This window comes from Gymnogyps californianus, chromosome 7 (assembly GCF_018139145.2).
Source record: "Gymnogyps californianus isolate 813 chromosome 7, ASM1813914v2, whole genome shotgun sequence".
Lineage (NCBI taxonomy): Eukaryota > Metazoa > Chordata > Aves > Accipitriformes > Cathartidae > Gymnogyps > Gymnogyps californianus.
Window position 1 is genome coordinate 16,926,149 of NC_059477.1, and position 144,179 is coordinate 17,070,327.

A 144,179-nucleotide genomic window follows, 5' to 3' on the forward strand; every position below is an offset into this window, starting at 1 on the left:
TATATTCCTTTGGAGCCTCTTACTCCTTTTGGCAAGTACTGGACTAGTTGACATTATTTGTTGTGGTACGTATCATACTGGTACATTATGCTGACTTGCTTGAGGAAAAGGTGTGAAGTATAGACAAATCTGTCAGAGGGAAACAGGTTAGAAAGGTATTATCGAGGATGACTTTTGAAAGATGCGGGAAAGTTTTTTCAGATGGAGATCTAAGCTACTGGACACATCAGCCTGCATGTGCTCTGGAGAGATTTTTATAGTGGTTTCACAACACAAGCAAGCGGGGATGGTTTCGGCACTATGCAGATACCATTACGGATACTGTGGAGTCTTGTTGCTGCTGAGGCCTCTGTACCTGACTAAGATATGAACTCCAGTTAACAAGTGTCACGTTTGTAAGAATTCAGTCTCTGCAGCTCAAGGAAAGAGAAAGAAATGTAAACAAAGATGGGTTTATGCATGATAATTTGGGCGTGCAGTGAATGGTGCTGTAAAAGGAGATCACGTGGCTGGGCATAGGAAAGAAAAAAAAAATCTGGTGTATCTTACATAGGTTTCATCCCCTTAAAACTGAGCATTATTCATTTGAAAGGGTTAAAAATAACATCAGATTTCTCTCCTTTGATTCTGTGATTCATGCTTCCCGTTTTAAAGTCTACACCCTGTGAAGAGGAGTGCATTATCAAGGAAAGGAAAGAGGCTTGCCAGGGACAGAAGGTAATTTCCCGTGGCAGGTGCGTACAGCAGGTGGTACACAGTGTACCTGCAACGAAAAGGTAGATTTAGGCTAAGATTTTATTTAATATGGAAAACTTATTGCATCCTGAGCCACTACTGGGGACGTGCCAAAAATCGTGTCTGCAGCATGATTTATTACGTGAAAATACCACCGAACTAATCAGCGGAGTTACTAATTAATACAAATCTGCATTTTTGCATAAGCAATTAGTGCAAAGAGAGTGCAATGAAAGAGGAAGTTTGACTCATTTAATCTCAGTGTCTATTCAAGCGGAAAGATCCACTAGGGCAAGGCACTAGGATCTACATTTGGATTTTTTTTTTCCTTTTGATTAGTTAAAGGAACTAAAAGGTCAAATTATCAATATTTAATTCAAATGGAAATGCATTTGTTCAAGAGGAAAGAAAACACTTTATTTAAACAAGGTGGGACTCTGGGGGTAAATGCCTGGATCAAAAATAATTAGATTTTGCAGTTATAACAGCATCTAAATCCCGTCTGATAAGAATCCTTTTTCCTAATAACAGAGGTGGTTTGACACCGATAGCAAAGACTGCTGACGTTATTTAAACTCTAGCTCAGGCGGTAGCTGGCCTACCCATACAATTTAGACATTTGCTTTAATGGTACGTACTTCTCTGATCTGTTTTTTTTAATCAATTTGAATTGTATTTTAAATCTATTGTGATTTCATAATTGTGTGCACTTGACTAAAAGAATCATTTAAAAAGCTGATAATTAAACCTTGGTGGTGATGTATTTTCCATTAACTAAATAGAAGTTTACATTTATAGAATTAAAACAACAGCAGCATTTACCTAACGGGGAAAGGCTCAATAAAATTAATACACCGAGTCTTAAGGGAAAAAAAAGAGCAGAAAAGGCACCTTAATCACTCGTACCAATTTCGAGCCCAGCTGTACATGTATCCTAGAGAGACGCCAGAAAGTGCGATGCAGACGCGCCCCAGCACCAAAGCGGTACCAGAGCGGTGTGTTAAAGCGCTGTTCTCCCCCGGGGATGCCCGAGCCAAGGCGGCTGGAGCAAGCTGACCGCTGCTCGCCGTGTTCCGGGCAGCGTGCGATGCGGCTGCCCTCTCCTCCCGTCCCCTCCTCTCGCCGCAGCGTTGGGAGAGGGGCGAGCGGGGGAGCCCCGCGATGGGGCCGGGCGGGCAAACCCAAGCTGGCCCTTCCCGAGCCCTGCTCCCCGCGCCGGCGGCGGCCCGGTCCCGGCCCCGGCCCCGCCGTGCGGTGGGATGGGATGGGATAGGGGCCGGAGGGACCGGAGCAGCGGGTAGCGATACTTCCCTTCTTTTTTTTTTTTTTTTTTTTTTAGGATAACCCTCGGGGTTTGTGTGGGTGCCCCGCTGGAGAGGGAAGAAGCGGGAAACGTGACAGCGAAAGGAGAGAGCCCGAACAGCCCGGGCTGCCCAGGCAGTAAATCACTCGCTAAATTATAAGCGCGGCTTCCTCTCTCCAATAGCTTTAAGCTATTTGGGGAGCCATCCTTTTCCTGCACTCTCGCAGGTGCAATATGAATCAATTATCTTAATTAAGATAATGCCGCAAACCCAAGAGATTTCCTCGGGAGCGGATTTCGCGCTCCGGACAACTGTAAGGCGTTTCCACAGCACTGCTCCCCCCGCAACAAACCCCCCCTCCCGCCCGGCCGGGCTAGGGCTCAGCCCCGGCGGCGCCCCGCGGAGGGGCTGCGCTCCCCGCCCCAGCCCGTCGCACCGGGCCCCAGCCGGCCCCGGGGTTTCCCCTCCTGCCAGGGCCGGGAGGCAGCAGATGAGGCGGGAGCCGGCGGGGCGGGGGGCGGCCGGGCCGGGCCCCAGCTTTGTTGGGACGCGTGCGGTTCGCGTGCCGCGCCGCGGGGGGGGGGAGGGAGGGGGGCAGGAAGGGAGAGGAGAAAGAAAGAGAAAAAGAAAAAGAGAAAGAGAAAAAGAAGGGATTCGGGAAGGAAAATAAGCAGAAGCCGAATTAGAAGCCAGATGGAGAAGGAGGAGTCTGTAGGTCGGGGGGGGGGAAAGAGACGCTCGGAGCGATAAAATCAAAGGGCTGGGAGGAGAGGCAGGGAAGGTGGGAAACCGGAGCCACGGAGGCAGGGGACGGCCCGAGCGGGGAAGGCAGAGCCGGCTGCCCGGGAGATCGGGAGGAGAAGCGGTGCCGGAGCCGCGAGCGGAGCGGGAAGGACGAAGCCGGCACGGCAGAGAGCCCCGGCGCACCCCGAGCGCCGAGCCCGTCCTCGGCCCCGAGGGGCTGCGCCGAGGAGTGCCCCGTACCTGCCGGCCCGGCTCCTCCACGGCCACGCGTGTCCCCTCGCCCAGCGCCGCCTGGGGCGGAACCAGCCCCCCGCGCCGGGCTTGGCGGGCTTTAAGCCCCTCTGTCCGACTGCCTGCCCCTTTATTTGTCTATCTACTTATCTGTCTATCGACAATTTGTTGATTTTAGTTTGCTCTCGGGGAAGCTGACTGTATGGAACCCGCTCAGAGGCAGGCGAGCATCCCGAAGCTCTCACCGCTCCCCGGGATTCAGCTTTCTGCCAGTGTCCTCCCCCTGGTGTTTTTGCCTGGTGTCTCCCCAGTGCCCCACGCGCCCGGGTGCCTTCCCAGTCAGTCCCATCCAAACGCGGGTGACCTTTTCCAGCAGCCGAGACAGGGCTGGCCCAGCCCCAGCCCTCTCCCGCGCCCTCAAAACCTGTTCAAACCTCACCGCGTCCAAAGCGCGTCCGCTTCAGCAGCGCGGCAGCCCCAGCAGCGCCCCGTTAACGGGGTCGCGCTCCCGAGGGGGCGGCCGGCCCGGCGGGACGCCCTGCCCAGCCGTCCGGGGCACGGGCATCCTCCCGGCCCCTGCCTCGGGGGCAGCTCTGCGGGCAGAGAGGGGGTCGCCACGGGCAGGGGCTGCCGTTAGGCGGGCAAGCACCGGCGCTTCCCTCCCGGCCGTGCCCCAGGGAAGGGCCGCAGCCGCCGGTGACCCGGGCGTGCCCCGCTCCAGCCCCACTCGTCTGACCCGGCGGCACACGCCGCGCTGCCGCCCCTCGCTTCACACGGAGAACCGGCCAGCTTGGAAATAACAAAACGCAGCCGGTTGCCCTTCGTATTCGATTACCGAGAAGGCAAACATCCCCCGAGTCCGCTCCTGCCGCCCCGCCAGCCCCAGGGCTATGTAGGTCACGAACGGGAGAGAAACATTTTAAAAATAACTCGACCTGGAAAAATATCTTTCGAATCTGTCTGCGCAGGGCGGAATTACTGGTTTCGCATTTAAAGCCGCATGAGGAGAAAAGAAATTATTTCTCTTTTTTCCCTTTTATTGATGAAATCTCCGGATAACGCGTGCCGGTAGCAAAGTTCCCCGTGTTACCGTGCAAGGGGGAGATCTCCCTCGTTAGTGCGCATCTCTAAAATTTGGCGGTGTTTGCAAACTCCGCCGAGGCGTTCAAAGACTTTAAAGCCGTCGCTCAAGCGCCTTTCTTTCAAACTCCCCGTTAACCGGCGGTATTTCCACCCAAAACCCGGGGAAAGCGAAACAGCGTTTGCTCTAGACGGCGGGACACACCGAGGGGCACAGCAGCCCCGGGACGCCGTTTCCCCCAGCACCGGAGAAAGCCACGGGGAGGGGGTGTCTGTGGCGGCGGGGGAGCGGCAAGGACGGGGACGGGGAGGCTCCGGGGGTCAGAGGCGCCCGTTAAGGGGGCGGCGGGGACCCGCGGAGGCCGTACCCCGGAACAATGGGAACAATGCGGCTCCGCGGGTCGGGGCAGGCGGCCCCCCGGCGGCGTGCGGGGCGGGCGCGGTGCGGAGCGGAGCGGTAGCTCCGCTCCGCACCGCGCCCGCCCCGCACGCCGCCGGGGGGCCGCCCGGTGACAGATGGCGGCGCCCGGCGGGCCACAAAGGGCGTGGCGGCTCAACGGGCGGGCGCGCGGCCGCATACAAATAAGAGGTGTCACGTGTGTGGTGTGGGGCGGGGGGGCGGGGGGGGGGGGGGCCGCCGCCGCCGCCGCGCTTGACGTGGGCGGCCATATGGCGCGTGCCACCGGGCGGGGCGGGGCGCGGGGCGGGGCGCAGGCGCGTTGGGCGGTGGCGATCAGCCGCGGTACCCAGGTCCCGGTGCCGGCCCCCCGCCGCGCATCCTCGGTCCCCGCTATATAACAGGGGGAGCCCGGCGCTGCGCAACCTCGGGGAAAAAAAAAAAAAACAACAAACAAACAAACAAAAAAACCCTAAACCCCCCCCCAAAACACGCGGCGCCCTCGCACGGAGAGCTGCGCCGGGGTTATGAGACCGTCACCGCGCAGGAGAGGCTGAGCAACGGAGGTAACGGGAAATCGGGGTTTCCCCCCCGCGCGGGAAAGGGGTCGGCGGCGGCTGCTGCCGGGTTGGGAGAGGAGCCTTGCGGGGTCGGGGCGGGCGGGACCTGCCTCCGCCGGAGCGGCTTCGGTTTATATTGTCGCTTGCGGTCGCGGGAACCGGCGGTCGTTCCTGCCGCTGTGTGCAGGCAGCTGTGTGCCTGCACACCTGTATCCATCCATACACGCACACATACATATATATGTGTGTGTATGCATATATATGTAAATGTATATGTGCGTCCATCTGCACACACACGTATTATATATGTATATGTGCTTCCACCTACGCACCTCCTAACTTCCAGCGCCCTCTCGTCCGCGGAGGGCGGCCGCCACGGTCCCACCGCAGGCTGCGCCCCGGCGGGGGGGGCGGCATTGTTCCTCCCCGGTGTGCCCGGTGCGACCGGGGGACGGTCGCAACCCCTCACGAAAGGCCCCCGCGGGAAGCGGGGGGACGATGCCCGTCTGCGGCGGAGGGGATGGCGGGGACGGGAAGCCGGGGCCGGTCCCGCACCTGTTACCGCGGGCGGGGGCCGAGCAGCACCGCCGCTCGCCACCCCGCCGTCGGCACCGAGCGGCAATCCTGGGGGGCGGAGAGGGACCGGGGGATGCTCGCCGGGAGAGGTTGAGCAGCGTCGGTCGGGGGACCAGGTGCCCGGCGCCCGTCGGGGCGGTGCGGGAGCCCCGCGCAAGGAGGCGGCGAGGGGGAGCCGCGGAGAGCGGCGGGGACCGGAGTCACGGGCGGCCATCCGTCCCCGTGGGTGTCCTCTGTGTGTGTGTGTGTCCCCGCCTTTCTCCCTCCCCGATTCGGCAAATGCGGTTTTTGTTTGTTTGTTTGTTTGTTTTTTCCAAAACCGCTTGGTCTGCCCGCGCCGTGCCGCTCGGGCTGCCTCCCGCACACGTAATCTGCTTATATTCCCCGCTAATATCAGCGAGTTACATAACGGCATTTGAACATATGTCAACTTAATTATAAGGCAGGACCGCGGAGACAAGTAAAAGTTTGCGCTGGCCCCGTGGGGAAGGCGGTGCTTCCCTCGGGAGGGGCCGCGGGGAGCGGGGGGGTGCGGGCGGCTTCTCCCCGCGGGTCGCTGCGCGGGGCCGCGGCCGCCGGTGCGGGTGCTGATACGGCTGTTCTCTGTCTCCTCCGCGACGCAGAGGCTCACCATGACCAAGTCGTACAGCGAGAGCGGGCTGATGGGCGAGCCCCAGCCCCAGGGTCCCCCGAGCTGGACGGACGAGTGCCTCAGCTCGCAGGACGAGGAGCACGAGGTGGACAAGAAGGAGGAGGACCTGGAGGGTCTGCACGCCGAGGAGGACTCGCTGCGGAACGGCGAGGAGGAGGACGAGGAGGACGACTTGGACGAAGAGGAGGAAGAAGAGGAGGAGGAGGAGGAGGACGACCAGAAGCCCAAGAGGCGGGGCCCCAAGAAGAAGAAGATGACCAAGGCGCGCATGGAGCGGTTCAAGCTGCGGCGCATGAAGGCCAACGCCCGGGAGCGCAACCGCATGCACGGCCTGAACGCGGCCCTGGACAACCTGCGGAAGGTGGTGCCCTGCTACTCCAAGACGCAGAAGCTCTCCAAGATCGAGACCCTGCGCCTGGCCAAGAACTACATCTGGGCGCTCTCCGAGATCCTGCGCTCGGGCAAGAGCCCCGACCTGGTCTCCTTCGTGCAGACCCTCTGCAAGGGCCTGTCGCAGCCCACCACCAACCTGGTGGCCGGCTGCCTGCAGCTCAACCCGCGGACTTTCCTCCCCGAGCAGAGCCAGGAGGTGCCGCCCCACGTGGCGGCGGCGGCGGGCGCGCCCTTCCCGGCCCACCCGTACCCCTACCAGTCGCCGGGTCTGCCCAGCCCGCCCTACGGCACCATGGACAGCTCCCACCTCTTCCACCTCAAGCCGCCGCACGCCTACGGCGCCGCGCTCGAGCCCTTCTTCGAGAGCGGCCTGGCGGAGGGCGCCAGCCCCGCCTTCGACGGGCCGCTCAGCCCGCCCCTCAGCGTCAACGGCAACTTCTCCTTCAAGCACGAGCCGGCCGCCGACTTCGACAAGAGCTACGCCTTCACCATGCACTACCCCGCCGCCGCCGCCGCCGCCGCCGCCGCCGCCGCGCTGGCCGCCGCGCCCGCCCACGCCGCCATCTTCCCGGCCGCCGCCGCCGCCGCCTCCCGCTGCGAGATCCCGGTCGACGGCCTGGCGCCCTACGAGGGCCACCCCCACCACGAGCGGGTCCTCAGCGCCCAGCTCAACGCCATCTTCCACGACTGAGCCTCCCCCCCCCCGCCCCGCCGGAGGGAGAGGGGAAGAGCCGAGCCCAGCCGCCCGCCGGCGGCCGCCGCCGCCGCCGCGTTTACAGCGGGGCGGCCCGGCGGGTCCCGCCGCTGCCTTCGGGGGCCGCCGCGTCCCCGCTCACCTGCTGTCTTGCTTCCGCTCCTCGGAGCGACGCTGTCGATTTGGGGTAGGGGCATTGGGGTCGCGTCAATCGCCTGATCGGGATCACAAAATCACAAGCAATAATTAGGATCTATGCAATTTTTAAACTAGCGATGGGCCAATTACAAAATATATATGAAATCTATATTTTTCAACCAACGTTTTACTACTTGTTACCTTTCCCATGCTGAATTATTTTGTTGTGATTTTGTACAGAATTTTTAATGACTTTTTATAACGTGAATTTCCTATTTTAAACCATGCAGCTTCATCAATTTTTATACATATTGGAAAGGTAGAATTATATCTAATTTATACAAAATAATTTAACTAATTTAAACCAGCAGAAAAGTGCTTAGAGAAGTTATGTTGCCTTAGCACTTCTTTCCTTTCAAATAGTTGAAGAAGAAAAAAAAATGCACAATCCGGGCAATTTCTTTCCCATGAAAGTCTCTTTTTTTCTTTCTTTTTTTTTCTCTCTTTTTTTTTTTTCCTTTTTCCTTTCCCCTCTACAACAAGAACCAGATCCCCTAGGTCTTGAGAAGATATAAGAACGAGAGACTTATTTTCTATTAAAACATATCAATTCAACACATTACTTGCACAAACTTGTATATAAAGATTATAAGCAAATGCCAACACCCTTTTTAAATCGAAAGCTGCTTGACTATCACATACAATTTGCACTGTTTCTTTTTAGTCTTTGAACCCCTTGGCATTCCGTGGTTTTTTTGAAGAGAACTTGAAGATGTTAATGTTTCCAGGCGATATAAATGCATGATTTTATACATGTTCACACAATCCGTGGTTGTCATACGCTCATCTTATAAATCGGAACCTAAAACTAATCAGGTTGTTAAAGTCGGGCTATATACCTATTGTAGTCGATTAGTATGGTAGCTTGAAACAAATTCAAACCATTTAATCCGTAATTAGAACAATAGCTATTGCATGTACAATGCAGTCCAGAATAAGTGCTGTTTGAAATGTAACGCTGGTTCAACTGGAATCAATCTGTACTGTAATTTTGTTTGTAATCCTGTATATTATGGTGTAATGCACACTGGGATTTTAGAAAAACATCCATCCTTTGGCAACAACATAGTATTGAACATTTGGTCGAATGTTGCATTTCTCCTTAAATGTGATTATTATTATTTTTTTTTCTTAGTGTAAGTAATTCCTATGGGATTATTGTTTTATTCGGATAGCTCATGAAAGGTGCAACACTTATTATTTGTAGAATAAAATTCGACTAAGAAAAAGGACACGGACTCTTTACGTACCTTGAGGGGTTCGGGGGGAAGGGGGGGGGGGGATTTTGTTCGTTTGTTTACAGCGAAACTGGTCATTTGCAATGCTGATTTGTTGAATTAGGGAAGGGGGGGGGGGGCAGAAACGCAGTTCGCCTGGGAGCAGCGGCTGCCGGTGTGGGCTGCGCCGAGCGCCCCGCACCCGCTCCGGCAGCCCACGGGCAGCCCGGCTCAGCCCGGCCCACCGGCTGCCGCCCACCCGCGGGTCTCCCCTCTCGGGCCACGCAGGGAGCGCTGGGGGCGTCCCCCCGCCCGCCTCGTCCCGCGGTACCGGCGGGGCTCGCCGCGCCCGGCACACCGGGAAGGGCCGGCTCGGCCCCGGCTCGGCCTCGGCGGCAGCAGGTGCTCCTTCCCCCGCAAGCCGGCCCTGGGTCCAGCGCTATCGATTCGCCGTCTCCCCCTCTCCCCAGACGCGAAACATGTGTTTCTTTAATCTTCGCTGATTATTCCGGGGCTTAAGAAACCCGGAGACACAACCTGCGGGAGAACAATTCCCCTAATGACCGGGAACAATTATCAACAGGTCTTTGCCTCCCACCGTCAGAAACAGATTTAAGAGGCTCCCTGAAATACCTTGTATGAAGCCTGTCACAAAGCGGAGGTATTTCATAAATATTTCACTTAAGTCCAGCGGAAAGCGAACAGGCTGTCCTGTGGATGAGGGCATTTTTTTTTTTTTCACGAGAAATGAAGCTACTGAGGTCTATTTTAAAAGGTGTTTATAGCTACAGAAATCCAACGACGCGTAGGCGTTGCAAATCTGTATTGGTACTGCAGCACCCTTACGGCCAGTCTTTCGTGCTAAAAACGCGCTGAAAAAGAATTGCGGCGCCGGCTGATGCATTTTGCGGCGTCTCCCTGCGTTTTGCCCGAGCCCGCAGCTCCGCACTCCAAAACTGTTGCCGCATCTGGAAAGAAAGCAAGCAAAAAGCAACTTTTCAAGCACCCGGTTAACCTGTCCCAGTCAGTGGCAAAGCAGCTAAATATAGCCTAGATAACCCGAGGGAGGGGGAAATGAATGACAATTTTTCAGATAAAATTGAAAAAGCTGACCCAGGCTTGCTCGCCTTTTGGTTATGCGCCTTCTTCTTAAACATAAGGATTCTTCTAGTCAGTCAAGGGGCAACTCACATGCCACCATCTTTTATTCAAAGGCAGGCACAGATGTTCCTTCTGCAGGGGAGGTTTTAATTTATGAAAATGATATTGTTTATGCATGAATGCACTCTGCATAACACACAGTACTTCCATCTGATGAGAGAAATACCACAGAACCAGTGCCAATGTCAGGAACATATTCTGCAAATTTAGTCGCTTAAATGTTTAATGAATATTTGGAAGGCATTTCCAAACCACAAGAAACCTTTTCAATTACCTTTTCTTTTTCCACGGGTAAAAACAAAATTCAACTCCTCTAGCCAATGCAATTTACTTAAAAGATCTACCTAGGCTATCTGAATGTTTGCTACTGTGATACTTCAGAGAAAATAATATTTTAACGTTATGAGCAACCTAATAAGGAAAATTAATTAGGCATTTTGGTAACTAGAGGCTCCATTTTACAAATCACTTGTGAGTTTTGTTATGTCAATTAGTTTAGGGGTTCTTTTTTCCCCCACCCTTACAAAATATTGGAGCTCTCTTCCCCCCCCCCCCCTTTGCTGCTGCTTCTGATGCCTCCATGACATTTATTTTTTCTTACTGTTAATATCAAGCCAAATCTTGAAATCTCTGCTCATGACTCCCACAGGAAGGTCTATCAAGGTCTCTTTCAAAGGAAAGAATTACTCACACTGTTCCTCTCCTATGAACATATCGCTAATTAACTAAGGCTACAGTGGGATTATCTAACTTCCGCACATGGAGGAAGCTCTGGGGTTGAGTCATACCCACGCACACACTGGGTCATCCAGCACAGGCCTAGGACTCTATTTTTATGGCTTGTTGGGACTAGTGGCCTTTCCCTTCTTCTTTATGCCATACTTCTGACAGCAGAAATTGCCCTGCCGGTGCATGCTTGAGAAGACCCTGGTGAAATCTCTGCAGGTACCGTGCGCGAGTAACGGTCATGACTTGCAGCTTTTCCCTTTTGGTTTTCTGAAGCAACAGAAGAGGGTCTGGAGGCTGTGGACCCATCGTTGCCTGTGATACATCTGAGGCCCCAACTATGGCAGAGGGATCTGAAACGGCGGAATTCCAGGTTACACCCACAAGACGTCTGAGAGACTGAAGCCTCAGGTTTTACCTAGCCCGAATGAAAAATGTGTCTGAACATCATCAGACTTTGGCCCAGTGCCTTCAGGAGGACTCCCCAAGTGAAGGGAAGTAGATTCAAGGAGAACCAAGATTCCTGAATTCACCAGAAGACAACAGAGCATTACTTTCTCCAGAAGATACTGTTCCAGAATTTTAATAAACTAATATTAAAAAGCAACATACAATTCCAGAGGTAATAGGAATTAGTAGAAATAATTCTAAACTAAGTCTTGAGAGCAAGTGAAAAAAATCTTTTCTATCATCTGTAATGCTAAAAATTCTTGCAATTATTTCAGTATTGTAACGGATCAAAACTGGATCCACCATGAACTTAACAATTGCTTTTGACATATTAAAAATATAATGATTCTCCTTTTTTTTTTTTTTTAAGAAAAGGAACACAGTGCTTCTGTACAACGAACCATCTTGTCAAATAGTTTTAGAAATTAGAGTTGAATTCCATTCTCTTGTTTATATATAAAGTATCTAAAGATAAAAAACCAAACAAAACCCACTCAGTTCTCACTCATTCCTATTGGGGAAGAACTCCGAGAAATGAAACTTGGAGTTCTGCCTGGTGCTGTATCAGGGAAAATATGCAGAAATTGGTCTTTGCTTTTATTGACCAAGATGGGTTTTATGGTAATTATTTCAGAAATTATAAATGGTCTACACTTTCCTTAGCTGAAAATCCCATATTACAAAAAACCTTGAAAAACATAGTACATGAATACCTGTCAAAACAGTGAGCTGAAGATCTACAAATAGACTGTTATTTAAATATGTACATAAGTGTTTTTTAAATAATTCATATATGTATTTAACAAACTGTCAGAAGCTATGCAATACAAAATTAAAACTGACAATGCTCTCAAAGCATTCTCTTAAGTATTTAGGTTGCCTACAGGGTATGTAAAACATAGAATATCAGCCCTGGCTTTCAGTTTCCTACCTTAGAGCAGTTTGCAGCATGGAGTTAACTGCATTTTGTATGAAATAAAATAGAAGCAACTAAGATTTACACTATTTGCCAACATTTTAGTGACAGAACAATAGAAAAAAGATTCAGAGTAAAACTTTATTGCCTTAAAAAGATAGCATATCAACCTTAATGCAGAGAAAAAATAGTGTCCTCTGATCAACACATTCTCGTTTTATATTCCTTCCCATTACTACATTTTCCTTTATTATTCTGATTAAGATCGGTTTCAGCTCGTGGTGCTCTCATGAATGACGTCAACTTCAGACTTCATTCTTGTGGCTTCTTATTCCTGCATAATAATTTCAGTCATTCTTGTTCTCCTCTTCGCAGAGACTTTTCCGTCTCCACAACTTCAGACTTTCTTTTCCTTACCTGCTCTTCTTTCCCTCTCTTTTTAAGGCTGTCCTTCTCCTTTTCAGACATATAGAAAGATGTATAATAATAGTAATGCTCTCTTCTACAGACTACTGGTGACATTTTTCTTCAGAATAATTTATGACTGCTTATTGTGTAAAAAGTTTGGTGTTCTGCTTAATGTCTCTTCTTCAAAGTCAAAGTAAATCAACACAACAGAGCTGAATTAATATTGAAAGCTATAAAAGATTATTTTCTAGAGTAGCAATGTAAGAAGGGAACATACTTAGGAGAGCTAATATTTGGGAATGAACAGCTGAAGTATAACTGACTACACACTAAACCTTCATTGTATAAACAGACACTGTGGCCAGAAAAACACAGAAGCCAAGGGTATGCTGCCAATTTCAAAATTCAGGCTTCTCCAGAATCAAATCTCTATTAGCCACTGAAACAAGCCAGCTACCAGAAATGTCCAGTTGAATCCTCCAGATTGGGCATAAGGTATTTTCCTCACAGCATCCCCTCCTCCCTTCTTGTCTTAATTCCCGTTCCTTAACTTCAGCATCACATTATCCGTGAATCAAAAACTGGCCTTCCCATTTCTTGCTTGTTCACCTCGTTGCATTTTTCTACTCATTTTTCTTGAGGTGAGAGGATTTATTTTCAAATAGCCTGCTTCACCTACTTGCTTTCCTTCAGTAAACACTAGCTGTACTTCCCTCACTTGCTATTTCTGCCAGAGGCTGTCCTACCTCTTCTCTTTTTTCACTTCACAAGGTTCTTCTTGAAAAGACTTCTGAGACTCCCTCTACTTCTTAGCATCTAGACAGCAAGAGATGATTTCCTTCATCCAGAAAGAAACTCTGATGGTTAAGGAGAGGTTAGCTCATCTCCTTGTTTCCTACTACCTCTTGTCAAGGCCCAGAGGATGCTCCCCTCTCCTAGTTCATTTGTCTGTGCTCAAGGCCAGCATCTTGGCATGGAGCAACATTTCCTCTGGGTCCAGACTGCTGAGAACAAGCTCTAAGAAACCATAAGGGGGATCTCCCCTCCCTCACGCAAGAACTATGTTTAAGAAGAGGCTCTCACCCCTGGTATCTACCTTCATGATATTGCAGCCATGCTTATACCTGGGCATATCCAGACCCTGACCCACAGACTTGATATCCTTGCTTGGCCTTGGACCTGCCTTGACGGTATTGACTTCCCTGGTGGCTGCTGCGCTAGCACTAACACTGCTTACTGTCACCAGAGCTGACCCTAACCTGCTGACTCTGCTTTTCAGCTTGATGTTGGACCTACCTCACTGCAATGGGTTTGTCTAGCTATCTAGACTCTTGGCTGAACTTGGCTACACACAGCTCTGCCCACCTTGGTCAGGTATGTGGGGCCCTACCTGACTTGTGGTCACTCTCAGCTCCACTCCCTTTATAAGGCAGCCTGCCCTTACTGCTCCTTGATATTCCTCCTTTTGTGATTCTGTCTGCTAGGGCCCTGAAAGGCACTACTGAGCCTTAAAAACCCTGACCAGCCCCACCTGCAACCCACCCACCAACCCTGCCCAAGGGCCTGGAGCTCTATTTAAGCTCAGCCTGGGGCTACTAGTCCTTCCTTTAGAGATAGTGTGGGATGCTGGTCTCTAGTTCAGCCACAGCCCTGATCTGGCTATGAGCCCTGCTGATCCAGATCTGCAAACTGATGTCCTGTCTTGGCCTCAGCCCTGCCTCATCACTGTGAACTTGCCTGATGATTTGGATTCTTGGGGGATCCTAGCACCCTCCCCTGGGCTTCCTTGCTCAGGTACCACCACGTGGGTCCTGGCCAGAAAGGCCCCTACCTTGCTAGCCCTGGGGTCTCCCTTGGCTCCCTGGCTCTTAGGGAGCAGCTGGCCCTTGCTGTGCCCTGACAATAGGTTTGCTTCCCTTCCTGGTGTGCCCCCTGCCCTCTTTTTGACCCTTCTACTTTACTTGAGCTATTTGTTTAAAAAAAAAAAAAAAAAACCAAACAAATAATGTTAAGACAATTTCTAAGGCAGCTCCACAGGCTCTCTAAGTAAGTAAAAATGGAGTAACAGAGTAACCTGGGATTCAGACCATAAAACACAGCACAAAACTGTTCTGTGGACAAAGTTCTGTGATTTTTTTTTATTCCTGGTATACTGTAAGAATGCATACTTTCCATACTTATCACTAGAAAAAGAGGATAGCTATGTCTGGTAGAGAACTGCTGGTGAACTAGATGTCCTTGTGCACTGCATATTTAGTTGCCCTTAAATTGAAGGAAGTACATTAAATTAAAAGACAAAGAGTTACTTTATGCATGGAAAACACCAAATATTTATAAATATTTGAAGAATACTTCTGGAGGCTATCTGAAGAGCTGCAAAATTTAATTTGAAGGTTTTTATAAAAAATGTCCTCCAACTTACTCATTAAGAGGTGAATAGGGCTCCTCTATGTTCATGTATCTATTGTCATTGAATCAAAATGCACATGAGAGAACAGGAAAGTAAAACACATTTTAGCTGCTTTCAGTGACTTGCAATGCCTTCTATATCTTCCCTATTCCTTGTGCAGTCTACTGTATTTCTAGATGTCCCTTGGTCATTCTGCCATCACAAGTACCTATATGCTCCGCTTCCACATTCTGGCTATGATCAAAGATGTAGAAGAAATCAAGGCCGTTACATGTCGGTTCAGTGCTGTACACTGTTTGGCTGCCTACTATACAATTCCTGCTACATATTTACTGTTTGTCTTGTGTGTCTCTTTTTTTCTCTAATACGGGGACATCACATAGGATACTACATGAGATCATCAATACACACAACCCTTCTTACAAGAAAAGACAAGGAAGTTCTATGTGTGAGTTCCAGACATAGTCTGGAAAATGGATAAAATTATATTGCTGGACTATTCCATGTTTTTCCAAATTAAATGTGCAAATCTGAAAGTTGTGATATTTAAAAAAAGTCTATTAGAGTAGACTTGCTTAGAATATTATTTTTTTTTCCCCAGCAAAAATTGTCTGTCTCAGACTTACAAAGGGTTATGGGGATTGAGGATTTGTGAACAATAGCAAACCAAGAGTGAACAGACTTGTATGTTCCTCCTATGGTTTTTGTTACTATATACAGTTCTCTTACTATTTTATGTTTTTATCTACTACATTTTAGTATCTTAACAGTTACTGATTTAATACACCTTTCAAGTAATGTCAATAAAAGGGTATTAGAAGTTTTAATGACATCAGTTGAAGGGTATTACAAGTCTCTTAGGAACTGTAATAGTCTTCCACTGATGGTACTGAAAACAGTTTATTTTGGTTCTAAGACAGTTATCAGCTTATCCTTTCCTGTACCTTAAGAGAAATTATCTGGTGACAATATATAATATACGTAGATGGGATAGGCTAATAAATGGTCCCAGAAACAAATACAAATGACTGCAGGGGATTATAAAGGGCATACAGCCTCAAAATTGATTCAACTATATCCAGTTTCATGTTGTGCTTTATCTTCTAGTTAATGATTTAGCTTTCCTTTTGAATGACATCAGTGCAAACACAGTAAAGATCACCCATGCCAAATAACAGACACAAGTTTAATTGGTTCATCTACTGTTGTACCAGAATGATAAATTGGTAAGGCAAGCTTGTTTGTTTGGCTCGCAGTTTTTCCTGCCTTGTCACTCAGTCATCTTTAGGCAAAAAAAAAAAAAAAAAAAAAAAAAAAAAAAATTTTTTGCACAGAACTTCCACAGTTTACACATAATTTCAATTATTTACACTTTATTTTATCTGATTACTCTGCAGTCAAGATATTTATATCCCAACAAAGAAGATCTAAGGGACAAAAAATATTGACACAATTAAAGTCAGAATAAGACTATTGACACTAACAGCTTTAAGCAAGCAGAAACTTTATGTGGTCATGTTATGATTCAGAAAGGCAAATTGGTGAAGGCTACATTTCAGTGAAACCTGTATCAATGGCTCGATGCAAATAGAAAAGCACTTATATGTTGCATATTTAACAAATATTAGAGTATACTTTAAATGTGGCGAAGTAATAGATGGAAATAAGTATCAAAAAGCTGTACCATAGTGACTTTTAAAATGTGTCTTAAAACTGTCTTCTCAGCTACATAAGTAGCAGCTTGGTACAGGTTTTTATGGAACTATTAAGGAAGGCAGCTTAATAGTCGTGAAAACATGTATCCTCTCAAGGACTCTTGGCTGGTTTGACTGCGGACAATCAGATTTCCTTACCTGTAACAGCATTTCTCTTCTAGAGAGACAAACATCACAGGAAGAGCATTGGATATTTTGACATGCGGTTTGAACTGTAATTTGTATCAATCTGCAAAAGGCAATATTTTTAATTTATTGCTTTATTTCTCAGAGGGACGTTGTATATTTGTCTTATTACAAATACTAAAGATAAAATTACTAAACCACTCGTTTAAAAATCTCCTTTTCATGCACTAATAAGCCACCATGACATTATACAACTCAGAACTAAAAAAACCCTTGCTATTTCCCTTCAAGTTAAGCCCTTACAGGCTCAGGAGCACCTTACAAATTGGAGTTGATACCGGAGCTCTAATGTGATTGTCATCGGTGAATCTTACAGCACCTGTGAGCAGAGCTGTCACGCCTCCAAACAGTAAAATCTATCATTTACAGAGTGGGAAGTAAAGAAGCAGTCTCCCTCCTCCGCATTTAAGCTCTGAGGGTGAGGGATGACTATGCAACCTTCTGGGTACACTTTCTGCGCTGGCCCACTTGATACAGAATCTAACGTTCTGTGAGTTTGTATCAGATTCTGAGTCATTGTGTTCCTCAGTTGTTATGAAGGGTTTGTGTAACTGTGATACCTCCACCTCCGTTTATGATAACACTCCGTTTTGCAGCATGAATGTCAGTTATCTTAAGGCTAAGCCATAGACACAACCTGTGAAAGACTTGATCTCCTTAGTATGAAAGGGCTATTATAACTTCGTCTCGTAGTTTTCTAAAGCTAAATAACAGTAATGTTATTAATGATAATAGAAAAGCAGAAGACATATGCGACTCTGACAAAGAAAAGGAATTTCTGTAGCTAGAGCATTCCTTCATTGCTGTCCTTGGGGAAGTAAGAGTAACTCAGGAGAACAAAACCGTAAGAAGCCGGAGTGCCTTTCGAGCGTTCTCACTGCTACCCTATGAAGCACCGTACCTAACTCAGGGTCCCGGGTTTGTGCCGGTACCCAGCGCAGGCTGGGCAGCAGGGGAAGCCTCAGCGGGCGGCAGCAGCAGTGCCGCGGTGCCAGCCTGCGCTCGGCCCAGTTTCAGCCGACCCGGCGGCGTCCTGCCCCGCTGACGGCAGCGAAGCGCTCCCCCCAGGAGGGGCTCAGCGCGGCCCCCGACAGCCTGACCGCTCCTATGCACCCCTGCCCGTGAGGGGACGGGCGGTGCCGGGCGAGGACACGGCTCCCGGCCCGGGACGGGCGCCCTCCCGCCGGCCCCTGGGCGGCCGCGGCCCCGCCCGCGGGGCGGGGCGGGCGCTGCCTTGGCAGCAGCCGGGACGCCGCGGGCGGGCGGGCGGCCGGTCGCGCGGGGCGGCGGTGCCGCCGCCATGCTGGGCGCCGCGGCTCCCTTCCTCCGCCCGCAGAGACGGGCCTGGCCCGAGGGCCCGGCCGGCGGCCGCCCCCCGCGGGAGCCGCGCGCGCAGGCGGTGGCCGTTGGCGCCGCTCGCGCTCGCTCCTCAGCGGCGGCGCCCGAGGAGAGGCGGCGGCGGGTGGCCCCGCTGGCGGCGGCGGCGGCCCCGCCGGCCGAGGCGGGAGAGGAGCCGCTCCTCAGGGGCATCTTCGAGATCAGCAAGAGGAGCTGCGACGTGGTGCTGAGCGCCCGGCGGCTCCGCTGGAGCCCCATCCTGCCCGAGAGCCCCACAGGTGGGACCGGGCGGGGCCGGGCAGGGGGTGGCCGCCGGGGCGCGGGGGCCGGCTCAGGCCTAGGCCGCCTCCGGGAGCGGGCGGCGGCACCGCGGGACCGCCCGGGGCGAGCTGGCCTTCCCGCGGCGCTGCGAGGGAAAGGCGAGCTGCCGCTGGCGCCTCCCCGGACAGGGCGATGGGGAGTCGCCTTAAAACGGGATTACGGTAAACTAGTTAAAGTCAGTGGTGTCAGGCACGTCTCTTCCCTGCAAGGTTACGCTGGTGATTAAAAAAACAACAAAAAAGAAATTGTTCATAACGCAATGAGCGTCTTGTATCTGAACCAACTCTTCTTGGCGGGTGATATGAAAAGGACGAAATGTAAGAGATGGCGTTTTTATGGCTTCTTAGCCCCAGGCAGAACAGTAAGAGGATTTGATTTTGTTTCTGCTGCATCAGCCTTTCTCGGCCTACTCTCTTTGACAGGTACATAAACTAGAGCACGTGTAGGTGGGTATGGTTTTGTGAGATGTGCCTGAGTCTTGTGATGAGGCTTCTGTGGCAGGTTGTCCTTGCTCCGCGCTTTTCCAATAAAGCAACATGCTGTGAGAAAGTGCTGTTATAAAGGATTTGGTCAAGTGAGAAAAATTCTACACAAAAGTTTTAGAAGAAAGGGAATGCTCCTTAAACTTCTCCAAATAGTCTTTTTTCTCCTAGAAACTGTGAAAACATAAACTTACTTTCAAAACTACATATGCACTCTTAAAAGTGCTTGTTCACTGCAGTGACCTCCCAGTGCTTACATGAAGGAGAAATCAAAGTTGCGTTCAGGAATGCAGTTTCCAGACAACGTAGTTGCCTTGTGGTATGGCACGGTTAGCTTGTCCAGGCCTAAAATACCAGGTTTATTTTAGTATTATTTTGGACAGAACTTAAAACTTCATATGGGTAAAATCCAACAGCCATAAACTCAGCATACAGAGAAACAAAGTTTCTTCCACATACCAGTTTTTCTGTTCCTCTTCAAGGTAGTCTGTATGCTGCAGAGGCTCGAGAGTGGTGTGGAAGCCTGTGATTCCAGTGCTGCTGCTGCAGAGAAATACTCAGATGCTCACAGCTGAAGTTGTTACGCTTCATTTCACGTAACTGTGTTGGGATACCAGAGCTACTGAAATCAACTAATATGGTGCCATGCACAGCTACTGACTCTTATCCTCTGAATAGCGTAACCGTGTTAATGCAAGTGTTGTGCTCGGACCTAGATACCTGCTTTTCAGGAGGACTGTTGAATTCTGATGATGGCTGCGCTGATGTGCGTACAGTCCTTCCTCTTGTGGAGCCAGTCTGGGTGCCTTAGTAATCCTGTTACACAATGCTGTAGCCTCTCTTCCTTCCCTTTTGGGATTAACTACAGGTCTCTCTATGTGATGTGAAGTGTGATTTATTAATTATTTAGTTCTGTGTGCAGTGCTCTAATTTGATTGCCACTTTATGTTCTGGCTACTTTAAAGTAGCTTGAATCGCTATATATCAGGAACTAGGGTCCATGATTGTCTTTTAATTGTCACAAGTGAAGGATTTTAAGGTACAGACAGGAAGAATGAATTTCGGTATGTATTGCTCCATGCTTCCAGGGATGGGAATATATTCTGGTTTCTTTTTTTTTTTTTCCCTAGGAATAATCTACCCCCCCCCAAGTTGCTACTTTGTGTAAGATCTTTTCATCCTTAGTTTACTCATACAGACATCGGGAGCTTTTCTGTCTTAGTTCCTGCGAGGTAATAAAGTACACAGTGCTTAAAGTCAGGCATATTGCAGATGGGAAAACTTCAGGAGTCTTATGGAAAGCAGCACTGATGAAGTGGTGTCAATTATATCAGGATTTGGGCTTTTACTGCACATATATTAAATATGTGCCGATACTTCTTTGTCTCTGACAATTTGGTTTTGTACTATGTAGCATCGAGCTGCTGAATGTTTTGGTTTCTGAGCTCTTAATGTCCTACTTCTTTACTGGCTTCAGTGGAAAAGGCAGTGGTGTCTTCCAAATGCTGGGTTTTTCCTGAAGTCTGTGGTAGGCTATGAGTTTTTACTATAGGATTTCCAAATTCTTAAATGTTGAAGATAAAGGGATTTTCAGTTCCTCTGTTGGTATAGATGCCATCACTATGTCATCTGTGGCTGTTCCAGGGCTGTTCCAGGCTCTCTTTGAGAATGAAATAATCTTAAAAGGAAAATTATTAGGTTGTTTCTGAGACCCTTCTATCCTTCTGGCCACATTGTGATGGGAACACAACGGTCTACCTGAGCAGCATTCAGAAGAATACTTGTGACTCTGTCCTGGGCCAGTGTGGCTCTACATGTGCCTGCCTGTGACTGCAGATGAGCTGAGTAGGAGCTGACAATTTCACTGTGTATGGCTTGTTTCCCTCACAGGGATGAATCCAACAGAAGTCTTGTCTGTTTTTCCTTCCATCTTGGATACAGTAGGTCAGGATGGTTTTACCTCTGCAGCTGCAGAGGTCAAATACGGATTTTGGAGCTTGAATGTTTTTTCTCTCCTGCATTCTTGGATCCCAGTAGCAATTACCTTGGGGTGTTGCAAGTATGGGACCTGTACTGGTGCTGGGAGGAGCTGTCTGTGTTACAGTTTCATTTGGTGTAACGGAAGTACAGCAGTGCAGTGCTCGGGTCAAGCTGTCAGTAGGTACAGGAGATGGTCAATGGCTGTCTGGACAAGTCTGTTCCACTGCGGCTTGGCTTAAGCATACTTTCTCCAAACCAAAAGCTTCATAACGTAGTTTGCCTTAGGCTCTAAGAGGTCAGGTCTTCGCACGTTGCCAGCGATGCTAAATGTCTCCTGCTTGGACTTGTATGTAGTAATTCTTTCTATTTTAGGAAAATACCTTTCTTCCATGGCAGTCATTCCAGTCTGTCAAGTCAGAGAACTACCAGGTAGTCACTTTCTCCCCTTTTTCCTAACCTGCCCTCCCCAACAGTTCCCCAAAAGTATTCCTGTCTTGCTGAAGTCGTCATTTGTCATCTGCAGTTCTGCAGTTCCCATCATATGTTCTTACATGTGGTATCTCATGCAGCCTTGGCTCCTTCAGCTTCTAAGTAGAACTCAAAGCTCCAGCTTAAAGTTCCCAAGCAGGTAACATCTACTGTGCCTGGGCTTGATCATGTCACGCTCGTGTATGCATAGTTCTGTCCCATTGCACTGTTTCTATGGAGCTTTTGGCAGTGTGATTATCAGGCAGACTTCCTTCTTTACTCTCTCTTTGATTTCTGCAGCTTCTGTCTCCTAGAGGTTTTTGGCTACCTGTGCTGGCTGAGGATTTTTGATGGCTTCCTTTGTTGTTCACTCTCCAGACCTTATAGTAAGCTCCCCAGCAACCTCTTCTCCCCTCTCAAAGAAGCATGACCCATTATGAATTTTGTGTGCTCTTTATTATAACAAAGCTTTGGGCAAAAGTAAGGCCTGGGCAGGCAACTGGATGTGGAGCCTGAGGGAGTGAATGTGTCAAGTGGGAATGGGGGCAGTGCGAGGCAAGGCTTGGCTGCCCTCTCCGAAACGCTGCAATTACAGCCTGGGTGTGCAGCTCGGCTGAGCTTTTTCTTCTCACCGGAGCCAGATGCCCTCTGACCCATAGCTGGTTGCTTGCTTTTAACAATGCAGTGGGTGTTGCAATGAGAAGTGGAGCTCAGTCGGTAGTTACTAGTTTTTTCTGTAGCTTCTTTCTATGTGGCTTTTCTATGCTATAAATATAATCACGGAAATAAAGAAAAAACAAGACTTCTCTCTCTGTATTAATAATCCAGCCCCAAACTTTAGAGCTTCTCGTTTTTTATGCTGCTTCAAAACCATAGCAGAGCAAGCTATCTTAAGTACAGATTTGAATATTAGATGTGGTTCTTGGAAGTTCCCAGGAGATAATAAGAATGACTGAATGGTGGAAAAAAATAATTATTTACATTTAAGAACAAATGCTCAGAGCAGAATTTTTTTTTGGTGTGGCTAAAGTTTAAAAGCTAATGAAATGTAGGGGATTAGCAGCAGTGGATGTGGGAATCATTTGTATTTTAGAACCGTTTCAGTACAAACAGTGTCAATTCGATCTTCTTTATGCTGTTTTTCCAATATGGCTTGTTTTTTGCTGTTGAATGAGAACTTTAATCCTGGTATTTCTTTAAAGCCTTCAGCATCTTTTTAAAGATTGCCACAGAATTTCCCAATTTACAACAATTGCAGTTTTTCAGCAGATTTCTGTCAGATAGGAAATGGAACAAGACTGGCACTCACTCGGTGTTTTACTGGTATGTGAAGTCCGGAGGCTTTTAATCATTATGAAAAACTTCATAAGTGTAGTTTCTTGTGTGTGTAGTGTACTTGACTGAAGGGTATGTGAAGTTGTTCTCTCAGACTGACAGCATGTAGGCTGGACTGCGTATTTGGATAATAATATTAATAATTTGGATAACACTTGCTTTTTTAATATAAGTAATTGAACATAATATTCTAAATTAATTCACCGATAAGAAAGTAAGATCTCTGGAGCAATCCAAGGGTTAATGTATTATTGAATAGATATTTTTGTAATGAAGTAAAAAAGATCAATATGGTGTTTAAGTATCCTATTCTTATGTATAGTATACTATAGTTCTTGTTGATATTATTCTAAAATGTAGATATATAAATATTCTATATAAGCGCAGCAATAAGGAAAAAAATCACTGATGTATTGCAACAGTGAAAGAGTTAGCAATAAAGGACTTAAAATTAATTCCGAGTGCATAGTGGCCTGCTGCCAAGGCTATTTAGGAACAGATGTGGCTGAAATAGATACCAATAGTCTGTTTGGGATCTCTGAAGTAAGACATCTGTCAGTCTATTGGTCAGTCAGGAATAATGGAAATGGGAACTGGCTGTTACAAAATGTGAATTACTGAAGTTCCACGTTGGTCAAATTCAAAGCTTTTGATTCTACTTCTGACATGTAGAGAACATAATTTCTCCAAGTGGCTTATCTATTGTCCAAACAGGAAAACTATTTTTAAGGAAGAGACATAAAAATAAATAATATGAAGTGTAACTGAGAGAGAGATGTACATGTATCACATTAATATATGGTTTTAAGATGTAAATTGGAGGAAAAAAGCATGCAGTTTTAAACAATCCCATGGTGTCTGAACTTGTAAGACACTCTTAAACCTTTTTCAAGGAAGTTCATAAAATTAATGTCTTTTAGATAAATGCTGCATGAAACTGCGAAAGAATTTATTAATTTACAACTTTTTTGTGAAAAATTAAAAATATTTAAGGAAATGGGGTATACTAATTAAAGGTCTCTTAAAATTTGTTCTTTATTTCAGGTGACTTCTAGACACAGTGTCTTGATTCTCTGTGTGTCTTTTATCCTTTAGCAGCAGATCAATTCATGGCTATGTGTTTATGGAACAATTTACATTGTTTCATGCTTTCTGGTGTTTTTCTTGTATTTCACATGTTTATGCACTTCTCTGCTTATGTTGAAAGGGATTAACATACCATGGGTGTCTAATAGTGGCTTTTCTATGTACCTTAATTCCCTACCTCCGAAGAGAGCGATCAGATATTTAAATCTTTGTTCCAGAAAATAAGTTTCTCTGATAGGTCTTGCAAACTGTATTGTGTGTGTTTGGGTTCACATACATGTTAAGCTGCGCATGTGTTAGTGAGTTGGATTCTGCTGCTACATGATTTGAAATAACAGGATTTATTTAGCTTCCACACAAAGTAATAACTCTTCTTCATGGCCTTTTCTTTTTAATGCAAAATTATTTCTATTGGTGATGATGTGGTTTGTGTTATCTTAAAGCTGTTGTAGGCCATAAAACGGCAAGTTTTAGACTTGCCTAAAGGTGACGGGTTTTGTTTTTGTGGTTGGTTTTTTTTTTTTTTTCCTTCGTTTCTCCTGTTGCACTATGTAATAATTAGGCCTTGCCATGTACTGTTATTATGGATAAGGCGATGTTCTGCTTTATTCATCTCCTCCGCCTGCCTGGCGAGAAAGGGACGGTGGCTGGCTGGGTGCTTGGCATATTATGCATCATCAGGCAGTTGGCACACGAGTAACAAGCCAGACGTAGCTGGTGCTGTTTTTTGGCTGCTGAGCAGGCCAATTGAAGAAAGATAGGTTGGAATCAAGGAGCAATCAGGAATACTGTGGTGGGGGTGAGCTGACATATTAAGGGAGTGTAAGGGTTTTGGTGAAGTGCCACGTGGGCGTGGGAGGGATTTGTGGGTACTGTGGAGAGGGATATTAGTGAACGGAAGGGAAACTGAAGCTGTTGCTGGGCAGATAGGAACACATGCAGGGTGATGCTATAGGGCGTGAGGTATGCGTGATACAGGCTAAGGAAATCACTGGAAAGTCAGAGGAGACATAATAAGGTGGTGAGGTAAAGAGAGGTAGGATGCAAGTTGTTAAAAAAAAGTTATCAAACTTCCATAATTTTCCTGTTCATAGAATAATTGCCAACTCTGTTGACTATGCTTTCTATGCAAAGGTGTGCAAGAGTAAATGGACGGTCTTGCTTATATAGCATGATGGAAAGAATCCAAAAGTGTATATTAAAAAAAATCGATATACTAACCAATCTTTGAACATTTTCATGTCCATGATATTGCTATAGGGCTAAGAGTCCCCTCCTCAGTGTAAATTAATGTTCTTTGTAAATCATTAAACCCAGTATGCAGTCAAATCCCTTATCTAAGCATGAATCTTGTATCTCAGTTTCTGAATTGTCCTGTTCTTCAGCCTTTGAGAAACACTATTTTTTTTTTACCCCTTTTTCATATTCTAGATGCTGTTGTAATCTTTTCTTGGTTGTCATTTTACCATATCATCCTGGAATTTGTATCCCTCTATCATGCACCTTTACGTCTTTTCTGTTGCATCAAATGCTGCCAACTTATCTTGACTTTCGAGTGTAGTTTATTGGAAAATGTGTGGTTTCTTTCAGACAATCTCTTACATTTAGAAAATCCTTTCCTTTTTTTTTTTTTTTTTTTTTTTTTTTGGTAATGTCTACAGGAAACAAATACAAAATCTGATGAACAGCTTGGCCACTCAGAGTCTGAGACTGCTGTCTACTTTCTTTGCCTGTGGCTGTTTCTCTCCTTGGACTGCGTGCAGGATGTGGTTCTGTAGCACCTTGTGTGGGATACTTGTGGGGATCGTGGTGCCTAATGGGGTCTTCTGCTATGGTAAATCCATATAAGCTTGCTTCCATAGTTGTAACTGTTCATGGTAATAAATGGGTTAGAATTCAGTATACGATGTTCTTTTGCATTTTCTTATTTTGTATCTTGGCAAAAGACATGCTCAGATTAAGGCATTTCTATATTTTACAGTTACAAAATAGAAATAAAAATAAAGCAGGGAAGTCTGTCATCTGCTCTTGTTGCAGTCAAAATAAACAAAACTTATATAAACAATTTTCCTTTCATTGTAGATATCTTATTTGTTAACTATGTATGTTACAAAATCAGCAGGTAAATAATACATGTTGCAATTACGCAAAACCCAAACAAATAGGTATTGGATAGAAGGAATCCCTTTTTGTTTGCTGTTTCATTTAGGTATATCCAACTATATTATGCACTGCCTTTAGAAGGAAGTTTTTACTTCAATACACGTAGTACTCTCAAAATATTTTTATCCTTCTTAGACAATTTATGAAAAAGTCTACGTGGCTGAAAATCTGAGAACATAAACCTGAAGAATTGAGTAGTCTTTGTGTACCTTAACATTAGTGGGTCATGGAACTGATGTTTTCCTTTCAAGGAAATCAGTGGTCCTGGTTTTTATGACTTATGTTGTAACAGTATGTGCAGACAAAAAACCATAATGTGTTGAGTATCTGATACATGTATTACCATATTGCCATAAGGAACTGCTATTATGTTAGACACCAACTGATTTCGTGATAGTGTTGGATTTCTCTCACATATGCTTATGTTTTTGTACAGATGATCCTTTAGGAACATCTGCTAGTTTTGTGGTGGTATCTGCTGTTTCCTTTCAAAATTTGACCTTTTTGTCATTTACTACCGGGACTGCTATAGAATTGCATTATACTAAGATCCTTTCTAAATTGATTCCTGTCTCATAGACATTAGCTGTCAATTTTTTGAGTTAATTGTGTTTCACCATTCTCTGACATACTATGGAGTTGAGTGCAACTGTAAAGTTAATAAATTAACCTTTTAAAATACCATTTAATGATTTTTTTTTTTTTTTTTAAAGTGGCTAACTTGAAATAAGTGACTGGAACTTCCTCCTTCTAACTGTTTAGGTGGTCTCAAAAATACTTGCGTCTGCAGACTAAGTGTAAGGATGGTATTTCTCAAACTATTTCACTAGGGAAGAAGTTTTGGAACTCCCCTCTTGCCGTTTAGGGAACCCTTCCCCCTTTAGTTTGAAGTGCAGATAATATCCTTTGGACAGTGATACCAGTTTAGGATCACATCTTCAAATGTAGCTGAAAAAGTGAAAATGCAAGCACAACTGAAATTCAGTTGTGCATGGGGTACTGCAACTGGCAGGGAAGTCATGACCCTGTAAATGCAACCAAAAATGTGTTCTTAGCATGTTGGAAACTCCTCCTTTTGGATGAATTATCAGGACGTATAATAATCTCTCTTTCTCATGTAGATGTTATGTGGGTAACTGGATTTTATGTAGTTATGATGAAGAGTTGAAGACATTGGTATTTCCTATTTCTGTACTCTGGCTGAGCTTAGAAATCCTTTTTGTAGGACTTCAGATTTTACTATCAAACTGTTGCTGTGGCTGTCTGCAGGAAAAAATGGTGTGTTGATTTTTTGTAATTTGGAAAAGTGGCTAATTATTTTTTTTTCCCAACATATGATGTATGCTTGTATAGAGATAGTAGTTACTTTCACATAATACTGTTCATGGTTTTAAAAGTTAAATGTGTATTTAAGCATGCATGAGACTTAATATTTTGGAAAAATAATTAGGCTTCCGGTATTTCTTTAGCTTCATTTATTGATATGCGTTGTCACCTAGTTATACATTTCTACTCCAAACTGTATTAATTCCAAAGGTGATTTTGAAGTGAAAAGTAATTGACTTAATGTTTTTCAGTGACAATGCTGCTAAAGGAAAAAAAATTAGTTAATTAATTTAAAATGCATTTGTGGCTTTCTTGGTTGAACCTAAATTTCTTTATGAACAGGTATTTCGTTATTATCAAAGTATGCAGATTAAAAATACACTATTGAATGAGAACGTTTTACTTCCTGTAAGGTCTCAAGGTATCTGTTTTCCTGTTGCGTTTCCTCATGGAGTCATACCCACCCCCACCTCCCCAAAGTAAATTCAGTGGAGCAACAAGAAATGTCCCACAAACCTGGAAGTTTTGTGATACTAGAACTAGCAGTATTACCAGCTCTTCTCCAAAGAAGAATCAATAAGCTGTGTTTCAGACAACATCCCAATCTCCATTATTTAGGTACAGTTACCAGGAGTGGCTTGTTTATAGTGTAGAATAATATTAGCTGAGTTTATCTTTGGGAATGAGTTTGGTGCTCAGAGATGAGCGCATTTGTTTGAAGCCTTGAGCTGTATTTGTATCTTTATCATGCTCGTAAGTGGGAGTGTTTAAAAATGCTTATGTAGAGACTGAGAGGCTGTTTCTGAATGTATTCCTTCCCCAAATTTTCCTAGTTTGTTTCTTTTTAAAATTGAAGAATATCCTCAGTTTATTCTTTGATGGGTGGGTATTTGATTAAAAGAAATTTTTTTGTGTGAGATTTACGTTTGTCATCCTAGCTGAATATTGTAAAATATTTCAGCATAGTGTCTATTGTAATTGCCAAATATTGAATGTTATTTCATGAATGTTAGAGATTAAAGAAAACAAAAACACAGAACTCATGTCGAGCTCTTTGTGTATATCTGTCAATGACAACATAGCTCTTAGCAACTTTGAGACTGATGCAATAAATACATAAGCCCTTAAGTTGCAAAACCAAGAAAATGCTTCAAACCACACTTAATTTGGAAGTTTTGTAAATATGATTGTAAGCCAGAACATGTAGAATGATTGTAAGCCACAACGCTTGATTTTTGTAAAATTGGAGCTCAGAAACCAGAGTAGATCACAAATTATTCAAATGATCCCAGGATAACTTGTATAAGAATTAAAAATTACTTTCCAGGCCCACTATTGGCTTTATTTTACAAGGAACGATTAGTTTTCCTTACTAGTAGTATGGAAGCTGCTGTTTTCTCTCATGGTCTGTCGGTTGTAACAGACACAGATAAATATGTTTGTTTAAAAGAAAAAAAAAAAGATGATAAAAGGTGTTTTAAAAAAACCAAAAACTGTAGGTCTGAATTTTCATGTGAGCCTTGATGTATGGTAGCCTTTCTGTAAGGGATTTGATGAAAGATAAGATCTGGTGCAACTTCCTCCCTCCCCTGGCTTCTTGTTTAGTTGTAGATGTAGGAATATATTAAATCTCTGACAAAAAAATGTACAGTAACTTGGTTTACCTCACAGTTCTCTAATCTGGCATGTGGCTGTTTCTTGCCTGTGTGTTGCAATTTTAAGAAAATGGTCAGTTCATGACCAGAATTCAATGCTGAACTCTGAATTTCCTGGCTTTTGTCTATTTAGGCTATGTAAGATGGTAGTTACTTAGATGCTTTTCAGTACAGAGTAGTTGCCGTAGTTGTCGGTTTATTTGAATTGTGACAATATATCTCTTCTGTCAGTCCATACACTCAAGTGAATATAGGAAAGTATGCTTTGCAAAGCTCAGAAAATGCAAAGCAACAGATGTTATGTACTGCACAATTATACGTATCCTGGAAACAGATCTTTACACAGTGCAGACAGTCTTGGAAAAACAAAATTTGACATACAAATGATCAAGTTAAGGGTAACAACAATAAGTGCTTATGACTAAATATAATGCTGTTTTGCAGATACTGTTCTGAATTTGAGTAATTAAATGCTCATCATTCTATTAAAACCCCCTATTTGACAGATATTTAAAAATCATCTTTGTATTTATATTTTTCTGTAGTGTTTTAGTACAGTATAGTAGAAATAGAATAAGTATTCTCACTTAAAAATAATGTTGTAGGAAAATGGCTTTTAAAAAAAAGGTCTATGTTATTCTAACTTAAGTGAAAATTCTTGTAAATACATTGCTAAAAGTAATTAGGAAGAATTTCAAGATAACTTGCTGGCTTTCTGTGTGAAAACAGCACATCTTTGCCTGGCTGATCTGTTGACTGTTCTGAAGATGGTTGAAAATGAGATTGCTCCTGTCCCAATCCTCTCCCTGGTACACTGTCTGTTGCAGGGCCTTTTGGAGACTCGTCAAACAGCTCTGTCAAGAAAGGTACTGAAAGATTTCATACTTGGATGGTTTTGGACTTCCCAAAGGCCTGCTCTGTCACATCTACATAGTGTAACTCGGGGTGAGGTCATTAGTTAGGGATCAAAATTATCATAGCACCAGTGAATAATACACTAACAGGTAGATGGCTATAGATGGTGGTAACTCATTTCGATGTCAAACTTTGAACAGATTTGTGGTTTCATTTAGTAAATTCTGCAGTTGACACATTCCAGGGTAAACCTAAATATATTGATAAGTTACAATAATTGGGAGAAGATTGTCTACAGATGTCTATTTTTAACTTGGTATTATTTTTATTAAAGGAAAAAGAATGCTTCTGAATATTTCATGTGAAATGTAATCTTTCTTGGTCGCTTGACTGCAACACACTCATTAAACAAGGCTGTGATTAAACTAAGAATATCCTCCAGATCCTTCTCCATTCCGTAGATCTTTTGTGATGGAGGAGTAGTAATAACTACGGTTGCTTTAGAAAACAATGCTTAGCAGAAGAAAAGAGTGCCTGGTAAAGGTTTGTAGTTTTCTTTTTTTTTTTCTTTACTGTAGTACAAATGAAAATGAAATAAAAAGGCTTTTTTTTGCATTTACATTTGTTGAGGAGTTAATTATTTAAAATATGACGGAAACAAGCAGGTGGTGTTTTTGAAATTCCGTCCCTAGGTCTCACTTGTTTTATGGAAACCATTTGTGGAACATGCACACAGAAATTCAGTACTGAACTTACAATATAATTTATACATATATGCCTGTTTGTCTTGCTTAAAGCAGCTACTGCTTTTTGCATTTGCAAGTTTAACAGTTTAGCAATATTAGTTTGTATGCAGGAGCAGACTAATAAAATGAACTTACAGTAAAAAGTAAGTTGTTCTTAAATATGTTTCTCTTTGTTTTATGTTTCTAATGTTTGCTTTCTTTGTCTAATTCATGGAGTGAATGCTGCCTGAAAAGTTTATAGTGCCTTTGGTATATTAACAATGTGGTCTGGAAGGAGTATGGAAGAGAAAAAATGGCATGGGATAAACACAGAAAAGCAGAAATGCTGAATTTGTTCATTTGGAAACTGTTAAAATTGAAGTGGAAAATCATTTTGAGATTGTCAGTTATGTCCTACAGCACAGCTTCAGAGACATGGCCATTTTACAGATTTGACTAGGCAATGGGACAGTGAGTCCAAGAGTTCATATAATTAAGCATAGTGTAATGTATTGATCTCTTATTAGAATGCCATCCGCTTGGGATCAAGATAAGAAGCTGTAGCTAGACCATTCCTAATGTATAGGATCATAGGTTTATTATGTGGAAAACGTCTGTCACTTAAACAGTTGTTAGGATTATTATGTTAAGGATCATTAGAACATAAATAGAGACTAAACCAGATATTTGTATGCTCTATAAACCCACCGTTGTTTAACCACATCTTGAACACTGTGCAGTTCTCGTGTTCTCAACAAAGATGATGTGGGACTGGAGAAGGCTCAGGGGGTGACAATGATTAATGGTAAGGAATGGCTCCTGGATGAGAGTGATGAACTAGGCCGGCCCTTTTTGGTCTGAAAGGGAGGCAGTTGAGATGGGGCCTGGAGAGAGTAGATGGCAATGGCTTTCTGTCTTCCAACATAAGAAATATGGTGCATCTAATAAGGCTAAGAATAACCAGGCTCAAAAAAAAAAAAGGAATAATCATACAGCAAGTAAAAGAACTGCAAAACTTACTGCCAAAGAATATTGTTAATGCTAAAAGATTTTGTGGATTCAGCTGGAGATGGAAGGCCTCATTTGAGTGCTGTTAAATGTGTAGAAATCGCAGGAATTTCAGGGTGTCCCAAATGAAAACAGGTGGGGAGTGGAAAAGTATTAGTGCAAAATAGAGTAAATGCTTGCTTTATTCCTTCTCTTCTCTTAGCATCTGCTTATGGCCTATGGTTTGACATAAGATACTGGGACAGATGGACTTTTGCTCTGACCTGGTATTGCTGGTCTTACGTACCAGAAACCAGTTAAATTATATTTAAATGATACTTTATGTAAAAGCACACACATCACTAGTCTGTAACTCCATCTGTATTTGCACTACTAAGCAAGCTTTCTTGGTAGAATTTGAACTTCAGTTTGCCTAGCCTTCCATTTGCAAGGTACTTATTTTTATTGATGGATCAATACAGTTTAAAGAATGTGTGTTCTTTGTCTGACAAAATATCAAGAGGTTGGTTTTATTAAATGTTGTTAAGAATTATAATACAGTAGCAGACTGTATAGTAAACCTATATTTCTTAGCCATAAGTGCCTTGAAAATATTGCTTGTACGTATGTTTATAATTACTCTAGTCTTGGGGTTTTTTTTATTTTTATTGTGGAGAAGGGAAGTTAAATTCCAAATACCACAGCTAAACTTGTATAGGGTGTGAGTCTGAAACAATTACAAACCATTCCAGGAGAGTAATTAGTTTCACCAACCTCAAGATTAGGGAAAAGTGCAGCTTCAATATGCTTAGCTGGTATTTTTCCATAAATCTCTTTCAGAAGATTTCTGATGTTCACAGGGTAGAAGACAACCCTCAATGTAAAACATCCATTTGTTATGTCAACAGCATAAAGGTGTGTGCCAAGGTATCTACAGTAATTAATTCTTGAACACAGGTGATGATTGCACTGGTTCACTTTAAGGCTAAGTCAAAGATTATTGTTTGGTTTGTAATGTGTGGCTGGATATGTGTAGAAACTCAGATTTGTTAAATTTACTTTTAAATGAGCAAGGTAAGTTTAATATTGTGATAGAGGAAAATTTAGATAGAATAGTAACAATAATGCACATACTGTGCAAGTGCCTGTTGGAGAGTCTGAAGATGCATCTCTGTTAGTTGCTGTATGGGTGCTTTGAATATGAATTGCTCTCTGATGCTGCAACCATATGCAGGATCTTTATGCTGTGAGCAAAATTCCTTGGATCTGCAAGTAAGATACTTACTTCAACCTCATAGTGGTAATCCCTGTACATATGTGTCCATTTGGTGTAATGCTAGCATTTAAAAGTTTGGGGGAGTAAAAATTCATATGTATTATGAGAGGTTTGAATTGTATCTTTGTCATCTAACACGTGTTTCTCCAACAGTGAAAACTCATCTGAAATTGTTTTTTTTGATATGTCAATCAGTAGTCTTTCTGTTTGATTTTAGTACTTTTTAGTACTAGGATTAGGAATAGACTGCAATTAGGAATAGATGTGTAAATGTGGTGTGTAGCTACAGTTACCATAGTGGAGTTAAGACGAGTAGACAGGAGATGTCAAGGAATTTGCTTAAAATAGATAGGAGACTGCTTGTTTGAAGCTATTGGTGCACGCAAGGATGCAAAGCATACATCATGGAAAATTTTGAGGTGGGTTTTTTGTTGGTGTTTTTTTGACTAGTGGCTCTGTTTTGAAGCAGTTGATATGCCTGTCAGAAAATACGTAGGTTTCTGTATGTAACTTAGTATACTAATGTAGTTTGATGTGAAAGTGAAAGTTATTTTTATGCTGATAGTTAATTTTGAATTTCATGGTACTTAATGCTGAAATTTTATTCACAAAGCATTTTATGGATTCTGCATGTTCTTTAAAATGCATTAACTTATTCTACTTTATGCACTGGTTATTACACAAATCAAAACCAAGATGGAGATCTTTCGATTTTTGAGAATCTCATGAAAATTTCAAATAGTGTGTTTTAAATGACTCACTACCATTCCTGAACTGTATAACAACATAAAATATTAAAACAACTCAAAGTACTGGCTTTACCTGATAATTTTTGAGTGTATTTTGATTTCCAAAATTGCATTATATAAAATTTTTTTATAGTCTAATCAGATATTCCCCAGAATTTTTTTTTCTGGAAAGTATTTTGTAGAGCTGTTGATACACATTAGTGTCTTATGTACATGGTTTGAAATTTAAATTAGCTTAAAGACATTTATTATTTACAATTTTAGTTTTATTTCAATGTAAGCGTATTGCAGTGTGTATTCAACAGTTCTGCTGCTAGATGAAGTAAGCATATACTTAGCTTGCTGCGCAGATACATGGGCACAGGTGGACATCTTGGTAGTATGCACCATGCAGTGAAACACATGGCACTACACAACATGGGGCAAAGAGCACGCAGTTTGAATTAGGAGTCATTTTATGGATACCTTGTACATTTGTGCTTGTTCATATACGGACTGTAATTTCTAAAAACAGCGTACATGTTTTTATATTGAACATTTGTGATACACACATCACTCTAATGTAGTTGTCCTTACTTTGTGGAGAGAGGCAGTATTGTATGAGCCTGTTTATGTCAATATTTTAATAATTTATCTTTATAACTGCTTTTGTCTATATTTATAGTAACATTGGCACCCTGTGTACAGGAGATACAATCAGTACTGAAAGGAAACTTGCATCCATCTGGAAGCAATAAACTTTTCTAAAAGACTGCACAGTGTTACTTAATCCTGTGATTTCTTACTGTGAGTGAAATTAAGGTTTGGTTCAGTTGTGTCACATCATATTGGTATCAAATCTTTTGTGAGAGCTTTGTCATAGTGTTAAGCTACAAACAAAATTTTAAAATTGATGAAAGTCTGAGAACGTAATTTCCTCAGTCACAGGATTATGCATCACTGCAAATGTAGTCAATTCCATATAATAACAATAATTGTAACACCAGAAAGCTTCTGGAGTATTGCATTTTGTAAGCTTTCTCTTTATATGAAAGGCTAATTTGTATACTACACAATTGACTAAGCATACCTTAAATTTTGCATTGTGTGCTAAGTAATTTTTGTACTATATGCATATCATGTAGTATAAAGTGTATTTTTAATATGCCAAAATATTTTACGAAGTTAGAGAAATACGAACAGTTCCCCTAAGAGGAAGGGGAAAAAGACCTTGTATATTGTAAAGATCATCTAACAAAATTCTGTGGGGTTTTTTGTTGCTTTTCTTGTAAGTCTGTTACAAGTGTGGTGTACATGAACAAAATAGGATTAATTCATCCCTGCAGGCGAAGTGGTGTACCTTACGTTCTTCCTATTCCTGTGTGGCAACTGAGTGTTGGGGTGAGGGAAGGGTTTTATGCTTGTCAGAGGACTCTGGTGGTGCTGTTGCCATCTCTTACCCTTGGGCTAGTGTAGAAGGTGCAGATAGAATGATACAAAGGATGACTGAGTTTATGAAGAAAGCTCCTAAAAAAAAATAGACCAAAGATCAATGAGGATAAAGCCAAACATATAGCTGTTGATCAATGAGAAGTTTATGGATGAGCTTATCTAGCAGCTGATAGCTATGCGTCTATATCTAAAAGCATGAATTGCTAATATATGTGAATTACCAGTAGCTTATGGAAGGAAATTGTCCTGTGTTTAGAATGGGATGTGTCTGTTCTTTTTTCTGAAGAAAATGTTTGCTTGAAAATCTTTTCCAGAAAAGACCAAAATTCAGATATTTAAGGCATGTTAAGTTCCCTGAAATTGAGACACTGATATTTAGCAGTATGGATGGTTTGTAAATCTGTATTTGAGGCTGAAGCCGATCTCGTGCCAGTAAGAGTCCAAGTAGAACTAATTATTAACTTGTAGTTAATCAAACTCAGTGATGTCCTGTGGCCATAAGAGGCTATTTGATTCCCCACTTCCCCTTATTTTCTGAAATGACAGAAGTAATTGCCATGGTTATGACATAAATTAGTAGGTACAAAACAGTGTGGATGTGTGAGGTTTTTTTGAAGGAATGTAAAATTAAGCTCAAGTTTCCTCTTTGAGGATTCTTTGGTATCTTTCAGCTCTGCTAGCCTGATTGTATTAAATCATGTAAACCATTAGATCCCAGTCTTCTGTTTTATTTCAGAAATCTCTCTCTTTAGATGAATTCTATTACATGATGGTTGTATTGTTGGTCTGTATAAGACTAGTCATTTAATCTGATGCTTGTGTTTGCAGAGGTTTTACAAAATGATGGAAATCATTGATGTTTGTTACCCTGTTGTTACTCTGAGGTTTGTTATGTAACTCCTTTCACTTATTACATGAAAAGCCCCAAAGTTTCAGGCACTTAAAAGGTTTGCTGCTACTTTTCCAATCATGTTATGAAATTAGGCAGTATGTGGGCCATCCTCTTAACATAAAATGTAGAGCTTTCTATAGTACATTTATTTTCAGTGACCTCTTTCTTAGTGTGGTGTTAATGTGAAAATGTTAACTATTAAAAAGCAAAGTCTTTGCTGCATGCATCCTCTCAAATGCTTCAGGTTCAGAATCACTCACTGTCTGCCTTGCTTCCTTTCAGCCGGCATTGTTGTTCTGTATAGCATTATTCCCAGTAGATATTCTTGTTAGGGGGGTTATTTTTCATTTCATCATGACCCGCAAATTCTTTGTTGGAGAATGAAGGGGAAGCTCTTCCTTAAGGTGAAGCTTCTTGTCTGGAACAGTGTTAGGCCTTGTGCTGATCTTTAATCACACTTTTCCATGAAGGTATTTATTCAAGAAGCTATTGGGCTTCTTTTCAAACTACCAGTTTCGGTATGGTTTTCTGATGAAGTTCTGCTGTTAGCCTGTAATTAATAAACAAGGTACTTCACTGCTCTAAAACAGAGATGGAACAAGACACTAATGAAAACTTGATGGATAGATGTCTAATGAGCCTCATTACAAGAAGGGCCTTGTCCACGGCCTGCTGGGCATCATGGAGACCCAGGATGCTGGGTGCAAGTGTCACTCCTGAGATCTGGTCACACTCAGAGGGGAAGTCCCCAGGTCTGGCTCCTCTCCAGGGGGAGTCAGCTCCAGCAAAGACGACCTCTGAACTGTACTAAACTCTGCCTTTATGGTATGGGATTAATTCAACTGTTCCCATGTTTGCTCTCCCAGTTGCCAGCATCATCCTTAATTTTGGTTCAGCCAGAACTAGGCAGTTTGGCAGTGATTGTTTTTTGTCAGAAATTTGCCTATTGACGTCTTTTAAAGGTGTAGTGAAACTTAACCAAATTTTAAGTCCATGAGTATGGTCCAACTCAGGACTTCAAGGACTACACCAAATGTCCCCTGAAGCTGCTCTTCCTGCAGTTGCTGTGATGATATGATGTTGGGCACATCATATCTGCAGGGGCATGTATCTGCAACAGCCCTCTCAGTTTGATGAGGATGTTCAGAAGAATGAGGATTAGTTTTTAAAAGATATGGTGGAGAACAAGGATTGGAATCAGCTGGCCAAGGGGTCTTGGGGGAAAGAGCCATTTGAAACACGGAGAGAGACAAGAGGGGAGGATGAAAGGTAGGAGGTTGCCGTTTTAGATGTGTTTACCCATGCTGTGAATATAGTAAAATTGTCAAGAAATACCCCGAGCAAAGAATGAAAAAACTTTTCACTTTTTGTAGAATGTATCGAAACTTGCACAACACCACTAAAGCCAGTTTTATATTGTTGTATTTATCACATTTTGTCTTCATTTTATTTCTTGGTTTAGTAATTATTACAAATAATTAAAAAAAAAAAGTAATTTCTGTTATCTAATATAAGCCTTTATCCCATGATCTGGGATTTGCATTGGAAAATTACTGGTTGTTTTTTGTTTTGTCTTGTTTTGTTTTTTTTCTGGGATTGAGTTGAAAAATTGGAGCCTGAAGTACAGATTTGTTCAAGCACATTATTTTTTTAGTATATCAACTATTCTTCATAATAATCTTATTTTTAGAGATAGCTATCTATGGTAGTAGTTTAAAATATGATGACTTCTTATGTCATTCTCTTAGTAATGCCTTTTACTGCTGTATTAAAATGGTGTGTAACTTCCTATCCAGCAAAACTAACTTAATGTGCCATTATAGGTTTGTAAAATGGAGTTTTATTCTGAGACTTATGATTTTTTTAAATTGATAAGCTGTAAATAGAGTTCTAAAAAATTAAGACAAACCATTGTGCATCTTTCCCAGTTCTTGCTGACTCTTCCTGATCTGTGTTTGTGTGATCTTTGGGGAGTTAGCAATTGGAAGTGAAAATGCACAGCAGACTGGCTCAAACCACGTTGACTTCCTGCTGATGAAAGGAGACAGTCCCAGTCCTTCCTTCTTCCCTGCTGTGTATTTTCTTATCACTTTGAAGCATCTCTAGTTTTGTAGGACTTGTGTTGAACTGATTATATTAAACAACTTGTCAGAAGACTAAGCCAGCAAAACAAAAAAAAATAAAGTGGACAATCTATATTACTTTAGGGAGTTGAATTGACTCAGCTTGGTTTTGCCGAGTGCCAGGCATAAGGAAAAGGGCTGGACTACACAGTCATGGCAGGTGAGTGAGGGTAGGTGCCTGTATTGGAAGAGGGATTAGCGACAAGGTATTGCATTGGCTTGGCAAAATACATCACTTTACCCTCAGATTCTCTAGGGAAGGAGAATGAAAATTGGTTGTATTCCTGTCAGATGTTTTTAAGCTCAATTTTCTGCCCTGAAGGAATACAGCTGTTGCTGCAAGTGAATAGCTGCCATTAAAAGATGAAGTTAGTAGTTACACCCTGCTTTTACTCTCCAGCTCTGGAGGAACTAAGATGCATCTCTTCAGTACTTTGTAGTCCTTTCTGAACTCCTTGTGGTTCCCGAGGAGGTCATTACACACAGTCTGAGAAACGTTTTTCTAGACTAGGGCCTTGGTTGTGTTATGCTTCTCTTACAACACCATTTAAAAGGACTAGAGTAGCGTAAAGGTAATCTTCAAAGAAAAACCAGCCCCTCCCCAACCTGGCCCTTGCTGTACCTTCTTCTTCTCAGCTTACTATTTGATACTCTTGGCAAGCAGAAAGTGCAATTTTGCTTTCTGTGCTTGCAGAAGAGAGTAAGAGGCATAGCACCAAATCTTGCCAAAGGTGTTACATGACCTGTCTTTTTGAAATAAAAAAAACCTTGAAAATTCAGATGTTCTGAAAATAGCTTTTCTGTCTCATGTTTAGAATCTTTAAATTAATGTTAAATAGCCTGACGAGCTATACAGTGGTTCTCAGCTCTTCTGGCGAGAATGATCATGCTTGCTCCTTTATATTTCTCATTGCCAGTCCTTCTTAATCAAAGTTGTGGCTGAAGACTGTAGAGGTTTTATGAATCAGTTGCATGCTACTTATTGTTCTTTGCAGACTACAGTAAGGGAAAAATGGGCTAAATAGTTAATGAGTTAATAGTTGCTGTTTTATATGCATTAGACATTATCATATTAATTTTAAATATTCCTGAGCCTAAATTTGTAGACATATTGTCAAAACTAATTTCATTTTTGATTCTATTTATTTCCTTTTTGGTTTTCTATTAATACAGTTATATTTTATTGTACATCCTGAACGGTTATTTTGAAAGTAGTGTTCATACAGTGTAGGATGATCTATAATCAGTTCTATAATAACTGCTGTTGATCACTATTTTCTTTGGTATAGTCTTGATGATTTTTATTTCTAATTATTTCTGTTATGTTACATTGCACTCAGCTATAACAATCAACTATTAATGAAGTAAACTTTGAGAGTGTAATGGGACAGAGAGCTTAAAATGTGTAAGAGATTTATCTATTAAATGTAGTTAAGTGCGGCTAGATGTCTTGCCAAAGGTCATAGGAAGAATTTGTGACAAAGGGAGTATAACACATTTTCCTTCGTGTACAATTCTTGTACTTGAATTATGCAGTCACGTTTCATGTGTATCTTCTACTGTTTTCCGTGTACTCCAGATACTTGTTATGGAAATTAAGTCCTCAAATACCACTTCTAGATGTGACTGTGAAAACAGTTCAATAAGTGTTTTGTTGTTGAAGTGTTGGTGTTTATATTTTAATAACACACTTCTCTTTACAAATGGTTCTATTTTTCAATAGTACTGCTTTTTTCTTTGTGTATGTTTTCATCAATTTTGCTGTACACATGAGATAATGTATTTGTTTAAAGCCTAGTTGAACACTCTTAACTTATTTTGGTTTGCTATTTACAATTAAACTGTATTTGAGTGTATTAGTCCCTCACCCTTTGGTTTATCTCAGTGTGGTATATTTAGACATAATTTTTTATTAAATAAGAGATTAGACTACCATAAATAGGAAAAATGTAGGATAGTCTCATTGCTTGAAATCAGTGAGAGGATAAATAGGGACGTAAAACTTCCTAGAAATTCATATATCCAGGCAGGCTTTTTTTCATGCTGTATTTGGGGAAAAAAAAAAGTGGACATGTGCAGAAACTGTGAGTACAATTAGCGTCAAGCAGATAAATCCAACTCTAATCCTGTTTACGCTCTACATCAGACAGATGTGCTGAGATTGATTTAGACAAGCACTTGGCTTATAGTAATTTTTTTTTTTTAAGTGCCATATATTCTGTTTTTGTTAGATCTTTGTTAAATGTTAAGTGCTGTTAGTTTTACTCTTCCCTAACGCCTGTAACCTACTTTATACAGGTTCCCTCTCTGCTCTCATGATGACAGGGCAGCCTGGTAGAAGAGATTATCTTTATTCCTTGTAATTAAATTGACTTTTTTTTCAGAAGATACAACAATGGGAAGTGGGTACTGAATTAAATAAATAGCATGATATCTAATAGATGTATACTTAAATCTCTTGCAAGAACAGATGGTACCCAATATCTTTCTAAGTAATGTGAGAGGACAGTCAATGTCCTGAAACAGCTAGCAATAACCAATATGATACTAACGAACCAATAGGTTTTTTGAAGTTTAAAAAAGTGTCTAATCTAATATATACTTTATTTTTAAAGTAAACTTGGTTATTATCACATACTAGAAATATTTTATAAATGTAGCTCATGACTTAAATTTTCTTTATCTGAATTGTTCTATAAAATTTTACTGTGTTTGCAATGATCTTATTTTCAGTAAAAATAGAAGATGAAAATTATAGAATACGCCTAGGGACTTCTATGCAGATTTCTTTTCAACTTTAATAAAAATTGGCTGTCTTAATACTGCTAGCTAGTTCAATATTTCCTCTACAATTTAAAACTTGAGGATGATGCTTTTGTACAATTCAGTATTCCTGCAGTTTATATGCTTCTCCAACTTGTATCTGGAAATGTACTCCAGTAGAACAACTAGAGTCAAATACTATTTTTTAAAGTGTAGTGCTGCCTAGTAAGAATGTATTATTTTAATTTTGAAAAGTTTTGATGTGCATCTGAGCAACACAAGAATTTGATAAATACAGAGTAACAGGAAGATGTAAAAGCAAATAAAAATGTGGCTGAAATAGTAGCATGAAAAGAAAAGACAAGCCAAGCCGTACCTGGCTTATGACTAAATGTCATTCTATGAAAGCTAGTGGGGGAATATAAAGTATTTCAACAGGCTTCATTTTGCTTGATTTGTGCAGGACAAATAGGCTAATGTTTGTAATTTATTTGTGATGCATATGCATAACATTAGCATAACAGAATTTGTGATATTCTCAGCAAAATGTTTTTTGTTTAAAAATATTTAAAAAGCAAACCCATTTAGCATATTTGTATTGGTCTGGGGGAATAAATGCTGCAGCTCAGTTGTTGCTGCAGATACGTTGTTGTTATTTCACGTGTCTTTACATTTACCCATTTTCCTAAAATGTTGAGTTTGCATGCTGGAATTTTCAGCGTTCTGTATGTCTGACAGTGAGACTTTCTGAAAAAAGATAAGCAGCCCCCCTTGAAAATGCTGTTTTTAAAATTAAAACAAGTCTTAAATAAAGGTATTAAACTATGTAGTTCTAGGTAAGTGATTCAGGATATCACAAGTAAGTGTTTCATTTAAGGCCTACAAAGACTATTTACCCCCAAATGTTTTAGAAGAGCAATACAAAGTTTGAAAAAAATCAAGATCTTGGATTTGGTAATGTTAGTATTAAGGTTGCTTGTACAATGTCCACTCACCCTTTGAGTCTATGCAAAATCATAGTTCAAATGGAATCATACAATTTTTTTTTTTCCCCTCAGTCCCCTGGTTTCATTCAATGTATCTTACAGAAAATACTTTTACAGCAATCAATACAGTACTTTAAGCTTTGTTTTGTTTTCTATTGTTTTGTGAGTTTCCTCCTGTTTATTTACTGCATACTTCTGAAAATCTGCACTACGGACAATTTCCTGTGTACTATCTCGGTGCACACAAACATCTACTTGTCACAGTACTCCTGCTAAGAATGGAATGATATTAGTCCAATTTTACACTTTAGTAGCTGACATTGGAGAAATTAAGATGGTAAAATGTAACAAGTTGGGAAAATATGTGGAAGTATAATAAGGTCATGCTTCTATCTGCGGTAGGTTATTTGGTATGGAATAGGAAAAAATGGGTTGGTTGAGAATTGTCAGGAGAGGTAACACTGACTTGAGCTTTAGCTGTGTTAGCATTGCTAAGGTGCAATCCTCCAGGATTTCTGGATAGAAAGATGATCACTGCGTAGTCTGGTTCAAGAAATGATGTTGAGAAATACCAGCATCAAACTGTTACAAGAATTGACACAGGCTTCTTTTTCCTGCTCAGAAAAAGTATGACTTTCTGAAGCCCTCAGCTTCATGTGGTGTAATGAAGTAGGTGATTCTTGGTTTTGCAGTCTCACCTGCAGTGCTCTCCATCTTTCCCAGGAAGACAGTTAAAATAGACTTTTGCAGCATCTCCCTGGCACTTCAGTACAGCATGCAGCAAATATTCGTCAAACAGAATCTGTTACGGCTTTTGCTATTGAGAAACCACTTGACTGAGCTGTTGCTAGATTTGGAAAAGGTTTCTGGTTTCTAGCTTTTCTTGCCTTGGGCTGCAAAGGGACCTTTATTGGTCTAGTGCATCGGATCTGCTGTAATTACGAAGAAAGCAGGGAAACTTTTCTTTTTGTGTCCAGAGTATCTGACACCTACAGGAATGGTGACATTTTTCCTTCAGTCTGTGTATTTGACTTTGTTTTTGAGGAACCAGGTGTTTTACAGCTCAGGAGAGCGGAAAAAGGAGAAGCCTGTACCGCAGTGGTTCAGTTGATACATCTCTAAAAGGCATTTGGAACTAGTGTCACTGAAGTGATAGTGTCTGCAGCCGCAGGGTCCATGCATATAACAGCCCCGAGATAAGAAAACCTTCACTTAGTGTTCCAGCCTAACACAAATCTCCTCTGGGGTGAGGGTAGTGAACTGTCACAAGAACTTTTGAAACTGTTGTGTTTTTTTTTTTTTTTTACTTGTCTTCTAACGTAAATTCATAACTTGAAAATGAAAGACAAGATGGGTGACATGCTTTTGGTTTATTTTTCTATTTTTGTGTAACTATTTTCTGATATGTCTCTAATCTAAACCCAAAAGGCAGCAGTTGTATCAAATGAAAAAATACATTGAGCACATAGTCAGCTTGGGTCATAGCACACTTTCTGATCTATGATTTAGGAGAATGCAACTGCTATGATTGCTATGATTTAGGAGAATACAATGAAGAATTTGCTTTTTGAATGCAAATAAAAAAAAGTGGGTCACTGTTCTTAGAGTCTACAATTTTATCCATTTTTTTTTTTTTTAATATCAGAAAAGGGATTAAATAACCTCTTAGAAATTGTGTTATTTGTATAGCTGGATACCTAACCTAAATAACAGAAAGTTGGTAAAATATAAGACCAGTGATTGAGGCAAATGATACGCAGAAAGTTTCAATATAGGCATGAGCAGATGCAACAAGTGAAGCTAGAGATGAAGCCATAACAATATTTTTTTTTAGATATTACTCCTAATCATATTGATAACACTTCTTTTTTTTTTTTTTTTTTTCCCCCCTACAGGTGATTCCAGTATGGTTTTACAGGCTCAAGAGGAGATTATTGAAATGAAAGATGTATTTTCAGTAAAACTGAAACGTCGTCGTTTTGTAGGGCAGAAAAAAGGTGGTACTTTGTTGGGTATCACAATTTTTAAATGCTTGAATAAAGAAGAGAATAAACTAACAGACTGTGCTATCCATTTAAATAACTTAAGTGAAGATCATTGTCATTCCTGGTTTAGACATCTAAAGGAAATTTTGAATGGTAAGCATTTAATTGGGGTTGATGTCATTATTATTTCAGACTTGTTTCTATTGGCAACATATAAGGTTGAGGGAAGCTTAGAAAAATATTTTGCCTGTGGAAATTAAGACACACAGATATGAATATTATTGATGGAAAATGTTTACTACTGAAGTTTTACATGGTGAAGTGTAAAATTTAGGAAGTGACAACAATTGCCTAATGCATCTGTAAAAATCAAATTGATGCTATTTTTTGGAAGTGTTTTGGAAGCTACTGAAAATAAGTAGCTTACTGTATTCTGACTGAAGAGTGTTCTGGGAAATCTGTTTCTTAAAGAAATAAAATATTTTGTTGATGTTTTCACTTGGAATTGCAGCACATCTGATGGTACTACAGTTGTTGCAGTCCTGGGAACTCTTCAGGGACTTCCCAGTGACTGTTTAGGAGCTCCCACTTGAGACCCGCAGATTCTTTAAGAGACTAATGGGAGAGGCTTTCCTCTTCTTCATAAATTCACAGGTGGAAGTGCTCTTAAGGTTCTGTAGGACTTTTATTGTATAATTTGATACAGAATGTATTGACACTAGCTAGTGATGAGAGGCAATTCTTTATTTTAAAAATATGTTTCTGTGTTTGCCTGGGCTCATGCCAGTTTCTGGATGCTTTGTTTAACACATGATAATTGCATTTTTTTTCATGGAAGCTGAATCAAATTTAAGAAAAAAGTATTCACCATTTGGGGACACCCCCCACCCCCCCCCCCCCCCAACAAATCAAAGCCTTTCACTGTAATTTAATACCATCAATATTGGAAAGACACAGAATATAGCACACTTGTGATTTAAAAAACCAAAACAACAAAAAATCCCCCACAAACCAAACTCTCTGATTTAGCTCAAAATGTGTCTCTGTTTACAGACTATAGCAAATGAGTTTATTACAGAAGAAAAACAATCCATCTTATAATAGACTATTAAAGCTCTGCTGAATTGTTAATACTGAGCCAGATTACAGAATTCAAATCTTACACATCTATAGTGTTTGTAACAACACTTTCAATAGCGATTTATAGTGTACTTCTAGTAAGGTGACTTTGTCAAAAGCAGATATTAGAGAAAGTAAAATAACATGAGTTATTAACGATGCATTCTTACATTGTTTGCTTACAATATGCTTGGGATTTTCTAAATAAAAATATGTATTAAAAAGAGCCTTCCCTTGCCCCTTTTTGAAAGACTTTATCACAAAATATCTAAATCTGCAGAAGTGCCAAGATTCTTGCAGATCTACAGCTACCCATAAAGGCAAGGACATTTGCATAAGGAGCAAATGTCTGTTTTGTTCCCAGATTACCCTCCCTCCATCAGGAGCAGTGATACCATATGTTCACAGAAAAAAAGCTGCTGTATCTCTTGCTCAGGTTGCCTTGACTTCGAGGTGCGGTCTCTGTTTTATAGCTTTGTAATTGGAAGCCACCTGAACCTGAAAAAAGCATTCTGTGCAATGTTGCTGTTTCTAGTTCTTCCTTCAGTTTCAGTCCTTCTCCAGAAGCTCAAACCTTGTGCAGATTTTTCTTGATCCCTTATCAGTACATTTTTCTCCTTTCCTTCTACTTCAGGAATAATCAGGACTTGGAGGGGAAAAAATAACCAAACACAACCCCCCAAATATAATTTACTAATGTGTATATTGTTTTAATTTCTGTAATTACAATAACAGTAGTTTTCACACTGTTACATTGTGAAGTCTGAGTAGATATTCAAACTGCCTTTCTATCCAGAAAATCACCAAAAAAGCAGCAGCATTTCTGCATTCAGTGTGGCAGAGACACATTATCAGTAATTCAAACAGTGATGGTATAGTAATGGTATAATTCAGAAAAAAGTCTTCTGATTTAAAATATACCAAACATTGGTAAGAAGTTCCCAGTGGGATTCAAGTCTGGACTAAAAGTATAAAATGCAGATAAGTTCTGTTGATTCGTCAGTAACTGAAATCTCAAAAGGCACATTGATATATCTCTGCTTGAAACAGTGATGAATTTTCATAGTTTTTGCTGCAGCTTGTTTTCATAATAGTGCTGGTGACATCTTTGTTAATGAACTCAAACTGGCTCCTTTTTGGTTACCTTATGAACTGCAGGATAAAGTTAAAATTTCATCCTTCTAAAATAGTCAAAATTTAAGTGTACATGGTTTTTTTTAATCTATCTGATCACAAAGTAAATTTTCATTAACTGCTGCATTATTTACTTGAAGGGGTTTTTTTTATTGCTTTTAGGCTGGAGCAAATTAAAAGCAGGTGATTTACCAAAGTAGAGTGTGTATAAGTTTGGGTATGGCTGTCAGTAAACATGTACTTTCATTTGTAAGAATGGTTAAATATTACTAAAAGGTGTGTCTCCTTTGAAAATAAATGCAATTTCTATTTGTTTACCTTACTCTTTGACAAGTTTTTAGATTTTTATGCATATACATTAATTGAGGAACAACAATAGCAAGTTTATCAGTGATGATACAAGCTAGAGTTTTACCTGGAGATGTGTTCTAATGAAGATTTCATTTTTTTCTGAAATATTATGTACACGGTTTCCCTTTTACTGTGTGTTTTGTGTCTGACATGAATGTTTCTTGCATGGTTTTTCCTGTTCATTCTTACTCTCTTCATAGTGAGTATCCTCTGTTGCTTTGAATTTGTGTTCAGAGTAGTTCAATTTAAAGTCTAACTAGGCTATAATTTTTTATGAAGCCTGTCATCATATAAGTGAGTGCACAGAGATAATATTGTTGTTTAGAATTTAGTTACAGTGGCTGCTATTATGGCTTTTTGTGTGTGTGTGACAGGGTAACAAAACACATGTACTACCATCTTCCCACTTTTAAGTAAGTTCTTATTTTCCGCATAATGTTGCTGCTGTTCACATGCATGCCAGCTAGATATGAAGAGCTTGCTCAATGATATGGTGTTCAGGAAAACTGATCTTTGGTATATCGTATATTTGGTAAACTGATGTAAAATAACCACTGCCATCTTAAGGCATGCACCTATGGAGCCTTGGTTCTGGACTGGCTCCTGGAAAGCCCCAAATGGCGGCTTAGATCCTAGTACGCTGTTGATCTTGCGTCAGACCTGTTGTACACCTGACTCTCAGTGATTTCCATTTATACATCACATCTTTTTGTACTGGACTTACGGGCATGTACGGTGAGGACATACTGTGTCAGTGGAATTCACTGTGTTGACAAATGCCCAGTGTTTCTTAAAGGGTTAAGACAGGCCCAGAAATGAGAGAAAATGCATAATTATCAATGCTTATCCATATTTTTGGAATTTTTTTAGCAAGATAAGACTTACTTTTCTTAACTGTTGATTTGAAAACATTTTACTTAAAAACTCTGTAAACTAACAGAAGACAGTAAATATGGTTAAGAATAAATGATAAAGTAGCAAAAAATGCATGAAGTGCATTTTATTTTTATCTACTGTTCTGTAGTATCTCTCACACTGGGATTTGACATGAATGTCCAAACCTTCATGCATGAAGTTTTAATTAAACCATTAATGTTAAACATTAACTTTGGTTAGTTAATATTAACAGTAGTGTCTCCATAGTTACATTAACAAATCTGTCTCATATTATTAGTTTTCCTCATGTATAATATTCTTACTGTTGTATGAAGTATTTATAAATGTATGCAGTAATGACATGATTCCAGGCTCTTAACTTTTGTAACATAAACCCATTTTCATAAAGCTAAGAACTGAAAGCAGCACAGATGTATGTCTGAGCATAGCGTCTCTGCTGCCCTATGAGCCTTTGTTTTCAGAACACCCTGATTGACCCACCACCCTTCATGGTTCACTGATTCACTTGATAGATCAAGTTTAAACTAGTGCATATTAGCACATTTGTTAGTACTAGAGGAACAGTTGGCCTTCCTGCTTTAGGCTGCTGGTTCATTTCAAATGGAGCAGCCACAGAAAACAATAACAGAATACCAGTTAGGAGGACGCCAAAAGGCTGACAGACTGAAATCAGTTGCAGACTGTAGTAAATGGCATTGATTCATTCATATAGATGATGTTTAAAGAAAATTAAGAGATTATTATTATTTAAAAATACTTTTAAAGAAGTTTCACTATATAATTGTGTGAAAGTTTAATTTTGACTGTTATTGGATATTCTTTCATGAAACTCAGTTGTTTGGTGTGTTATAACATGTCCAGTGCTCGCTGGGAATGATAAATAATAATTTTTGTCGTGATCATCCTTTCATGTCAGTTGGCAATCATTTGGCACAAACAAAACCACATCAGTAGTGTACCGTATCGCTGCTGAAATGCCTTGTTTGTGATACCTATTTCTATAAATAAAATAGTTTACCTCTCTAAAAAAGTAAACTGATATTCAAGTAGTCATAAAGAGAATATTCTAACACTTTTATCCTGTGAATTCATTTGGTTCTTGAAAATCTCACTAGGATTTTTGTATTAACTCTGATCTACATTTCAGCAATAGCCTAATAGATATAATCGTAAATACAGTTCCTGGTTTAGAACCATTTAATGAATGAATTTGATTAAAAAAAGAAAAAACAACAAAAATTCAACTGTTTCCTTAAAAATCTAGGATTTTTTTTCACATCAATTGAAAAGTCTGTATTCTTTTGCCTGCTTATGTTTCTTTTAAAACTTTATATTGCCACCTGGGGCTTAAATTTTTGCACCTAAAACTCAAAAACAGTTAAGTGGGATAGCAATGTTTGCTTTTTTCCCTTCAGTTTTCTCCTAATAGTGGTTTAGCAGTATTGTAACACATACTGTCTGGGTAACAGAATTTATGACACTTCATCACCTTTCTCTACTTCTACAAACTCTGTACTTTCCTATCCTTTCCCACTGCTTTGTGTATTTTAAGTATATTAAAAAAAAAAAAGTATTTTTTTTAAGTTTAAAGGTATGCTTTACTTACAATTCAAAGACTCTGTAGTCAGTTTTTGCAGTTTTGTGGCTCTGGGTGTTGATGGGAGTTGAGCATTTAGGGCCAGCTGATCATAGGTGGGAGTTCCTGTAGGGAAGATAAGAAACACAACAGCACATTTATGAATGTGGCTAAAGCCTTTCTTTTTTACATCAGGAGTCCTTATTCTTGTATTTTTCAATTTAATTTCTATTGACACTTCAGGCAAAATATCAAGTCACAGAAATTATTTTTTTGGTCTTAATATTTTTATGACTTCTAAAAGTCTGCAACAATACCAGATAGCAGATTTCTATTAAGTGTCTTGAATAACAATTATTATAATGTCTTTATGATGATGATTTATGCATTTTAATAGTCTTTGGGAACTTTTGTGTAGTCTTCCTTGTTTGTATTGTAATTCCTATGATTAGAAATTACACTATAGTACATACCTGCAGTGCTTGTTTCTGTTTCCAGAGAATCAAGAATAATTTAGGTTGAAGTGGACCTCTGGAGATTATCTGTTCCAGCTTCCTGCTCAGAGCAGGTGAGCTTTTAAACAAGATCAGGTTGCTAAGAGCCATGTCCAGAGAAGTTTTGAAAATCTCTAAGGATGGACATTCCACAGCCTCTCTAGGCAATGTGATCCATGGCTTAACTGCCCTCATTGTGAAGGGTGTTTTTCTTTATTTCTGATTGGAATATTCCTTGCTGCAACTTGTGTCCATTGCCTTTTTATCCTTGCACCTGCAAGAAGTCTGGCTTGGTAGTCTTTGTTACTCCCACAGTAGATACTTAAGGACAGCATTTAGGTAGATTCTCTTCTCAAGGCTATACAAAGCCAGCTGCCTCTGCCTCTTGTATGTGGCCTGTTCTAGCCTCTTGTTGTAGTCACAGTTCTCCGTTGGACTCACTCCACTTTATCAGTCTTATGCTGGAGGGCCTAAAAGTGGATGCAGTTTTTGAGATTCAGGCTCAAAAAGTGTTGAATATAAGGGCATAGTGATATCCTTTGAACTACTGGTTATCCTCTTGTTACTGCAACCCAGTAAGCACTTGGCCTTCATGGCATCAGTGGCACACTGTTTATTAATGCTCAACTCCGTGTCCATCAGGAACTTCAGATGCTCTCTGAAAAGATGCTGCATAGTTGGTCAATCCGCAGCCTGTGCTGTTGGGGTTCTGCCAGGCCAGGTGCTGCACTTTGTGTTTGTCTTTATTGAACATCTTGAGGCTTTTGTCAGACCTTTCTTGTAGCTTATCAAAGTCCTTGTGAATGGCAGCCCTGCCCTCCAGCACATCCGCTGTCCTCACCAAGTTCCCTATTTTCTTTTTATCTCCTTTTTAAAGGAGATACTTTTAAATATAGGTACTAAGGCTTATTACTGAAGATATTCAGGATTCATCAGGCATTGAGGATTCACCAGGATTAATTTGCCGTGCAATGACATGGCACTGTGTGTAACATTTTGCCATAAATGTAATTACAAATCTTGGTTTTTATGTATACTTTCAAGTTACAGCAGCAAACTGATCCAGTAGTTTCTTTCAGTATCTTTAAGAAATCTGAGATTTACTAACACAAACTGGATAAAGTGCTAGTTTAAATAAGTGAAAAAATAATCTATGGGACTTTTACAATTGTTATGTTTTGATCTTAAGGAATACTTTCCCCTTTGATACTGAAATAGTATTTAGCTATAATTTCTCTGAGGAATTGTTCCTGTTCAGTTGTTGAGGTAGAGTAAATGGGAAGAGCTTCAGGAAGTCCCAGCTGACACTCTGAAGGTACATGCAGCTGTAAAAATTGAAGTAATACTCCACACGGGGCAGGAAAACATGCTTTCACTCTTGGTTCCTTTTGGAGTTGTGGCCTACTGATAATTTTGTTCTTGAATGTTGAAAGCAGTATACTTGCCAGATATTCTAGCTTTCATTTGGCTAAGAAAGTGATAGTCTAACCTGATACTAAAAGAAAATTTAGAATTTATAAATGAATTAATTGAACACAAAATTGTTCAAATCATATATTTTAAATAACTACCAAAGAAACAGCAATATCGCATGCCACCACTTGCTTTTTGTAGCAAACCAACCTCACTGAATCATGGTAATTGTAGGAATTTTAGAAAAGAGAACTTGAAAAGTAATGTTATTTTTTTAGTATGAATTATTTACTATTCAACAAAATGCCGTATTCCAAATAATAAAATTACTTCATGGGATCAATGTGCAAGACAAGGTACTGTTTGCATAGCAATATTTCTCAGTGTTGTTTGCTCAGAGTTCATTACTTTGAAGGCCTAAATGTAACTTTCTAAAAAAAAAAACCCCAAAACAAAACCAATAATTCTCAGATTTCTGAATGATATTACCAAGTTTTCTATTTCTTTGTATTTCTTTGGACCTCTTTCAACATGAGGGAATTTCCTTTGCACTGTTTGATTTGCAATCTCAGAAAACAAAAGTATTGGATTTGTAGTATCAGTTTTGTTGGGTATTACTGTCATATGCCTGCTGGGAGTGTTTCATGTTAAATTCCAGCAAGGATATGTTTTGATGTTTGGGGTTTTTTTGTTGCCCAATCTTATAACTTCTCCACATTCATGCTGCTCCTGTATATCAGAGTTTAACTAGGTTAATACAATACTTTTTTTTTTTCTGGTTCCTACAATGTTTTGGTTAGTGTGTGATTCATTTCTACTGTTTATTAGCTGTACACACAAAAATAATCAGTACTGTAATTTTAAGATAAATAGTGCACATACAAGAAGAAATTGAGACTTTTTTTAGTCTAATATTAAAAATTCATTTAAGCTGTAAGAATAGCTGGACTGTGTGTAATCTTAAATGTTTTGTGTTTTCTTTTTAGGCTTTCAGAATAGACCAAAATCCTTAAAAGTGTTTGTTAATCCAAGCAGCCACAAAAGAGAAGCCACTCATGTTTATTATGAACAAGTTGCACCTCTTTTTAAGCTTGCTGACATCAAAACTGATGTCACAGGTAAGTGGCTTCAAAAGCATAGTTTAATCCTTTGTGAAACTAGTACTTAAGCATGCAAGACAATTTGAATTTACTGCTAATCCTCATTGGTTTTGCCTGCAAGTAGTGCATTTGGAACTGTAGTTAATAGAATACAATATATTTTTATTTTGTCAAAAATGTTTTAGTAATTTTGTTATTCATTGAATATTTGTCCCCTATAGCTATCAATACTGGTAATATATTTTCTGTATTTTTTAAAGCAAGCATTCTATAAAAAGAAACAAGCATTTAATGTCTGACAGTCTTGTATATGCTTGCTAAGAGTTGTTCCTGCATTCTGACAAACACATGTCCTTAAATATTACTTCTCTTCTAAGAGCATCAATTGGCCTGACATCATAAGAGGGGCTTATCTGAAGGACACATTATTTCTGGATTCTGACTCAGTTTCAGAGATGACCTGGAAGCCTAAGTGATTAAGTTCTGTGATGACAAGGGCAGTTCTCACGAGGCACATGGGCATCACTTGGTGTCTGGAGAACGTGAAGGTACAACCTTAATGTTGTAGCGATGCTGCCTTCTGCTCAACAATGAGTTCCCAATAGCAGGTTTGGATTTAAGGCCCCAATTTCTGCCAGAGTTCTGCTTTATGTCCTGAATTTGCCCTTTGGCTGTTTCATTTGATTGACTTTTTATAAGAAATTGAACAGGGAAACAATGAATTTTCTTAAAGCAGTAAAATATTAATGATCTGATCATTACTTCTGCCCCCCTCTGTGAAGAGACTTATGCTGCATCGAATTTGGTCCCAAAAACCACCCAAGTTTACAGAGAAATTATATTAGTGTTACCCATTCCAAATAATTTTTTATCCATAGTATTACAATTCCCTTTAATACACTGCTAATTTTTGATTATGCATTTCATATCCATGTGAAGTGTAAGCTCTGGTGCAAGACATTTTAACACCAAAAAGTCTTTCTGCTATGTCTGTTGTAATTAGGTTGCAAAATAATCAGTTCCAGCTTAAACAAATTATAAGGCAGAGGGCTTATCCTACAGTTGTCCCTTAAACTTCTTGAGAAATCATGACTAGTTCAGGTTGCAGGCCAAAAATCTTTCTGAGCAAATCTGATTTAGGCATGAGGATATAATAATGCAATAAGTGTTTGTATATGAGATTTAGCTTGCTAATTTTATTACCTGTGTCTATGTATTTTTTAATTGCTTAGCCCACAATTTAAAGTAAAATCAACTGAAGATTAAAGACACGAGAATAAGTGTGAAAAAGGTTGTCTGTGTTAGGATTCTGTAGTGATAATTTCTTAACTTCCCTTAATTGATAAGGGAATGCCAGCAGCTTTATATGTTTTGATTCTCACAGACATATTTTTCACCTGCAAGGCATAGATGATAGTGTAAACAGATTAATAGTAATGCTGTCTTCTTAGAAATTGAACTTAGCTTTGTTTGGTTACAATTTTTTTTTTAAAAAGGGTTTTTTTGTCATGCAAACCTTAGTTAGAGGTGGCTGACTATGTCATATTGTTAAACTAGTTATTACTTTACTTCAAGCAACTTTTTAAAGAAAACTACCTCTTTAACTTTTATTCCTTACTACTGGTTAGTGTTTCTTTTATCTTTACTGTGAACATAACTGTTTACATAGCAATATTTCTCAGTGTTGTTTGCTCAGAGTTCGTTACTTTGAAGGCCTAAATGTGACTTTCTAAAAAAAAAAAAACCCCAAACCCAATAATTCTCAGATTTCTGAATGATATTACCAAGTTTTCTATTTCTTTGTATTTCTTTGGACCTCTTTCAACATGAGGGAATTTCCTTTGCACTGTTTGATTTGCAATCTCAGAAAACAAAAGTATTGGATTTGTAGTATCAGTTTTGTTGGGTATTACTGTCATATGCCTGCTGGGAGTGTTTCATGTTAAATTCCAGCAAGGATATGTTTTGATGTTTGGGGTTTTTTTGTTGCCCAGTCTTATAACTTCTCCACTTTCAATACAAACCTTTTGTTTGTATAACCTTTGCTGCCTCTGTTAAAGGCAGCATTATCATTAACCTGTGTAAGATTACATTTTTAGCTATGTAATGTCACCTGGAATCCTAAAGCTGAACTAATAAGCCAAACCTGTATCAATAGTTTTTTAGATTAATTAATAGAATTTAATATAAGCTAGGAATATAATTTGTAGCGGTCTTAAAAACATTTTTCCTAATTGAATAAGAACAGTTTACATTTAATTTTTTTGTCATTTTTCTTTTAAATTTTGAAAAGAAACTTCTGGTTTTAGCCAGATAAATGTTTAATAGTTTGTCCTTAAAATGAGGTTATTTTGGCAATGTCCAAATACTATTGTGCTTATTAGCTGCCTAACACTCCTCCTACAGGCAAAATGAGAAAACTACATTACAGTTTTAAATGCTAGTAGAGAACTAAATAATTAAGAACTATGCATTTAAAAAAAAAAAAAAGGGGGGGGTGTGGTGGTGGGTGCTGAGTGAAAGTCTTGTCTACTGGTACCATCTTCTAATAAAACTAAGTGCCTCATTTCAAGTAAATTCAATAGGTTTTTTTCCCTCCCATAATTGTTTTGGATTTTGTGAAGTTGGAGTGTGCTTCTCGCTGCTACTGCTGTTTTGAAACCTGGCCAATATTTACATATGTAGTGGTGTACAAAGGTGTATTAGGTAGTAAAAGCTGAAGGCTTTTGTACAATTTTTAGTCTGAAGATAGTTTACTTCTAGTCTTTTCACATACACATATTTAAAACTTAAAATTCATTGTATACAAAAATCTTAAAGCAAATTTGAATCTCTGAAGTGACTTCCAGCGCATACACAATACAAGGCTTGCAAGTTACTAAAAAAACCCCAAAACCAACAAACTTTGACAGTGGAGTGCTGAAAGACAGAGCTCTCCTCATCCAATCTTGTGTTTTGGTAGCTGGCTGTTGCTTCCTACATGATCAAGCTTGCCAGATCTTATTCTTCATTGTAACTTCTGTTGTAATAAACTTTTTTTTTTTAATTTAGAAGTTTGGAGTGGAGGTATTCCCTCCTACTCAAGGATATACAGCAGTTAGAAGGCATGTATGTAAATAAGTGAGTTCTGAAACAGCATTTACTTTCTCCGAGTATCTTTAAATGTGGTAGGGTTTTCTTTTTTTTTTGCGAAATTACTTTGCACACTACAGATGTATTAATTTTAGTGAAATTAACCAAAGGTCTTAGAGTGGATTCTGTTTTGTTGGGTTTTTTGGGTTATTTTGTTACATGGAATAAACAAATCTCTGAAGTGCTTAGTGCAGTAGAAAGTGAAAATTAGCAAATTTGTTTCGGCAAACTGAAACAGTACTTTAACTGTAGCTAAGGCAAAGCAATACTTAAAAACTGCTCTTTATACAGTCTTTTAAGAGTTTGGCAATCTTGAGTGCTGCAGCTGGGATATGGCTGTTAGGAGAAGAACAGTGACTCTTCTAAAAATCCAGTTCAACAAAAGCTTGTTCCCCAATTGGGATGCCTACAAGTACTGGCAAATAGTGATAATCAGAGCTAGTATTTTAGAAATATATTAGTATCTTGCAAAACTTTATACATACTAAAGAAAAGTAAATAAAGGCAACCCCAACAGACTCCTAGCTTGTCTCACTTCTCTTCCTAGTTTTGACTCTTCTGCTTCTGTTTATGCACAATTACAAGCTGGATGTTTAGGCAAAAACAACAGCCTTCCCCACACCCCCATTTTTAGGGCAGAATCACAAAGGAAAAGAGAGTGATTGAGAGTTGGACAAATAACATTGGTTTAAACTTACTATACAGTAAGTAACTTTTTTTTTTTTCATCGAGTGTCAACACCAGTTAATCTGTCGTTATCATTAGCAGTTTTAATCCTATTGACATTAGTCTGTGACATGAGTGCCAGTATTTATACGTGTCATATGGAAGTGTCCCACGTTTTGAAGTGTTGAACTAATTCTATGTTGCTTTTTCTGTATCTATGGGCTGAACCCTTAGTTTCTTGTTGGCTACGTGAGATAGGGTGTTACTATGTTTTGGAGTATGTGTGACTGTTCAAATGAGGTACACTGTCAGTGCCCTTCTTTCAGAATGCTATTACTTGAAACTTCATGTGTACTGGAATTTACGAGTTGGGAACAAAATGTCCTTGAAAAAGGAAAACTTTTTCAATTATGCTTTAGAAATGGTTGAAAAAAGCATTAAATAATATTTTTGTGATAATATTTTTGCCAAATATGTAATCTGAATCCTTCTGAAACAGTGAAAGAAGCTCTTTCTTCCTCTTACCGAAATGTATTGTGTGCTTTTTTTGGTTTTGTGTTTGGTTTTGGGTTTTTTTCCCCCTGAATTGGAACAGGACCAAACACTCAAACATCTAGCTTTTTTCCAGCTATCAGAATGACTTTTACGCGTCCCTCTGGAGGTTGTCAAGCCTGCAGAAAACTTTTTAGACATGGTCTTTTTATGTCTGTGTTGGATTTTTTCATTTTTTTTCCTACTTGATTGATTTTCTATATGTTCTCATGAAGTTTTTCCTGGAAACTTCATTTTTTCATTACCTTTTTGTCAGAATGTCTCAAAATAGATGCTGTGTACCTCTGTCATTCTCTCATAAAATTTTAAATTTCTTGGAATTATCCCCAATGTTAAGCCTTGCAGTAGTCCTCCTACGTAATTTCCAAACTTAAGCTATTAGATGCAAAGAGGATGGAGTCCCCATCAATCTGGCTAACACTAGTCATTTCTACTGCCTTTATTGATTTCTCTGTAGACATGAGTCCTCTTTATTTTCATGTCCTTGTTCTTTGAGTGAATTAATTTTGTAATAGTAAACATAACTTACATACATTACATTAGGAAACCTGAGCAAGTTTTCTTTTACAAAATAAAATCTTATGTACTGTACCATTTTAATTAGACTGTACTGATAACTTTTGAAATGTCATCGTGTTCATTTAAAAAGGCGTATAACCAGGTAACCAACTGTATGTTTTCACGGGAAGAGTTTCTTTCACAGTTAAGCAATGGTAAGATATTGAACCTTTCTGCATTTTTTGCATGATGCACAGTTTTATTGGTCACTTTTTTCACAATCTGCAGATAATGATAAAAGGATAGTTCCCATCAGTAAAAGCAAAACTGAGTACGATAGCTTAAATATTGTGCTTTGATCTTCCAGAAGAGGTCCTGCATGAAAGTAAATTCTGTAAATAATTCCTGAAAGCTATTATAGTGATAGGTATTTCTGTAGCAAAATGATAATTCTCTGCCTTTGGTAAAATCAAAATAACTCTAGTTTTTAATTAAGAATTTCCAAAACACTGCTGCTAATACTGATTGGGAGATTTTGAAATTATATGCTGATATACAATTGTTTAGTGTGAAGTGTAAAAAATTTTATCACTTTTATTTTGATTTTATTTTCTTCTTTAAAAAAATATATATATACACTCACTATATACACGTTTTCTTGTGTGTGTATATATAGGGAGAGAGAGAGGTGTTTTCAATTCTTGTAAGCAGCATTTGAATAGTCTGTAGAAATACTGTTATAACAGGTACAGATACGGAATGATTGTTTTAGACACCAAGACTAATAATTTTAACAGTGTTTAGAAACACTGGAGAAAAGCCTTGAACTATGCTAGCACCAGGGACAGACAAGCATGAAAGATTAATGTAATTTTGCATATAATGATGCACATTCTTACACAAAAAATCCATCTGCAAGTGTCATGTCAGTCAGCAAAAATCTTTGATGAGTGGCTGCAGCTGGGCTGTCTCTTCTGGCGAAGCTGGCCTAGAAAATGCTAAATGTAGTTACGATGCTTTGTGCCATCTGTAGTATGCCAGTTTATCCTGTCTTCACTGGCATTTACAGTACTATATAGGGTATCAGCAAACACAGAGACATCAATGTAGAGTGACAGATTCATTTCCTCCAGAGGCTATGAACTCTGGTGTATACTTGTGCCACCTTCCTCTCTGTGTTATATTCTGTTGTCACTGGTATTTGGCTTGATTTCATACTTCTGTGTTTAACTCCTCATATTTTTGATTTAGCAATTTGCATATCCTAACACAAAGGCAGTTAAATTTGATTGATACTGAAATAATTCAGTCTTAACTGAGACTATGCTTACATTTTCCTGAAGTTTACTGTGTCAATGCGAAAACTTGCATTTTGATGCAACAAACATCTTCTCTAATTCTCTGAATTTAAATGCACTAAATAGCCATGTGTCCGATGGCAGCTGAGTTTTCATGTGTCTTGCCTTCTAGCTAGCGTGACTGTAAAACATACCTTCTCATACTTTTAATGAATTTAATGATTTTAAAAAAATAATCTGAACTGAATTACTGTATGTTCCTTACGTTAGAAGGGCAAAAATTTAAAAAAACCTTTAAAGTTATCTAATCTTCTGATAATTAAATAATGTTATTTTCCACAGTAACTGAATATGAAGGACATGCTCTCTCAGTACTTAAAGAATGTGAACTCCAGGCATTTGATGGGTAAGTTGGTTAGTGACAATGAGGTCAGTAAACCTCATCACATTATTTTTTATTTGTATTCCATCCAAAACTATGCTAGTAGGTATTTCATGAGTTACTCTGTTTCACATATATATCATGCCTGAGAAAATCAGTTCTCATTAGACGCTTTGTTTTTTATTACTGACAATAGGTACGTATTTTAGATTCATAAATAATGGTAAATAAACATAAAGCTTTCTTAAATATGCTTCATGAAAGCTTCAGTCTCTATATTTGCAAGAATGGCACAAGTGCCTTGTATTTCACTCTATCCATTCAAATGGTTCTTAAGGAGAACATTTTATCTAAAAGTAACTTGAATGTTTTTTCCATTTAAAAAAAAAAAATCATTCAAACTTACTTGAAGTCAAGAGTGAAAATGCTTGTTCAATCATTTTTAAAGACCTTGCTATGTGGATTAATCCTGCAATCTTTGGTATTTTTACATTAATCATTCAATAATAAGATTCAATAATACATAAGAATAGTTTTGCATACTGTGGAAGTCTTACAGCATTCTTACAACACTTAGTGGAGTATGCAGTGAGCCATACAAGAAGGCTTAAATAGTGTTTTGTAGTCTAATCAATTTCTATTAGTTCTAGAAACTCACAGAGTTAGGTGAGAAAATATATTTGAAAATGCATGTATGTATTCCAGATTCTGAGGACAATTTCTTTCCAATTAAGACATGCCTTTTGGGGTGCTAGCTGGGGAACCAGTTTGTCCTGGGAAGCAGATATGAAGACAGAGAAGAAAAAGCCTGGGTGGTATCTTCTTGCACAAACCCCTTCTCCTCTGAGTCATATTTGAGTTGTTTCACCTTTGATCATTGGGTAGAGTCATTGGAGTACTTCCCTGTAAGACTTCTCTCCAGTAGCCAGAACTAAGGGCAAATAGGAACGAAGAAGCTGGAAGACAATAACCCTTAGGTCAATATGATGCTAGGATTTCTGAGGTGAAAAGATCTCTGTCCTTTCTGAGTTAGCTGTTTAAGTGTTGAGAATTTTTTTCTCATGTGGAAATTAAGTAGCTTTTATTATCAGAGGTTATGAGCAAAAATGAAATTTCTGTAGTGTTTGAAAAATGAGTTTTATAACTTCTTACATAGCCTGGCCTCCATCTATGTACTCATTCAATAAAGCACAACACAGAAAAACAGCCTATTAAATAGCTAGCTTGGGATGCTTTTTGATATAAGATCATAGGGAAGATGAATTGCAAGGGTAACTCTTTACACTGATGTACCTAGAGATATCTTAATTGCTATTTTCAAGTAAAATCTACAGAGACTGATAGGATGAGGTCAGCATTCATATTATGCTAAAGGACTGATACTTTGAAAAAGAAAGCTACAAAACATCACTAGTCTCTCTCTTCGTTATCTTTAGAGCTGTTCTTAAGAACAGGAAGAGAATATTTGAAATTGGGATTTTCTTTTTCAAATTGTTTAAAGGCTCATAAATATTTTGTAAGCCCCCAAAACCACCTCAGTGTTTCCCAAATAAAATTTTAATGACAATTTTGATTTATTGAAAATTAAACCAGAAAATGCATGGGATCTGGTTTGAATTGAAAATTAACTCCACAGCAATGAAATTGTCCTACTGATGAAAAATCACGCTTTTAGCAATTCTAGTGGCCACCTGACATAATGTCTTTTCACTATTTCCATTAAGTGTCGAGAATTTTCACTTGTATATTGAACAGCATTGCTTGTGACTTGGCAGGCTTCAGTTCTTTCCTGTTTAGCCCAGGCTTCCTGTCCAGTTTTGTTCAAGTCAGATACTATATCTGTCACTTAGTTCCCTGTTTAGAAAATAGAATAGCACTTCTGTACCTCCTTTTGGATGTGGAAGGCACTATGTGCCTATATATGCCACTATGTATGTGGTGGTAAGAGACAAGGTAGTTTTTGTGCTATTTCTACGTGGCAGAGTTCATGTAGACCTGATCTGCCTTGCCCAAGCTCGGAAGTGACTGAAGGTGAGTTAGGTGTGGACTGAAGGCCGTGCCTGCATGCATTAGTCTGCTGCTCTAACTCAGCTCGTGCTTTTCAAGTGTTGCCTATTTCAGATTGGCTGAAAGCTAATTCAAATGAAAATGTATAAAGGGCAAGACACAACAGTTTTCTATTCATTACAGTAGGTAAGCAGTATAGCAACAGACAATTTCTGATCTTGAATTTCTCTCTAAGAGTTATGGTTCCTTACATGTTAAGCAGCGTATGAAGTAAATTGAAGCTTATGATTTGCAGTAGTGAATTGGAAGTTTGCATCTCAGTGCTTTCTGTAAGCAATACTGCTCTGTTTTAATTCTTTGTCAAAGCTGTTTGTTTCTATATATAATTTCTTTTCTCTGATTTCTCCAGTTCCCACTCTATTTTGCAAGATCATGGGCATATGTCATGTATCTCATATACTCCACCTTTTTTGCTATCCACTTTTTTTCTTGCCGACACTGGAAATTTAGGTACTTCGCCAACTTGGCAGTGTGCTTTTTCCCCTGCCTTGGGGCCAAGCCTTGGTGACAAATCGAGAGAGTGCATTTGTGATGCTGCTATCTCAGCTGCATTTTCTTGTTTGTACGGTGACAGAAATACGCAATATACATGCACGTATTTCTTCCCTAATCAGGAGCCTAAGGTATTACGAATATTGTTTAGAGTAGCCTGGGTTAGTCAGACTTTAGTGAATAGTTAAGAAACTTGTGTCTGATGGTTAGACTGATGGTTAGACAGATGTTTCTTCCTCCAAGAAGCCTTCTTCAAGGTCTTAGTCAAATCTGTTTGCTCAACACTTTCTACTCCTTATGCGTAGCAGGTTCTCATAGATTAGCTTTGGAATCCCTGGTCCCTGACGGTATCTCTATTTCCAGCCAAAAAGGCAACTCTTGATGATTAATGCTAAATTAATACAAATTAAAGTTAGCAGCATTTTTATGTTATTCCTTGGACTCTTCATCTATCCAATAACAACAAACACAGCCCCCTAAAATCGGAAGAAAATATATCTGTTTTCAAAAGTTTTAATAGCCAGAAGCCAATCCACATAAGTCCTTCCAGGTGTACAGTTTATCAGACTACAAAGATAAACTGGTTTTGCTGCTGTGGCAGAAACTTTTAAGCGTAGGAATAAACCAATCTAAACCAAAAATGAGACAAAAGACAGGAGATGACTCCTGATTACTAGCAGGAAGAAAATGTGCTCCAAACTTTTTTTTTTTTGTAAATGTGGGCAGTGTTTGGCTGGATAGAGGAAACATTCCTAAAAATTTAGAAATTAAAAAATAGCTAGGAAATAATAATAGGAACTGAAGAAAAATGTTAAAGGAGCTGAGATAATTTAATTTAAACATTTAATAACATAATGAGTATTTTCTTATAAAAAGCTTAGCAGTTTTATCTGGTTGAATTATTGGACATAGTTTCATAACTGCATTTATATAGATAGATGAAAAAAAGATATTTTAAGTGCCTCCTAAAGTAAATCTGACATTTGTATTGTAAATGCTTGGAGTGTACTATTACTGTTTTTATCATTAAAATGTGTTTACCTTAAAAACATTTAACTTTCAAACATTACTAATTTGGAGAATCACTTTAATAGTTACTTAAATAAACAAAAACAGGAAAAAAAAATGTTTGCTGTAACAGAGCTTTTTACAGACAAATGCATTCCTCTCTATAGCCACAGCAGGTGGGAGTTTAATTACATGCTCCAGAAGCAGTGATTAAGTACCTTCATGCAAAGGATTGCTGGCACTAGGGTTTTATACCTTGCTAAATCCCTCAACTGCCTGCATAGTGTGTGGAATTAGCTGTTTTCAAGTATTTTTAATTTTATTGTAATATTTGGTGAGTTGTTATTATAAGGGCAATTAAAAAGCATTGGAATGCTTGTGTGGGTCAGCATTGAAAGATTTAAAGAACTTTTCCGCTGAGGCACTTGAGCATGTGCTTAACTCTTCCATCTGATCAGTTCATGTGCATAATGTGTGATAAGGTAATACTTTGTGAGTTGTTAAATATATTTACTCCTATTCAGACAGAAGAAAGCAGAAATGAGAATGCTTATATCTTGTTAGTTAACATTCGCTGATCTGACAGTGAAGCCCTAGCTTGTTTGCAAAGAAAGAATGGTTTTTAGCTATTTGAAATATCATTATGTATATGGTGTGTGATAGCTGCCTTCCACTTGTTTGCTCAGCTATGGAAGACTTTATTTTGAACTGTTTAGCATTTTTGTTTTGTAACAGGGTAGTTTGTGTCGGTGGAGATGGATCTGTCAACGAAGTTGCTCATGGTCTACTACTTAAAGCCCAGATAGATGCTGGAAAAGACACAGACTATATACCAATGCCTGTCAGAGCACCGGTTCCTCTTGGAGTAATACCAGCAGGTGAGAGGTACTGTTACATTTTGTAAGTCATCTGTTTTAAGTCCTTCTGGCATGTTTTACAGTTTTGGCTACTAAAGGAAGTTCTTGGTGCTAAAGCTTCAGTTCCTTAAGGGAGCTATTGAATAAATGTCCTAAATTAGTGATTTAGATTGATTACAAATGACTAGATTTTAAATCATTATGATAATTTATAGTAATGGCACAGATGAGCCCTTTGCCTAAAGGAAGAAGCTCAAGAAGAAGAAAACTAAAATAATTTTCAGCTGATCCATGCAAAGATCAGGTTTTGCCCTTATTTGCTGCCAGAAATGATACTAGATGAAATCTTTGTTTTCTAGAATTTCCTTAATATAAGCCATGCTGTTTTGCTTCTCTCTCCAGTTTTCTTGGCAGGATTCTCAGTTGGATTCATGCTTAGGGTCTATTTTGAAATGGTGTCCCAGGAATACATTTTGTGGATTATATTAAAAAAAAAAAAAAAATACTGTGCGCACAAAACTGCTTTCTCTCTCCTTTACTTCTGCAGACCTGAAAATGTATGCATCTCTTGAAAAATCCTCTTGCTCCTTTATTAACTTGTACTTGCATCTTGTGGTGCGGTTTTTTTGTTTGTTTGTTTGTTTTGGGGGGTGTGTGTGTCCCTTCTCCTCCCAATTTTTGTATTTGTCCTTCTTGGAATATAACTTGGGCCAGGCAGGGAGGCTTAGCTAGAATTAGTACAGGCAGGGTTGATTCTGGACTGGTATATGAATCCCTTCTCTTTAAAAGAGGAGGGGTATTTTTGCATGGACACTACCCTCTGGTGTGGATGTTGATGTGACTACTTGATGTAATTTCTCAGATGTTTTTAACTAGCAAGGAAAAAATTCCTGCAGCCAGGTGAACAGCAAATTGTTGTTTTCAGTTTTCTACAAAAAAAAGGATCAAGTTGCTTCCGAACTGAGCAAGCAGATTTTAACTGCTCTGACTTGCTTTGCACTTCTAAGAGCAGCATTAAGACAGGGACTAGTTGCTTGTAAAAATGCAAGATTACACTTGGAAATGTATTGGTAAAAGATACAGTAATCTCAAAGACTTATGAATTTATGAAAAAGAAGCAAATGAATTTTAGCACAGCAGTTGGACCATCACTTATCAGTTCAGTTGCTGTGAATATCTTGATGGGGTTGAGATGGCATCTCTCCAGCACTTGACTCCATGCTGTTTGGGCATGCTTAGGTCACTGTGTCTCATCATCAGTGCTTACTCTCTTCAGTTTAAGACAAATACGTCATGATCAAAAAGGATTTGTAAACCCAAAAGAACGCTGTACGGCTTGTTACACAGAATGCCATAGACTTAGTTAAAAGAGAGTGAGAACAATTTATAGAATGATAGTGTGAGAAACTTCTTAATAGATTCTTAAAAATAATCTATAGCTTATTTTATTTCCATATTATTGATAATGCCAGAAAGTAGTGAGTTAGGAAACAGATTAAGTATGATATGTGTGTACATGAAGAAGATGGAACAAAACGGTCAATTAATTTTTTTTTTTTTTGTTTTTCCTCCAGAAATCCATTGTACCAAATTATTAGGATTCTCCAGCCAAGTAAAAATAGAAACTATATTACGGGATAGCATTATCTGAGTGGCTTAAAATCTGGTTTTAGCCTCTATTATAAGTAGTTAAGACAGCATTTTGAAGTTTCAGCCAACTTGATGGGAAGGAGCTGCTCTTGAAACAGTTCACCTCCTGAAGAGAAGGGTCCAGAGGGGAGTGTGTTTTTACTAAAATACTCTACTGAGCTGCCTTATTCTGGCCCAAATCAAATGGATGAGATGTGGGGAAGCCTGCAGTTGTACTGCTGGCCATTAGCAAGAGTGTTTGTTGCTATGGGAACTACTGCTAAGAAACTGTATGGAGGGGGAATGGGAGAAAGGGGAGGGGGAACTGGAAGGACATTAAAAAAGCTATCCAGTTGTTACAGAGCAAGAGACAATCTATATCTAATGGCTGTGAACCTTTTGGTCCTAAATGGTTCATTTAAATAAATTCATGATTTCCAATTAATTCAGAAAATAAAATATTACTGAAGGACTGTTAATTTCTGTGATATTTCAGGCAAAGAACCAAAATGTTGGTGCAGTTTTCATCAGAATTTTAGCTATGCTTGACTAGGAAGTCATTACATCACATTTATCTGTTTGGATGGGGGAGACATTAACAGCCTTATGAATATTCATGTTGTCTGGTTAATTAAGTTAATTGTACTGCAGAAGTGCTTGCACTTCCAAGGACAATTTTTTTCTCTACAATTTCTGTTTGGTACCTTCATCAGTCATGCTTTGCATGACCTGCAGATACTTTGTCCTTACTGTGATGCTTTTGCACATTTCATAGGCAGGAGGTTGTAGAAAGTTGTTTGTAATGTCAGGAAAATGGGTTAATATTTTGAACAGAATTATATTTTTGGAATATTAAAATCTTCTTTGTTTCTGTTTAAAAAAATGCTGGTGACAGAGATGCTGGAGTTGTATGGATGAAACCTTTTTACAGTAAATTGAGTAATTCCAGTGAGATCTAAAAATGTGACTCTTGGTAATCTGTGAGGGGTGCAAGCCCATACATGAGCATTAAAGAAGGTTATTAGTCTCTGAAGTAATACGATAGTGTTCAGGGGAACCATCTTGTTATTGGTAAATAGTATTCCGAGCTTACATAGGGGAGAAAAAAGTTTAGATGACTTGGGAAGATGAATAATGGCATTAAAACCACTATTATTGAATCACCACTTAAATCAGCAAAGCTTATATTCTAATATTTTTTGTATGATAACTTTCATTGTTTTGGTTCTGTTTATAAGCTTTTTTTGTGTGTGTGTGGCATCCTGCTTGTATAGGACCTGGGTAATGAGACACATTATTCAGTCATTGCTGCAATCAAAATGCTGATAGGCATGTATTAAGAGCTTTTTAGAGAAGGTGATGGTACTTGCTACTGCAAAACTGTGCATGTTCTCGATCTTCAACTTGTGGAAGGGTGGATGCATTACTTATGTTTTTGAACACAGGCAGAACTTGTTTTATTTTCCCAGGAGTCATGAAAGGGTGGGGGTTTGCCTTGTTTACTTCTGCAAATGTTAATGAGCTCCACAGATTTAAGAGAAGGATGCAATTACTTGTGCCTATCCTGTTTAGTAAGAATGAGATTTAACTCTCATTAAAGTCAGTATGAAGATTGGTATTGACTTCAGCTGTGGTCATTTGTTATCTTGCTGCCATCTGTATTGATAAATTACTCTTACCTAAATGAGGAATCCCAGTTTTAAGACATACCAAGCCTGATCTTCAGAAGTATATTCTGCCTTGTGCTCTTTTATTAGCTTGATCTTCAGTGACAAAGAAAAATATTTTTTCAGAATAACAACTTCCCTGTTGTCAATTTACAGGAAATAAACACAATTTGCATGACTTGTAATGATCTGCTCTTTGTGTGTGTGATTTCCTTTGTTTTGGAGAGGTTCCCATAAAAGTTGATAAGAGTTAGAAAAATTTGATTGAAGGAAATATTTGAGTATTTTTGAGCTATTTCTTTGGCTAGCTTCACTGCCTAAGCAGAATTAGTTGCATCTAGAGGTTAAATGTCATAAGTCATTCAAACATGAAATGGTATTGGGCATATACTTGTATTATTCTGTGAAGAATTGCTTTTTAGGTCAAACCTAATTTTTTTGTCCCTGAATTTTCCTTATAGAACTGTATTTTTATATTCACTGAATTGAAAAACTCACTATTTTGCACAGTAAATGGTATCTGGAGCTACATTTTTGCCTTTTCTTTTTATGCGTATTGTACAGAAAGGAAAGTTCAAATTACTTTTAGTTGAGTTGTTGGATATAAGTTACTGGATATAAATGACTGAAATTATAATATTCTTAATAAACTGGACTTCCTATTAGTATCCAGAGAGACTTTCTTTTGGGAGAAAAAAGCAAAGACTTGCATTTAGCTTTTGAAGTTGTCAGTTTATTCTCCTTTCAAAGTACTTCATAATCCCAATTTGCTGGGTTTATTTAAACATTACTTTTCTTAGGAAAAGGAAAAAGAAATTAATAGTATAGTCACCTATAAAATTCTGAGAAATATGTGAATGAAATTACATTTTTTTAATTGTTCAGAGAATAAAACTGTACATAACCTGATTTCTTCCAGGTACCACTGCAGATGTAAACTTCAAAGAATGTTTTGTATCTGTTATCTTAATAGATGTACCTCACTTATTTCACTCACCTAGTAGGAACCCTGAGCGCCTTACTCAGAGCTCCTCTCTCTGACGTTATGAAGGCGTTCCATGAGGTTCTGAGTATTCTGAATTACTTGCAGAGACTAAGGTGCTCTAAGGACGTAACAGGTGCTCTGTGAGATACTGAGATACAATCCCCAGTTATTTTATAAATTCTTATTCAGAGAAATTATTGAAAAAAATTGAAGCGTATACTCCTGAATAAGAATGACAAGATGCCTTTAGAGCTTTGTAACTATGTACATCAGTCTTTCCAAATGTAGTATTTTTTTCCTACCACCAATGTGACATCAAAGATTGCAGAGTTTTGGGATGAACATAATTTTTCAGTCTGGTACATGATGCTTTTAAAGTGCTTATTTAAATATTGAGTGCCTCTTGTTTGAAATGTGATAGTCTTTCCCTTTCCTCTCTTCTCTCCCTCACTTTTGAAAGACAAGTTTAAATGCTTCCATAAAACTTCCATAGCATCCAGAATTGTCTATCGCTGGTGTAACACATTAAATAATTCAAGCAACAAGAAAATGATTTGAAAATCTAACTGAACTCATTCCTTTATGGAATGTTAGGTTCTAAATTGTTCTTTTGTAATTTTTGTTATTTTAATTAATCTGTTGTCGAATTATTCATCCCTTAATCAGTGATATGAAGAAGCTCAATATTCTGCCTGCTTGGTGGCAGGCCCTGGTTCTTTATTTGTGCAGAAGTGAATCCTGTGGTCCTGCTACTTGGCTAAGAAATGCCAGAGATATGATCAATGAGAAAAATCAACTTGAAATTCTGTTAAAACTATACCCATTTAGGAAAGATGCGACCATTCCTTGTTCAGGATTTTTAAAATAAATTGCTGTTTAAAAGTTAACTGATAGACAGATACACAATGTCCTATACCTCAAAGCAGAAAGGCAAAATTGACTTGTATATCCATGTTTCTTACACAGGTAAAGTGACTTGACATATCAATCACCACCAAACATGGGCCTCCAGAACCATGCTTCTTTCTTTTACAAATTGATAGCTAGTTTTCCACTCTCTCTTCCAACTCCATGCTCACATTGCTAGTTCTTGACTTTTTTTTGTTCTATTTACCAGCTGATTTACTACTCATTCCCTTGTTTCAAAATAAATTAATCTCTTCTATCCAGTGGCTAGTAGTACAAGTGCTCTGCCAATGTCCAGGCAATGACAAAGACAAGTTAGACGGGTCAGTTTTAATGCACTGAATGCAAGTCAACAATTTGTCAGACACACATCAAATTCTACGTTCTCTCTGTTTTTCAGTCATTAATGTGTTCTCATATGTGAAGCTGACATGCAGTAATTAATTTTATTCACTATTGCTTCTAAGAATCTAAAATGTAGCCTGCAAGAGGCACAGCAGCTATCTTAGGCTAGATCTAGTAGAATTTTGTCTGGGAAATGTACAGTTTTACACTTGCTGGGTATTATATTATTTTTCTAATGTAAAAATATTCCCCAAATATATCTTATTAGATAACCTGCCTTCTAGTACAGCTCCTCAGTACAGCACTTAGGTACAGAAGAAGTGATTTTTAGGGAGATGGTTTTAAAAAAAAAAAAGGATGACAATTTTTGCAAAGCTTCCCTGCCCCCCCCCCCGCCCCCCCGCCTCCATTGGTTTTTATGGCACTTATGAATGAATTTGCAGAGAGGATTTTATAGACCTCTGGAAGTTTTAATGGTTTTAATTTGTACTATTCAGCATTTCTGCTGTTACCAAGACTAAGTAATTTGTGGGGAGGCTTTCTTTTTTTGAAAATGCAGTAAATGTCTCAGTTTCTTCATTCAAAAAATGTTATATATATATTTTCTTGCTTTTCTGTATCTCTTTCATTTTTACAATAGTTTGTGTTTGCTTTTACAGGTACTACTAATATCTTGGCCTACACTCTCTATGGTATTAAGCATGCAGTGACTGCAACGTTGCACATTGTAATGGGTAAATATTTTTACACACATTATCAGATTTTAAATAATGAAGCAGCATTTAGAAGTTTGCCATAACCAGTGGTTTAATAAAGGCATACCATTATGCTATATCACTGTAAACTATATTGTAAGACCGTTAAACCCAAACAATTCTATGCTGATTTATAGTGTACCGGAAAGGTTATGATTCTTTGAGTATAGTTTAGTAGCAAAGGTTGTGGACCTCATCTTCTGGTAACTAAAATCTGCCATGGAATAATGTCTGATTTTGGCATTCATGTCCTATTACTGATGTTCTTTTAATGCAAAAAGTAACCTTTTCCAGACTTGGTTGTGTGAATAGTGTTACTCTGTGTGTGTTACTATGCAATGATTGTGTTGTGGTTTAAGCCCAGCTGGCAACTAAGCACCACACAGCCACATAATCATGGTTGCATAATCACTTGATTATTTTAATTTAATGTACCTGCTGAAGACAATAGGAAAATATACAATACTTTCAGCTTGAGGAAGTGGTTAGGATTGGACTTTTCAGGAAAGTGATGTCATATTTCTGAGAAAGTATCATTCATCTTTTTAGCTCTTTGTGCATTTCTTTTAAATACTAACAGTTTCCATAAGAAAGCTTTATTAGTAGAAAAAATGGTATCACTTGCCATTTTGTTTGCACAATAAATAGGTTTTTGAATGTGAAAATGTAATTATGCTAAAAGGAACAACTAGGTTTGCTAGTGCAAACCTGTCGTGGATGAGTGATTTAGGATCCTTAAAGAATCTGTAAAAGTGCAACTTAACAGGGTTCAATGGCAAAGTTCATTCTATTACTTACTACATGGGAGAAACATACAAAGGAAAATTGAGTTAGAATTGATTTAGAATGATTTGCACAGAGATCAGAGATGTAAAAAGGTAAGGGAGACCCTCCTGTTGAGTCACGAGGTTCAGAATGGACCCCTTTCTTTTCTAAACTCCTCAGAGTTTAGAGGAGTCTAGGTGTAGCTAGATCCAAACTTAGTCTCAGACCTAGTCAGTGGTTTATATCTAAGAGATTAAAAGGGTAAGGAAAACCTCCTGTTGAGTCACGAGGTTCAGCATGGACCCCCTTGCTTTCTAAACTCGTTCTCAGAGAGGAGTCGAGGTGCGGCCGGATCCAATCTTAGTCCCAGACTTGATCAATGGTTTATGGGTAAGGGAATCATATGTGCACAATCAATCCTTTATATCACTTAGTTAGGATTTCAAAGTTTAGCAGGCTGTTAATTACTTACCAATCTGTCCAGGTGTTAGTTCGCTCTGAAGTTTGAGCCCTTGGTTTCCTGAAATGGACTCTCAGGCACTGAGTCTTATAAAAATAAATAATTTAATGGAGTGGTACAGCAGCAGGGTCAGTTCGAGCTGGGTGCTCCCGAAGGGGGAGGAGAAGGAGAGGAAAGAAGGAAGGAAAAAGGAAGGACAGAACAATGGAAGAGCCCGAACAAAGAAATCCCTGGGCACTTATACCCTCACAGACTATTCACCTGCCCCTCACGCATTCTTCACACTCTCTTCGCGCATCTTCATGCCCTTTGGTCCAATAGTGATTCTGGCCTGACCCCTTCTGACTCCTCATTGGATTCCTTCACTGTCTCCAGACAGGCCGTTCGTTATCTTATTGGGTTGCAGGTGCTGTTGACGGTTGTAGCCTTGAAGCCTCCTTATTTTCTGATTTACGCTGGCTCTGGAGGCCCCTAAGTAGGTACAGGTTCAGTAAATCTAAGTGAAAGTTTACAGCTTGTGGCCTCAGATTTTGGCAAATCTAGCTACTCATGCTAAGTAAGTAAAGCTAAGCAAACAGCATACTAAATCACACAACATTATAACTTTAAGTGATTCATTCTATTTAAAACTCATTTAAACTAAACCACTGATATCTCTTAACATTGAGAGGCGTCTCTGCTCAAGGAGAGAGTTGCCTGGCATGCAGTCTAGTTGCTGTCCAGGGAGAGCTCAAGTTGGGCTCATCCAACGATCTGTCATTGGTAAAAGATCTCGCTGCTGGACATCACTGCCATGCAGCCACACTGCCTAGCAGGGAGAGCTCAAAGAAGGCTCACTTAGGCTGTCATATTTGTGACATATTTAAAGTGGTCGGCTCGTGGTCAAATAGCATACAATGGGAGAGGTATGCACGAGACTCCTTGCACCCACAACTTTCACTGTGTTGCTCTGCTCCTTTGTGGGTTTCCTAGAGGAGTTCTTGGCCCGACTACGACCCAGGCCTTTACGTCCTTTGGAGCCTGTACCAAACTGCTGCTGGTTTGGTTAAGGGTGGTCGAGTGCGTCTGTCACGAAACCTTATTTTCAGGTCTTAGGAAACAGCAAATGCTTAGTTGAGCAATGTTAATATTCCTGTCAAAGCAATTTTTCTTTAGGATATTTTTTTTTTTTTCCAAATAAAAAAAGACAATAATGGGGAAGGTCCATTTTGAGTATCTATTTTCTGGACCTTGCAGTCAGCAGTGGAAGAGCCTTTGCTCTATTTCTTAGATAGTAAGAAGCCTTTACAGGCAAAATCTAAAACTGTCTTTTTTAATCAGATACACTCAATCTAATGGAAACCACCCAGGTTCTATTACAGAAAAAAATTATATTTCCTGTCTTGAACAGAATTAGATGTCTAAATTCTATAACTGTAAATATAAATACATTTAAAACCTGTATTTAAGAGCTCTCATATCTCCTCCAGTACAATGTTCAGTCATTACAAATATTTGGTGAAATGGTTGCAAATATTTATGTAGCAATATTACATTTTCTTTGATACTAATTGTTGAAAATTTGAATAGAATTAAGAGTCAGACCCTTTACAGCCTGATATGAGGTAGCTGAATTTTCGCCATAACTTTTTTGACATGTTGAAGCATCTGAACGTTGTTCTCGGAAATGACTACTTTTATAGAGTCTTAATTATATCTAGATTGGTTCTGGTTTCCATTAGTAAAACTTGACTTCCTAAAGAGAGAAGAGTCTGGAGTTTTTTCCCACAGCTAAATTAGGTGAAAAAGAAATGGTAAGTTGTATTCCATTTGAAATACAGATGTTATTTTAATTTCTGATCTTTATCTTTGAAATTTTAGGACATATTCAACCAGTAGATGTCTGTACTTTCAGTACTGCAAGCAAGCTTTTGCGGTTTGGGTTCTCAGCTATGTTTGGTTTTGGTGCAAGGACTCTAGCTTTGGCTGAAAAACACCGTTGGATGCCCTCCAATCAGCGGAAAGATTTTGCTTTTATCAAAACACTGGCAGATCTCAAGTATGCCATGAGCTGTTATGTTTTTCTAGTGTTTTTCATTTTCTTGAGGAAAATGCAATAATTAATGTGGTAAAAATATAGACAACAGTAGTTTAGCTATCTTAACTTCTTAATTGCAGACAGATTTAACTCAGATGCGATGTATATCCCTCTTACAAGTTAAAGAGGAGATAAATTCTGTATATTCAGCATCTCCTTAAAATCATCTTAACTTGGATAAAAGTCTGTCTAGCAGTTAGAATATTGGTTTACATGATATTAAATATGAATACTTTTCTAGGCCAGAGGAATGTGAATTATCATTTCTACCTCTACAAATTCCACAGGAAAACTCTCATGAGAGTGACAGGTAAGTAAAACCGAGTCAAACAATTCCAAAGCTACAAAAATATGTGTCTTTGAAGATAAAATTGTACAAATTCTTAATTTTGTTCAAATTTGATCATCAGGTAAAATAATCTTTAAAAAAAAAAAGATTTATTTTGACAACTGCAAACTTGTACACTTTGTAAAATGTTCCCTATAGACTACTGAGGATTTGTTACAAAGCAGTCTTCCACTCAGTATTACTGGTTTGTTCAGTGTCGTTAATCCTTTCTTCCATTGAGATCTTTTTTTTTTTTCCTAAAGTAGGTGTTGTTTAAATGTGCTAAAATGACTTTAGATTATTTTACCTACATGTTTCCACCCTTTTAGAAAGAAGAAAGAGAAAATTAAAAAAAAGGGTGAGTTTTTGCTTTTATGATTATTTAAAAGCGAACTGTGGCTGGTTAAACTGGAGTAATATGGCATTACTCTGTTATATTTAGGTAGCAAGGATCAATGGCACAAAATTCAGGGTCACTTCCTGAATGTGAGCATTATGGCAATCCCTTGTCTGTGTTCAATGGCACCAAGAGGCTTGGCACCTAATACGAGGTCAGTAGGGGTTTAGAGAATTAGTCATGTCTATAAATTCTGACATCTTACCTTAAGACCTTGGCTTTTCCGAGAATACGAGCCTGTGTTTAGGTAGTCTAGTCCCTCTGGAATGGGGGAGGGAGCATGGGCTGCAGCAGACTTGATAATCCCGGGAATTGTAATCAGTTTTTGGATCAGGCAAATAAGGTCAAGCAGTCTAACTAGAATAATGAGTGGATAATTGCTGTGATTAAATTAGTTGGCAAGTCTGACTTAAGTAGTAGTCATTGAGCAGTCATCTGTCATAGGATTTGGCTATATGTAGAAACTTCATTCTTGGATTTTATTTTTTCAAATATAAAGGTGCCCCTCGTCTTCTGCTTTACAGCCAGCAAAAATGAAGTATGAGTCTTTCTCCTGTTACAAAGAACTGAAATTCACACTTGTGTTCTGTTTTGGTCCCCTCCCCCCCCCAACTTGAGAAACGCAGCTTCTACATGTAGGGTTTTGGGAAACAAATGAGTATGTAATCTGGTTGTTGGCATTGACTCATTTTGCCTTTAGCTCATTGTTGAGAGCATGCTTTGTGGAGATCAAAGCAGTTATCAGGTGATAAATATTTGTACTTGATGTATCCAGGTGACGATTAAGCAGAATAGCAAGTACAAACTTTGTAGTTGTACGTGAAATACAACACGCTCCCTCAAAAAAGAATGTGGAATCTCATATATATATATGTGTGTGTGTGTATATCTATTAAAAAAACCCAAGAACACTCAGGGAAGTTTACGCAATGAGTCTATTTTGTTACATTTGATTATCATTAGGTGAAAATAGATGTGCCTTAGAATTGATCAGGTATTTTTCTTCAAATTTACTGGCTGATCTGGTAGAATTTGACTTCTTGGAAACAATGTAGAAACAAACGTTTTTGATGAAACTCTCATTGAGAAGTTTTCTTTGCTACAGGGGTCCTGCTAAGCCTCATATACCTCAAGATAGTGCCCTGATGCTGTCCCCTCTTAGGAACTTACTGTGTTCAGCATTTAGTGTGTTATATACCAGTCAGTAGAAAAATTCTGACAAGAATTGAAGAAATTATTCCCTTTTAGCTTTGTTTTCTCTTTCCATCTGTTCTGGCACCTGTTTCTCAGTGACAGGGAATTTTATGACAACTCCATGCAATTATTGTGGGTTTGAATGAGCCTGTTTCTCCCACAGTGTAGTTGCTCAGTGGATCCCCCTATCCTTTCATATAAGGACATCCTTTTTTTCCCTCTCTTTTTAAAAATAATCTTAGGAGTGCAGTCAGCTAGTAGGGTAGGAAGAGTAGACTCTTCCGAGTGGTGCTTCATTTCTCATAGCGAGTAGCATCTTGACTGTAAGGCTTTTCAATACAGGAAACATAAATGTTACACTAATTGTTAGAGACTCAAGACCCATTATGGGAGCATCAGCTAAACTGAGCTAGGTTTCTTCACTCTGTCCTAGTTTCCCCAAGAGGTTTTTGCCATGTGAAGACATTCGAAGTGGAATGAAAGCTTTGACTGCTGCCTGTAACTCTAGTTATACTAGTCTAAATTTGCAGAAACATGTCAAGATACGTTTAACTGTCTATGCTGTGTGAGCCATGTGGGACATTTGTTTCTCACAGCATAGGTGTTGTGCTTCGCTGCAGATTGGACTTTTAAGGGAATTAGGGAGAATTCTTAGTCATCTCTGAAGATAAAAGGCCGTAGTGCCGAATGCATTGCCCGGTAGCCTGCTGTGCCCTTTTACTGCAGCAAATATGATAAGGAGGCAACTTTTTCAATTTCACCATCACTGTTTTCTAAATCAGCAAAGTAATGCTATGCCAGGTGACTTGTTTAATGGTTATGTAAAAACTGTCTTCCTAGATTGTGCTGTATCGTAGTCTGAGAACATTCCTGATGCACTTGTTCAGTAGCCAGAGAACTATGAGTGGGAAAAGATCTGTGGTGGTAGGCTGGAAATATTTTTTTTTAAACATTCTTAACATATATTCCAAGCATATATGCTGAAAAAATAAATATATATATGTATGCATATATATTCAGAAGATATGAAATACATCATCTCTATATAGAATACACTCTCAGCAGTGATTGTCATGTTCATCAGATACTCGTGTTGAACATTTATTTGTCTCTAACTTAAACGGGACTTAGGCATGATTGCATTGAGATTCAGGTTGTTAGCTTCTGCAACAAGGTACAGTTGCATTAAGGAATCTGTGACTTGATACTAGCTCATTGTCTGACCCAAGTTCTCAAAGATGCTAAAATATCAGTGGCGACTGGATACCTAGGACCGTTGAGTATCTGCGCTGTAGGGTCTCTTCTTGATTAATCTCTAGTATATGACTGGTTTATCTTGTACAAAATTCCCTTAGTTTTTAACTTTTATGTGCTTTGTGAAATGTGTAAGTAGAACCGTACTGAGAACTGCTAAGAGAGTTTGAATAGTGGCATAGTTGAAGATCAGGATCTTTGTTAGGGCAGCATGAGTGTTAACGGAGGGGGTGAACAAACCCATCTGCACTGGGTTATATGATGGGGATGTGCTTGCATGCATGGGAATGGTTTCTGGGGAAAGCTCTGCCTCACAGCATTTATGGTAATCATTGCACTTTGCTGGAGACAAAAGTGAAAAGATACATTTGTGATCCTCAATGTTTAAAAAACATCTGTTAAGTACAAAAGTAGGTTTTTAAAAATTATATGTATTATGTTCAATAAATTATGGATATTAATAAGGGAGTATAATTTTATTATTACAGTGTATGTTATAAATATATCAATGCTAAATAACTTCAATTGTATAGTTTATATTGATCTATGGGGGGGTTGGCTGGAAAAAGATTTAAAAAACCATTGAGACTATTCTATTAATTTACTATTGTTAGCTTTTTTTTTTTCAATCAAGACTATTGAAGAGCCTGTTAAACTTCCAAGTTAATGTATTTTCTTTTGGGAACTAAATTGGTCTGCTTTTCAGGTTGAATAATGGAAGCATGGCTCTTATTGTTGTACAAAATACTTCTCGAACAGGGTTTATAAAACATCTGAAAAGATATGCCAGCGTAAAAAATCAGGTACTGTTAATTTCTTTCTGATGATTATAAAAAACCCAGTTAATCGTGAAGGTAGACATGCTGCAAGAGTTAATGTTAGCATCCTCATAAGGAGACTTAGCTTCCTGTCAGAATACATTAGCCCCCTTTTTATCTGATTTTTTTTTTTTTTTTTTAAATCACTAGACTAATACCGATTAGCCTATTTCAGCCCATCTGCTGTGGTTTAAATTGTATTTGTGTTGTACCATAGTTTTATGGGTGTAAAACCCTTTCACCACAATAAAGGAAATGCATGCTGTGTTTAAATTTTGTGTAGTACAGAGATCAAGAAAGCAGACTGCGGGGGCATCATGAGACTTTTTGCCAGAAATAGGTAAAGTCCATAATTTTGACAGATCACTGCACGCTATGCTGGTAGCAGTGGATTATGACCATTGATTTTTAGCAGGTATGCATTCCATCTAGTTAAGAATGCAGAACAGCATTTCAAAATTGTGGTCATTAGTCTGTCTTTGAAGAGAAAAATGAAGCATCCGAACACAGTGCCTTATTGCTGTCCTAAAGACCCAATGCATAGCCTAAGCACACTGGTACTCATTCAAATGTTTCAGGATTATGTGAAACCACTTTTACAAGAAGGTTTAGGTTTGAATTTGTCAGCAGCGAGAGAGTTTGGGGGAGAGGTGGATGACAATTCCATGTGACAGCACTAACAGCTGCATTTAGGAAATAGTTTATGCTTTCCAGTTATGCTTTTGGAGGAAGGCTTTGCTTTTCTCTCTGCCTTTGTAGTTAGAAATTAGACGAGGAGATGTGGACCCTCCTTTAAATTTAAGATGGCCGTTTACTAGAATTCTAACCAGCCTCGTTTAGGACAGGATTACTGGTAATGATGAACAGAGCACAGGAAAAAATCCACTTGGACTTTCACATATTCTGAAAGCATGTGCCGTTTTGGCGTGTGCAAAATATACCACCTCACCTGTAGATTGAGCTAGTCTGATATGGGAATGCAAATGGAACACTACCATTTTTTCTGAGGCACTATTTAGGATAAAAATAGCATGTTAATCTGTAAATGCTAGCTGGAATATATAATGCCTCATGTGGTCAAAGCTTGAGTTAAGTGTTCCCATTTACTTAAGACAAAAAAAAAAAAGCAAGCTTTTTAATTTCAAGTAATCCAGTTTGTTGCTAAGCTACCACCTATATCTTTCATCTTCATTTAATATATACCTGTGTTTGGTTTAGTTCAATTTTCCCTTTGTTGAGACCTACACAGTTCAAGAAGTAAAAGTACAACCAAGGCTTAAAAGTGGGCTTGATGCCAAAGAAAATACATATTTGAACGCTGCTTCTGCAGAAGGAAATTACCCTTGGAATATAGATGGAGACTTAATGAAAGAAGCATCAGAAGTTCATGTTCGGTAAGGCTAAGTATTACATTTATGGACTGTATACCTGTAACAGATTAGTACTGCAATCTTAAATGTATTACGTCTGTATATAATACAGACGACAGCAAAACTGGGTGTTGTAAATGCTGTGAGACTAGTACTGCTGTGCGCTGCAGAGCCTGGCCCTTTTGCCGTTGTTTGGGCCTCTGCCCTGTTGCCTTGTGCCCATCTTTGGAAAGGTTTGTTATGATCCACATGGCCTTTCCTTTCTGGTGCTTCATCAGCTTCCAGCTCCGCTTCTTCTCTTCTTTCTGCCTGTTACTTTACCCTTCTGTTTCTTAGAGGAGGACAGATGTATATAAAGGTCTGTGACTCCTGGGAGGAGCTCCTTTTGGATAAGAATTCCTGCTTGGAAAGCAGTGTGTGTAAGGTTAATAAAAACATGTAGTTGTTCAATTGTGGGAAACTTAGTGCTGCCTGAGAATAGTCTCCATATCTAGGATCTAAGCAAGAGACTGTGAATACCTAGGGAAATAGGAGGATTATCAGTGGAATTAAATGGGCGGTGGCTCATTCTTCTGCAACGCGTGCAGGAGTAGTTGAAGGCACAGAGCTCAGAGTAACAGTCTGGTATGTAAAATAAAAGGCAGATTATGTTATAGGATATATAATATATACTTCTAAAGATGACCTTATAGGAATTGTCAAAATGTAATTCACCTGATTTTATTCCATACAGCAGTTCATACATATTTGTTCCCCCCACCCCCAAGAAGTGGCACACCCATTGCAAGAGTTAATGAAATTGATAGTTTGACTTCCTCACTTCACAGGGTGCATCCTCAACTTATTAATCTCTATGGAGTGAACACCGATGACCTGGAGAGTTCCCAAGCATCATGCAATTGCATATAGAAGGGACACACTGCAAGTTCTGTGTTAAAGAATCCTTTTCTCACCTCTATGCGCAGCTTTCCAAGGTCCTAGTCTTTCACTCACTGAATTCAGTTGTTGTAGCAGAAGCTTAACTGGGATGTTTGTTATATTTCTGGTTTTAAATTTTTATCACGTTATATATTTTTAGCAGGTTGTATTTAACTGTAAAGAAACTGTTAGGCTTAACAAGAAAAAAATGAAAACTGATTATATTGGTCTCTTACAAATTTGGGTTTCAAGAAGTGTCCATCAGAATAGAAGAAAATATTTTTTCTTTAAAATTATTCTAGCTTTTGCAATATAGTATGAGATACTTTTGAGTCTGCTGCTGCTATCCATGTTGTCAGGTAACTCAGTTCAAATAGAGCTGGTGAGTGGAGGTATGGTACCACCTCATGCTGAAGAATGCTGGCAAAGTATAGATTTATTTTTTTAATCAATCAAGTACATCCATTTCTAGTTATCATTTTTAACGTTGCCTTTAATGTATTTGCTTTCAAATCGTTTCTAGTCAAACAGTAATACAAAAGAATATGCTCATGTCTTACACGGCTTTTCTTTGTTGAAATGTATTTTAAAGACTACTCTTTGTACAAAATAAATTTTTAAAAATATTTTATCTGTCCTAGAACTGAAATGATATTCAGCATAGTTTTCATTGTTGCCGAGAATAAAGTTATGATAAGTAACTTAGAATTGAATTAAATTTTTGTAACTTCTTTGTCGGGCATAATTTTTATGAGTGTTTGGGTTTTTTGTAATTTATTAAATATTTAATACAATTATTTGAGATGGCAGCAAATTAAGACTATATTCTTTCTGGGAACTGACTTTCTCTGAGATGATGAAAAGTAGCAGACGGACAAGTTTGTCCGTCTGCAGGACCATGGGGATAATGAATGTTTTCCTGGTCACTTGTCTATGAATCGCTCAGAAGGCAGCTGACAAACGATGGTATGAAAGCTGCATTGTCTCCTGCCTACAATGAGTTGTTTCAAGTTCTTTCTTCAGTAAGCAGTCGAGTATAATGTGAAATGCAGTCCTTTAAGATTTTGTTAAATCAAGTGCCTAAGCCTTTACATGGGATCTATAGCTACCATATTTTTTTGATTTTAAATACTACTTGTGAAAAATTCTTACCTGTGATAAATACGCAAGACAAAGAAGTACTGCACCGAAAGCACTGCAGATGATTATTTGTCTTCTAAGAACAAGCTGTTACTTGTTGGAAATCTTGTCCAGTTTCTGCAGACAAACCTGGCCAGTAGTAAAGGCCAAACTCATAGACAATCAAATGCCTGCTTCATAAGCAATTAATTATTATAGGAATCTTAGAGCTAGTTCTGCTCTTTGCACTGGAGTTAGTGGCTGCAGAGGGGGATCAGACTCACAGCGTCCTTTGGGCTGGACAGGGCCCCGGCAGGGCTCCAGCCCAACCTCCTGCTCAGAGCGCCGTCCAGCTCCGAGATCAGATCTGGTTGCTCAGGGCTTCATCCAGTCCGGCCTTGAAACCTCCAAGGATGGAGACGACACAACTTCTCTGCAGCCCTGTTCTGATGCCTGGATGTCCTCATGAGGAAAACGTTTTTCCTCTCATGGGAACCTTGAACCTCTCATTTCAGTTTATGCCCGTTGTCTGAGTCGCAGTGAGTAGTCTCCAGTTAAACTACTATAATTGATACCTATATCACACCAACTATTTTTAACATGTTAAGACAATTCAAACTAAACTTCCTAAACTTGTCTAAAAAGGAGATTCCAGCTACATTTGGTAGATTTAACTGTTTTTATTACATAACTGAAAATTAACAAAATAATTGAATTTGCAGAAGAAACAGCATTCATGTGCTTGTTGGGGTTCTTTTTAATAAAATGAAATTGAGTGATACTTTATAACCTTGCCACCACCAGCACATCGTACATTCATTTTTTGTCAACCTGGTTTATAAAAGCTAGCTGAATTTTGCTTCGTAGCCCAAGAACAGGCAGCCAACATTTACACGTTAATACTAAAATCTGAATAGGAAGTATACAATTTCCAAGGCAACGTTATCACCTGTACTGACTTATGTAAAATATTTCATAGATGAATAAAATGCTTTAGTTTCACTTCTTTGCATTGTTTGTACTAAAAAGAATGTTAATGCTTCTTCCAGTATTTGAGGTATATTTTTCACACTATGCTGCAATATCAAACTAATTTCTGTTCAAAGATATTTTGGTTAAAGTGCAAAAATTCACTAAAGCCATTTGGAAGATAAGCATTTTGTGTATGTTTTCATAGACTTGCAAGAAAGTATTTCATTCTTCACATACTTTATTTTGATTTTTTTTTTTTAAATATACGCATATACATTTGTCTTTACACTGCAGAAGATTTTAGAGAGAAAAGTTCCTTTAGAGTGATCCACATCTTTGGCATCAAATGAAGGGAAAGGAAATTACAAAATGGTCCCCAATACCTTTAGAATCTGTGGACAATGTGGCTTTTATGGCACCAAACCCTCGATTAGCAAAAAAGTGCTTGTTGAAGGCACTCTGTATAGCTTTTGAGTCTCAGGCTAATCCCCATATGATGGTGCAGCTTCACAGTGTATGTATGTATACATTCATTTCTCCTTGCAGTTCAGAAAGACATCAAAGGCATGGCAGGAAAGGCCATATCGCATACTGCTGTTGCAATAAATTCAGTTATTGAAGAAGTTGTACATTCTCCAGTTGTAGTGGGGAGCAAAGTAACATTTTTTTTCCCTGGATTGTACTATTTCACCAAAGCTAGGTGGCAGTGCAAACTCATCTAGCTGAAGAAACTTCCCGTAGGAGCAGAGCAGTGGCTTGACCCATGTTTCTATTCAGTCATTTGCCTTTCTGCTGAGTGGCTTCTGAGGATGCCTGTTTGGATGCTATTTGTCTGACAACTTCACAAGAACCCAAGCTAGCTCTCCAAATTACTTCCTTGTTAAGTACTTTCAGATAAAGGGTGGCATATCTAAAGATAAAATTTGGCCCAGTAAGGTTGGCACTTGGAGTCTTTTGGGTATGTTTCTCTGTTTTGTCATCATGTGAAGGCTTTTTTTTTTTTTTCAGGTCCTGGAAGAATGCCAGTACTAAATACTACTATGCTAAGTACTATAGAAAAATCTTCAAATAAATAAAAATAAATACTTGCTTTAACCCCCCCCTAGAAATATTTCATTGGAGAAGTCCAAAACATCATGGCAGCAATATCTGAAGAAAGGATGAAACAACTAATTCTGTCGTGCTTGCCAGTACCCTGTTAAAGATGGCTACAAATTATGATTTCCAATACATTACTCTCTCTCCAGCTGAGAGAGGATTCTCCAGGCTACCCCACAGAATCCCCTGCTCTGAATCCACCTTTGACCTTTCTGGTTCTGGCTTGCCTGGGTGTCTTAAGTCTCTGCAGTGTTGTGGCTGTGCCTGTGCAGGCAAAGCTCACGAGGTTCCCTTCAGAAGCCCAAGAGAGCTTCCGATAGCTGTTTTTACATCCGTGCGCTCTACTTACGGTCCTTCTATTGGTTTAAGCTAATTTACCCTTGTAAAACTGCCAAAGCAAGATGAGGGAGGATTTCTTCTTGAATGTCTAATCAAAAGATTATTGAAACTTGAAAATGAATAGAATAAGTCATGCTAATGTGTTTGAGATCTTATTTTCCAGGATTGGCCAAACGTTATTACTTTCCAGAAATTCGTCTTTCTGGGAAGTAATTCTTCTTCTCTTTATCTTTAGTGTTCTTCTGTCTGTTTGAAACCAGACATATACATGGCATTTCAAATATTACTGTGAGACTTCAAAACAAACTGTTTTACCATTTTCATATTAGAAAAACAACAGTACTCTAACGTGTAGTCCTCCGTGCAGTTCAAGGACATAAAGTGTATTTTGTAAGAGCGAGTGAGCTCAAGACCAGTTTTCTTGTCACTGATGCTTCTCCTGTGAATTAACCTGAATCTTAAATTCTTCATTTTAAAATCAAACATTTATTTGCCATCTTAGTCATCTTTGTTCCCACTTGTAAAACTCCAGCTGTCTCTTCTGTTCTTGTCTTGAGGGACCGGTTTGTATTGCCTTTTGAAAAAGCCAATCTGAAATACATAATTTTGGAATCTGTTGTCAGCAAATCTTTGTTATCAAATCTAAACCATAAAAGATGAACTAAAATAAAATGCATATATATGGTGTTTATGAACGATGGTATTTGCTGTTGCTTTGTCATACCAAGTAATCAAGTGTTACTCATCAATCAAAAAAGGGGGTTTGCTTTTTCTTTTACTTTTTGGGAGGCCAATACTCTCCTGTAAGGAGTAAGGACACGTGGGCTTGTGAACTGTAACAGTCCACAGAATCCAGTATTTTTTTTAAATGTGAAATGGTAATAAAACTTTCCTGTTAAATTTGTTTCATTTCTATGCTTCCCTGGGAAAAACAACGGATAGAGAAAGTCTGCATGTAGGTAAAGAAGTTACCAATCTCTTAATTGCTTGTCAGAGAAGCTGCATCCTTCATAGTTTTCTTTTTTACTTACGCACAGGATTTTTTTAGCATTTATGTCGCAGTTTAAAATCTTAAACATTTTATTCTGGCGTGAAACTATGTTGCAGACTATTAGTCATCATGTGTCAAGTGACATTAAATGTGGAGCACCATCCCTCAAAAAATGATCCATTTGCCATCATTAAATTATATAAATCATTTGCAAACATGAGATACCATATAAGACATGGGAAGGGGTTTGTGGTGTTGAATAACAGAAGATGTGGAATACGCAGAAGATAAAATGACGGAAAATGGAGAAGTATTTGAAAAAACACAAGTTACAGGAGGAATTATGTTTCTTTAGAAAGGACAGATCATAATAAAATACTATTTATCCTTTAACCTGCATTAACAGATCCAAAGATCCACCAACACTGTGAATTCCTGACTTGAGAACAACTAAGAAATACTGAAAACTTACCTTCCATAATATAAACGAAAGCAGCAAAAACAAGGTAACACCAACTATTAAGCCTATTCCAATAATTAGCATAGTAACACGGTATTTAGGCTTTTGGTGGTGCACTCCTTCCAAATAGACCTGGAAAGCAGAAAATAAGTTTAGTGCTAACTGAATTTTTTTTTCCCCTAAAAGATACTAAAACAAACTAGGAAAATTAATTACATTCTTAAGTAACTAACAGTATGTTCATTGCCTGTGTATAGATATGTATAGAAGTCCACAATTTTAATTGCTGTTGGATTTTCTACTTTAACAAGTTTATCACAAATTCATTAAGAGAATTCTTACGTATGCAACTTGCTTGTCCTTGTGTAGTTCAATAACTTTTGCATTTTTTTCTGGTGAGGCTGTTGCTCTTACTTCAAACTTCAACGCTGATGCATCATCCTGATTAAAAAAAAAATCCTATCTTTTAAAAAATAACTGCAACACATTAATTCCTACCCAGCAAAAGTGGTAACACAGCTGCTCACAGAAACAGAATCTCACACAAACACACAATGGTGCCTTTTTCTGATCACAAAACAAATTAGCACCAGAAGCTGGAATGAAGCCCAGCTGGATTTTAAGTCCACCTCCATGCTGCTTTACTTAGAAAAGTACAATTATGAGTTGAAATTAAATCCCAATCCTACATAACCCAGCCAGAATAGGCAAAGCAATACTTACTTTAAAATAAAGTAGTAATCTAAAATACATATTTTTCAGTGTTTTTTATTTTTCATATATCACCTTGAGACTTAGCATTGAAAATATAAAATAGGTTAACACCTAAAAGATTTGGATTTAATCATACTGTTTGCAAAAATATATTAATACCTAGAATTTATATGCAGAGAATACTGCAAATATGCCTTGAAACATTCCCCTCAAGTACGAAAAATCCATGGGTTACCATTTCTAAAAGTGAAGGAGTAGCCTCCAGCTGCAACTGAACGGTTGCTTCTTTTCCACTTTCCATGTTTCCAAGCTTGCAATATATTTGTAAGCAAAGGCTGTCATTTTTCATGCAGTACTGTAGAAGGGAGGGAAAGATTAAAACTTAAGTTTATCAACTTTGTCATCTTAATATTAAAGACACTCAGGAATTGAGTGAAACAAAAAGATCCATGTTTGTTCTTGAAATGTCAGGATGTAACTCTAGGTTGTCATCCATCACTGTCAATCCATAGGTGCTAAACGAACAGTACAAGGGACCAACCTAATTGTTACAGAAGACAAGAGGTCATTTTTCTTAAAAATTCAGATTTTTTTAGACTGAAAAATAACAATTGTCATAATTTGGTTATATGGGGTTTTTTTACACCGTTGTTTCAAATCAGCTTTTATCAAGAATGACAAGTGACAATGACTATATGATATCCAGTATAAACACTATAATTGGTTGATCCTTACACTTGTACACTGACAGCTAGCACCATTTCACTCAGCTTTGGAGAAGACAAAAAAGCAAGCCTGTACATGATTATATTCTTTGTCCAAGACTGCAATGCCTAAGTTCTGATTTGCTATTCTAGTGCAGGTTGTCTCTCAGTCAGTGGTTGGTGTTCCTTGTGACGGGCTTACTTCAAGTCCCAAATGAACATATTTAAAAATGTCCGGCTGCTTCTAAGATGAAAGTATTAAACAAAGCTGTACTTTATCAAACACAAGTTGCAGGACACAGATTTCTATGAGAACAAACCCTCAAAAATGTAACACTAGAATAGCAGTTCTGGTTTGGACTACATAGTCAAGTATCTGATCTCCAGCAGGGTCCATAAGCAGGTAGAGGGACGAGCTTGAACAGGCCAGGCAGGTACAATATTCTCCCAGCCTCCCAAATATTTTTAATAAGAACTTCCTGAGCCAAAAATGATTTCCATATATTTTGTAATTCTTAATGACTTTCAGTCCCATTAACCTATAGTCTCCCTTGGAATTCACTTATTTTTAGCATTCATAACACCCTTCAAGTACGAAGTTCCACCATGAGTACTACTTTTGTTTTTTTTTAACCCGGCTCCTAGTAGTTACATTTGATGGCACTTTTTTGATGTGGGAAAGGCAATGAATATTTGATCTGCATACTTCATGTAATCAAAATTAACACTGTTTTTCCCCACATGCATCATTTTTGATCTGTTACTGAATTTCATCTGCCATTCTGTTTGCCCACTCATTCAGTTACAGAACCCTTCGGCAGTTCTTCATAGGTGACTGTCATCCACACTGACTTCAGTTGTGTGTCATTCATTAATCAACCTTCTCATCTCAGTTCTCACCTCTTTCACTAAAGTCACTTATGACTACGCTGAACTTATCACAGGTCCCACCACAAATCCTTGCAAGACTGCTCTGGTGTCCTCGTTATGTAAGATATACCATTGTCTTAAGGCTCATTCATACAGTCATTTATTTCCCACTGATGCCAAAAGACAGACCTTACCATTTGTCTCTTAGCAGGCTTTGAAAAGAAAGTGACAACATCCTTTAAAATGTTTTCATTTTTTTCTGCTGCACTACAGTTTCTGGGATATTTGTTATAGAAGCACTGTCCGACTGTTGTCTGGAAATAACAATAACATCATCACCGTTAGAATTTAAACATCAGATAATAATCAGAATACAGATTTCTGAAAGGCAAGAAGCTCAAAAGGAATGTAAATTTTACTTTCAGAATTCTAAAACACACGGGGCTGAAGACCATCCTATTCTTGTTCACTCTGCTTCACCGTAGGTAACAAACTGAACATGTACTTAGTACCTAGTTCTGCTATGCTCTGCTTCTCTTTTTCATAGAATTCATATAGCTAATAAAATTACATTAAGTAACCTGTGCTTACCTTGATATCCAATGTGTTGAATAATCTGAAGTCATTGGGTGGAAAAGCATTAGGTATCATTATCTCTAAGTTTGTATTTGGAGCCATGCTTGGTCCTGCACTGATAACCTTGGGGGGAAGAATGTCACACATTTAAAGCTTTAATTCATGGTACCTCTTCAAGTAACAAAGATATATACATAAAGTATAAATACATAAAACTTCACAGAATGGGGCAGCACCTGCATTGTTATGCTGTCATGAAAGTGGATTCTGCTAGGAGTTGTAACATTTCGCCTAATTGGTTCTGTAGGCTTACTGAACCCTTCACTTCTCTGAAGCCAATGAGTAAGTAGTGCTAATCTGCGATGACTGTCCTGAGGTCTTACAGACTGCCATCCGGGAGAATATGCCAAAGAAACTAGGAGAGATTGATGTCTCACTCCTGCTTTTAAGCCACTGGAGACAAATTTGATACCTGTAGATCCTCTTATAAGGAGGTCCTAGTTCCTTTTGCTTACCGTAAGATAATTCCTTCCATTAAGAAACACTTTAAAGAAGTGGCAAGTCAGAACTGCTCTCCCACTTTCAATCCTGCTTGTGCTAACTATTTTTTCTCTGACCATTCAGTGGAAGATTGTCCAGGCCAAAGAAAGTGTTCAAAGAGGGATTAACAGCCACTTCCCATCACTAATGCACAAAAGTTGCTCACCATGCCTTTGTACTCTTAAAAAGTTCCCTTATTGACTGTGCAGGCTGTTATTAGATACACTGGAAATCTAAGCATTACCCTTCAAAACAAGGATAATAGCATTTACAAAGAAAAACTCTTACATGGAAAGTGAAGTTGATATTCTCCTTCATACACGTAACTGGTGAATCTTTCTCATTTGTTCCATAAACAAACGAAGCTGGTGATACAAATCTACAATGGTTTAGAAGTTGTTAATTAATAGAATTGCTATATATCATTAGCATAACTTTCTGCTCCATGCTATCTCCATTAAGATTGACCTGAGTTTGCATTTAAGTAAATCTAGGAACACTGAGTAGAAGCCCTCTACCTTTGTACTCCTTCCTCTTAAAAAGGCAGATGAATCAGAAAAAGTCGTAAATCCTCACCCAAAACTATGCTCCATGAATGCCCCACAACAAACCCAGAATATGGTCCATGTTAAGCAAGGAATCTGAGGATCTGCTGTGCTCTTATTAAACACCTCTTTCTATAAAAAAATATTCCAGTTCTTAAAAAATATTAGTCTGTTAAGAGGCAAGTTCGAAGCACCATCGATATCATTGGTCTCATCTCACAGTAGTAGAAACAAAATCTTAGAAGTGTATGGATCAGACCCCAGGATAGCTGTGCCATCTCATTCCCGGAATTTTTCAGCTACACCACGCCTCTGCTTAAAAGCTTTGAGAATTTAGAACAGTAACAAGACAACAGTTCTATGGATGTGCAGGTATAGCAATAGCTGACTTACCCATGAGCATTTAACTCAATCTCATATTTTAGAGGTACAGCTAAAGTTAGCATGTTATCCAGCAACATGTTCCCATCTTCATTTTTACTATAAAAATGCAATGAGAGAAAAATGAGTATTGAATGCATCATCATATGCTATGCATTATTTCTATAAACAAATATTAAACAGACCTTTTGGCTTATTAAAACAAAAATATTTTATTGGTAACAACATGTCAGGCAGTAAAAAAAAAAAAAAAGAACATTTTATACAGGCAGAAACCTGCTCATTATTTAAATATCTATTATCTGGGTTTTTTTGTAATTTCCCTTTCTCTGCAGATTTGCAACTGATGTGCTTTCTTGCAATTGTACTTTGCTAAGTCTTTCCAGTGTTCCCTATTCTGTTTTCCAAAGCTAGTAATATTTTTCATTGAACAATTTTTATTAGACTTTACCATGTAGCATTAACGATGATGTTGAGGTCATCTTCTGCTCTGGTAAATGAGCTTGCATCCAAAAGGAAACTAAAATCCAGCTGTAGAACAAATAAAATTTTCTTTATATCAAATGATAGTGTGTTTTAACACAGTTTAAGTAAAAATATTTTATTAAACACATTTAGAATTTCCTGCTCTAAAAAAAGTCAGAACTAAGACAATACCTGCTTTTTGTGTCTTGTACTCCCTTTCTATTGACCTAACACGTTTGTTCATAGCCTTAGTCAGCTCACTTGTCTAGGAAGCCAAGCACAGTTGATGCATAATACAAACAATGTTGTCCCTTAATGAATTATTCCAGAGAGTGTTTAAGCAATGAATTTTAAAAGTAGCAGAGAGATTCAGATACCAACATGATAAAAGACGTTAGTTGGGAATGAAGGGGAGAGAGGCTTTTTTTTCCCCTGAAGATCCTTATAACATATTTAGGGTGTTTTTAAAGCTAGGAACTTCATATGTTGCTTACCTTTGATTTTTGGTCTACGTATAAATAACCAACACTGCACTCAAGTTTCACTGCATGAATTTCTTTATCTAATACTTCACAATGTATCTGTTTTTCTTCCTGAAATAAAGGAGAAATTATTAATGATTAAAATAAAACTGCTTTTTTCAGACATTTCAAATTACATGCACACACTGAAATTGGGTGGTTTATATTTCCCTGAGCTAGGTGTTTGTTATTTCACTGATGCAAATATACAGAACATTCATATTATTCATGACTACTTTAACATATCCTTATATATTGATTACCGTATCCTGTTACTTCATCTTCTGTTTGCTAATAGTGAAGCTAAGGTGTATGCATCAGACCCAGACCCACTCAAGTTTAAAGCCAACCTCTGAGAGGTGTCAGGGGGATTCTACACAGAGAGCAGTTATTTTTAAAAGGCAGAAAGAGAGAACAATTAGATTTGTGACTTCTTCAGAAGACTATGTATTTGTGAAAAAGAGCAGATTCAATGACATCTTTGTGATCACTGAAAACACGATCATCGGACAAAAAGTAGCAGTAACGTCCTGAAATACAGTTAGAAACCATTTTTTAAAATTTTAGTTGTTACCATCACATCCTGTTACCGAAATGATTTAAGTCACCTGTATTGATCAAATTGCACGTGGTTTAGGTAGCTAGAGGTCTGAGAACTTAAAAACTGGAGTTTTGTCAGCTTTTTTTGGGGGGGGGCGGGGGGGGTAGGTTGTCAGTATCTAAAGAAACTCAACAATGCATTAACATAATTTTAAAAATGTCCAGCTGAAAAAGAAAAATATTGGAGGATTACTGTTTGACAGATTTTTTTGTTCTTACCAATTCTAAAACTCGGATGAAATAAAGACCTTTAGGGATTTGAATGTGGAGGACAGTTTCATATGCATCATCTCCAACATTAAGCAGAGAAATGTTCAACAATAAAGTCTTCATACTTCCAACAGCGAGATACGGTTTCTTATCATGAGGTCTATAAAAATAATTATCATAATAGTAAGTGAAAATACAGCTTTTATGCAAAAATTTTCCTCCACTGCTCTTTTAGTTAATTTCATTCGGTTCTGACAAAGCTCAGCTGGAGATCATTAGGGAAATTTTTACTCCGTTGTGTAACTGAAGGTACTACACCAGTTCTATGATGGTCAACTCCAGTATTGTACTTTTTAAGGCCTGAGGTTATTAATGCGAGAGCAAGAAAACTGTTATCAGACGAGTCGTGCTTCTGATTTTTACAAGATAGGTCCTTTCCTTTACAGATGAGAATAGCAATGTGCTACTGCTACAGTATTTTCAGACATTATTTCAAAATTCACCTTCTACACAAAGTATAGGATTGAGTTAATATGAAACAGGTCACAAAGAGGGCAGGTGGACATGCCTATCTTATGATCTATGTAATGTTCTATAATCATGTTACAAGTACAGACACCCTATGGGGGGCTAAAAGTAAACTTCAGCTTGACATTAAAGTTTAATTAAGACTTGTAGAAAGGCTGCCTAGAAATAGACATTTATCAGATATTCTGGCTTGAAACCAAAGCATTAGTCACTGAACACCTTTGGGAAAGAAGCTGGCACTTAGAAAAGCAACAGAAGGTAAAAGCGCTGCATAAGCAGATAGGTTCCAAGACAAAAGCGAATTAAAGAAAAACACAATGTTAACATTTCAGTAGCTTGATTAAGTTTAGGTTAAATTTTAAAGTTGTTTTACTAGTTATACGCTTACCATTCGGTCCTCTTACATGCATTAAAGCCAAGCTCATTAACAAGACGCTGTCACAAAGATGCCTCCCAGCTTAACACACAAGTACACAAAAGCACCAGGTGCACATCTGGGACTACAACAAAGCTGAACTAGAGCTTTTCCCTGGTAATCATATTTCATTCTTCATTAAAAAATGCATGATGTGGACTAGAAATTTACAGAGCAGGCCAATATCTAAGCAATTTAAACAAAACATGATAGTGTATACGTGAAGACTCACAACTCAGTAAGTAAAGCATTACATTGACCACCCCTATTTGATTTCATTCTTTTAAGACTAAAAGTGTTTGCTTTGCTGTTCAAGGATAATGAATGCATTCTGTCTAGACAAAATAAATTAATGCTTCACAGCTAACTAGTTTTTAATCGAGATTCTAGGGGTACAATGTAATTTAAGGTGATACTTCACACTTTATCAAGGTATTTAGCCTATTTATTTACACTGAAAATCTGCTACTGGTACCTAATGCCAAGCAGGTATGCTGCAATCTGTTTTCCTTTCTTAGAGCTTTGACGTACTTACAAAACTGCATTGCTAATGTCACGAATGGAAATGCTGCACAATCATTCTTTCTGAGAAGTTTATGACTGTTCAAATAAAATAACCTTCAGGCCTAAGCAAAGGAAAGGGCTTAAGACTCATGCTACAGGCCAGGTGTTAAAGTAGGCAGAAAGCTACTAGTCTTATTCTGAAATCTATGAAGATGAAAAAGCTTGTGCTCAGGATGACACCGGTGTGACTAATCAGCATTATGTGATTGTCATCACCTTGCGATGTCATTTTAGGTTGCTCAACCTAGTATCTCGATTAAAGTAGAATCAACTTTTAAAAGTGATAAATTACACAAGAAAACCAGGTCACACACAAAATACCTAACTAGCTGAGATTCACAACAGGTACAATTTCTCTTTTTGCACACTAACTACCCATATTTCTTGCTTTGAAGTATAATATTCAATAAAGAAAAAGGTTGTGGTGATAAAGTATAACTTAAAATCAAATCATTAAAATCCATTCTGAATAGAAACAATGGTACACGGCTTAAAACTTGACAAAGATGATGCTAAATAGAAGTATATCTTACAAAATATTGCTTGGTTTAATACAGACTCTGCAAGACAGTAATAATTGTATTTAAATACTTTGAAAGTGCATTAATTATCTTGCATAATAACAGGATTTAAACATGATACCTAATTGGAAGGAATGGGAAAAACTGAAACATACTGAAGGGTATATCAAAAAAATTAGGGATGTAAATGAAAAATCACAAAACAAAATTAGTTTTGGAAAATGCAACCTAATTCATGTAGGGAAAAGAAGTCTAAACCTCACATAATACTCAACCATCTGGTGTCTTAAGCAGCAGTATAAAACTGAAGATGTAATCTTCTTAAGTAAATGAGGAAAAAGAGCCACTTAATTATTTTATAATTGAAATAATAAATATAACAATGTCTCAGTACGAAACAAGTATCTTCTTTGTACAGTGCAAGTACAGTATCTTCATAACAGCAGCAGAAATAATTGATAGGTTGTCAATTCAACAGTAGTTATGATGTCTACATATTGAGTAGCCCAGTTATATATGAAGTGTAGAATAAAAGTTTACCTTTTTGTGAAGAAGATAAATTTTATGAGCTGTAAAATCTTCTAATTATGCAAGAACAGTTCTTCAATTATACACGTTTCTGTTACATTTCCTGTAAGATTTATGATTTTAAAATATTCTTCAGCTAAACACAGCTTTACTCCTCATATTTTCTCAGGGAATCCACAGTCTACTTTTGCAAATTAATGTTCGTTACATACAAAAGATTAAGGAATAATTTAGATAAAATCTTACTGAACCTCTTACAAAAAAATGAAAGCCACATTATACTTACTTTGGAAAAGCAACTTTTCCAGAAACTCTCAAGTCAGCAGAACAATTTTCTTGGGAACAAAATCTTGCAAAAACAAACTATAAAAGACAAATTAAAAAAAAGCACTTTAGTGTATTATGCATATTATAGTGAGTCAAAGTATTTCCAAAGAAAGAAACCTATCACCTTGTTACCAAGTGTCTGGAATTGGCTAATAGCTCTGCCTCCTAAAAAAAATTCAATCAGGCTATGATTTGCCATTTTCCAAACACATTCTGCACACCCAGAATAACAACAGAGAGGCTTTCCAGACTCCGTCTCTCACAGTCAAACCAGTGGGTGTATGTTCAGCTGATTTTTTACAAGTAGTACACAAAAAGGGCAGAGTGTTTTAGAGGATCCAGAGCTGAGGTCTCTGCAGTCTCTCCTATGATACAGCACATTAACTTTTGCAAGAGAGTTTCATTACACAAACTTTACTTATCATACTGTTAGTGAGGTCTGATGAGACTAGAGACACCATGAGTTGCATGTGTCCGTGCCTTGGTTATCAGTATGCTATAGAGCACTTTATGTCACTATATTCAACAACACCCTCTTTCTCTCTAACTCTGTGGTTTCTAAAACAAAATTTTGAATGAAGATGAAAAGGCAAAGCATGCCATTTAAAAGGAGCTTTTATATATCTCAGAGTTCTGATAGTCAACTGTATCTGAATTATATGAAACTTACTGTTTGTGAAAAGTCTTAATATGTTTATTACCATTTGGTAGTTAAAAATTCAGAGCATCCCGACTTTTGCTTAAGTCAGAGTAAAAGTCTATTAACTCTTAATAAGTTTTTTTGGGGAAAAAAGTTAATTTCATACTCATTTAAGGATACAGAATACACTCTTTTTTTCCCCACAGACTTTGTGTTTGAAAACCTGCAATACTTTCACAGAACTAATATTTCAGCTACATCGTTGAAACACTTTAAGATTGATACCAACACGATATTGTGTATTTAACACAGAATTAATTTTAAAGAACAATTTTATACTGGAAAGTGACTTATCCCATGTAGTTGAAAAAGAATGAATATTTCAAAGAGTGAATTTCGTACCTGTGTGTTCTGAGGTATATGATATTATATATTCTTGCAAGTTCTCTGCATATACCTTTTTTTTTTTTTAAATCATAATACAAGTTGTATACCAGTTCTGCAAAGATTTTTTTTTTTTTTTTTGCGAAAAATTAGGCATTTTTTGGCATGCTGGTTTATTAATTAAGATCAAGGCACTAGGTGCTGGTCCGGAAAATGCATTCCTTCACATGCTATGGATGTGTGAAGCTTTTTTTAACTGAAGATTAAAACATGAACATTTACTTACTGCATTTGAAAAAAGAGAACTCATACACTAACCTTGCTTTTTATAACATCTTTTTCTTTCCTCCGTTGAAGAACGGGTTGAAGTGGTGAAAATTCTTGAGCATTTCTTTTCCGTAGAATGTGATGCCCCAGATGATAACTTGCTTCAACATGTACAGGAGTCAAGATATCCCTTACATCTTTCTATGAAAATTGGAAACCTAATGAGTTAATCATATAAGACAAGACATGTATGCTTATGTTTTAAAGATTATAAGGTTCCCTAGAACTAACTTAAACAGGAACACTTATTTTTTACGTGTAAAATAATTTCATATGCCATATGGCTCATATACTTTTCCAGACATCTTTGTCGCTGAAAGAGGTAATCAGAAACACAGAAAGGCATACTACATTCAATGACAGCATCAGGCATTTCAGAATGGAAGATTCTTTTATTAAAATAAGTCTTATTGAATAGTGAACCTATTTCTGTCAATAATACTGCCTTACACACCTATGAAATGCTGTACTGCCCAAATAGAAAAATAGGCAAAAGTTGGCTAAAGTGGAGAAAGCTAACCAGTGAGATAATGCCAGACAAAACCCATGGATATTTCTGTGCGAAATCAAAAGGAGTTCTCCCACAGTACCACTAAATCAGGTCATGACTGCATTTTATTTTTCTGCCTCTTTATTTCCTATTCCATATTAAAAAAGATTAAACTCCTCAATAAATGACCGCTTTGTACATGAAGCCTTGACTGTGTAGGAACGTTGCAGATCAGAGCCCAAACTATCTACTTGTGAAAACTGAACAGCTTGAAGCACCGAGTACTAACAATAGCAAACCTGATTAAATTATTCCCTAAGTGTAGGAGATAGACAGACACTGATTGTCCCTCCACATGGCCACTACTTTAATTCTTATCTGCAAGCTTGCTTTGGCCAAATCACATATTATCTAATTCATAATAATTTTCCACAAGGTCTTCTCTGCATCTGCTTTATATTACTTCCATTATACTAATTAGCTATTAATTAGCCTTTACTCAAAATACATAAAACGTACATCGTCTCTTGCAAGGACTGTACTTGACAGACATTCACACTTACTTAACTTTAGGAGCTTCATAAAAGCACAGAAACCTCAGTGGGTGGAAGGAGATGCTTGTAATGCTATTAATTAAGAATTAAAAAGAAAATTGAATTATATGGAGGAAAAAATACTAATGATAGACTATAGGAAGTGATGAGCCAAATCATATCCTTCCACCTACACAAATACCTGCTGATGCTGGTACAGCAATCTGTACAAGGTCAGCTGTCAGTCAGTTCTCTCTTAGCTTACAAAACTCTTATAAGTAAGTGGCAATTTGCCATTGCTCCTGTAAGTAACATTCACTTAGCTGCAACTACCAGTTGAGATGCATCTGGGCAATTTTCCAGTAGATAACATAAGCTTTCCTTTCTACCCTGAAGCTTTATTGTGAAGAATTGGCTTCTAATGGTGTCATAAACAAAAAATAAGTAAAAGGAAGGAAGAAGAAAAATACATGGAAGACTTTTTCCCTGCAGGTTTTTTTGTAGCTATAGAAAATTAAGTCTATTTCCCAGCCTCTGTGCAGGATCAACTGCACCAGTCATCCTAACAGATGTTTGTTTCAAAAGGTCACAGAATTGCTACCTTGAGGATTTTAAAGAAAAGGCTAGGCAAACTAGTCCATTAGTTTATTACCCTTGTTTCCCCTTACATCTAAATATTCCTTGTCCTTAGTATTTCTTTAAAGAATTCTTCTCCCCCTTATCTAAGGTCTTAGAGCAGGTAAGTCTATTTTTTCTGAGTTTAATAAAACGTGGTTCTTCTGTGTCCGCTAGTTTTTATGGTTTGATTGAGGTTTAGGACTTCAAGTTCTTCCCATTTATTTTCCAGAATTTTTGTTGGAATAGGCAAGCTTCTAAGATGTTTGATAGACTGAATCACTTTTATTCTCTCTTGTCCAGTGAATGGCCTTAAAAATATTATATCCTTATCCTGATTGCAGTTGTTTTTACTTTCAAGACAGGTCCCTCATTCATCCTTCAGAGGGATACATCAAGCCATGAATATGACAGTTCGTTTCCTCCAGGGCAACAGTGACTTTCAGACCACTATTGCAGTTAGGATCTTACTGACTAGATTCTTACTAACTTATTTCCAAGTCAGTACCATCCTCAATTTCAAAGGAATCAAACTCTACTTCTGCAGAAACCAAGAGGCAACTTCCTCCTGCTGAGTAGCTGGTACCATCTCTATTATAGGTGTTGGTACAGGCCTCCGTGGCTAGCTGACACCTTGCAGGTCTCCAACAGCCTCCTGTTGAACACCCACTTGCCCTGCCAGCACTTCTGTCTCTGTGGCTTCTCCTCTGAAGCACTTCTACCAGTAGATTCCTTCTACAACAGAGTTGTCTCTACATCTTCACAGACAGAGAACTGTAACCACGTTCACTACTAATCTGGTCCGGGATTCAGGCTGATATGTCTAGGAGAAAGACGTATCTGTGCAGGCTTCACTTTTGTGAGCAGAGGAGCAGAGAGATCACTTTTTCAGCACGCTGCACATTCTTCATATTGTTCAGCTCCAAATTCATTCATGAAGCTCTCGCGAGTGCTCTTCCTACCCCATTTCCACCTTTTGATTCTCTGAGTATTTCCCTTGGTGAGTGCTGCATCCCTCGCAGGAAAAAATCAAACAATCCCAAGCAAGTGGTGTTCTTCACGCCCTGCTAGCCCTTGGCTCCTTGCAACAAATGCACAAAACAGACCACGCTACAGACTCTCCTCTAGCAATCATCTTCATTTCACTTCCTGTGGATCAGGAATGGGTTCTTTTCTTATCAGGTGAGGCTACCACATCTACTCACACTAAAAAGGGGAGCAATACCATGTATGTGTTCTTTGAAATAGTTACAAATGACAAAACATAATAAACATTTTCTCTGTGTAATTACAAGTTTAAAGATTTTGCATTAAGGAGTATGTAGGAAAGTTCCATCAGAAATGTTCAGCAGAAAACATATGTTATACCGTATCTTATTGGTTGCTCCCAACCAGCCTCAATCTATGATCTGTCATCCATAAAAAAGGGTGAAAAAAATGTCAAGAATGCTCATGTCCTACTTCTTCACTGTGACTATTATTATGCACATTCTCACCGACATAAGAGATGGCAGACCCACTGACTTCCCCACAGAAAGCTGAGAAAGCATCAGAATTAAAATATATTAACTGTGGAAGTTATGAACACAAATATTTTACTTCCAAAATGATGTGATGCAATTGTAAACAAAATAAGTTCTTTTGCAGCAGGTGTGCTTTTCAAAGGAGAACAAAGGATTTACAGGGCAATACATATTGAAAATTACATTACCCTCATAAACGCTGGATGATCTTTGCAGGCAATCTTCTTGCTGTAAATCTTTACATTTCCTGAGATTGTATCAGATGTTCCATTGGAGGAAAAATAAAATCTTGCTTGTGTATCCACTTTTCTGTTCACGTCAACACTCAGATTATAAAGCAGTACTGCAAAATAAAACCCAGGGAAAATAAAAGTTATAAAAACTTTAAGTGTTAGAATTTTCATGAATTTATGATGGAAATTACATCTTTTGACTCACTTCCTTAAGTATGTTCCATAATATCCATTTTGAAATGCTCCGCTTAAAAATTGTCTGACATAAATCCATACCTAAGAAAAGCTTCTAGCCCTCTGAAAATTGATTGCATCGTGACTGATCCCTGCTACATGCTTTTACATCAGTGATAGTTTTGTCAAGTTATATATATAATTTTCTACCAGAATCTATTTAAAGACAACCTGCTTCAGTTACTTACAGAGCTGACATTAAATTTCAACAACCAGGTAAGTCAACAGACACTGACATATATTATTTAACTTCACAGTTTTTTCTATTTAAGTTAGCATGAATTGCTATGATAACAAATTGCAAATATGTTTCAGAGCTTTACTGACCTATTACTTCTTAATCTCTGCCAAAAGTTGAGTTAGGATATCTAGAATTTCCTCTAGTCTTTTCTATTTAAGTTGAAAAGTCTTATGTCCAAATCCAGCAAGGGTAATCCAGTCTGACTGCTCATCTTTCACAACAAATATGAATTTCAAAAGATCTGAACTTGCAGCTTTACAGTTCATCATTGGATGTGTTCTCTGTAATATGTTCCTAAAGGATATTGTATATTCTTATACAGAAGATTTAAGCAATTTGATTTTATATACCATGCATTTGCAGTTTACAAATAGCACGTGACAAGTAGGTTAAAAGCACCCAGGCAATACAGTCAAATTTAGACAGTAAATTACTTTAAGTAAGTTCACCATGAATATTCCCTCCAATAGATATTGCTTCAAGCAATACCAGTTTTTGCCAAAAGCAAAATATGCATTATATAAAATATAATACAAGATATATTTTTCAGTAATTTTGATGGGACTCCCTCCCTTTCACATAATGTTCCATAACGGTACGATCAGGTGCTTGAGCTGCTTTATGAAGGGAATGTCTTTTCTCTATTGCTAAGTGGAAGACTGCACCCTACAGCAGTCCCGTATGGTTTGGTCCATGTCTGGATGGACTGCTTTTCGAGGATATCTGAATATCGTGCTGAATAATTCATTTGATTCTACATTAAGAAAAGACATCCACCCACCATTAATTCCCTACCTAATTGCAATGCAACAGCCCAGACATTTGCATGTGGAAAGTTCAGACAAACTTGACAGACACTCCTGTTGGGCCTTGTGCAAAACAGAATATGGTCCCTGGGCAACTATGTAAAAGAAAGTGTTCACAGAGTAAGTGCACTCTATTTCTTTGTGAACCCTAATGGCATACTATCTCATTCAAAAAAATATCAAAATGACGGATCTAGTTATTATGATGCTATTAAAGGGACCATCTGAAATGGCATCATTAGAATGTAATTCAAAAGTATGAGTGTGAATCTAATCACACCACTGTTAGGTAAGTTTATTCAGGTACCAGAATTAGCCTATCTATCATGGTGCTGTTTTAGTACTGCTGCAAAACCCATGTGAAAATATTACTAAATGGTTGTGCACAGCCCCAGCTGAACTCTTCAGCATCACAACCCAGCTAGCTAGCTAAAAATTAGCCTTAGTTTGTCTAAACCAGTTGTCATCAAAACTTTAGATTACATCGTTGATGCAACAGACAACTTGGAGTTCTACCTTCATCCTCACAATATCTCACCTTTTTAACACCACTATCTCTTCTAGGCCGTGTAACTCCAGTAGTCCTAGTAGGGATGTGCTGTTATTCTAAATTGAATAGAAGTGTAATGGCTCGATGTTATAGGGTAATTATGAGCTAAAAAAGGTATCCATGTTTTTAATTTTTCATTTTATACTGAACTCAGATTAATGGTCCACTAAATACCAATAGGATTATTCTGTAAATAGCTGCATTTAAAATGAATATGTATACTGGAATTTTTTCCAGGTAGCTTACCAATATAACCAGGTACCTCTCGTCCTGTATAGGTAAAGCATATCTTCAAATTCATACAGATGGCAGGCTGATCATTTTCCATGCAGTTTAAATTAGTTCGATTTATTGAATTAGGATGTTTTAAAGAAGCTTCAACAATTATCACTGGTTTTGTTCTAAGAATAGAAAAGAGTTAATGTTCACAAAACACTTCAGAAATAGCTTACAGAATCTCTGCAGAATCTAACAATCTCTGACAGAATCTATTTTTGTATTTTATAATTATAATTTTTTAAGCTATCTGCATTTTTCAGAATCCAAATAGTTGTATGCACATTATTTGTTGCCTCAAGAAGTTTCAGAATATTTTCTTTTTCTTCAAGGTGTTTACTTAAATGTTTCAGTTGTAGAGCATTCTAGAGGCTAATGACTGAAGTTCAAGACACCAAGAAGAATATCATGAGGTTAAAATATACTACCGAGTTTTATTAAATTGCATTAAAAAAAATACAGTTAAATTGTATGGTCTTTAAAAGCACTGAAACATAGCAATCTCACCTCAGCACCACAGCAGAATCGGAGAGAAATGCACCAACTGCTACATCTGTACAAAAAACCAGATCAATAGGCATAATTTGTCAACAGGAATTACTTCTCAGGTACAAGCATTTTGTAGCACATTCACCTTTTAGTCAGCATTAAAACACCATTTGCCCTTCATTTATTAGAAGGCATATGCTAATATTCAAAGGTGTTCTCCGTCTAGAAGACGATTCCTCAAATACTTGTCCACTGTCCATTAACGCTGTGTGCTAATTTGCTGGACTTGCAGATATTGGTAATGTGATGATTTGATTTCTATTCCACGTTTAAGTGGCTGATACTGAAGGACAATTCAGCTAAATAGGAGGTACTTGCCTTCTTTTTAAGCCACATATTCAATATTGCTATACACACACATATACATAAACAAGCCAGTTATATATATGTAACTATATATATGTATGAAATTATACATATAGATAGAAAAAAATTATTTAATTTATTCCAAACTAACTGAAAACTATTCATGCAATAAGGAAAGAAATATACACAGTAGATATACCTCTCAAATGAGGCAGCAAAAGTCAATTGTCAGATGAGTCTAAATAAGGGTCTGAGGATGCGACTCCCAAATCAGTAAACAGCAGGTGACCTGACAGCAGACTACTTGTACACTACCTCTTAGCCCAGCAGTACAAATTAACCTGGATAACTTTGCTGTTGACATAGCCAGAGCACACAACATGCAGCTCACGATAACTTTATGCTTTTACACCCACGGGGGAGGACAGGCAATACCTGACCTGACATAACGCTTATCTGCAAAATGTCAAAATATTTTGACAATATGTATAAAACAATGAGTATATACTTAGAACCAGCTAAGTTGTTTTACACCAAATTAGCACGTCTGTGTCATGCCCACAAGAACTCCACAACAGTCTTAATCCAATGCCGTGAGCCCTGAGTCAGGTAAATTTACTGTTCACACAGACTGAGAGTCAAGGAGCTCAGTGACTTCTGGCAAAACCCAGACTACGTGAAGACCAGTAAGATTTTTAGGTTAGCACACTAGTCTGGATAACAAACGTGCTTCCAGTGCCCAAACTAGCTCATTGTGACATTAGCAGATGACATCGCTGCCATAAAAATAAAAATTACGTTTTTCTTCCTCTTGCGCACTATGATCTTACTATTACATCGTTCTCAGTCCTTAAATAATAGTTAGATGACCATGAAAACTGACTGTTTGGCCTCAGCTTTACCTCTTTTTTTTTTTCTTCCCAAAATGCAAGACGTGACATGTCATCTTAATAACAGATTTTGCTTCTGTTAAAAGTAACAAGTAGCACGGTAGGGTTGTTCCCTATGGATCTCTACTCTCTTAAAAATGAAAAATAAACAAAATTGTTTAATTCACCTTGATAACCATTGTTATCTGCATCAATGCCACTTGCTATGGATTGTCCAAACATGCTTAAAGAATTACTGACTTGATGTCCTTGTATTCTCTGAGGAGGAAAAAACCAGAAGAGAAAATTATTCTTGGAAAGCTAATCTTTAAGTTACAATTTCCAGTGAAAAATGTTAGCACAACCATCCTGCTGCTGAAGGCAGTTACATGCTTACCTGTGAAAGTATACCTCTGAAAGCAATATTCCTCAATTACTGCAAATGTTATATCCCATAAACCCTGTCTGAGGCCTCCAAAACAATTTATTTTTCTGCTGCAGGTTATATTATGACTGGAAATCACAGCCTATGTAAAAAATTTCTGAAGTCTTTTAAAGTACCTCAGATGGTCTGAGTGTTAAATGAAGGGAAAACCCTCTCAAATTTAAACTTAAGTTTTTTCTGGACTGATTATTTTTCATTGAAAAAGTGTACCTGTGAAAATGATGGCGTTATTCCATCTTCCCTGCCATTGTATATATAAATAACTCCTTTTAGATTATCTTCTTGTGGAGCCCCAATTGCTATATCTGTGGAAAAACAATTTAACAATACTCAGTTGACTAGGAAACATGAACAAGGAAGAGTTAAAGAAATCCAAATCACGATGCATGCAATGCCAGGCCAAATTTATTTGAATGAATTCAAAAGAAGTGCTGAAGATAGATATAAAGCAAACAGAAACAATACAGACCAGCTCAGTAATCTGACTCTGCCTTAAGTACGATGTTTCTGGAAAACAAGGGCCAGATACAGCCATTTTCTTCAAGACAAAGTCTGTTCCTACCAATATTGAATTCGACCCTTAAGAGGTTAAGAGGTTATCATGGAGAAGAGCCAAAATTATCATGGTCTTTAAACAAACAAAAAAAAAAAAAAAAAGTGCCTTGTATTCATGGAACTATGATGATTTTCTTGCACTCTGCTATTCCCACATGGATTAAATCACTGAAACACAAGAAGTACTCTTATTACGCTGCCTGAAATGAACCATTTATTTTTCTATGAAATGTCCTTAACAGCTGATAACAGTCTTGAACAGGCATTTAATAAGGAAATGAAGGTCACTGGTTTGCACAGAGGGATATGTTTTATGCCCAGATGATTTAATCCCAGAGGGGTGTGGCAACACATAACCAACCAACTCACCCACCCTCAACAGCCCTTACCAAAAAGCCCCATGGTTCAAATAGCCAGAGGTTGTTAACCAAAAAGTGGAGGGAGGAAGGGGAGATGAATTACATCATCTTGAAAGTCACCAATATAAATTAATAATTGTAAACTTTTATTCACAAATAAGCAAAACTGAACTATCTGCAAATCAGAAATACTGTATGCTGCACCAAACCAAAATCGCAAGAAAAGCAAAGCTCTGACGATTTGGTTTTACTGAACAATTCTCTGATTGAATCCATATTGATTGAATCCATACTTTGGTGACTAAAACACACAAAATGTTATGTCTCTCCACTGGTGAGATGAAAATAGGACAGCCAAGTTGTGCTAATTAAAATTACACATATGTTCTTGAGGAGGTCAGATTCTACACCAACACGCACGCCATTATCTTCACAGGGCTGATACCAATGGTTTAGATCATTGAAGAAGTTGGCTCTGCTGTGCTTGTTTATTACTTACTACAGACAAATGGTTTCTAACACCCAATTTATATTTTGCTTCCAGCTGTTTTTCTTACAAAATTTCTTTTCCTACTGCCACTCTCAATATTGCCTCCACTTTTTCTGTTCAATGTTTTTGCTCCCTTCAAAAGCTAATCCACTTGTTTGCTCTGCCTCCCCCTGCAGTTTTAGGATGGACATTTTACATTACATTGTGTCATACATCTACTTTGCTATGCTGCTATTAATTTGATTTTACTTCTCTGTTCCTCAGCCCTACATTTGGATATGGTTTTCCTTCGCAGTTTGCAAATGTTTTTGGGCAAAAACTGAAACGTGTACAAAATTGTGAAGATAATGCAAAACAGGAGAAATGAAATTTAAGATGAGTTTGAGGAACAGGTACCAAACGGGGGGGGGGGGGGGGGGAAGACTACTTTAAGGAAAAGGAGACCGGATAAGAAGAGAATGACTGTTCCAAGCTTTGCAGGTTACAGAACAGGATCAAGAACACAAGACAAATGGAAAAGTGAAGGAAGAACCCTGGATCGTAACTGCAAATAAAAAGGCTAATTCAGAAGCATGAAGAAAGATGTGGACTTGGTAAAGATACAGCCCAGAAAAAGCTGACGGTTTTTTGCACAAAGGATATTAGCTCCTTGCATACAGTCCCAAGTTTTGATGATGGAAAAACTGAAACCACATATGAATTTTTGAACAGTAGAAAACGCCTGTTGTATTTTCATCCTGTCCCTACACAGCATACTGTGCCTGCCCTTCTGCTGGAGGGGAGCATATGCCAGTTTTTCAGACAGGAATACTGGCCATTCCTATTTGTTTGAATCCATGACAAGATGAATGAAGCCACTGGGCCAGGTCCCCTCTGCTTGTCTTCAGTCTAGCTGAAGGCCTCCCAGTCAGCTGTGTTTTTGCAGGCTACCTAAACAGCTAGTGAATGGTCTTGGAAGGAAAGCAGCTGAGAGCAGTAGACCATGGGGCTTTCTGTAGCAAAAACATTTTAGGCAGTCTGACTGGAAGGAGAAGGGAAGTAGAAGGCCATGAGAGTCATTCTAGATGTTATAACACATCTTTCATCTGTTTTCTGTAACTAAAGTACCTTTTATCTGTAACTTTCACATGGCATTCTCTTTTCAATGTCTATTACTTTGATGCTTATTACAGAAGTTAGACACAAGTCTGGAGACTGAATGTCTCTGCCCTCTGAGCAGGTTCCACCTGAACAACATCACTGGAAATTTCAGCACATATCTCATCATATTTAGAGAGGGTGTTTCAGCCTGGGTGGTGGGGAAGGGAAGATATTCTCAGTTTCTGTTTAGGCATCTAACTTTATGTGCCTGAAATAGATCCTCCTGTACAGACAACAGGAAGAAAAAGCTCCCTCAGAGTCCCATTAACATTTTGAATTCACTATTGGGGCATGGCTATCGAAGTCCTTCCCTGTGTTCTCCGTCCACTGGGAGCCCATGCTAGGCAATTCATGAGTCATGTGAGGGCCTGACTGGGAAGCAGTCCCACAATAGCCTCCCAACTTGCAGGTTGTTTTTAGTATATCCCCATGTGTTTAGTACTTCCTATTGGTGACACAGAAGCAGATCTTGACTCAATGTGTAATTTTTATTTATGGTGTTACAAAATCACCAAATTATTCCCCAACCGTCGTCTCAGATGTCTAAAATGGGATTAGGGATTCCACTTGAAGTCCAGCACCCAAAGTTCCAGACTATGTTATCACCTTATGCTCATGGTCTTTATTAAAGTGACAGAACCTAATCTCTTGGTATTACACATCAATGACTGTGAAACAGCTATATTTCAAATCAGTGGCCTAGAAAAGAAAGGTCAAGTCACCAATTGAAAGTCTCCTCAGATTTCCATAATACTCCTGTTTATCGTGACAGTCCAGTGCTCCAGAGAGAATTAAACCCAAGGGGGTTATATACGTACCTTCAAAACCATCATTATCTATGTCTCCTAGATTGGCTATGGACTCTCCAAACCTGGCTGCATATGAGTCACTCCCGCTGAGCTCTATGTTCAGTTCTACCATCTTTGCCTCCTGAAGGAAAACAGAGTCAATGGCACATTAACAGAGCATCTTCCAGGTGACCTGCAATATTACTCAAAATGTTAAAACTGCCTTGGATGCCAATATATAATCCTACTGAACTCCTTGGTGCAGAAGTGAGCATTATCAAAGATATTTAACAGTATTTAGTGTAAGAATAATAAAGAATAAGAAAGTTGTTCTTTAAGAAAGAGAACAGCAATGTGTTCCCATAGCAAACACCTGTAAACAGCAGCATGCTTATATCAGAATACAGGGGCTTACTGCTCTGAGAAAACTGTGTTTGCTAAAACAGTAGTAAACAGTAGCTGCTTCAGAGCTATTGTGTGTGCCTTCGTTACTTGTAGGTATCCTGGAGTGACTTAGTTCTCTGTGAGGAAAACATGTTAAGAAAATGTTAATTGCAAGCATAAGAGAATAAATACGTATTAGTGTGGAGAGGAAGGAAGGGAAATAAGATACAAAGATAAAATTTACAAAGCCAGACAAATTCAAAAGCACACAAAAAATAGTGGCTATATTTTCACTTCTGATCCTTGAAAAGAGTAAGAGGAAGCTAATTCTAATGCATGATCTATCCAGTTACTTTATTTGCCAAACTGAGGAACACTAGTCTCTTTCCTGACTGGTACCACTAACTGCGTGCAAATTTTGCATTCCTTGTTTGTTTCTGAAGTGCTAAATAAGTTGCTCTTTGCATGCCAGTTCAGCAGTAAGCATGGTAATGGAGGAGAGCTTGCAAGGAGGCTGTAGTGGCAGGCCGTCACTACCTGAAGTTACTATGAAACAAAACCAGCCTGTCCTGAGTTCTAACACTAGCGTAAGTAACAATGCATTACAGTTTATACAGCTAGCCTTTTCAGGTGTGCTACACAGTCCTGCTGGGATTGTCATCGAGGTTCTAGAGCTGTTTTTCCTATATCCTGAAATATTGTATGATAAGAGAGAGGAAATCTCTTCTTCTTAGCTTGTTATACCAGAATGACTGTGTTACCATGTGTTTTTAAGAGAAAATACTTACAGAACCTGAATTGATATAGACATAAACTCTTCCTTCTTCTCTGATGGTACTTTGCATTGGAGCACCAACTAGCAAATCTGAGAGGCCATCTGAATTCAGGTCCACAGCACAAACTGCAGCTCCAAAGTAAGAACCAAGCTGTGTGCAAAGAAGAAATCACATTATTTTTGAATTTTGATGAAGACATGCTAAAAGTTCTAAGGTGCAGAAAAGTAGTATGAAAGATTTACCTTTTTACCCCTCAGTTCAAATAGAATATTTAGTTGCTTCTCAATGCTAAAAATGTATGCCTAAAACGAAAAGAAAATATAAGTGGAGTTCAGCAAACAGTAATCTGAAATACTTCCCTGTGCTTTCTCTACAGCATGTGCTAGAGAATCAGCAAAGCAACACACAGTATCACAAGGTACAGCCATTTACTATTTCCTATCTGTACCTTTCTTTAACACCATAGTTCACAGCAATGTTATCTAGACTATCTTCCCTCATTCCTTCTTTGACTTTTTTCCCCGTGAGAAATCACATCTATCTGATACTTGTCTTTAATACGTTAATCTAAATCGGAAAATCATGGGTGGGTACGTGGGGGTATATTCTTCAAACCAATAATATAGACAATCTCTTACTTTACCAGTCTGGTCCTGTTGGGGAGCCCCTCCAATTACTTCTGTACTGGCTGATGTCAGAAAATGTCCAGCTCCAACAGAGTATCCTGTAAATTAGAAATGCACTATTCAATATGGCAAATGCTATATAAAGAAAAAAATGGGAGCATGACGTATAAAAGCTGTCAACACCACAAATTATTGTGAGTCTGACATTCAGACCTCATGCAAGTTAGCAATGAAAACAGAAAAGAAAGTTTTTGAAATATAAGCAAAAGGTCAATACAAACAGTAAGTTCCAGCAAGCAGAAACAAGTGTCAGAAACACTCAGTTCTTCCCAGGATCTGAATTATCTGCCATACTTTAAAAGCCAATAAAATAAATTGCAAACACCTTCTGTTAATGCACATTCTGTGATTGTTCGGTGAGTCCATATTATAATACAAATAAAAATGATCAAACGTCCATACAGTGCAATGTGGAAACACTTGATTCAGTTGTTACTCTTTGACTATTGTTGTAACTGACTGCAGAAGAATGAAATGTAGTGCTACTTATATGCATGTGCACATATACACACACACACACACACAAAGCACTGTGGATATACACATATGAAAATGTCAGGAACAAAGTGGAGCAGTTTGATTATGTAATAAGAAAACATTGCATCAGCTTTTGTAAATGAATCTATATAACAAAGCCTTGCTATATGTGGAGACAGCTCTTAACAAACAAGCCCATATTTTGGTGCAGACGTCCAGCCACAGAATTGCAAACTGAAGGCTAATGCCTTAATCCATAGCTATACAAGTCAGCCTTACTCTTTCCAGAATACATTATGGCTAACTTGAAACAGGGAAGACAGTTAACATATTCTGCTGCTCTTACATTTACTGAATGACTGCTGATTTTCACAGCATACACACAAAATGGAAAACTCATCTTGGATCAGATGAGAACAAGCCTTAAATCCTTCACCTGTGAAGATAACTGTCTAGAATTCAAGTTCTCATTAAGCCAGCTTTTTCTTTTCATATTTTAAGCTAAAAGAGGTGAACAAGGCAATTTATCACTTAAAGGTCAACACCTAGTTTTTACTTATTCAACAAAAAATTAAGCTTATGTGGATGAACCTTAATTTACCTCCTTTGACCTTTATTTTCTAGTTATTTTCGTTTTGCTGAAGTATAAACATTGGTAATTCTAATGAACTTTTTTTTTTTTAAAAAACCAACCAAAACAACAAAAAACCAAAAAGCCAAATACACCCAAAAAAAGTACAGTAATCAGATAGTCCTCATTTTTATTGTGGTATTACAATGTTTGGGGTGTGTGTGTGTTGGGGAATCACATAATTGACCCTTTAAATTTAAAGACATAGTTAAATGAAATTTTATTTCCAACGCCAGAATTCTCACCTCTTTACCATTACTACAGTTCTTCAGTTTTCTGAAACATCATTTGCTGTTCTCAGATTCCTAAAAGAAACTATGACTTTGTGATTTCTTTAAGGCAGTTTGTTAAGTGCCTAAGGTTACTCTTTCATCAAGCCCAGCTGATTTGAAAGACTGACTTATTTATCTAATTCCTTTTAAAGAAGTCAGTTATTAATCTCCAAGATACTCTGAAGTAGTCAAGGAAATAGTAGCAAAAGTTATGTATTACCCGCTTCTTTCTAACTTCCTTCTTTCTTTTAATTGTCTGGTACTTAAACAGCTTTGTTTCTTCCAACTTATCGAAAATGTTACGATACTTTTGCACACTCTTCCTGCAATCTCTAATTTGTTAACTATTACTCTTTGACAGTTTAATGAAAAATGTAAATAAAGAAGCCAACTTCTCAGTCTCTGCCAGAAGAAGGATAGTGTAAGTAGACAATTATGTCTAGTCATGTGCTTGAATTACACTCTGGTCACAATATACTTCCACCACTTGGCAAGGATATTTTTGTTCATTATTTAAGGGAGAAGCAAACTCAGACTTAAAAAAAAACAAAAACCACAACTTTGGTAACAGAATTAACCGTAAATAGATTTTGGCCTTAAACAATGCCAAAGATGGGACAGAACAGAAGCTGAGGGAGGCCAAGGAAGATACCTTTACCATTCTTTCAACCACATTATGTATTATTACGAGGGAACGAAGTGGAGGTTTAAGTAGTATAGAACAATGCAAAATTTAAGGTTTATCACAGCTGCTACTGTAGACACACACAGATGAGCTAATGGTCCCTTTCTTCATTTTCCTGTAGAAAGGGCAAGTTTAGAGGACACATGGCTCTGCCAAGCCAGTGTGCTGGCTGTTACAGTTGCACCAGGTCACTGGAGAAGTATTTGTGAAGCAAACTCCAGCTGATCTCGGGAGCGAGATCTCAGGAGGAGAGATCTCTGATGGCCAAGGGAACTAGGAAAGACCACTCATGTGTGGGAAGGCCTTCCCTGCACCCTCCCCAGCACAGTCCTTATGCAAGCTTTTACCCATTTGCCTGTATCTGGCTGTTGGCTATTGATGATTTGACTCATTCATTACAGAAATTCTCACTCTTATACTTGTAGGAGCAGAAATTTGGAATGAGCTTTTTTTCCCCAGACAGGTGCAATATTTTTTCTGCTGATTGTGAATGGAAAGCTGGAGCAAGCATTTTCTGAAGTTTTTCATTTTTCCTACAAAAAGTTAGAAATGTCACTGGTTAACCATAGTGATTTGGGTATCTGATCACCTTTTACCATCCGGCATCTCTTTTACTTGACTTTCCCACAGACCCCAACTGCAGCCTTTGCAAGGCTCAGTACTGAATTCTGAAGTGTTAGCCACTTTGTATTTCATAATAGTTATTTCATAATGTATGTCTGCTTCCTATTATCAAAAGAGTGAAATCAGAAACAGGAAATGTTTATCCGCGTGAACCGGATCTACGAATGGGAAAATGCAAAAACCAATGGTCACAGGCAAAAATATTCTTGCTCAGGAGTTCAGGAAGGACAGATGAGCTTTTCTTAGTGTGTAGTGAGAAAACCGAAGCTGCTGATGGTTCTTGGCATAAACCCTTACAAATTCTAGCACTAAATTCAGCTAATTACTTGGATATAGGTACATTAGTAGGAGCTTCATGGCTTGCTTTGCAGACATTTGTAGATAAGGTTTGCCTTCCCATGTATCCAGACCAAGAGATGGTTGGAATTAAAAAAAAAAAACAAACACCACAAAAAAACATGATTGGAGGCAAGTCTGTCTCTTAAGGTCATAGCATACTTCCCCTTATTGACAATGCAATTAAGACTTGTTTCCTTGCAGCTTTCACTGCAACAAACTTTTCATATTTCTGTTATATGTGAAATCATTATGTCTTTTGCTATGAAAGCCCTTGGTAGCATTTCAGACTTAACAGTGAAGTGCAAACCATTGCTAATCAGAAGCATCTCTCTACCTTCTAAATCAAGAAATGACAGAAACTCAGTGGAGACATGATAAAAACAGAAATCCAATGTCTGAGAAGTTTCCATGTAAAAAGAACAGAGAGGAAGCCTTACAATTAAATAATATTTAACAAAATCAGAACACATCTTTAGAACTGTTACTTCTGGGATTAATAAAGAAAGCACTGATAAACACTGTGCACTCACTGCAAGATCAGCTATTTAGCTAATTCTTTGGCTTATATTTTTGTAAAGTATTAAATATTTTTAAGTACCTAGATAACTGCCAAATTTCACTTGGTTATTTGAATCTGTATAAGCATGGATTGTATTTGCAGTTGTATTGTATACAAAAACAGAACCAGTCCAGTAAAATGATCCAGGGGCTCCCATTATAATTAAGTCCTAAAAGAAAAATAAAACAAAGCCATGTTATTCATATTTAAATATTCATGAAAATAAGCAAAACAAGTCAAATGCTTTTCTTTAGATCTCCTGTGAATTCAATGAAATGCTACTGGAGATGCATCTGGCTCAGTACTGGGGGATTACCACTAGGTCACAGACAACATTTTTCAGACATTCTAAAAATATGGTTATTAAAAACTTCGAGCTGTCAACAACTTAAGAGAGAAACAAACAGGATATTCTCTTCTCAAAAGAGTTTTTTAAAAACCATAATCTTAGGGTGAAATGGAGATTAAATAATACAGAATATTACTCTGTAAAGCAAGAAGGTAAGCATTATTAGTGTTAATGTTACATCAGATTACTTTAAAGAGAACAGTAAAACTTCATACTCTGTTATATTCATGCTCTTTTTCCAGATGAAAAGTAGCTTTGGATTTAGTAAGGTATAAAAGTATTCTTGGGAATAAAAAGTAAAAGTATTAGTTGGGAATTATCATGCAAGTCTTATCAAGATTCAATCAAAAAGAAATGAGGAAAGTCTGATTTTTCCCTCCCACAATAAAAGACAGTGTTAGTGTTTGCATTTACAAATACACTTTTATGTATGTATACATATAAGTATATATAGAGCGAGAAGTTTGGTATCTTTAATACACACCTCAAAGTAAAAACTAGACATTCCAGCCTGGCATGACCCATGGTTTTCTCCAAACTTTCGTACATGATCTGGGAATGGGCGAGAAATATTAAAAAGGATGAGAAGCATGTAGTTTCAGAATCTGTTACCAGGTCTTCAACAGAAGTTGAGACAAGTTAAAAAAAAACCAAACGAATGCTGGTTTTCAGTTCTGTAATAAAACTAAAAACACTGGTTTCCACTATATAGCCTTTAGCTTCAATATAGTATTGTAACAAACTCAAAGCACTATGCATCACTTGATCACAGCTGCCTTTGAAATCTTGTGACTTTAAAGGCTATACTTTTCTTTTTAAATTGTTCCATGAATGAAATAGCACAAATATTTTGAGCAGCACAGCTAGATAAGCTTAATTCTTCTCTTCAATTCTGTATAATTCAGGCGTAATCTGATTGACAGGCTCACAAATCTTGATAGGAGTTGCCCTGATGCTCCACTAGTGTTCTGAAGGGCTTGTGTTATGGCTATCTTAGACATACTGGTATCTATCATCCTTAGCAGTTGTCTTTACATCCAGATCTCCCAGCTCTGTTTTCCTGCTTTTCTTTCCTAACTGCCTCCCATCAGGGTTCCCTTCATCTCATCCACAGATTTGTTCACTTAAAAAGTCACCGAAGATAAAAGCATGATTTCACCAATGCTCCTAACAGTCTCTGAAGCCAGCAGCGGGACATTTGATTGCATTACTCTAACCATCTGCACAGAAAGGCCAGATTGTCAGCTCTTCCTTGCATTGGCAAGGGGCAGGGTCACGAGATCGTTCTCCTGGATGGGAGGTAGGTATGAAAGGGAAGGCAGGGATGGACTCATTTGATAGCTTCAGGTCTTGACTCTTATTCTGCTCCTGAAGTCCTCTGAGGAAGGACCACTGAAGGTCTCACACCACAGCAGCAGCCTTGGCAGGAGGCAAGTAAGGAACAGGGCACACACTGTGTTGAGGAACCACAGCAGCTTTGTATCAAAGGCTAAGGAGTGGACGGCAACAATCACTTGCAGGCATTACTGCTGCTCTGCTGTGCGGCACTCTCCTGAGCAGAGCAAGCAAATGACAGAGGGAAGGAAGGAAGGATGTCCTCTACTAGCCTATTTTTGAGGAGCACACATCCTTCAGTGATCCAGTCCAAGGAGCAAGTATCCCGATACCCTATTTAAACTATTTTTTTTGCCCATTGAAAGCAGCTTTTCTTTGAAGTGATAAACATTTTGCTAACAAATTTACATCTTAAGTTGGTCACGTATCATCAGCACTCAATCTTCAAACCTTTGGCTGCAGAAAGCCTGCTCAGAGCAACACAGGCTCTTCACAAACTCCGCACCATGCAATTATGTATCTTACCCTTTCCTACAAAGGACCCAAGCATTCTGCTTACCTATATAGCATGGGCATATTCTTCTGCTTAGTTCAGTTCGAAAATCAGAAGAGACAGCAAAGCAAATACCGTATGGGAGTTTGTGTTCATTTTTTATGTAAAAGATATTTTTCCATCTATGTCCACAAGCCTATGGATAAAAAACAAACATGATGTTTGACACAGAAGCATAAGAAAGGTGAAGGCAGTCTGACAAAGAGACACGCAGCTCCAGCGGTTAATACATACAACGATAGATCCATTTTCTTTTGGCTGCCTCGATAAGCTGACACCCAGCCACTGATTATCACGCTCTTCCAAACAAGTCTTCCCACAGTGCTCTCCATTGGGGTTGCCTAGGACACAAAGACCAATGCTCTGAACAGGGGGACAAGTTGAAGGGCCACGTGGTGGGTAACAGGAGCACCCAAGAATTCTATGGGGAGACTGCAGTAACTCAGGTTTGGCAGATCTGAGCTCTGTCTCTGTCTTACATAGGCCATGTAGACTTTTCACTTTCTTCTTGAACAAAGGTACGATTGCATGTAGCCAAAGGGAGCATACTGGTTCTGCACACAATAGGTTGGCAGTGAGAAATGGCTTCTCCATCGTTATTGAAATTAAGACAGAAAGTGACATTACACTCAATCTGATGAAGGGCTGGCTTTACAAGTGTTCTTCAGCCTAAAAGTTCATAAGAAGCACAAGTAATACGCATGAGTGCTACCTAAACTCTAGCCTAAAGCAAGCATCTCTCCAACTTCATATCTATTGGTAGCAGACCTTAAAATTATCTCTACTGCAAATGGCTATCAAATAAACGGTGTATAACTGCAATCTCTACTGGGGATGTCAGATCATTATGTATGCATGTCCTGTGTACTCCTTGCACTGTTGCAATTATTTAGCAATAGCTCTTTGTTTTTGTTCTTAAGGAGAGTTAATTTTTAAAACCTTAGAGAACATAGTGAAATTTCTTCTAACCCCCCAAAAGGCTACAGTATTGCCAAGTTAACAAATATTTGCTTCTTTCTAGAAAGCAGTAGTGGTACCCATGGTAAGGAGAAGCTACACATTTAAAAGTATTCTAAGTTATATAAAGCAAGCTTTTCATTTGTAAGATGTTCCTATGAATAAGCATTAACCAAATTATCAAACCAGTATTTTCTATGCATCAGCATGACACAGTTTATGAAAAAACTTCTTATAAAATAAGGAAACACATCATGTCATTTGAACAAGCTCTTTTGCATAATGTTTAAGACTTTCCCGGATTCAATGCAGTTACTGGTGAACCCAGAACTTTTGAGGTTTAAGGGGTTTAGTTACCCAGAAGAGGGCGCCAATACAGATGGCACAGTACCAATGCTGACGGGGACATGGCCTGACAGGGAAAAAAACCAAACCAACCCCCCCCCCCAACTGTGCTCGCACCAGAGCTGAAATTTACTACTGGCCAATGCATTAGAGAGTTTAAATAAATACACTCCTAATTTAGTGGACTTGTTGAATTCATTTTACAGGACATACAACTGCACAATATTGGTTAAGTATGGAAACAGAATAAAGGGATACACCTAGTCTATTCAGTAGCCAGGAGAAAGATGAATGACTGTGGGCTTTGCTACATACATTCTCACAACCAACACTGACTTAAATGATTTTATACCTAGGATGTCATAGACTTTTTGAGAGAAAATACCAGATTAATGGAATCAAGATAATTCTTTATCACATGGTAACAAAATGTCAGGAGAAGCATTTGTAGGAATAAAACCCAATAACCATCCTTATTTCAAAGCTTGTTCCCTACTGTTTTGTGACAGGCCTAGCAATTGACATCTGTCTGAAGAAACTACTGGAGCCTTGATTTCTTCTACTTCCATACTACCTCTCCACTTCTCTTTCCAAACATCACGCTTTCTCCCTGCTCTGATGGAGAGACCAGAGTAGTGCAGTCCAGAACCCCTCACCATACTGCAAAGAGGACGACGCACCCTGTGCGCTGCAACTGTACTCTACCTTCTTCCAAAAATAACACCCTTCACAGAGTCAAGAGGCATCTGACCCTCCTTCATCTCTTCTTTACCACTTCCTCCCCCATGTGCCTTTCCCTAAGACATCAAGGAAATAGTATGCAAAATCCAAGTAAACAGGAACTGACTTTAGCACTCACAATAACATCAGATTCAATTGTCTTTGGGCCAAGAAATTTTATATTACTGTAATGTACTAATTCCTGTAGGTCATCTGAGGAACGGTAATCAACAACATCTGGGCTCTTACTCCAAGACAGGCATGAAATAAAATGCATTACTTTAAAAATCTACTAAAAAGAAGTTGATTTTTCTGCAGGTTGTCAGTTACTGAGGTTTAAGAGATATTTGCAGGCACAAATTTGGAATTTAGTTTTGGAGTTATGTCACGTAGAACTCCTCACTTCCTAAGGGAGACATTTCCATGGTTTGCATGAATTATGGAGCATGTTAATCTGATTGAAATCTCCTCAGAAAACAAATTCCATTACACTCCCATGTGTAAGAATTAATCCTCCTTTAAATCACAAAAGGCACTTCTGGAAACTCCCTTCTAGCAATCCTTTCTGTCCTCTTATGACAATGTCCCTCTTACCTGGGACTTGCTTTATAGTGCACGTTGATTTGCAGGAAATGGAAGAAGTGGAGAAGACCAGTGTCATAAATTTAAATCTCAAGAGACTTTCTTTCTATCAGTAAGTCAAACAAGACCAGATAATGATGACTTGAGAGATAAGAAGTTTTGCTCATCTCAGCGCTTCATTCCTGTGCCTGTTTCAGAGGTCCGTGACAAGAAAAAGCACCACCATTCCTTCTTGCTTGTTGGATTGTATTCCCCTTTTCCTTGGCTCCAGCGTACGTTCTTGATTCAGGTTCACTTTGGCCCTCTGCTGACCTGCTGTCTTATGTCTCCGCTCTTTCTCTGACAGGCAAGTATTCAACCACCTTGAAAATGATAGGCCTTTGTGGGCGAGAGAAGTGTGAGCTCAACATCCCAGACACCATGATGCACCCCTGCTCAGGGTATGATATTATAAAAGCTTTATCAAACGAGAAGAGAAAATGCTATATTCTGCACAAGCAACAGAGCAGCACTGCATAAGCTCAAGAGGACACAGCAGCTTGGTTGCCTCAGGGAAAAGGAGCACGCGCTGTCATAAAGTCACTGAGAGATAAGTAATTGCCCAGCCTGTGTACATTACACAGCTGGAAGATACACTTCTGCTATAATCCCTGCTGCACGCATCCACAGAAACAGCACAACTGCATATAAATAAGGTCACCACTGATAAAGCCACTTCTAGCTTTGGCCTCAAGGACTCCAATACAGATGTTTGCAACGTCATCTGAGAAACCAGTTTTATATAACTTGCTCCAGTGCTTTCCATGCCCAATAGCCTCCCACAGTTGTTTTTATCCGCCCAGAACCCCTCTGGTCCTATTGCTAATTGATTAAAACTATGAAGTCTGCTGCAAAGATGACAAGCCTTCTGATACCCTGCTCCTGGATGTCAGGGCCTCATCAGACTCTTTTTTCATTCATCCAGAGCAATCTTTTCTCTTTTCACAGATTTGATAGGTCTTATCCCTCTTACGTCCCTCAAACCACTTCTACCCAAACATTTTAGTTAAGTGCCAGCTGTTTCCATAACTCTGTAACAGACCTAGGTCCAGAAGGTCCTGTCTTCCTTGGAGTAGTATGGCTATTTCAAAGGAGATCACTGGCAGAGCATGAGCAATGCAAGTGAGATCAAAAAGCCAAACTACCAAAGGCAAAATTTACCTAAATCACAGTTGAACAAACACAGGTCAGCTTTTTGGGGAAAACCATTAACTGTTCACTTCTCCATTGTAATGATTCAGCTGGGGGAGCTAGAGGGCAATTTGTTCATAGGCTAATTGTAGCAGGGACTTAAAGGAAGGGTGGAAGGCTGAAACTGCAGGCAGAGCTTTCTGGCCTTACGTTAAACAACATTTACTGAACTTACTGCGTACATTCATAGTTAAAACTTTTTTTTTTTTTAGACTGGATGGCAAATTTTATAAACTGTTTCCTGTATTTTTACCCAATGAATCACTCTGTTTCAAATCTGAGAACAATTTTGTTGAAGAATTTCTGTAATGTTTTGCAAGTCCAAAATGTAATAGGTCAAAACACCTAAAGAACTTTGTGCAAGTTCCTCTGCAATAATCTATGACTACCCCAAACTGATGTGGGCAAGGTTTTTAAATTCAAAAGACTATAAGACTGGTAGAAGACGGATACTTAGTGCTCCAAATAATAAACCTGAAGCACTGTATTTTGTATTTGTGCCTAGAGCTTGTTTACAAGCATCTGCATCTAACATAAGTCATCGTTTAAAAATACTCCAAATAGAAATAAATCAGCAGTCTAGAATACTTGACACCACTGACAGCAGTACTAGAAAATAAACTCTCAAAACATTACTCCTCTATTCAGCAATCAGAGAGAGATTTAAAAGTGCCAGTGAGGGGCTAAGAAGGCAAAGGTTTGCTAGTGCATCTCATGGCTCCTTTCAGCTCTTAAGCCAGCCCAGGCCCCTGCAACACCTTGAACAACATTAAAATTCTCTAAAGTATGCCTGGATGAGTTATTTCCAGATGCTGGGATGACCGCAGCACAGGACTATTCCAAGCAACTCTTTCTCTACTGAGGAAGCAGATAGGAATGTGTCACATAAAAAACACAACACCAGTTTTGTGTGATCAGGGGCTTCCTAATCGTGCATGAATCCTTCATTAATTACTTATGCCAGTTTCAAGGCTATATTAGTGAAAAATAGCAACAAAGTGTTTTAACATATTTATGTCTCTAAGTAATTCACATCCATTTATTACAGAGGCTCAACATTTGGAAAAACCCACTTCTATTGCCTGTTGTCACCTCTACATTTCTATGACTCAGAAACTTATTACCTCAAAGATTCTTTTACTGAAAGAAATGTGAATTCAAGTATTTAAGAGAAAGATAGCAATAGCTATTTCTCATTTGCCTGTCCCAGCGATCTAATATATCCCTGCACATTTTTCAAAGGAAATTACCCTATTCTACGAGATCAGAACCCAAACTTGTCACTGGCAAGAATCCAAGCAGAAGAATGAGGAGGTCACTGACTGAAAGACACAGTGTCGATAAAACCATTATGTCCAAAAGTTGCTGACAGCCTGAATGAGTTAGACAAGAGATAATTAAGTTCAGCTTTGCAATTGCAAGTTCCCTTGTGTATTTCTGTGACCGCTCAGCAGGATGGCTGAGGCTTAACAAACCTCAGATACTGTCCTACTTCATTTACATCCCATGCACCACAGCCGCCTTTGGCTTCTTCATTGACCTGTTTTACAATACAGCACTTCTTTTCAGTATCTATTTAACTTCAGAAATACTGTAGACATACCTTAGTGATGTAAAGATGTCATCTAGCCCTAAGGGAAACAAACATTTTGCAAAAATCTCTTGTGGTATCACTGTTTTTAAAAGTGCAGACCAAGACAGTAAACATCATGGCGTAACCTGTGACCTCTAAACCCGGGAATAGAAGCTGTGTTAAATTAAGCCTTTGGAACCACATAAACATTTTAATTCATCTGTTACCTCATTTTGTTTAGAATCCCCTAAGCTACTGAGGAAAAGCCCATCAAGTTACTTCGTTAGAGCTTTTGTTTCTCCACTGGCTAAATGAGTAAGTTGAGAAGTACTGCAGATGTATGTAGTTTTCAAAGAACCTGAAACTTTCTACCCTTCCCCTCCTTTCCTTCCCCCATGCAGTGAAGGACTACTTTTACCTCCAATCCAGGAGTAGGGGTTTATTGCCTCTTAGCATATGCTATTTCACCACTTTAGTTGACTTCTTTGACTTTTGCAAGCCTCCTCTTATAAACAAGCAGTTGGAGAAAAAAAGCTCTTTGTTATATATCATTTTTCAATAGATCTAATATTGGAATGAAATTACTTAAAAAAAAAAAAAGAGGAAAAAAAAGAACTACTTGGGCTGGAATAAGTTTAATTGCAGTTCTTTCTATGAGCAACTATTTGTCTTTTCCTTATGTGGCTACAAGTAAAGCACCACTGAAGTATCTTAGGTTTTTGTAGCTTAGTTACAGAAAATAACTCTTATTTCTATCTGTAGGAAAAAAAATGGATAGAACCCGTCAGTTCTAAGCTTTATGCATAGATCTGTAGAGAAATAATTGTTTTAACATTTTTGTCATAGAATGCTGCGTTCTGCCCTGAATGCCCATCAGTTCATGGTGTGCTATCGCTTTCATTGGTTTAAAATATTTTGAAAACCCTTTCCCGCGCTTCTTATCCTTACAGGGCAGTAAGTTCATAGTTTTAACGGATCGGATGGTCTCGGTCACGGCAGGATAGAAAGTTCAGGAGGCTTTATATGCATAGCATAGGGATAGAATGAACAGCACTGTACGCAAGGGGACAAGAACTGAGCCCAAAGCAATTCACGTGTATTCATGGTAACCCATTGCAAAGTATTCTCCTTTTTAACAAGTATCAAACACTTGGAAGTTGGGTAAGTGCATCCAGTTACATCCCCCAAGCATGGGGACTGGGGAGGTAGAGAGCAGTTAAGTTAAATGCAGGAGCTGGAAAAATTGGTTCAGTCAAAAATAGCTTTGTTCCCCTGAAACTCAACTTTTCAACAAATCCGCAAGCAGGGAGAACCCATCTGAAAGACGACTGTGGTTCAGAGTTAGATTAGGGTGGCTTCTACGAAGGGAACGCTTTGCAGAAGAAAAGACGATTTAGGCACATACTTCCACCCCCCCATCTCTGAGCTAATTACATTCGCCCTCTGCTCAGAAAGCTCAACTAGCTTTCTGCTGAGAAGTACGAGAGACAGACCGAAACTCTCACGAGGCTTTTGAACTGGGTGCTGTAAAGTGCGAAAGAAGACCGTGGGAACGGGAGCTGTCACACACGACTTCTCTTAATCAAGTTTTGGTGCATTTCTTTCCGTCTACAGAAAAAAAGGTGCTACTGTTGCTGCTCTTCGGCAATACCGTCGATCTCGCCCTTTAGCGAGAGGTAAACGCCAGTTCAATCTGGAAAGGAGCCAGGAGAAACCGCCCGCGGACCGTTCTGCCTTGAAGGCAGCGGCAGGGGAGCCGCGCTGCCCGCAGGGCGGGCGGGCGGGCACGGACTGTCCCGTCCCGTCTGGTCCCGCCGCCGGCGGGGACGCCCCTGCCGCCCGCCGCCGCCCACCCCGGCCCCTCCGCGGCCCAGCGCCGGGGTCTCCCCGCCCGCGCCCCGCCGCCGACTCACCCAGCTGGAGCTGCTCGCACCGCCCGCGGGGGTTCCTCCCGATCCGGCATCGGAAAATGGCCCCGGGGTTGGCCACCGAGGTGTTGGCGGGCCAGCTGGCCCGGGGGGCGCCCGCCACGAGCCTGCGGGGCAGAGACGGCAGCGTGAGGGGCCGCGGCGGGCGGAGCCGGGAGAAGGCGCGAAGGGCGGAACGGGCCCCCGCGGGGACCGCCCGGCCGGGGACTCACCATGTCTCCTCGCCGTGGCGGTGCAGGAGAACCGAGTACCCGAAGAGGGTCCCGCTGCCCCCCCGGAAGAGCAGCGGGTGCTGGGTGTCCAAGTTGTAGGGCCGCGCCGTCGGCAGGCACTGCCACAGCAGGAGCAGCGGGGCGGCCCAGCCCGCAGCCCCCCTCGCCCTCCCGCAGCTCCGCATGGCTCCGGCCGGCCGGAGGCAGACGGGCGCCCGGCGCCGGCTTCCCGCCTCGCTCCGCTCCTCCGCTCGGCGAGAGAGCAGCGCCGCGCCCCCGCCCCTGCCGCTGCCGCTGCCGCTGCCCCTGCCCCTGCCCCGCCCCGGGACGGCAGCAGCCCGCGCCCTGCGCTGCCTCTAGTACCGGCGGGCTGCCCGCAGCCTGGGGTGGGGGTGTCCCCTGCGGATGGGGGAGTCGCTCGGCCGCACCGCCTCCTCCCGCGCAGCGGCAGCCCCTCTCCCTTCCCAGGCGGCGGGGGTCGGGTTTCTCCCCGCCCCGTCCGCGCCCACAGGGGTGCTGCAGGAGGGGGCACGACCCCCGGGACCCCGTATCCCCGGGCAGGGCACGGCCCGGCCCTGTGGGACGCGGCCATCCGGCCCCCTCCGCCGGACAGCGAGAGGGTCGGCCCCCCTCACCTCACCTCACCTCAGCCCGGTACACCTGCCCGGAGGGCGGCGCGGGAGAGCTGCCTGCGTGCCGGGCCGGCGGGCGGCCGGGGGGAGGTGGCGAGCGTTTTGGCGGCAGAGGGGAAGGGAGAGCCAGCAGGCTTTTCCTAAAAACTCCCCGCCGACTTTCCTGCCCCAGCTGTGCTTGAGGCGCCTGGGCCCAGTTAGTTCAGTTTCCTGCTCCCGGGGCCCATCTCCCCTGAGCACCAGCCGGGGAGCTGCAGTCAAGCGCGGGATTGGGAGGGAAACTGCGTGGCAAGGCTTGCGTTTTCATTTCAGATTTCGAAAAAAATCCCAGTACCCCTGTGCTGTAAGCCTTCCCACGCCGTCACTGCGCTGAGGGGGTCTTCCCTGCCCTCCCCCGGTGGGGGGGGTATTTGAGTCCTGAAAGCAGTGCCCTAGTAGCAGAGGACTGTCCTCAGCCTGGCCTGCCTGTGCTGTGCAAGACTGCTCACTGCTGATAACTTCTTCCTTCTGTGGGGGATGAAATCAGAACAATGCCCCATCACTTTTTTTACAGTTTAGAGTAACTTTTTCACATTCCTGTTCAGTTCTTCAGTTGCTGACAAAGTTACCAGCCGTTCCTCCAGACAGCATGGGAACAAAGAAAAACCTGAGCATCATGCAAGAGATCTGGTATTTAGCAGGCCTTGAAAAGGCTCCCTTGATCTTAGTGAGGAGCTTTACTCTGTGTGTTTTTAGAAGTCAGTCACTGACTCTTGATTTAGCTCGTACTGAATTGTGTGCATACTGAAATCAAGGCTGTTACTTCTACCTACAAACCTTGCCTCACTGAAGTGCCTTGAATACCAGGGCTCTCCTGCTGCTATAATAATCCATGTATACGGATAACCTATGTATAACGGTATTTTGAGCCAGCAGACCAAGAACATAAGCACTTCTTCAAAATGAAAAGTTTAGGTACAAAGATTACTTATTGTATCTGGAAGACAAATCCAGTATCATTTCAACTATCAAATATTATACATATTAGAAATAACTGTGAGATTGTAGAGTACCATCCCCTAATGGAAATTCAGAACGCGGCATTGTGAACTTCTTGGAATAAAAACCTCTTTCATTTCCATTCAGTTGGTGGAAATGTGGAAAGTTTAATACTTCTGCAAAATGCTGAGCAACTACCAGAGCAGGACAATAAGGCAATGCAGGAGTGATACATCTTGTCATCCTAAGTGCATGCAGATGCATACCTCCTGGAATGAGATCAGCACATTGCAAGATCTGACAGTTTGTCAGTCAGTGTATCTTTTTTTAAGTCCTCATCTCTAGAACCATCAAGGGGTTCCCTGGATCACACCGATGTGGGGCAGTGACTGTTTCGCGTGAAGGAGTTAAACAGCTCCTCAGCTGCTATTCATCTTCCTTCCAACTGCTGACATCAAAGGAGTAACAACAATCAACAGCAGCTGTGAATCTGCATTTGTACCAGGCAAGAAGTTTTCACCATCATTCTGAAAGCAGCAAAACAAGCGTGATTCAAAACTGAAATGCTAAATGATGGTTTAGTTGGTGGGAAATTATAACATTGTTTCACCACCACCCTGACCACTTAGCCAGTTTTGGGCTTTTCTCCAAGAGATCATTACAATTCCTGGGTTCATTTCTTATTCACAAAAATGGATACAAAGCTCTACCCCTTGAATGACGGAGAAGGGAACAGTTTCCCAGACTCCTTTTCCCTTGCAAGTTTATGTCCTAAACATCTCTGTTCTTTCTGCTCTCTCTCAAGACCAATCTTAAGTCTATCATTTTGCAAATAGGTGATGCAGGAACAATGTGACATCGGTTCACCACCTAAGGCAATTTCAGAGGAGCTATTGGGATGGTTTGTTAAGTGAGAAAGTATATTAGTCCACAGTTTGGCAAGCATTTTTTATAGCAGATGCGTGCACTTCGTCTGACTGTCCTCATCTCTTGCTGCTCATTCTTGAATCACACTGCTGCCTCTTACACTGATGCTGTTTTGTGTCTGAGCAGTGAACCAGATCAGAGAAGTGATCTGGGTTAAAAATAACCCAGCAAAACCCCCAAACCTAGATCAGATTTGCAGTGCACGTGTTGTGTGGCTGGCCAGTTGTATTGGTTGTATTAGTAGGGTGGTTTAAGCCGCTGCTGCAGCTTTAAGAGCTTTCTCAGGCAATAGCCTGAACTTTCTAGAAGAAGTGGTAAGAGTCTACAAAGTTAAAGCCTACACATCTACCTTAAAATGCAAGCAGAAATCCATTTGCCCAGCACTGATCTCCTGCTGGAGTTCAGGGATCTTGGTCCAAATACTCTCCTGCCTATGCCCTGAGGGGTCCAGCTTAAAAAGAGCTATATTAGAGTAAACCATATTTACTGGTGCCATAAATGTCAACACAAAACATCATGTGAACAAGGTGCCCATACAGCTCTATATAGGATCATATATGGTCCTTCAAGATATAATATTTCAAATGCAATTATGAGGTAGTAACTACTGCTGAGATTTTCATGTGTTGGATTTTGCATTTGGAAGGGATATGAAACAAAGTAGTTGGGAAAAAAAGCCCTTGCCTTCTCCATAGCTGTTCAATTTGGGAAAAGCAATGGTTTGGGTCTTTAATCACTCTGTCAACATTGCTTACCCGTAATACATCCCACTGCTGGTGAGAAGAAAAAGAAAACCACTGCAGGAAGAACATAGTCATTCTGAATGTCTGTCATTAGCTTTCTTCTGCATAACCTGTACTATGCCCTTTTTGATTCCCTAACTTGGAAGGCATTTGTATGAAATTAAGCCCTGTGTATGGGCTGATGTTGGGTAACTGATCACATGAGTGCTTTCACTGTGTTGTGAATACAAGGGAAAGCACACGTTCCTAAAAATCTTCATGCATATGCCTGCTTTCAGCTGTGTCTGTCCTTGGCCTCCTTTGTGTCATGTAAGCCTACCACTGCTTATGGAGTAGTGTCTCCAAATCTGCTCTCAATCAGAAATAAAAACGGTCAGTGCTTGATTTCCCGTTCCTAATTAGAAAGAGTTGAAAGTTTCATTTTGAAATTGTCTAAGTACTTAAATACTGGTATTTCAAATTGAAATTTTCTAAACCTTTGTAATTCACTGAAACATGGAAAATCTAGGGGTTTGGTCAGACCAGAACTATGTCTTGATTTTCGGTAAGCTTCCCCCCCCCGCCGCCAACAATGGCAGTGGGCCAAAATGTCTATTATTCGTACGCTGTCATCTGAGAAATTATAGAAGGCAAATATACTTTTACTGCTAAGATTCTCTTCAAGAAACTTCATCTTCCCTCCGCTGTACGATATATGTGAGCTTGCACGAAGAGGATATATTGTCCACTGACAAGTATAATTAAGCACAGATGTCTGAGGCGCCAAAAAGCAGCTAATATTATTAAGGGTCTTAATTTTTATTGTTTTGCTTATGTTCTCTTTGGAGATCTGAATTTCATTTAGAATCAGATAAGGAGGAAGAAGCTTTTCCTTTAATTGACAAATAATGTCTTCATGCTCATGTGATGTCTTTTTAGGAAATACTTTAAAGAAGTTTTTTCTTCCTTTGAACAGTTGTGTTGGTGAAGTAAAGACAGGCTTTCCAAAAGAGCTTTCCAATATTTAAGCTTATAATGGTGTCATGCAGACAATGACTATGGCAACCTGACTACGAGAAGCAAACAACAGATCATTATAGTTAACAACAGCTTAACTAATGACTGCATTCTGATTTACAGATAGGTAAGACTGGAAATTAATCATTATATGTGTATGTGTGATTGATACATTGCATATCCTTTTTCTTTCTTAGAATTTTATCTAAGATTTTTGAGTTGCAAGATCAGATCCACCCATAAATAGTTAGTTTTGAGTGGAGCTGGGCAGTAACCTCTTTTCCCATCCCAAAGGAATTGCTGAGCTTTTGAAACTTCCCCATCTCAAATTCAAACAAAGAGTGTTTTCATGTGCCAGCTCTGTGTCTTCCATTGCAAAAGTCTGGATCAGCACAGTTGTAGCATTTTTCATTATTTTCCCCTTTTAAAACAATTATTTTAGGTTTGATACAGTTATTTTGACATGAAAAGCAAATATGTATGTTCAGAGAATTTCAACATTAAAAATCTAGTTTTCTTTTTTCAAAATGAATAATTTCTTTAAATCAACCCTTTCCTGCAATTAATTTTCATTTCAACATATTAATCTCTCCACAGAAAAAATCCTGACCATCTCTTGATATTGCGAGTTTCTAGTTTTTTCATATTTCTATTCTTCCATAGGTTCCAGATGTCTTTTGAAGAGATTGGGTGCAATGGGAATGGAACAGAATCCATAAGAACTTTGCCTAGATTTATTTCTTAGCTGCAAAGCAACTTTAAGTTAAACATTGGTCTGTTGCTTCTGCTAGGCAAGATAAACCAGAGGACAAGCTAAAAGCACAAGCTTTGGTTATTTAACCCAAGTAGACCAAAGTAGATATTAGTTTTGCTGACAAGAAGCATCAGTTCTGTACTCAGGTATGAATTTATACAGCACTTATCATCACTAGACCAAAATCACTTGGACATATGATAGTTTCAATTTGTATCAGCCTTTGAGTATGTGCATATGTCAATACAATGAGACTGTTACTTTACACAGGACTGCCTTAATAGTTGTTCTTTTCCAAAGGTGTCTATTCAAGGATACTTGAATGACTGAATATTTTGAGAGGAGTGGGGGTGTTCTTTGCTCTCTCTCTCTCTTTTCTTTTCATTTATTTATTTATTAATAATTCGTAACAAAAAATATGCACGGTAAATGATTGGTGAAAGTTGCACAGTTAATGGTTTAGAATCTGTGGGGCAAATGATGCTGAGGCTGAAAGCCTTGGGCTCCACAGGAAAAGTGAGCACTATGAAAACAGCCCCCAAATTATGAAGGTTTTGGTTGTGTGCGGAGCATGTTCTTTCAGCAGTGACAACGGCTGTGTTTCAGATAGGAAACAAACTCATAAGACCCCCTTATTTCTTGAAAAAAAACCCCAAACCCCAAACCAAAACAGTTGTTGCAAGAGAACTGTTGAAAGGAAACATCTGGAGGAAATGCCAGTCCAATTTCAATCTTGTCTTCAGGATACCATAACTTACGTTTTCCAGGATGTGATACTATGCTTCATCAGACAACATCACAATGAGATCATATCTCTGAATATGGACTCCAGGCCACCTTTATGAAGCATGGTAATCATTATGTCTGATTCTGTTTCCTGAGAGAGTATATTAGAAATATTTCTCATCCGTTGGTCATTTCTTTGATGCTAGCATGGAATCCTAGATATGCACAAAAATGATTACTTCACAAACTCCAAATCTATGTGAAGATGGAAGCAGGCATCTCTAACCAGGAGCCAGCCTGAGATGTCAACTATCTTAGAAAAGCCTAAGACAAGCCACAGCTAAATCCAGGACAAAATTATGATAAGAAGGAATTATGGTAGAAGGCAGTGAAAATCCAGTGATTTTGTATAGCCTTATGCAATGTGAGACTTCTGGAATTTTTCAGAGGAGGTGAAAAAAAGATTGTTCTAGCTTGTTATGTGTATTATGTATGTATATTAATATTGTTCTAGCACTCCTTCCATGGATGCTGTTAGTATGATTACAAAACCCATCCATTCCCCATAATGCATCTTCATGGATTTATTAACCTCTTTAAAAATTAGGGAAAACAAAAACTTTCTGGCAAGCTATCAGAACTCTAGTTGTTAAAATGTTGACTTAAAATGTCCTTGGTACTGGCATTACCTTCGTAAGTAGTTACTTGCTAGCTATGTATCTAGGATTTCGTAGTAATCGGGTCCAATAAAAGTCTAGACCCTCACATTTTAAATGTAAAGAATTTTTGTTGGCTTGCAGGAACAAGACCAATCTGAGTATCATTGTCATGTAGTCTGCAAGAAAGTTTTTTTTAAAGTTACAGTCTCATATTCAAGGAAAATGTAGGAGTATTGAGACTAGGCAGAAAACAATGTAGACAATATACTACTAACAGTTCATCCACTTACAGGTAAACTTAGTTGTCCTGGTTCCTAGTTTTTGCTGAAGTAGGCTGTGTCTATTTACCTGTTGGGTTTTTTTTTTCTGTATAGTGATCTACATAATAGGCACCATAAACAATGTTACAAGTTGTTGCTATAAAACTTGTAATGACATGAAACAATGAGCTGCTGTCCTAATTAGAGAAGGTTCTCTGGGTTGTCTTGTCTCTGTTTTAGAGTACTACATGTAGTAGCTTTAATATTTTCTTTTCTAGGTTTTGATTTTGACGTGTCCTAATTCTCAATTTCTTTCTGAAATGTAATCATAGCTGGATGTATTTGAAATGTATGTAGCCTTTTGTGCACTTGCAAACTCTACATACTCAACACCCAATATACATGTATGAGCTATGTATGTATGTATTTTAATCTCATATTCCCATGGGTATGTCTTCTGTTGCAAAATGGACCTGGAGCATTCATAGCATACTCTTACACTCTTTCATTAACTTATTCTAAAAACTTACACAACCTATATACATAGGGATCAGGTCTGAAAAAAGTTATTCTTCTTTTTCTGTGAATGCTTATCATACCTGAGCAGGTGCCCCACAGTACAGTCTGTACTGAGAAGAGAATACCCTGACTGCATTGCTCCTGCTATCAAAGAATATTGATAGTCAGCTCTGCTCTTTGTTGCTAAAATACATCACCCCCAAAACAATTGTGTGTTACAGCAACGCAATAAGCAAGATGCTTTAACAAACAAAAGCTTTGGCAAAAGAGCCTTCTTATAAAAACAATATTATATTGTAATTCTAAGACATCAGTGATTTCCTAAGGAAGGGGTAAGATCTACCATGTTTTTTCCTTTTAACGAGACAGTACTTCCAAAAGTCAAGGCAAAACCATATGTCTGTCTTCCACATAGTTGTGGTTTGCCTCCAACCAAGCATGCTAATCTTTTTCTTTGTGGGGGAGAACCGTAAAGACACATGTATCAGTTATTTTATGCCAAATGCATAAACGTTTATATAGGAGCAGAGTGAACAGTGAAACTGATTATTTAATAACTCCAATAGCACAAATGATTCAGAAAATCACTCATGTCCTGGAGGACCATGCAAGCATGCGTTCAGCTGTAGCACAGCCCTGAATTTTAGTGAACTTAAAGTTCAGCTCATACATGAATATCCTGATTAGAGACTCAGTGACTGAATTTGTACCAGCTCCCAGCTTTTGTTTTGAAGCTGGTTCCCCCAGCTGTATTCGTTTTCCCCAGCTCTTGCACCAGAAGGCTCAAGGAGTAGCCAGGTCCTGCGCCTGATCCCCATGCTCTGCTCCCCCACCTCTTCCTCAGGCTGAAGAGGCTTGGCCCAATTCATAACTCCTTGCATGGAAGCCATTATCCCTTTAATGACAGCTTACTGAAAGGTCGTTTTGGGTGTCCATGACAAGGTGCTGGCAGCAGGGCGGCTGCAGGGTGGCCTCTGTGGGAGGAGGCCAGGGGCTGCCCCTTGCCGGACACAGCCAGTTCCAGCCGGTTCCCGCCAGCTCCTCAACGAACTCCCTGCAGACTGGGACAATCAGCGAAGCTGGTGGCGCCTCTGAAAATATCTAACAAAGCGCAGAACGCCGCTCAGGCAGTGAGGTGTGAGGGGGAAAAGAGTGAGAAACAGCTCTGCGGACACCAGCGTTAGGGAAGGAGGAGAGGGAGGAGGCGCCCCAGGTGACAGAACAGAGACTCCCCTGCAGCCCGTGGAGAGGAAAACGCCATAACAGATATTCAGACTGCGGCTCATGGAGGACCCCACCCTGGAGCCAGTGGGTATGCCCTGAAGGAACTACAGACTGTGGAGAGCCCATGCTGGGGCGTGTTTTCCTGACAGGAACTGTGGCCCATGGAGAGCTGATGCTGGAGCTGGTTCTCCTGACAGGAACTGCAGCCCGTGGAGAGCCCATACTGTAGCATATTTTCCTGACAGGAATTCTGGCCCTGGAGAGCCCCCACTGTAGCAGATTTTTTCTGACAGCAACCGTGGCCCATGGAGATCCCACACTGGAGCATGTTTTCCTTACAGGAATTGCACCCATGCTGGAGCTGGTTCTCCTGACAGGAACTGTGGCCCGTGGAGAGCCCATGCTAGAACAGGTTCTCCTGACGGGTACTGTGGCCTTAGAGAGCCCACACTGGAGCAGGTTCTTCTGACAGGAACTGTGGCCATGGAGAGCCCATGCTGTAGCAGGTTCTCCTGAAAGAAACTGTGGCCCTGGAGAGCCCACGCTGGAGCAGATTTTTACTGACAGGAACTGTGGCCCGTGGAGAGCCCACGCTAAACAGGTTCTCCTGACAGGAACTGAGGCCACAGAGAGCCCACATTGTAGCAGAGATTTCCTGACAGGAACTTTGGCCCTGGAGAGCCCACACTGGAGCTGCTGCTTCTGACAGGAACTGTGTCCCTGGAGAGCCCACGCTGGAGCTGGTTTCTCTGACAGAAACTGTGGCCCTAGAGAACCCACACTGTAACAAGTGGTCCTGACAGGAGTTGCACCCATGCTGTAGCAGTTTCCCCTGACAGGAACGGTGGCCCTGGAGAGGCCACACTGGAGCAGGTTCTCCTGACAAGAACTGGGGCCCATGGAGAGGAACTGCTGCCCATGGAGAGGACCTACACTGGAGCCAGGGAAAAATGTGAGAAGGAAGGAGAGGCAGAGAGGGACTGTTATGTACTCACAGTAACCCCGCATTCCCCATCCTCCTTGCACCTCTTTGGTGTGGCTGGGGGATGTAGAGGACCTGGAATTAAGGAGTGAAGTTGAGCTGGGGAAAAAAGTTGTGGTGGTGGGGAAGGCGGTATTTTAATTTGTCTTTCTTTCTCACTCTCCCAATCTGTTTTAACTGGCATGAAATTATTTTTCCCCAAGTCAATTCTTCTTTTCCTGATGACAGTAACTTGTAAGTGATCTCCCTGTCTTTATCTTGACCCACAAGCTTTTCATCATACTTTCTCCCCTTGTCCTGTTTGAGGAGAGGGAGTGAGAGAGCGGCTGGCTGGGTGTCTGGCAGCCTGACAAGGTCAATCCGACCACAAAGTTCCAGATCTTTTCCAATTCCACAATACTGCTCTCAGTGTAAAGGGACTAGGGCTGTAAAATACAAGGTATAATCAATATTCAGAGCAATATTCAAGGAATAAGTGAATGGATTTATATCATATCATGCAAATGTTCTCTGTTCAACTCTCTTTCCTGAAACTTGATTTGGCTTTTTTTTTTTTTACTTTTTTGGTGCAGCTTACCATGAGAGTCATGATGAAAGAAGACTTAATCAAGGTCTAGTACCTGCAGAAGAGTCAAGCTAGTTCTTCATAACTAAGCGGTAAGAAACCACACATTATTTGATTGTTCCAGACTTTAAAGTGATGTGGAATTTCTCATATCATATATAAGCAAAGGATCCAGCTCTTGGTTACACAAATATCTCCCTGAGGTTTACAGCTATTACAAGCTCAGTATTATACCTTGTGGTCTTGCCTCTGATAACCCTTCCCTACCATGTCTTTCCCTTGAGAATCCTCCCTGGGCTGTACAGAGGGTTGAAGAGTTCAAAAAGGGCAGAGGATCTTGTCCTAAATATGTGAATTTGTATCAGTTTTAGATAAAGTGAGTGAAGAATCTACAGCATAGTATTTATTACATAATGATTAGAGATATGAAAATGCATCATAATTTTAAAAACAATTTTTTTTTTAATTTTAGGCACAGTACAGTTATCTTTTTATGGTCTGTCATAATTTTAGAGCAAGTGAAGAGATGTACTAATAAAAAACCCACACCCGTGTTTAAGCATCATTATAAGCCATATGTGATAGCACTTAAAATTTTTTATAAAAAAGTGATATGGGTATTAACCTACCACATAAGAAGAGAAAAAAAAAAACTGAGCCATCTTCTTTCTTGTGACATAGCTGAACCACAGTTTTCTTTTTATTCTCACAGTCAAGATTATTTCATGTACATAAACTGACCATAAATGAGCATGCAGTTTGCATCATAGACATGCCTGTGGGATAATAAGACATAATATCTGTTTTGAGAAATGAGTGTTGCTTATCTAAAAAAATTTTTTTCTGCTTACTGGGATCACAGAAGGCAGTTCAGAGAAAAATAAAACAGAATTTAAGTGTCATCACAGATGGGTAAAAACAAGATGCTGAATATGTATTTTGTGTAGCTAAGACAAAATTGTATGTTTCTCAGAAAAACAAATTCAGATCCAGAGCTAACAAATGCTGAACGTCTTCAACAATGGGCCATGTCTCTGTAACCCTCAGCAGCCATAAAAGCTGTTTGGCATTTCACTTAATAAAGCAGAGATTTGCCCATACTATTCGTTATTTAAGGTTAGACTCAGTTTGAAATTCTGGCTCTTTTAACAGCTAATGGAGTTTTTCCATTGTTTTCAACTAGGCCACAATTTTGCCCATCTGTGTATTTGTCTGGGACTGCATGAAGACTGAAGCATAATCATTAGGTAGAATCAGATTAATGTGCTTTGCAGTGTTATTTTTTTTTAGTTTTTCTGTCTAATGAAAATTGTTCTTCTAATTAAAACCCCCATGAAAATTCTGGCATATTTACTTAAAACATGATTACATAAATACTTGGCACAATGTATGAAAAATAGATTATCTATTTAAATGAGTTTTCCCAAGATCTTTCTATTTTGAAATGTTGCAGTGTGTTATAATGTCTTTACTATATCGTATCAGTATCATCAACCTTCTGTTTTGTAAAAAGAAGTTACATTTTTTTCTTCTTGTTAAGTAGAATGAAGTGTAATATTGTACATCTCTTTCTGAACAAACTTTGTTTCTGCTATGAATGTATAGCAATTACTATGAGGAACAAGTCACTAAACATCCCCCCCTCGTGTCCCGGTGATTCATATGTTGACAGCAAAACTTTCAAAGTCAAGAGTAAAGGTCTTTACAAACATAAAATGTATGAAAATACAGAGTTAGAAAGGCAGTCATCAGTTTTAAAAAAATAAGTTAAAGGATGAATTTGCTTGTGGTAATTTTATCTGTTCCAGATCATTTTGACCATTTTGCCACTTAGTCATTTTCAAAGTTATAGCTTATCTGAAATGTTAAATAAGGCTTACATAAGCAAACCTGACAACCATATTTTTATATATTGGAAAGCTTATAAGTTGGGTATATCTCTGCATGAATACAGTTATAGTCTTCTGAACCCAACTGGATCATGTGCAGAGATGTCTGCATTGCTTTTGCATCTTTCTTCTTGTCTAGATCCAGTCTTTTATTTACTTCTAGTTTTCAAGACCAGTATTGTCTACTTTTTTGAAATTAAAAATCCAAAACTTAGACTTGTGTCATCTCCTTTTTCAGAAGCTTTTTGAATATTCACATTGTGTTGGCTGCTTGTTCATCTTTCATGGTTTAGATCTTGAAAATGACATTAGATGCAGTTTATGAAGACTGTGAAATCAAATCACTCTAGTTTCATGTATTTCCAGGGGGCCTGGTGTTTTGAAATTAAGGAAGCCATGTGTGTCAGTCCAGTGTACAATTCTACTCCAGAAAAGATACTTGAGTCTAGTGTTCGTGGTCACTCAGTTTGATATACCCATAAAATGCTAAATATTTTTAAAAGAAATCTCCGTGAGACTTTTCCATAGAAAGGGCGATCCAGTGCTTCTGAAATAATTGGGAGACTGCAGTGACTGTTGGACTTCCGTCTTATGGTAGACGAATAGAGAAGAGTAGAACAATCCCAAAAGTTAATGGTAGTAGAGGGCTGCTTTCCATAAGTGAAAAGAATTGCAGCTTTTCAAATGTCGCCATGTTTAAAGCAACAAGTTGGCTGATGGAAAGCTCAGTGCAAATGTCAGTGTTCCCTGAAGCTTGTTTTACTGGTTTGTTCTTCTAGAAACTTCTTTCTGAAATGAACTTTTAATTTTTTTCTATTAATCATTGTTTATGCCTGCTAACTGTTAAGTATAAGCAATAGGTAATTATTCACAAGGGATGTTGCTTTTCCTTCATTTTCATATTCATTTATACAAATAATAAAGCAAAAACAAGTATTGGCATTAAAATTTCAGAGAAAAAAAGAAGTCATCTGGAAACAAAAACATTTCACTTACAATCATTAATTATTTGGGGTCTGTTACTGTAATGAGTCCTTTAAGTACAGGAGGATAGATGTAGAATGTAGATATAGATGTAGCTGTAGATATGGATGTATACACACACACATACATACACCCATGAAAGTGAAAATACTGTCCTTTAAAAGGGTTTAAACTGGTGCCTATGCATCTTTTAAAATCTACAACATGGCAAACTGTGTATTTCAACAAGAGCTATAGTCACTGAAAAGAGAGAATATAGCAAGCACTGTGCTACTTATAAGTGGGGAAAGGCCTGTTTAAGTCTGGAGTGATATCTGAAGGACAGATTCATAAGCACAAAGGAAGTGTCATGCATAGTTCCAGTATTTGGATCAAAATTGCAGCTCTGGATCTAATCAGTTGAGCACAGGATCTGACTTCAATGGATGCATGTGTAGGAGTAAGTAACTGTTTGCCATCTTAGGCTGTAACAGCCAGCAGAGCTTATAATGAGCTGTGACTTGTAGAGAAATACACCATAGTAAATCATGCAGATCATATATTAAAAACTTTAAGATGCAGCAATACAGTTTGTTAGGCAGACTGCAGACTTTTATTCCGTGTCTCAAAGCTAAATAGTATATGCCTGAGGGCTGGTGGGGGATGAGAGGTCAGTGGAGTTAGACTGATTTACACTAGCTGAGAATCTGGTATGGTGAATTATTTCCAATCACTCCTTGAGCAGTAGATACATATTTTTATCTTTCTACAATGTTTTCCCCTCCACTTGCCGCTGTTCGGCAGTGGTTGCTGACATTAAATATTTGAGAGCAATTTTGCCACAAGTAGAGCCAGTGGCAGCTGAAGTTTTCCCATAAACTTATGTGGATTATGCAATTTAAATGGACAGAATTCAATCTTAGCTGCCTGTCATGTTGATCATAATCACAGTTACTTTTTAGAGAGTATTTTTGTAGTCTTTGCACATATGATCTCTGCAACTGAGAGTGTTTGCATACCACGCAGCATCTGGCTCAGTTTTTACAGGATCTTAACAGATGCAGTCAGGAACAATGTACAACTCCCTGAAGTCTAAAAATAATTGTATTTCAGTAATCTCTTATGCTATAATCACTATCCCATACAAATATAATAATCATACAGCATTGAAAATGACTCTGAAAAATCAGAGGAAATGCCCACAGCATGTAGCCACTGAATCCTTTATTTAACAAAGAAGAAATATTAGATATAGGGAATACTTAAAGAAATATATTGAAATCTTTGTGTCAGAATAGTTTTAACTTAAATCATGTTGGAAAGATTTTGAATATCAAATCAACCCTCCATATAAAAGATGTAAATGACATATTCACTTAAATGAGTACTGGGATTTGGCCTGCATTATTTTATGTTACGGAACTTACAAAATTGCTTCTATTTTCTTCATATCAGGAAGAAAGAAAACTGTGTTTCTTTTACGTCTGCAGTATAGATGCACTATTGTAACATACTGGAAGGAAATCTAACTTCATCAAGCCACATGTTGGGCTCATACTTTTAGTTCTTCCACAAAAGTATCATTGACTGAAGTGAATGTTTTGCCTGAATAGATGAAAGTCAGAGAGAGCACGATGAAATGCCTGATGAAACAGACTGCTTACAGTAACTTTAAAATAAATATAACGTCCCACAACTGCAAGGAACTCCAAGTACAAATCATCTGTAACCCTTTCAGATCCATGCAACAGATCCAAAGTTAAATCCCATCCTCAAGGTGATTGCTGAAAAGAAGAAATAATTAGGTGCTGAAAAGAGGAAATAAACAGGCACTGAAAAGACTTCAGCCATTCATCAGTAAAACCATGTTTTGGGATATTATTTTGTTGTAGAGAGAATCTTAAAGCTAACATTTGTCTAGGTTTTCCCTTTCTTCTGTCCTGAAGTTTTGACTGGCAGGAAGAGAGGAGTATGGCTGTTGTCTGGGATTCCCAGGACTCCAACAGGACTCTGGGCTACAGCCATTGGAATGAGTAACCACTAGTATAGTAACCACTACTGGGCTACACCCGTTGGACTAGTAACCACTACATATACTTTTTTTATGCAGGGCATGTGTAGTGAGATGGAAAATGAGAACAGCATTAGGTATGACTCTTCAAGTTAGTACAAAGGCCAGTGGCTTCAGGCCAAGCATGAAACAGGTGTCTGAAATAGTGTGCTATTGAGGAAGGATATAGTAATTCCTGCATACACATATAAGCAATTGAAGTGATACCAGGCTCTGTGGACAGCATATGAAGAGCATCAAGCACGTGTCTCCCCTATTACTTGAGACTTGTATGTCAAGGAAAAAGGAATGAGCTTTGAAATCTGAGGTCTCCATATATTACCAGCAAAGATGTCTCTAGTTAGTCAGATTTCCCCTGCAACACACACACACACACACACAAAAAGCCTGGAATTAGATCTCTGTCTAATCACTGAGAGATTCTAAAGGTAAATGATTTTCAGGTATGCTCAATTTTATGAAACAGAGATCATCTAATTAACATTTAAATAACATGTGACTAGAGTGATCTATCACATATAATTATGTGCAAATAATAGCCTTACATTTCAGATAATCCATAGGCAGTAATTTGTTTGGACAAGTGTCAGTGAACAGTGATGAATAACAGGCAAATTCTGCAAGATCATTATTGGTTTGTGGTTCAGTTCTAACAGGGAGAACGAGATGTAGTAAACAGAGTGTTAATTTTGAACGGTTCATCCAATTCTACTAAAAGGCTTCTTGGGGAAAAGGTGACAACGTTTCTATACTCATTTTCAGCAATTCATTTATGTATTGCAAGTAACTTATAGATAGCAAGTCAGGAACGTGCTCCCTTACAACATGAGCAACTCTAGCTGTGTGTACAATAAAACATTCTTTGGTGAAAGAATTAATCAAAAAAAGCCAGATGTATAATATTTTCATGTTTGCTTTTCTTGTCAGTTTCACATGGTTCCAGTTTTCATCTCCTGAAGGTTTTTATTTTCACAAGCAAGGTACACTGGAGAGCACTCCAAATTATCTGACATCCTTTAAATACTGTCTTTCTGAGATTTCAGAAATTTAGAATGAAAGTCCTAGAATCTGAGAGGTGTACAGTAGCATAAATTATTTGTTAACATTGTTTAATTATTATGGGTGCTGAATGCAACATTCAGCCAATAGTTAGTAATGTTGTCTTTTTTCCATATTACACAAGTCTGCCCTTTCATCTTTTGAATAGCACACAGCTCTTCATCAGCCATCCTTGACTTGAAGGTTGGTTGCATGACAAACCTTTGCTTAATCCATTCTATCATCTTGCGTTAGAGAAACAGCAGACAGTAGGGATATTTATCTGCTCCTTTTGTGGACCCTGTTCCTGGATGACCTGCCAAGGTTAAGCGTGCTCTGATATCCCTGCAGAATCAGGTTTTCTTCATATAGGCACAGCTTTCAACTCTAGAAGTATCAACTGCAACCCCATAGAAATGGGATTTCTCCTATCCGCCAGTGAAGGAGGGGTGCTATACACTGTTGTATCTCAGTTATCGGGATAGAATATGGTGGGTTTTTTACTGATTTTTATACCCTAGTGCAAATTTCACCCAGATACAAATTTTAAGCCAAATGAATTTGGGAAAAATTCTCTGAAAGAAAAAGCACCACTTCTGCTAGTAAGTGGTTTTTGTCAAGTCGTTCATCTGTACTAAAACAGTCCTCAGTTTTGTGGTCTTCTTTCAATGCAGATTAGGAAGTTCTTGATCTGAAAGTACAGTGTAAAATAGAAAACAAAGCAGATTTACTCTTTATTATATTCTATGATGCATGTTTTTCACTTCACTGAGAATTTATGCTTTTCCCCTACTAACTGAAATATATCGTAGTTACACTCATGTTCATACCATATATCATAATATGCAACACCAGGAAGGTAAGGCATTTTGGATTTTTTTATCAACTGCAGCAATAAATAACTTATGCATATGGGAAGTCTGAAAGGACTTAGTATCTTAGCTCTGTATCTTAGCTCTGTACCTAAGCTTAGTATCTTAGCTTCTGAGCCCTCAAGCTGCTTCTGCAGTTTGAGGGCTCAGAAGAAGGGAAGATGAAATTGTATCTTCTGTTCAGTACATTATAATACCTTTTCATCTATTATTATGCAGAGTATATTTAAAGCAACAGAACCAAAGCTAGGCACTTACTGAATTAAGTTTGATTTGTAAACTTTAGCGAAACCAGATCCATCTGGAGGATATAATGCCCAAATATTCATGTTTCTTTTGGTCTTCCTGAAAATGTTTAAAGCAAGAGTAGTTTTTCTGTGGGGCTTGTGGAAAAATAAAGCTTGCTCACTGTTAGGATTTTAGATTCTGGAGCTAATTTCTTCTTAACTAGACTTTTCATAAAATGAATTTGCCAATACTGTCTTCTGACTACCTTAAACTATGCCCTGAGAGAATCTAAACTGTGCAGCCCTACAGTGTGCATAGCTGAGTACTTCTTGAAAAGATCCAGGGAAAAGACGTCACTCCACTTTTCCACACGGCCTGGGGGATTTGGAGGACTGAGATTGCTGTCATTTTCATTCCTATACACCTTGGGAGTGGGATAAAATTTCCTGAAGGAGCCTGGATGTAACTGAGAGACTTTAGTTATATGAAACAACAATAAATCTGGATGGTTTGTTAGAGAATAAATAGTTTCACTAGATTTTAGTTTTAATTTGATACTCTCAGGAACATAAATGAGCCTAAGAGCTGAAAAACGTACAAAATCTAGTTGCATATCTTATTTTAGTTGACTTCTTTTATTGAAATCACAAGAATACTTTCATTATAAAATCTTGTTCATGTAAGTAGATAAATTCAAGATATACTTCTTTCCTCTTTATTGTTTCCCCTTATATTTGTTTTCCGTATCAGTTTAAATGCAGTTGCAGAGGTCTCTTTCACAATCCAACAGCAATGCTTTGCACAAGACCTTTCCGTAGACATTCTGGTAACCGGAAGCTTGATGTAAACAAAGCCCAAACAGAAAAGAGCTTTGCGAGGGGCTCCATTTACATGCATAGTTGGATCCTGACAGACAAAGGAAGGCTTTTGGAAAGTGTTAGGGCATTTCAGAAAAACAGTTATGGTTTATTATTAATATTTATTTTATTTCATATGAGTGGAAAAATTCTGCTATGTTATATTCCAAATCATAAGAACAATTACTTTCTAGTTAAATATTTAAAGTGAGATTTTCTAACTTGTTTTTGACCACATCTTTAGCTCCTTTGAGCTTTTTAGAGATACAGCCCAATATCCCTTGAGTGCTTTTGAAAATCTTGTGGTTAATGTAATATACTCTTTTCTATGTCTCTAGTGTAATGTACTTGCTAGCAAAACTTTTTTATAGCATGCAAACGTACGATTTTTGAAAGTTTTACCAAGCATATCTGAAGGATTATTCTCTTATCACAGAGAAAGAAAAGAAAATGTAACCAATACTGTATTTACTGGTCTTGGATAAGAACATAAAAATACTGAGAATATTTCTTAATCAGTACCAAATTTATTTCCTCCTGACTATGGGGAAAAGAAGGCTTAAAATCCTTTAGATAATACTGAGCAGAGAAAGTGCATATAAATGCAAGTTATATATGAAGTCAGTGAAGAACAAAGAGACTATTGTGCGTAAGTGGTAAAGTGGGCTGATTTCTGAAGGACACAAAAAATGGGTGGGAGAATACGGTAGACGGAGAAGTTCAGGATCTCTGGTATATAGTATTTTTTCTGGTGTGTTCAGAGGTTGTGTCAGAGTTGTTGTTAGATATGATTATGGTTGCTATCAACAGAAATTAGGATGAAGCTAAATGGTCTGAAAAGAACAGGAACGATTTTCTAACCCAAAGGTCTGGGCATGTCACGTACCCCTGATTTAGAAATGGAACTAGGTGGAAGTAGTCCGAGGTAAAGGCTTCAGTACCAGCAGCCCCCCTAAAATGTATGGAGATATCAGCTTGCATGAGTATACGGAATAAATCTAAAACTATGCAATCCATTTTGGTTTTGAACTAGAATAACAGAATGCAGCTTATTTATCCAAGAGATGTTCCCAGTTACCTACACTGGTCCATTTCCTATCTGAAGAAAAGACATTATATAAGCAATAATTTGAGGTATGTGCATTATTACATCTAGTTGGGGTTATCTACATGATAACCTTCTACCCTACAGGAAAAATGTCCAGATGACATCTGCTGTAAATATGACTCTAGTACTGAATAGGAACCAGATACAGAAAAAAAAGAACAGAAAATCTTGAGGCTGATCCAGTATTTCCTCAGTTATCTGTAGCAATTTTTTCTTCCCATAAGTACAATACAGTAGTATTAGGTGGAAAAAGGAATGAAGGACACATAGGAAGGTATTTCATCTGCAAGTAAATTATTATCTAGGAGGTAATAACTGGCTTACTCACAGAATGTACCTCTAATAAAATGTTTAATTTCTTGCTTGCTATAACAATTGTTTTATTATGTTAATTAACAGTTTTGTAACAATGAAACATTAATGAGAACAAACAGCATGAACATTTTTGTAAAGTTACTTTGTTAAATATTTATAAAAATATACAAACTGGATAGCTACTGTATTAAATTAAATTACCACCATTTGTGATAAGTAGAACATATTATGTAATAATGTGATTTTAAATTGTTTAAACAATTCAGATAAATGGTGGAGGTGAGACCCTGGAGTTTTCCCATTGAATTCAAAAGAGACTAGGCTACTGCTGAAAAACCTTAATTTAGTAAATTGGTATCCATGACATACATGTGGAAAAGAATGTAATATGAAACTACCACTGTTGTGAGAGCAGTTTTACTGTGATATAAGGGAGAACTTACTTAATAAAAAAAGGAATTCAGAAGTCACGTGGAAAAGCTAGAAAGAAAAACTGTCTCAGTCACAGCAGAAGTTACTGAATCTGGCCAGAAATTTTCCGTCAGAATCCTTTTCTACTGGGAAGTGCAGTTTTAGTTCAGTCAAACGCACTGAAATTTTTAGTATTCATGATTGTTTTCACTGGGGAAATAAAAAAGAAAGATGTGATTCCTTGGACTTGTGAATCCTTGCCTGGTCACCCAGGGGAGCCACTGTAGAGCCAGGGCTGCCTCAAAGGCAGGGACCTCAGCCCTGAGGAAGGCTTGTCCCCCTGTGTCCTGGGGACTTTGGTCACCGCAGAGCTGCTGCCTTCCTGAGTGGGAGGGCTGGAGGCCTACAGAGCTGGGTGACCTGCTGAGACAGTCAAAGGCCCACTCAATGCAGTCACCTCGTCCTCAGGCCCTTGCTCCATGGATTCCCACCTGTCCCCTTTAATGACCATGCCAGGGGGTCCAATGGTTTAATAAGGCCATTGGTGGCTTTTCCTGACCATCCAACTTAGAAATCGATATGTCATGGAAAAATAGTTCACCAGGGGCACACCTCCTCAGAGGTCCAACCCCAAGCAGAAGGCTGAGCCAGAGGTGGGAGTACTATGCCTGGAAGTCTGGGTGGATGTGGATGTGTTGCGTGTTGGAGCGAGCATCATGCTCCCTTGAGTTGTGGGGCAAGGCCTTGGCTGTTGTGTGTCTGCACAGAGTGTGTGCATGTCGTGGAACAGAAATCTTACAACAGAAATCGCCATCTACCTGCTATACCCATTCTGCTTAGTAGACAAATTAGAGTTATGTGGTTCAGTTCCTGCTGCTGCTGCTCTCTTAATGCCCCATGACAGACTGAAATAAGCTGATACTCCTAAATTGGACTGAATGGACCTTCAAATATCTCATTTTCCTGTTCAAAGTTTCAAACAATTCAACTACAAAATTCAGTATTAGCAAGAATATCTGTTGCTGCTTAATTTAAAATGAGAATTAAACAATAGATCAGTATTAAAATATTAAAAAAAAATAAAGCCCAGGCAACCCAGGAAAGAAGAGACTCCTAACATTATGATTGCTTAAGTTCTGAGCCAGAATTTTTCAACTCTGCTACCAATTTCTAATCTTTGGGGTTTTTTTCTATAATATATGAGCAGAAACAGATGTTTTCCACTACCAACATCTGATCTGTGTGTGAAGAATTAAGGGCATTATATACTGTCAAAGCAATGAGTGATATTTAACCATGTAAACTCCTGTTAACCTCAGAGAGAACTACAGTGGTAAGCATCTGCATATTGTCCTCAAACCTTAGAGTAACCTAATACGACAGTCAAGTCTCTGTAAATGATATATATATGTATTTAAATAAACAACTTAGTTAATTTAAATAATTCCAAACAAGGGCAAGGTTTAGTTTCCAGCAGTGTTAGAGCCATGGAATAGTTTTGGTTTGCATGATTCAACAACAATTTCAGGTATCAATCATATATTTTAAAGATAAACTTGAATCCTCTTAAGTATTCCGGCACATTCAGCTTCTTTTGGTTCTGCAGGCCAGCCCCAGCGTGGATTTAAATGGCCACTTCTGCTTAAGAGGATCACTGTCTGATACACTATTTTTGTTGTTCCTACTCTGTTTCCCTTCTCAACCTGGACCCAAGAAACTGGAAAGTCAAGAAGTCAACATTTCTCTTCAAGTTTCCTCAACCACCCAGGCTGGAATGCCCAAGGAAAAAAGGCATTTAGCAATGATAGCTATGTTATTGCTGTCTCAGTACTGATCTTCCTGGCCACCAAGTTAGAATAAATTGTGGCATGGACAGAGCGAGAGCAGAGCCATCCTATAGCTCTTATCCCTCCACAAGGAAGTTTTATGTAAAGTTCCCCTGGATCTAGCATGTTTAATAATTATCAAATCTGATGCTGTTACTTACAATCATAAAGTGACAATGGCTTGTTTTATATGGCCTTTGTAAAAGCTCATTTTTGCACATCCAAGTATTTGCTCCAAGTTCCCTGTAGTTCATATAGTCAAGATTGGTACTAACAAGAGGAAATTCCCAAGAGCAGCCAAGTTGCTTGAATTGAAAAGAATACTGGAAATGACTTTTCTAAACCAACATTTTCCAAAGTCATCGCCATAAATCTGCCAAATACATTCCAGACTGGTATTTTATGAGAGAGTATTCCCCTTGTTATACCCAATGGGAAAGACTGTAATCCGTGCCTTCCTTGCATTAACCAAAGAGGCATACTGAAGGATGTTAATTTAGAAAAGATGAACATGATGCAACATTCCATAGTAATTTGCAGTTTGAATAGTACTCATGTAACAAAACAAAAATAAAGGGCCAGATGTATCAGTGAGGCCACTCTTGTTAGCAGATGCAACACTAAATAATGGATTTGTTATCAAAAGGTACATGTCAGTCAATGGACTATGCTAATTTGTAGTATGAATTAATTAAAAAAAAAAGTTCTACTGCAAATATTTTAGCCTGCTGTTTTAGGAGAAACTTAACTATTTTATTTGTTGGAAGAATAGAAATCACAAAACCTGATTGTTTTGTAACTTTCAGGAAAATGTATGGCCATGAAAGAAGAAAGATTCTGTGAAAGTGTCTCTAAAGTCGCCTGGATTGTGCTCTCAGGTAACCCCCTGAGCAGTCACATCAGAGGCCCAAATGGCACACTCCTAGCTCCAGCCATGTAAATCTGAGGTGTGCCTAAGCTAGAAATGTTGGATCCATGCTTGCAACATTGGACAGGCTTTGTTCATGTCTTCAATAGTCTTGTGATCTGCTGAAACTCTTTTAACTTAAAAAACCCAGGCTGCATTCTGCTGTTTGGAGTAATAGGAGAAGAGGAGTGAGACGACGAGAACAGCTATAAATAAAAATAGACAAGGGTTAGCAAATACATTATGTGTCCCTTGCTTTTCCTAAGGTGAAATTAAACAATCCAGACATACTGAAAGTTGAAGTAGGACTTTGTTGTGTGCCCTATGATGAAGTTCAGAGGCAGTGATCTCTCGAGAATGTGAGACTCTCATGTCTAAGGGTGATCCCGGACTCCCTACCTACCCTCACCACTCACCAGGTGCAAGCTGGGCTAGGTATATCATCTCTAAAGAAGGAGAAGAGAAACTATGGACCAGATAATGTAAATGTATTTGATCCTTGGTTTGCTATAAAGAAAACATTGCTACTTGCTTTGTCAGGGCTTGTGGCAAAGCCTCTGCAAAGAGATTTGGACAAATTCCTGTCACTGGAGCATATTATTTAAGAAAAGCAATATGGAGTTCAGCAATATGGAGAACAAGGAGTGAGGTGATTTTATTTCATAAAGGTCCTGTCTATTATCGCCTAGATGGTGCCACTGATGACAAGAGGAAGGTTTAACCACTCTTAGCTGATCCATAAGGGCCTGTGGCTGCCTCTTCTTGTCTCCCTAGGGCTGGCCCCTCATGTCCTCTGGGGATAGTGCCCTGCTTCTTCAATATGTCACGGAAAGGACATTAGGCTAACGGCTTTCATTGTTTTTCCTGGAAGAGAAGGAAGTTACATGATGAGGGTAAGCTTTCCCTCATCAAGGGAAAATGGTGTGAAATCTCCTTCAGGGTAAAGTGTTGATCGTTATTCTTCCTCTTTTGGAGTTATTTCCATGCTTTTTGTGCAGCAGAGGACAGGCAAGGCTCTAACAGTCAGTCGATTATAAATTCCTTTGCATTGAGTAAATGTGTTTTTTCCTATATGCTAAAAAAATTAATGACATCACCTCTTAATCATAGTTAATTGCTCACCCTATTATAGTTCAGTTGTGCTTGGACATTAAAGAAAAATCTGTCAGACATATTTTACCATTTTTTTGGTGCCAAAATTCTTTTCCACAGTTCATTTCCCTATGAAGTTAACTTCAGTCATTTTGAATTAATTTAGAAGGAACGGCTTCTCTCAGTCATCTACCCACCCACAGATGCATGCAAAAACCAGAAAAGCTTACTATATGATGTACTAGGAGATTGTGAACAGCAGGCTACATTCCTGCTTGTGATGCAAGGGAACAATAGTTGGGGGTCTGTACTAACTGAGTTATTAGTAAATACCTTCCCAAGATTTGAATTTGTGTGTGTAAATACGGTTTACAGACTATCAGCAACTCTTTTCACTCTTTCCCGAGTTAGTTTGAGTGATAACCTCACTTATGATTATTAATTATCTCAACCACAAATCTGTTTAAGTGAGCTTGTCATAGTCAACTCAGTTTCC

At 39.0% G+C, this 144,179-nt stretch overlaps 3 protein-coding genes across 3 annotated transcripts; 2 read left to right on the forward strand and 1 right to left on the reverse strand.

The window, feature by feature from the left end:
- The first annotated feature begins 6,253 nt into the window (after positions 1-6,253).
- NEUROD1 (neuronal differentiation 1) lies at positions 6,254-7,363 on the forward strand. Its single transcript, XM_050900283.1, has one exon. It carries the CDS (start codon positions 6,260-6,262, stop codon positions 7,361-7,363), a length of 1,104 nt encoding a protein of 367 aa, XP_050756240.1. The 5' UTR covers positions 6,254-6,259.
- A 10,690-nt stretch (positions 7,364-18,053) lies between these two features.
- On the forward strand, positions 18,054-78,834 carry CERKL (ceramide kinase like). The gene is made up of 13 exons (XM_050899994.1): positions 18,054-18,369; positions 43,590-43,832; positions 51,650-51,781; positions 58,252-58,315; positions 62,594-62,736; positions 68,907-68,981; positions 72,088-72,265; positions 72,546-72,614; positions 72,962-72,990; positions 73,075-73,183; positions 76,184-76,280; positions 77,514-77,689; positions 78,493-78,834. The coding sequence occupies exons 1-13, from the start codon at positions 18,054-18,056 to the stop codon at positions 78,572-78,574; spliced, it is 1,713 nt and encodes a 570-aa protein (XP_050755951.1). The 3' UTR covers positions 78,575-78,834.
- Positions 78,835-82,461: 3,627 nt separating this feature from the next.
- Positions 82,462-120,326, reverse strand: ITGA4 (integrin subunit alpha 4). The gene is made up of 28 exons (XM_050900246.1): positions 120,142-120,326; positions 119,915-120,036; positions 112,829-112,935; positions 112,601-112,730; positions 111,191-111,258; positions 110,397-110,526; positions 106,723-106,808; positions 106,327-106,386; positions 106,097-106,234; positions 104,955-105,066; positions 101,803-101,897; positions 101,336-101,426; positions 99,931-99,976; positions 99,394-99,548; positions 97,272-97,426; positions 93,914-94,063; positions 92,531-92,607; positions 89,698-89,848; positions 88,852-88,950; positions 88,344-88,423; positions 87,905-87,991; positions 87,255-87,345; positions 86,442-86,549; positions 86,045-86,164; positions 84,512-84,631; positions 83,905-84,003; positions 83,575-83,694; positions 82,462-82,702 (listed from the first exon to the last, which is right to left on the reverse strand). Exons 1-28 carry the CDS (start codon positions 120,324-120,326, stop codon positions 82,610-82,612), a joined length of 3,075 nt encoding a protein of 1,024 aa, XP_050756203.1. The 3' UTR covers positions 82,462-82,609.
- Between the last annotated feature and the right edge of the window lie 23,853 nt (positions 120,327-144,179).

Coding starts and splice junctions, on each gene's coding strand:
- CERKL (XM_050899994.1), top strand. CDS start 18,054: ATGCTGGGCGCCGCGGCTCCCTTCCTCCGCCCGCAGAGACGGGCCTGG. Junction 18,370..43,589: donor CCTGCCCGAGAGCCCCACAG/GTGGGACCGGGC, acceptor TCCCCCCTACAG/GTGATTCCAGTATGGTTTTA. Junction 43,833..51,649: donor TCTAAAGGAAATTTTGAATG/GTAAGCATTTAA, acceptor TTTTCTTTTTAG/GCTTTCAGAATAGACCAAAA.
- ITGA4 (XM_050900246.1), bottom strand. CDS start 120,326: ATGCGGAGCTGCGGGAGGGCGAGGGGGGCTGCGGGCTGGGCCGCCCCG. Junction 101,898..104,954: donor AGATAATGATGGTTTTGAAG/GTACGTATATAA, acceptor GTTTTTCCACAG/ATATAGCAATTGGGGCTCCA. Junction 92,608..93,913: donor AAGATGTTATAAAAAGCAAG/GTTAGTGTATGA, acceptor TGTCTTTTATAG/TTTGTTTTTGCAAGATTTTG.
- NEUROD1 (XM_050900283.1), top strand. CDS start 6,260: ATGACCAAGTCGTACAGCGAGAGCGGGCTGATGGGCGAGCCCCAGCCC.